General features: G+C 41.0%; 8 protein-coding genes across 11 annotated transcripts; 3 read left to right on the plus strand and 5 right to left on the minus strand.

Annotated features, from left to right (window-relative positions):
- Window positions 1–19,060: 19,060 nt before the first annotated feature.
- Window positions 19,061–30,776, minus strand: qtrt2 (queuine tRNA-ribosyltransferase accessory subunit 2). Of its 2 annotated transcripts, none has more exons than XM_053342423.1 (8): window positions 30,298–30,776; window positions 30,154–30,209; window positions 28,599–28,675; window positions 27,937–28,146; window positions 26,666–26,865; window positions 23,629–23,780; window positions 20,166–20,280; window positions 19,061–20,031 (listed from the first exon to the last, which is right to left on the minus strand). In XM_053342423.1, exons 1-8 carry the CDS (start codon window positions 30,513–30,515, stop codon window positions 19,779–19,781), a joined length of 1,281 nt encoding a protein of 426 aa, XP_053198398.1. In that variant the 5' UTR covers window positions 30,516–30,776; the 3' UTR covers window positions 19,061–19,778. The 2 variants fall into 2 exon arrangements, with proteins under 2 accessions (XP_053198398.1, XP_053198397.1); XM_053342422.1 differs by having other exon boundaries at window positions 23,611–23,780.
- Window positions 30,777–31,408: 632 nt separating this feature from the next.
- Window positions 31,409–44,451, plus strand: ccdc191 (coiled-coil domain containing 191). The gene is made up of 17 exons (XM_053342318.1): window positions 31,409–31,486; window positions 32,107–32,133; window positions 32,362–32,497; window positions 32,594–32,746; window positions 33,769–33,947; window positions 34,109–34,332; window positions 35,194–35,350; window positions 36,146–36,336; window positions 36,537–36,786; window positions 37,593–38,014; window positions 38,768–38,859; window positions 39,199–39,281; window positions 39,445–39,546; window positions 39,725–39,868; window positions 40,986–41,138; window positions 41,560–41,714; window positions 44,310–44,451. The coding sequence occupies exons 1-17, from the start codon at window positions 31,409–31,411 to the stop codon at window positions 44,449–44,451; spliced, it is 2,688 nt and encodes an 895-aa protein (XP_053198293.1).
- Window positions 44,452–44,624: 173 nt separating this feature from the next.
- Window positions 44,625–53,303, minus strand: zdhhc23b (zinc finger DHHC-type palmitoyltransferase 23b). The gene is made up of 6 exons (XM_053342319.1): window positions 53,257–53,303; window positions 49,649–49,806; window positions 48,101–48,790; window positions 47,447–47,614; window positions 45,558–45,827; window positions 44,625–45,140 (listed from the first exon to the last, which is right to left on the minus strand). The coding sequence occupies exons 2-6, from the start codon at window positions 49,789–49,791 to the stop codon at window positions 45,104–45,106; spliced, it is 1,308 nt and encodes a 435-aa protein (XP_053198294.1). The 5' UTR covers window positions 49,792–49,806; window positions 53,257–53,303; the 3' UTR covers window positions 44,625–45,103.
- A 3,164-nt stretch (window positions 53,304–56,467) lies between these two features.
- gramd1c (GRAM domain containing 1c) lies at window positions 56,468–62,153 on the minus strand. Its single transcript, XM_053342604.1, has 13 exons — window positions 61,889–62,153; window positions 60,863–60,981; window positions 60,624–60,780; window positions 60,352–60,511; window positions 60,118–60,261; window positions 59,889–60,007; window positions 59,631–59,773; window positions 59,433–59,536; window positions 58,846–59,016; window positions 58,194–58,260; window positions 57,909–58,028; window positions 57,404–57,509; window positions 56,468–56,580 (listed from the first exon to the last, which is right to left on the minus strand). The coding sequence occupies exons 2-13, from the start codon at window positions 60,952–60,954 to the stop codon at window positions 56,512–56,514; spliced, it is 1,452 nt and encodes a 483-aa protein (XP_053198579.1). The 5' UTR covers window positions 60,955–60,981; window positions 61,889–62,153; the 3' UTR covers window positions 56,468–56,511.
- A 4,902-nt stretch (window positions 62,154–67,055) lies between these two features.
- Window positions 67,056–76,062, minus strand: atp6v1ab (ATPase H+ transporting V1 subunit Ab). Its single transcript, XM_053342473.1, has 15 exons — window positions 75,976–76,062; window positions 72,963–73,067; window positions 72,491–72,619; window positions 72,017–72,231; window positions 71,785–71,922; window positions 71,555–71,706; window positions 71,275–71,437; window positions 70,795–70,903; window positions 70,422–70,544; window positions 69,424–69,538; window positions 69,245–69,308; window positions 68,959–69,162; window positions 68,626–68,720; window positions 68,320–68,491; window positions 67,056–67,765 (listed from the first exon to the last, which is right to left on the minus strand). Exons 2-15 carry the CDS (start codon window positions 73,042–73,044, stop codon window positions 67,673–67,675), a joined length of 1,854 nt encoding a protein of 617 aa, XP_053198448.1. The 5' UTR covers window positions 73,045–73,067; window positions 75,976–76,062; the 3' UTR covers window positions 67,056–67,672.
- Window positions 76,063–78,881: 2,819 nt separating this feature from the next.
- naa50 (N-alpha-acetyltransferase 50, NatE catalytic subunit) lies at window positions 78,882–83,203 on the plus strand. Of its 2 annotated transcripts, none has more exons than XM_053342543.1 (5): window positions 78,882–79,042; window positions 80,623–80,759; window positions 81,185–81,304; window positions 81,415–81,481; window positions 81,715–83,203. In XM_053342543.1, the coding sequence occupies exons 1-5, from the start codon at window positions 79,035–79,037 to the stop codon at window positions 81,890–81,892; spliced, it is 510 nt and encodes a 169-aa protein (XP_053198518.1). In that variant the 5' UTR covers window positions 78,882–79,034; the 3' UTR covers window positions 81,893–83,203. The 2 variants fall into 2 exon arrangements, with proteins under 2 accessions (XP_053198518.1, XP_053198519.1); XM_053342544.1 differs by having other exon boundaries at window positions 80,626–80,759.
- A 262-nt stretch (window positions 83,204–83,465) lies between these two features.
- On the plus strand, window positions 83,466–94,066 carry LOC128382566 (basic helix-loop-helix domain-containing protein USF3). 2 transcript variants are annotated; one of them, XM_053342559.1, is made up of 7 exons: window positions 83,466–83,548; window positions 84,035–84,164; window positions 85,324–85,355; window positions 85,445–85,527; window positions 85,728–85,824; window positions 86,002–90,929; window positions 91,710–94,066. In XM_053342559.1, exons 2-7 carry the CDS (start codon window positions 84,121–84,123, stop codon window positions 93,513–93,515), a joined length of 6,990 nt encoding a protein of 2,329 aa, XP_053198534.1. In that variant the 5' UTR covers window positions 83,466–83,548; window positions 84,035–84,120; the 3' UTR covers window positions 93,516–94,066. The 2 variants fall into 2 exon arrangements, with proteins under 2 accessions (XP_053198534.1, XP_053198535.1); XM_053342560.1 differs by lacking the exon at window positions 83,466–83,548 and having other exon boundaries at window positions 84,062–84,172; window positions 85,331–85,355.
- A 963-nt stretch (window positions 94,067–95,029) lies between these two features.
- boc (BOC cell adhesion associated, oncogene regulated) lies at window positions 95,030–120,899 on the minus strand. The gene is made up of 18 exons (XM_053342405.1): window positions 120,806–120,899; window positions 107,538–107,666; window positions 106,806–107,078; window positions 103,069–103,215; window positions 102,242–102,385; window positions 101,512–101,805; window positions 100,146–100,418; window positions 99,782–100,050; window positions 99,503–99,668; window positions 98,849–98,914; window positions 98,290–98,499; window positions 97,769–97,944; window positions 97,445–97,667; window positions 97,149–97,334; window positions 96,841–97,052; window positions 96,641–96,729; window positions 96,133–96,284; window positions 95,030–95,734 (listed from the first exon to the last, which is right to left on the minus strand). Exons 2-18 carry the CDS (start codon window positions 107,647–107,649, stop codon window positions 95,565–95,567), a joined length of 3,162 nt encoding a protein of 1,053 aa, XP_053198380.1. The 5' UTR covers window positions 107,650–107,666; window positions 120,806–120,899; the 3' UTR covers window positions 95,030–95,564.
- Window positions 120,900–129,096: the final 8,197 nt, after the last annotated feature.

The raw sequence follows: 129,096 nt of genomic DNA on the forward strand, positions 1-129,096 counted from the left end.
TATTTTCTGATTGTTTCACAGTGGTTACATTCTAAAGCACAAATAAACAACCATCACTGTGATAGAGACAGATGCCCTTAGTTTGTCTTTTGTTTTCCTTTTCTGCATCTGTCCTTTTCATTCATTCATTATATCCAACTAATGCAGCAGTAAATACAAAGACCTTGACAAATCTGTGTTGTTTTTCTTCCTCATGTATGAATGCTGTGTTTCAAGCACAGCAGCTAAGGGAGAGACACCACCAGACTTCTATTCCTCCTATGTCAAACATTCAATGAAATAAGCAACATTTACTTTAACAGGCTCAATTCTGTTGTTAAAGATTTCAAAGAGCTTAATTACCTCTCAAAATTAGAAAAAAAACTCTTAGGAGAAGGAGACAGGGTATATCTTTCTGAATGACATAGACACACGTTACATAAATACACGCATACACAAATACATGCATAGAATTGACTTAACCGATGTAGAAGCAGCTGTGGCTCAGGAGGTAGAGCGGGTTGTTCACTAATCAGAAAGTCTTCTTGAAGGGTCCTTGAGTAAGATACTGAACTCCAAATAGCTCCTTGCATTGCAGCCTTTGCCATCAGCATATCAATGAGTGTGAATGGGTGAATGTTGACATATGTAGTGTAAGATACTTTGAGTGGTCGGAAGACTAGAGAGGCGTTATATAAATGCAGTACATTTACCATAGATAATTAATATAAATATTAATACTGTTCTCTAAACTGTCATGCCAATAAACTCCTTTTTCTGAAACAAGTGGGTGAGTGAAATGAGATAAATCCTCAATCAGATTTTTCACATCACCTTTTGATATCAGCTTATCTCAAGAAAAGTCCAACATGGCACACTCATGCTCACATGGTATGCTCTAACAACAGAAAACAGTGAAAGCAGAGCTTTTAATCAATAATAGACAGACTCTTGGGCTACTTCACACAGGCAGTTAAAACCAGGGTATCTCATATAAGCATGAATCTTTTGAGCAAATATACTCGCTCAAATTATCCAAACTGAAGCCCCTAAGAGCCCAACGTCATTGATCCACTTTTTTTTAGGATGCACTTTTCTTTTCAAAAGCTCTCTATTATGTAGTATATTGTTAAATGCATCCCTCATTATACTTGAAAAGAGAAAATTGTCTCTTATGGTACTGAACGTCTGTGCATAATAGATGTTTATTTCATGTTGTCAGTGTCACATCAACGGTACTCATTTGTATGTGATGAAGCAGCAATACTGGACGCCAAGCAATCAGCCGGTTCCGGGTATGTTTTGTACTATTGTAAATCAATACGTTGTCCTTCTAAGTGTGAGCAGTGACAGGTTAATACCATTCAATTCTAATGAATGCATAATGTAGCCAGAAGGGAAGATAAAACCCTTTAAACATGTCAGACAATTATAGAAGATCAAAGAATGATGTTGTGTATCCCACACATTCACACACACACACACACACACACAAACACACACACACATATTTGCATACATAATATGACATACTGAAAGTAATAACAGTAAAGCTGATTTGTTTAAGCATTGGATGGTTTAATTCAGACACAAGTTTATTTTAGCATTTATTTATTTATTTGGGGAGGCTTTCTTCTTGGAAATAAGCCTGCGCATGTGATCTCTGTATCAAGATCGGACTTTATGTTGCATAATTTCCCACTTTGGTGCGTATAGGTGGAGGTGATGCCAAAAGATCATCAAAGGAGGAAAGAAAGATTTTACCAACATCATTTAAACTCTGGACAAAATGTTATACAAGAAGAAGAAACAACTATTCTATACATTCAGTCACATTTTAATCATTGAGTTTCAAAATTAAAAAAATACAGTGAAAATGTGACTACAAGTTAATTCATGTTTTTTTTCATGGTATTATCATTTACCATAAGTACTTACCTTTTTCTTTTCTTTTCTTGGCAGAAATGAGCCACCATACATAGAGATTTAACTTTCCCATACACATATATCAGTGAGGTTCAGTGTCTTGCACAAACAGTTCAACAGGTGGAGATGATTAACGGTCAACCCACTCTACAAACTAAATGTGTCATGTTTTGTTTATATAATCTGAAACTCTAGCTATTGCACACTGTGTCGGTGTCTTTAACCCTGCTTTGTTTCAGGGTCATGTTGCATATTGATTGGCCCGTTCAGTAGCTGCAGCTGGATTGTAAAAACCAAACGTGACTGGACTTTTTCTTGTTGTTTTTTTAAATCTCCAACAGCAGTCTGGGCTCTCTCTGATAGCATGTTAATCTGTACATGTTTCTGCACAGGTTATCACTCTTTTTTCCCACTCTCTCTCCCTCACATCTCCTTCTTGTATCCTTAGTGGTATTTATCTCAGTCCTGTGATAAGGAGTTAACAAGGGCATCTATGGAGGCCTCAAGAGGAAAATGTTCTTCACAGGTTCCGTGACTAACATTCATAAGTAGCACTGAGGACTTCAGGTAACTATTTAGTGTGATTAGATATAATTCGTTCCAAGTGGTCGGTGATGCAGAGTGTTGGTAACGAGGGGAAAAGCATATATTTCAAAGGACATTTCAAAGTGAATTATTTCATTACCTTTAAGAAACAAGATGCAGAATGTATTCTTTCTTTATCAGACATTGGCATGGAACAAGAACAGAGCAAACCTGAAGGAAATGCTTTGACATTTGAATGCAAAACCTCAAGATGCAGAAAGAATCTCCAACTGGACTTCATTGAATACGCTGTGTGAACAGTCAATTACAGACCAAGGGATTGACTGATAAGCATCTGAGAAACCTTCACACGCAGTTTTCCTGATTACATACACACCGTCTCACACCGATGCAAATGCAAACACGCACAAATGCATGCACACACTATCACACACATACAGACACTCAAAGTTTTGCACAGTAGCCAGTGTACTCCACCTCCTTAGGATGAGTGTTTCGTTCTCTAGATCCTCTCTTGTGGAAGAGATTAAAGGGCAAATGCTGCTGCCCCGAGAATTACCATCACAATGTGGCTGTGTGATTATTATCTGCAAGCCAGGTCTCGACCAGGGAGCTTTTGGAGTTAATAGGCAGAGGGAAATCAGACAGAGGCAGAAAAGCCCCACCAAAACCTGTCAGGATTAACCTCAGGAACCATCTACTCTCTCTGTGAACGGAAAGGAATCTCCCTCAATACACAAGTGCCTGTATTTCCCTTGAGAAATGGATTCTATCTGGAGAAATTTATGGCAATCATGAAATTATAATTTTACCCAAACTGAAGAATGTACTGTCCCTTTGAAATTGAAATTAGTAGCAGAAAAGATTTGCTTCTTAAATTCAATAATGTATCAGGAGTTGGCATGCATAAGTAATGCATTCTACACGGTCGCACCTTTCTCACTCTGGACCCTCAGCACCTGGGCTCCCCTTATTCTGTCAATCTGTCGAGCAATTAAAGCGAGACCTCCCCACCCACCACCTGGGCAAGGATGACAGAGAGCAACTCTGGTTCATGAGAAAAATGTGCATTCACATGTGACGGTACTCAGATTCACTTAAATTCACAGGCCAGACTCTCACTGATTTGCTCATGCAGGGGACAATCTTCCAGCTTTCGTTGGAACTGGACTTGAAACTGGATGAAAACAATTAGAGAGTTAAAAAAAAAACCCTGCATTGCAGAACCAATCCAAAGGCTTTTCATACTGGGGCGATGACATGCAGTTCACTAAGAAGGAAACAGAAGGAAGAGCATCATTTCTGTTAAGGGACATCCTTGACTAAATCTAAGGGGTGTATGTTTGTTAGCAACAAGTACCATGCATTTAGAAATCCTCAGACTTAGGTCAACGAAGATGTCCAATTGTCTGATATTATGAGACTAGGGTGCACTTGATTGTGAAGAAGGACAACAGGGCAGGAAAGATACAGAAAGAGATAGTCTCGTACATAAATGCTTGCTTTCTTACATTTTCCTCCTTCAAGTACATGAAGCATCAAATATTGTATAATTACATCACATTTAGACCCAAATTGCCACAAGGACTCACTAATTACACACTTTGCTCTCATGGCTGTCGTCCATTTTAATAAGGCTGCTGATGTTATGACAAAGAAAACTGCACCAGAGCTGGGAAGGGCAACAAAAAAAAATCACTCCTCACTTGGAAAGCTTCTCACACTTTCAGACCAGGATGCAACCAATTACCTTAATCACAGCATAGACACAGTCCATCTCTCTGCTTCCTGGTAGACTTCTTTCCATACCCTGTTTGCTCTCTGTTTAAGTGTTCCTCCCCTCTCTGCTTCCTCACTCTGTGGGGTAAGATACAGTAATCTGCACAAGTGACTTCAGTGACATGTTGCACAGTCTGAGAGTACTGAGTCTTGCCTTTTCTTTTAACAACATTTCCAAATTGTCCAAATCCATCCCCAGACCACTCTGCTTTGCAATCACATGTGTGTTTTGTCCATGAGTGGCAGGCTCTTGTGTATTGATTGTTAAGTGATGATGCACAGGTGGTACTGCGAGGCTCTATTGACCGCTCTGCAACTGCATTCACCTCCTGCTGACTACATGTGGTTGGAATTGAGACTGGATTTAAAGATCTGTTCAGGGAATGTTTTTAGATGAATATAAAGGAAAAGTCTCATTCTAAATTTAGAGAGAGTTATAGTAATAGATTAACAAACAGAACAGATCAACCAATAGGTAAAGAAAAACATTTTATTTCTCTGAAGGGCCTTTCCATAATGTTGTTGTCTGACACTAATATTAACAAACTGAGCCTGTCAGTGGTAAAAACAAGCCCTTTTAGTGGACTTTATTGCCCCTAAAGATTACATTACAGCATGTTCCTGGCAGCGCTCTCATTCAATACTGGACCAGTTTTAAAAATTATTTTCCCCATTAATCACTTAGACACAAAATTATGGAAAAACAGGGTCCAGGTTGAAATATCCTGAAGTCTTCCTTTGAAGTTATGCAACCTTTGTTGTCATGGCAACAATAAACACCATGACAGTTGTTATGGCATCTAACAAAAAACTGAAGTGTTAAGTATTGGTCTTCTAACTCTCAGCAAGATAGCAAATAAGCGTATTTCCAAAAATGTCTAAACATTCCTTTAGTAAAAATGTGTGTCTGATGTTACTCCTCCTTTCTCAAACTCTGCTGAGTGACATTCCTTCTTTCTCCAACTTTCATCTATCAACTTTGTTGTTGTTTCTTATCTGTTGCCCAAGGCCTCGTCTATTTCTCATACAAATTGTCTTTTTGTCTCTCACACCTTCCCTTTCTTTAATATTCTGATTTTCCTCACCTCCATAATTTACTTTCACTCTCCCAGCTGCAGGCCCCTGCTGCCTGTTAGTCCTGTGAAACTTGTTAATTAAATTTGCAGATTGAAAGACCTCGGGGAACAATGTTTAATCGATGAGCACAAATAGATGACTTTCATTCCACACAATTCTACCCATAACGCAGCACAATCCTGTATGTGTACTCAAAGTAGAATTACAAAGAGGCCATCTATATAGAGCACAATAGCAATCTCAATCAATCACCAACAATCTGTCTCTCTCTTAGTCACAGGAAATAAATGGTTTCTTTACGGCACAACAAGCCTTTTTTTTTATCACCTCTGTGCTTCAATTTTTCATGTTCTTACTTCTTCCTTTAACTCTTGGGTTTCTCTTTTTCCTGGATTTGTGTCCTCTGTTGCTGTTGATATGTCAGCTAAATCAGGGAAGACTGCTTCTGCTGGAGACTTAACTTACCTGATGTGCAGTGCTAACCGGTGGCTGTCATCTGACTCCCAAAGCCAGAGCAATGTCACTGGCGATTCACAGGGAACAGCAGAGAGGTTACATGCAAATGAAGTTAAAACTATGTCTAACCATGTACAAATGTAGACAAATATGCATGCATGAAGCGTGGCGTGAGCACATGTGCAAGTACACTTGGTAGTCAGACACAGAGGTGCCTGGCCTTTCTTCAGCTGCAGGCGGTACCCTATTTCGCCCAGCTGTTCGTTTGCCCCTGCAGCTAATGCTGTGTCTGACCTCCACATCTCCAGCAACAACAACCCAACCCAGCTGGCTGCAAGCAAGCTCAAACTTTAGCAGCATCCACAACAACACTGAAATGCAAAGTCACAGAGAAAATATGCGCTTGAATCATCACAGACACAACAATTGCTCTCAAAATAGCCGAAATAGTCCTAAAGCAACCACAGAGATGTCGCCAGTGACCCACCACATGTTTTTACACTTTTATAGGTGAACTTCAGCAGCTGTTTCATTTAAAAATGTTACACAGGTAACAGTTTTGTTCTCATTCTAAGTTAGACAGCTGCACAATAATAAAGACTGGCTTATTTTAGACATATAACATTAGCACCCAATCCCAGGGAGGCTAAGATTGGTGTTTCTATGGTAACAATCAATGGCACCTGATGACAAGTGACAATCAGTGTCACCTGCTTACAAAAAGAAGGAAATTATGGCTCAATTTGTAGTTTTTGAACAAGGTCTTGTGGTGGGAAATGAAAAGGGGGGAAACTGTGTTAGTTCACAGCAAACACTTGAAAAAATATTGATTATTGATTTAAAGAATTACTATATGATAAGGACAAAGCTGAACACAATGAAGCTGTAGTGCAGTTGAGCATGTTTTTAATTGAGGTCTCATTTACCCAGACTTCAAAGAAAATCTTATTTACACTAGTTGAGAAAAGGAACTTCACACACTAAAGTTTCACTCTATGGTTATCTAACAGTTGCTGCAACCCCTGAATTTGCTCCCAGGGATCAATAAAATGTATCTCATCAGTATAGATGTAAACATAAACAACATATTCTCCAAAAACAGTCTCACCTTGGGATATGAGTGGGAAATGTGACCTCCTTTTTATGGTTTATCTTTTAGTTTTGATGTTTTTTGGTGTTTTTTTAATGTGCCAGCATTTTTATTTAAATATATTTTAGTCTTGACCAGCTGATTGACCATCAGACCAACACTGACATCCATAATAGTATACATGAATATATGTATATATATAACAGTGCTTTAGTAATGACAATACAAATACATCCAAAATCCTTGGAAACTGCAAACCACCTTTATTCAAGCTCCCAGTAGTGTATTATCCCAAAGCCATAACACCTGCTTTGATTAAACTTTAAGATTATGTCTCAGCTATCACTACATTATCATCTTAGCATGTCCTACTTGATATTTTTGATTGAAAATACAGTAACGTAGCTACTCCTTTGGATAAAAAATAAATAAAAATGCATATTCTGGCTCCCTTGTGTACTTGTGGTGAGGAGATAAGATGTTGTGACAGCAACACACGCTAAGGCCAGCAGTATCCAAGAGGCATGTGGCCTTAGAGATTAACAGGCTGAAATAATATTCTGCTCCTGTTTCAGCTCCTGTACCTTTGTAAAAACGAATGAAACATTTCCTATTTATTTCTTTGCAATTAAAGCTGTATTTTGTGCATTTTATGCATCTGTTATATTTGTCTGATTAAATGAAGCCAATTTTTTTCTTCCTACTGAGACCAATCTGTACAAACTGAAGTGTGTATGAATTGCTTTTACTGATGAATATATATGAAACTAAATCACTATACTTATTCATACATCTACTGTGTATCTTGTCCCTGTACACATCATTATCAGCATAACTACTATACAAATTTAGGTCATAAACTTCTACCTCTTATAACCCTGAATGTAAACAATTTAACAAATAGTGGAAGTGATTCTTAAAAGGCCACACACATGCTTGTATAGTAAATTATATGTTGTCACAAAGATCACCTCTGTGGCACAATGATACTTGAAACAGGTGGAACACTGCTGATTGGACATGGGTATACTGTGGCCCCATGTTATGCATTTCAAATGAATACAGTTATACAGATGGATGCACTTGAAAATCACATGTAAATATCCCAGTTTACATTTGTAGATTCTCATCTTCCCTGCTGGTCACACTCCTGGTGTCATTTCTCTGCTTAATATCCCATGTGGGGATGTGGAGAGGTGGACAGCAGCAGAGATACGTGTGGCTGCTTGACACACTTTTCATCAGCAACATCAAAATGCTGGACTAACGCCAGATTTGCAATGGGTGTTTTGGCTCCATCACTCACAGAAACACATACTCCATACAGCTTGGAGTAATGATGCAAAGGATTGTCAAGTCAATTTTATTACTATAGTCCAATATCACAAATCACAAATTTGCATTAAGGAGCTTTACAGCCTGTACAGCAATACGACATCCGCTAATAAAAAACTTTTAAAGGGAAAAAATGGCGAAACCTCAGTGAGAGCAATAGAGGAGGCATCCCTCTTCCAGACTAGACAGGCATGCAATAAATGTTGTGTGTATAAAATACAACACAAATTACAGAATGAAGCATTGAACAGGATGACAAAATATATGATGGATTTATAATGTATAAAAGAATGTGATGAAGACTGCACCGAGCAGCTTCCAGCATCAAAAAAGGTGTTAGATCACACAGGAGAGAGAGAAAGATAAAGATATCTTTCAGACACAGAGACATGCGGTGTGGCTGAGCTTTTGCAGGAGGGGGAACCAGATCCAAAACTCCAGGAAATGGCACAGACAGGCAGGGAATTAGAGTGGTTCCAGGATGGGTGGTGGTCCAGCAAGAGATGCCTGAGAGACAGAAGGAGAGAATAGGGAGAGAAAAGGGGAGATGAGAGAGCGGCACACAGCTCAGACACTCATGTGTTTGTGGAAAGAAGAAACTGAATGTTAGAGAGATGCAATGGTTGTTAGAGTAGTTGCAATAATCAATAATCTCATTGACAGGACAGCGCTTAGTAGATTCATTAAGACAGGGCACAACCTGATGTGCTAGGGTCAGGCAGTACTTAATTAAAGGCAACTAATTGTCGGTTAAGGGAAAAAGATTAGTTTGTAATTTAGATTTAAAGGCCTCAGCAGACTCTGATTGTCTAATGTCATTAGGGATTTTATTCTATGAGAACAGGGCCCAATAGGAAAAAGCCCTGCCACCTGCTGACTTCTTTTCAACTTGCTTTTTAGTCAATTTAGCTGCAGTGTCGAAGAGAAATCTAGAATTATATTTATTAATACTTATTAAGCAAAAGAAATACACTGCTTTCTCAGCAGATAAAGCACGCACGTATTTCAATAAATGACTATTTAATTTTGACTTTTGCTATTTACAGGCGCGCTTATGAGGTTCATTAAACAAGGGTGTAGACCTCTCTAGTCGCCAAGTTATGGTTGTAAGAGCTGCAACTGAATCCAAGGTTTCAGGCAATTCCTAGCCACTGCAGCTTTAGTAGATGGATCAATGTAACAAGTCAATTTAATAACCCTGATCACACAGCTGGCGTCATTTCTCTGCTTAATATCCCAAGTGGAGATGACTAACTGTTGCGTGGTGTGGGGAGGTGGACAACAGCAGAGGTTTGTGTCTACGTGTGGCTGCTTGACACATTTTTCATCAGCAACATCAAAATGCTGGACTAATGCCAGAGTTTCAATGTCCACTGAAGATTCAGTGTATTTGCTCCATCATTCACAGAAACACACACTCCCTTCAGCCCAGAGCATTGATGCAAAGGATTCTGCTAACACATTATGTCAGTTTATCTATCACAGTGGCAGCACCTATCACACTGCTGGTCTCCATGCCAGAACACAGAACATCTTGAGAAATGTCTTAAAGACACCACTAAAAAAGTGTTTTTGTTGTTGCCATTTCTCCTGCACATTTAACTTTATATGGTTTTCTGCAGAATTGGCCCGCTCTGCTGAATAAGGACATTTTCTCAACAGCTTCCTGAAATGTGCATTGTACAAACATCATTTGTGACGTCTCAAATACTGGAAGTCAATCATGGTCCAAGTGAAGTTGGAGGTTAATCTTTTAATCTTTTGATGTTAAAAGACATTTTCTGTATTTTTCTCATTATTGAAAAAAATCTGGTACTTATAACTTACAAGTATTGTGTGTATTCCAAATCCTGATAGCATGTATTCCTCTGTGCTGTAGACCTATATTGTTATCCAAAAACGATGAAAAAATGTCAATGAAGCGCATTGTTGTACTGCATGATATGTAACTTTTCCCTGAAGATTGCATAATAAGAGTTTATTTGGTTATTGTTTATACGCAGGAAGCTTCCTTTCCCTATTTACCCAAGGAATATCATCCTGAGGCAGAAAAGCTTGGCTTTTATTTGCTTGCAAGTTGATTCTGAAGCCTGATGCTAGCCGGCAAACTATTTACTTTGGAGTTACAACTGCAAGTGGAGCTTAGTGTGTAAGTATTTATTGTCTCAAAAGAAATCTTTCTACATGCAACTTATTTCCTAGGTGACTCTGATATTGTTAACTCGCCGCTAGCAGCTGTTGTTTGCTAGCAGATTCAATTTGACAATGTGTGTTAACACTGTTCAGTGGTATGAACAACGTAGCCAGATGGCAGCCCCATGTGATTAAGGTGGGAATAACTGTGGCCCCAATATCTTCCCGCCGTCAGCCACAATTTAAAAGGTTATCATGGCAGTCAGATAGTTTGCTCTGCTCTGAGTGGAGAGAACAAAACTTGTTAGAATCTGCACAGCTTATATTTTCAGCTGATGAGATATGTAAGTGAGAGCTCCTGCTGGATCATTTAAGAGTTTATACAACAGCTGCAGTGTTCCTCTCTCTGCAATCCAGTCATTTCTGGGTGTACATGCACAAATGAGAATCAGCTAGACTTCTTTTAAATGATGTGGCTTGTGTGTCTGTGTTCACTAGTAATCATGTGCAGAACAGTATAAGCGGTATGCAGTGGTCGTGGGTGGATCACCAGGCCCAAAGCGGTTTCATGTTTGCATATTCATAGACACTGGAATTCTAAATGAGGGAGGAGTAAATGTGCGTCGAAGGATTTTTCAGCCTTTATTGAACTTTTTTATGAAGCATCCATTTTAACAAAATATCATTATATACGGTGTGACTTTGTATGTCCTATATCGCATCTAAAGGGGATCTTTTAAGAAAAAAATCAGCTTAAAAACATCACAGTTTCCAGTTAGTCCCCTCCATGCGGATGTGACTTTAAGCTCGACAAGCGAATCTGCTTTTGATGTTCCCTCCAATCCAAATGAAATCCTAAATCTCTGCTAAAGGCTATCTGAAGGAAAGAAGAAAGGGATCCTCATGTTTAAAAGCAAGAACCATTGGATTTCTCTCCAGTGCCATGCCATTGGTCTGACGGGCTATTATTCCGAAACCCCAATAGTTCCCATTGGACTGACATTCTTCATCTATCCCACTTAAATATTCACTTTCTATGCTGGCTGCTTGCTCCCTCAAAGGCTGCTGTCAACTGTCACTTCTCTGTCACCCCTTCATTCCCACATGCCCTTATTTCTTTTCACACCCCTTTGGCTTCCTTATAAAATGAAGAAAACACAATGTTCCATGGCTTTCTGTGGAGGGGGGGGGGGGAATCTATGCACTGTGGCTTAAAGTTTCCACCATTAAGAACTAATGGGACACGCCACACAGTTGCTCTCACAACACTAGGCAATCCTCAGTGTTCGTGCCTGGGAGGCAAAGAAGTCAAGCCTCGTCTGATACCTCATCAGTACAAGGAACAACCAAACCCTTCTGTAAATGTGATCAGTATTTAATCAAGGCTCTGCATGTAGGCCCATCAACACGTTGAGTCACACGCTCGACAACAAAACCCTCTAGGCCGTCATTATAATCAAATTCTATTGATTTCTGTCTGATTGTTAATGATGTCACTCTTAATGTTTAGCCTCCTTTATGTGAGTGTTCAAAGACCCCCAAAAAAGGCAAAAGGCCAATTCTGTAGGCATGTGTTTACACTTTGTACTAACATAAGGCACACAATGACATAGTCTATTTTCTGATTTACACCTCTAATAAAGGCTGTGAATGAGACACCTCAGATTGCTTAATTCTTGTACCCTAAATACCAATTTCTCTTCATCTAGGCACTTTAAAATGTGACACAGAGGATTTGTAATATACAAGTGAGACCATATTGCTTTTTAGGCAACAATAAATCCACAAAATGTATGTGTGACATGTATATGAATAGATCATTTACAAAGGAAATATGTGCGAGTGGTTTGATTGATGGCGGGGTGATCACATATATTTCACTATCATTAAGGTTTCCTTTGTAGCACATTCTTTCTGTCTTTCAAGCTAGAGTCACATAGGGTATAAATAACAGTGGCAATCAAATATAACTAGTTTGAGAGTGTATTACAAATTACCCCTCAGGGTCTTTAAGGGAATCTCATAGAGAGCTCCCTCGAGATTATATTTTACATGTAATACACCATTAGGAGAAGATGAATCCCTCAATCATCAGTCATTGTGTATGAGGATTTTCAAACTACTGCCTATACAAAAATAGAAAGGCATCCTTGGAGATACCTATTGATGTAAACACTTCACTTATAGCAAATTACATCAGACCAATTCCCTGTACTATTAAAAAGGAAGATGTTCTTTAACAGCTACAAAGAAATTACCTCTTCCTCTCACCTTCCACTTCTGCAAACAGCTCAGACCTGAAATTATGCTGAATGAGGAGCTCCTTCCCTGTTTTCCCGCACTAACCGATGACGCTCATCCGTAAAGGTCAATTCTTCCATGCCCTTTTCATCCGTCCACTGTCCTACTAAACTAAACACAACTGACCTTTCGTTCAACTCCCTGTGACCTCTAGGGTAGAAGAGCAATAAAAATGAAAAGCTTGCTTTAGTGAAACACAGAAACTACAACGCGCCAGCTCATCTAGCCTTCTGTAACATTCAATGTCCTCAGGATGAACACTTTATTAACTGAACATTTGGAGTTACATTTTCAATTTAAGGTAATGCAGATAAAGAGTAATGCACAAAGGTTTTCCAGTGTGAGAAATTATAGCCTCTTAATTTTCAGGATTTTAGCTCTGTTAGACCACTCTGTCATCTTCAACAACTCCTGCAAGTTTTCCCAGTTTAAGTCCCTTGACGCACATTTCCTCCTGTTCTGTATCCTACATAACACAAGCATATGGAAAGTATAATAAGTAAAGAGAGTATAATAAAGAGTAGGCTTTATTAGATTAACGTTGTCATCAACTATATAAATGTGATATGACAACACTTGCGGTGTCTTAATTTTTCAGAAAATTGGAAACAAATCCTTTCACTTGTAGGTCGCCATTGTCACAATGCATTCTGGGTAATGATGTCAAATGGTCACAGCGGTCTTTGGTCCCAGTCTGTTTCCCTCACAGCGAGACAAACATGTCTTCTGTTCAGCCTTTCCAATTTGCGCAATTTCAGTGAGTAGAACAACAGCTCATAACAGCCTCCAAAATGACCATACAGTTGTTTTAATGCCTCTCTGTTTTAACAAAAATATTATAACCTTCATGAAGTGAGAATTTACTTCAGGACTGTTGTATTTGACTACAATACTTTTAGCAAGGTGGGTATGATGCACTGGCAACTATCGGCAACAACCAATTTATGGCAGTTAGTGTTTGTATTGTTTATCCAAGTAATTCAACTGACGTTTACAGGAAGCTATCTGACAGACACCACCTCACACAAACATAGGGGACAGAGGAGCTCTGTTGTTAGTAATGTGCCGGACAAATGAGGCAACTCATTCCAGAGGCAACATGGTGACCCCATTCTGTTGGGGGGGGGGGGGGGGGGGGGGGGGTGGTTCACAACATTGAAGGTGTTAAAAGTATGTGGCAATGATTATGATGATGATGATAATGATAACAGGGTGCAAAAAACAGATGGTGGTTCAGGATAGTCATCAAAATCTACCAAAGCAATATACAAACTCAGCAATCAGAATTACATGTAATCAAATTACTTTTTAGAGAGTAATCAGATTACAAGTAATCATGTGACTCTTGGGAGAGTAATCAGATGCAGAAATTCACGTTTGCCACGGGTTGCACACAGGGGACAGGTGGCCAGGGATTACTTCAACTAACTGCCCATTAGTTGAGTATACTTAAAAATCCTCTGCAACATTGCCTTACTTTTTAATCAATTAAAGATGTACACAAGTTTTGTTGTGAAAGACTCAATAGTAAAAGATGTCTGCAAACAAATTATTATGATTAAAAAATGATTTATAAGAACAATTAATAAACATTTGCTTCAGTTCCTCAATAAAAAGGGCAATGCTTCCTGTTGTTGGACTTGAGTGGACCGCTCCGTCTTCTTCAACTAAGTTCAAGTCCCTTGACACATATTTCCTCCTGTTCTGTATCCTACATAACACGAGCATATGGGAAGTATAATAAGTAAAGAGAGTACAATAAGCATTCATTAAGGTTTTCAATTTTTTCCTCCCATTCTGTAACAATACAATTTCAAACAGGTCTAAATACTTCCTGAATGCACTGTACATCAGCCCTAAAAAATTTAAAAGACATTCATGGTGCCCAGAGAATGAATCCTTATAACTTTGGTGATACCCTGATTTCACCTCTAGCACCTCCATGAGGTCCACCTATGTGGTTTTGGATAAAATGTCTCAGCAACTGTTAAATGGAAAAAAATGGTAAAGATTTGTGTTCCCCTCAGGATGAATTATAATAACTTTTGGTGATCTCCTGACTTTTCATATCATGCCATCATTAGATCAAACTTAAAAATGTTCCAATACTTTGGATTACGATCATACGTCTACAAAAAAAAACAACATTCCCATCAGCCTCAGTTGTACTTTGAGTTCATATATAAGCTTATTTGCATACTAACATGATGAACATTGTGAACATTGTACCTACAACACATCAGCATGATAGCCTACTAATGTGACCATTTAGATGAAAGCATCACTCTAGCTGCTGGCATGGCTGTAGACCCTTAATTTTGTTGTTTGACCAATTGACCATGCAGTTTAATGTAGACATCAATAAACCCAATATTCAATAGGGACAAAACACTACCAGTTTCAGTGCAATATCTGTAATCCAATATTTACCCTCTCCTTTTTCCTTCACAGAAGCTGCCTGGCTCCTGGCCAAAATATGGGATGGGATTTGCACAAGATTGAGATACTGCCTCGCTCAAGAGTGTTCGAGTTAGTAGATTGAACCTTCACCTGCATGAAAATAAGGAGGATTTATACAGTGCAGAAAAGAGTAATGAAGCATGATAACCAGAAAAGGCTTGCACACAGCATACAAACAGAATGAGACTGCAGACATATTCTGCACACTTCTAGAAAAAGAGAACTGCTTTTACTGGTTTCATGTCACATCCCTATAATATATACATATGACACCAGGGCAGAGAATCATGAGATATGTTAACTAATAAGACTTTATGAGTAAGGACATTAATGAGTTATGACCTTCTCTCAGTATTTCAACAGAGAACTTCAACTTATGATGCACAGAGTCATAGCCCTGGTAAAATATTCACTTGGGGCATTCCACAGAGGGAGAAGGTCCCCACTGATTTAGAACACTGTCAGCTGATGATTTATGTATGTATAAATGAATCCTGAAATACATCAGGGAGGTAATAAGGCATTGACCTCCTGTTTAGCCAGCAATCATTTATAGTCAGCCTAGTGGCGAGAATCACGGCTGCTCGTCGCTGGCGGTCAAGGGTTACCATGGGGACAGAGCAGAGGGTCAGGAGCTACCGAGGCAGTCGTTGCTGTGTCAGTTTTTTAATGTCCTGATCACTTCTGATTGGTTTAAATGAAGGAGGAGAGTTTGTAAGGTGAGCTGTCAGTACGGGTTGGTTCAGGATGCGCTGTGGTTACTGTGACACCTTGTCGAATCAATGATTTAAGCTCCCAACGCATCACGGACACTTGCTTCTCAAAGTGACAAATGCTGGCACTTTCTCACTCCTGTAAAGGTTTTGGATGCTCTGCCCTGACATCACAATCACTCACTGATAAAACCTCACTCTGGCCATCATTTCCTCCATGATAACACCAGCTGCACCTCACATCACTGGTTTTATGAGATTTTGTTGTTTTGGGAGAGCAGTAGAGCTCATTCATTTTTCATTTTGTGCTGCCTGCCACAACAGCAGATAACAAATCCGGCTGCCATGTGAAGTGTAAGATAAATGCGACAGGCACTACTCACACTGCAAACTTGTCCAGAAGATTGGAGAGACAGAAAAGAAACTTGCCTGCCAGCCTGAATAGCAATCTGTATAATTGGTTGAAATGAGCTATGAGGGCCCACCTGCTGACAGTGCCATTCAGACCTCTTTTACATGGAAATTGTGTCCAATGTAACTCTGTTCAGCAAAGAAAGAGGCTCACAGAGGAGTGTGTACATCAGCTTCAGCCCGGGTCTCAAAAATGTAAAACTCTGGGATGGAAATTACCTCTTGTACATTATCAGCCAAAGACTAATCAACAGTAAACCTGCAATGCAGAATTTTTACATATAAATGAAGGTCCGTTATATTTAAATGAATTTGCACAATGCTGATCAGGCCTATCACTGCCAGATACATTTATCTTTATTGAAGGTTTTTAAGAATCTGCTGTCTGTGGCAAAATTCCTATGCTGGGCAGATGAAAGCATATGGTGCACCAGAGACTTCTGCCAGCCAAGCTGTTAACTTCCTGTTAGCCTTCTGCTAACTTGAATGGGGATAAAATAATCAAATTGACTCATCTAGACTTTCCAAATGTTATTGGACCAAATAGATCAAATTCTGATTGGTTGTGTGATACTCATGCCAATTTATCTACCAATTTACAGCCTAACAGCAGACAAGGAGACTACTGTGGAGCCTTTGATGTAAGCGCATCAACAGTATTTGTGTAATTACTCCCACTGCAAGAAGGCGGAGACAAAAATCCCACAATGAAGCTGTAAGTGGTATTTTAGACACATTTTCTTTATCATATAATCTCTAAATGTATCCAGCAAAGAAAGTACTTAATGGAACTTAATCCACACAATAACTGTGTACAACTTTGAGAAAATAGGTATTAGTGTGCATTCTTGCAAAACTTCTATAAAAGCATTGTTATTCAGTCTGTTTGTAGTTGGTGACTCTGCCAATTTAAATGTGCATTATTTAACATTTTCATATGAACAATCAGTCAAATTACTTCTTGTTCTGTGATAGAGATCGCTCAGTTATCACATCAAGTGTCCAGTTCTCTTCAGCTGTATGACACATTTTATCATCTTTCAGCTCATTGTTTTGGTTTTACAGCAGTTTAACGGCTCTCATTTGCACTCTTTTCAGTGAACACCCTCTAAAAACCCAGCCCAGCAGTCAAAGTTAGCAGCTGGTGAACATAATGTGGATCATTTAGCAGCTAAAGAGCCAGATATTTCCCCCAGGAGACCAAAACAGAGCTTAAAGATGACTGAATATTGGACTTCCTCACATAGCTTGAAACACACAGCCAAAATGAATGCTGATGTTACTCCATGTCTGTTGTGTGTTGTCACCAAAGACTGCATATGGTGTAATTAGGTCAATGTTGTTTTCACAGCTTGTTCTGCTGCCCACTACGAGTATTGTGGAAATTCTCTGTGCTGAAGCTGTAATACATCAAGTAATATTATGTACTACTATTGCTAATTTAATTGGTATCCTGTGTTGCACTGCCAGTTTAACTACAGCTGATCAAAGTCAACTCTAAATATTACAGACAGAAGCCACACCTGCCAGTGTAGTGTGGCACATTCATTTAAAAAGCTCCAACAGACCTCTGGCTTTGGGGATTTTCTTGACTCTGTATGATTGGCAAAATGTATGGGAATTAGCTGGAAGGAACACACTCACCTGTAGGGAAGAGAAAAGGGAAGCTGTATGTATAGTTTTAATATATTGTAAGAAAATAAGGCCTTGAGTGGATCTGTTCATGTGAATCTGAATCAAATTTGCTGTATCCTTTCCACTCTAATATCCTTCAAATATCTTTAATTGTCTCCCATCCTCATTTTTCATCTAACACATCCTGGCAACGAACTAATAAGCTGTGTGATGTTGTAACTGCCCCTCCTCCTCTGCTATATGCTTAGTTACATTCTATATCATTGGGCTGTATCTCAGCATTATTGCAATCATCTATGTACCTCTTCTTACTGTTGAAGGTCACAAGCTTTGTAAATATATGTCAGAATGAATAATTGGCTGGAGTCTGAAATTTGAGATTTGAGACTTAAGAGCAATTTCACATAACAGTCATATTAGCAACAACTTCAAAAGGGTCCAAATTATTGCAATAACCAGACTGAAATCTTGTCAAACCTCAGCATATTTATTCACAGTAGACCGACTAAGCTTTTTAATTAAACACTTTTTCAGATATATATTCACACAAGGAAGCTTTGTTTTTGTTTGATGCTGAGCACCTCCACTGAAATGGTGTCTGAATAAAATATCAATAGCAGTTATCTGAGGAAAGGAGGACAGTATGCATTTACCACCCAGTCTATTTTTACTACAGCTAATCTAGGGGATTGACTTTACAACCTTCTCCACACTCCACACTCCACACTCCATCCACTGCCGTCTCATTAAACCTTAAAATAAACAGTCTAGAGGTCACTTCTTCTTTTAGGTTTCACCCATTTTCCCCACAGGTATTAATAAAGTTCCATCTTTTCATCTTTCCCAACCAATTTCATGGCTATGTTTCTTAGGTGTTTACGCATAGTTGCCCACCCACCAACCTATTTCTTCATAATGCTCCATGTGGTTAAGCTAACCCACAAGAACAACAAAAATCCTCATTGCTGTTCCATAAATCTGTCACACTCTCCTTTCTCTAAATCTGTCCTGTCCCCCACACACAGCTGCACGGTCTGGCAGTCAATTATATCCCCTCACCTTCAAAAAGCCTCCCTCCATCGCTGTATGAGAGTCAGTAGAGACCTGTATCTGTATCTTGATTTTTATCCTTTCTCAGCAACGGGAACAGTGGAGCTGTCAGCTCAAACCTTCAGTTCACCTCTCCAAAGCCCACGAGACAAAAACCGCCACATCTGCATGTGGAGAGCAGCGTGGACATGTTTAATGGGAAGCTCCTTCTCCTCATGTGTGAACAGCTCATCCTATTAGAGGAATTCAACTGAAGCACTAAAAATATTTATAGAGAACATGAACAAATGGCAAAAACTTGATGATTAGATCAATAAAGTATGAGATGTCAAAGTTTAAGGAAATCTTGTTATACACATGAATTTTTAATGAATAACAGCAGAGTATTTTGTTGATTTCTTCCCTGTAATTGGTCACTCGAGTTGGTTCTCCCTCTGGTCTATGCTGCTATGTCAGTGAGTCCAGAAGACATTAGTCACAAAGGGATTCAGTTATTGTCAATAGTCCACCACCATCCATCGTCACATTTCTTTCTTTATGCAAATTGCTCTCGACCTCTAATCCAGCTCCTTTCCTTCTTCTGCCACCTAACTCTGATCCATCTCCTGACTCAACATCAAAGGATTGTCTTTATCTGCTCTGTTCTCTTTTCATCCTTTGCACTTAGCTGTGCTTGAGACGGATGACTTTGGTAACATATATAGAGACTCAAGAAAAGTCTCAAGGACTCTGCAGTTTAACAGTTGATACTGTGACTGGACTGGGAAGAGCAAGATAGCACTTCGATTGCCTCTGGTCAGGCTAGTCCAGCGATCCTTGAGAAGAGGAGGAGCCCTTCCCCCCTTCTCCCCCCAGAACAATCCTTGCCTATCACTGATTCATCCGGCTTATAACTTTGTTTTTATCTGCTCATCTCTCTCCCCGAGTACCCGTCTCTTGAGGAGGTCCAGTTTATCGTTGGCCAGAGCTTCTCTCAGGGCGCCGAAGAAACCGTGATAGTGGGCTATGTTGTGGATCATGAGCAGGACTCCAGCCAGCAGCTCATTGGTCACCAGCAGGTGGTGCAGGTACGCCCTCTGGTGGTTCTTACAGCAATAGCAGCCACACCCCTCCACCAGGGGCCTGAAGTCATCTTGGTATCTGGACAGAAGTTCAAAGAAAGTTAAAAACAGACGCACTAAATGTAAATTGAGTGTCCAACAAACAAAAGCAAAGACTCTGCAAGCACTGCTGCTTGTCAAACATTTTAGGGTTTTACTATAGCTGCAACAAACCTCTTGTCTTTGAGATTGATCTCAAAGGATGTCATCTGTGTTTGATCATCAATAACATGATCTCCATTCTGTTGCGTCTCCCCTGCTGTGTCCGTGTCTTTGTGCAGCTCCAGCACTGCCAAAAAAATACATGCATCACATTAATCTCAGAACACCCCGAACTACACTCACCATAATTTCATCCTCAAGCAGAAAATAAGTACCTATATATAGAATCACTGCACCCCATCAGCAAAAATAAAACACTAACATATATTGTAGTTTGACCCCTATTAAACACTGCTGTGTCCTATATTGCCTTTTCCCATTATAATATAATTACTTTCTAGTGATCTTCTGACTACCAGCGCCTGTTTTACACAGATGAATGTTCACTGCACAGTGACTTTACTTAATGAGAGTGGAGAAAAGTAACTAGAGCAGATGAAGAGCTGTCATACACTTTCATTAAGAAAATTGTTATTAATCACAGGAGGGCACAAAAACTATCCAACTGGTTACAGACAAGTGGGATGTAAGAGAAGGAGGAGGGGGAAAGATTAGTTGTACCAGTTATTTCATATGCATGGGAAGAGTGGGGATTCCTAAAATGTATATATTGGAAAAACTACATCTGAAATTCTGGAAAATGTCAATCTGTAATGACATAGCCTATGGGGAGGTGCTAAGATATCTAATATATGTTGCTTTAAAAAATAATTATTGGCTTTTGTTAGAGGCAGCTAGAGAGAAAAGCTCTTGCTTAGTTTGTATAGCTGTGGTGTATATGTGTCACCGTGGATTTTGCAGGTTAAGCAGATCCTAATTGACTGAGGTTTGTTTTATATCTGACTCACAGAAAAAAAGGTGACAACATCAGCTGGTTGAAAGTAACTGCTGAGGTTTAAAAATCAGTTCATATACAGACAGAAGTGGCAAAGCAAGCTCTAAAGTATGTCAGCACTGTTCTTTGTGTAGAATCAACCCAAAGTTAAAGACACAGTAGTTGTAATTTCAGGTTTTGCAACGCCAAAATCTCTGAGGTCACTGTAATAGGAGTGGCTGGGAATCATCGTTTCTGAGACCATGTGTGGACAACTGTCTGGTATCATATTTTGTTTCAATGTAAACATCTCTCTACATTTATCATAATATATATTTATTTATTAAAGTTGCATAAGCTAAAAGGGACATGTGCATTAGGTGCCCTCTTGAAGAATGTTCTATCTATCTCTCTGGAAGTAATTTATGTTGCACTTCCTTCCTTCAAGGTGCCATTATGGTGTTATTTTTATACTGTATATTCTGTTTGTACTCTGTATGATCATGTAACCATGGCGAAATCAGAAATCAGAAACCGGCAGGAAATGGTCCATGGCGCATGTATGTGCTTAAAAGGGAACAATACAGCAAAATGGGTTTAATGGAAACTGTGAAACAGATGAAGCAGCAGGGAGCAACAATAAACAAACCAGGAAACGAAAATTATTATGGAGCTTACGCATGAGGAATAAAGAGAATAAAATGAGACTTGGGAAAGGATAATAATATGCACAAAAAAAATGGAGAAATAAGCTGTGCTGATGAGTAGTTCGCAGACAAAGTAAAGTAGGGGGAGAAAAGAAAGATTGGATGATGAAAAGAGGAAGTTCTGAAGATGAAGAAAGGGAGATGGAAAAGGAGGAAAAGTTTGCAAGGGTGAGATGGAAGGAAGGAAGAGGTTGAATAAGCATATGGCCTGCTGTGTCAAAAAGGCCCCTAACTGAGAAGCTGGGGTGTTGACATCCCCCCATCTTCCCCCATATGGGGTCTTGTAATTGGCTGAGAGGGGAACTCGAATTTCTCTTCAGATTTGACACTATCTCACCATCTCACCATCTCACCATCACACCTCTGCTGAACTCCATTAAGCTCCATGTGCCGAATCAATTAGTACTGTCTGACACCAGATGCTGCTGGACACCAAACTTCACTCTGTCAGACGAGTTTCACCAAACTTTTTAATGAAGCATAAAGTCTGCCATGGGCCAACTTGTTTCCCCTACAGCTCTTGTCATAACACTCCTTCAGCTTTTCACTTGGGACAACAATCAGAACCACTGGCCAGGACTTAATTGTTACCCTACTGTAGCGGCAATGACATACGACATTGATTTCTTTTCACCAGCCGAATTTCTTTCTACCCAATTATTTTAACTGACCTAAGGCTACAAAAAGCACACTGTTAGATCTATCTCCGATTTTAATTCCCATCTGCTGGGCAACATGACCACAACAGACCCACACTTTCTGCCCATTTATTATGTGATAATAGGCTCAAACAACAGGCTGAGCCTCAACAAACTGAAAATAGATCAGGGGCAGCTCATTCACTACAGACACTCTGCAAAGTCACGCTGATCTGATTTAACTCTGGTTAAAGATGGTGTAATTAGAGAAAATTCCCTGAGTAGCCTCCCAACTGTGAGATGCCCATTTACATTTGTACAAGAATCGAGAACATTACCATAACTCATTTTCTAACTCATCTCCTATAGAAATTAACATAAGCCTATCGGGCTCATTATTAAGCATATTTTATCATCAGCTCAACTAGTTATCAACTAATAACATCAAAGTGGTGCCCCATTTTTAATATTCTCTGTACATGGCATGTCAGTGTATTTACAGTAAGGAACATAACAATCAGAGTATTTTTAGGTTTCATTATAATCTTCCACCAGATGCTTCCAGACTTCCAGCCCAAAATCCCAAATTAGACAGTGACATGTCAGTTTGCTCTAGGCACGCAAGCATTTTAAGACAATTGAAGGTGTTTTCTACCGTTTTGGGGGGTTAATTGAATTCATCACACTTTTTTTTTTTTTTTTTTAAGAAAAACTAATTCAATGGCTTTGGGCAAGGTTGCATTACCTGGGGAGGTCAGCCGGTTTGACAAAAGCAGAACTGTGAAAAGACGAGATGCAAGTTCTGCCAAATTCCAACATGTCTCTAAAATCCCCTTTGACCCCCTTTTTTTAAATTCTGAAACAAACCACTGTGTGCTTTGATTTAAATGCTACATGTGGTAGTTACACTGCCTGAGAAGAAAAGAAAGTGCATGACATGAAAGTGAATGGGGGTCGATGCAATGGGAATTTTCGCGCAGCTGAAAGTTAACAAGCTTGATCTGCATCTATAATATATACTTTACATGTTACAACATCCAGATGAGGCTGGAGAGTAAAAGAAAGAGATTGAGAAGAAAATCATTAAAAAATAAAGTATGCTGTTTTATTAATGGAATTTGGTGCTGAGGGACCACATATCTAAATTAGTAGGTCAATACCTGCCAACTGCCAATTAAGTTAAAGAAACCCCTTTTTATTCACATTTTTTCTGCAATATTAATTTGACTTCTAAATGATGTAACTTGAGATAAAAAACAAAAAACAAAACCACTGTTCAGAAAAGTTATTCACCACACCTGCAGGGGGTGCTCTACCTGCGCGCTCTGGATCCGGGGAGATGTCAAAGCTGAAAGAAAGGGCGCAGCCTCGCTCCGTCACCTGGAAGGGGAAGAAACTCTCGAACAGGTCAACACCGGCCTCCACGCACCCCAGCACCTCATCAGGCTGCCCCACACCCTGCAGCAGTCTGAGAGTCACGCACAAACACAACAGATAGCCAAGCAAGAATTAAATTAGAAACTAAGTAAATCTAAATCCAATAAACAGTAATGCACCATGTGGAACATATTATAGCAAGAGAAGAGGCAGTCACAAACACCAGCAGCATTTAGAACAACATGAACACCCTTGTGTGTTTGTGTTTTCACTCTTACTGGACTTTCAGTAAGAGTGGTTCCCTCTAAGCCTCCGCCTGCAGGCACCAAGGTCAAGTCAAATTTAGCATTCGATGACTCGACTCCACTTACCAATAAGAAACTGCATCTCCTAACAGCCAGAACAACCAACAGAGACGGTGCCCTACTGTATTTGAGATTAGTTCACGTGTTAACTTGGTGAGGTTCGCGGGTAGCTCCTGGATACAGACTACCACTGCTCACAGTGGGGGTATGCCATATTGTATTGTTCAGAGTAATGTCAATAATAGCGAGAACAAACCAGAATCAAAAGAAGCGGCAAAGATGGAAGAAGAAGTGTATTTAATAGTGGCAGCGTGGATTGTGAAATAGATGCGGTTGTGCCAGGGGGATGGAGCGGGTCAAATTATTTTATAAATGCGGGACCCGCGGGTTGGAAAAAACCCTGACCTGCGCATCACTAGTCAGTAACATTTTTAACATGAAGAAGAAAAATTAATATCATGATAATGGCAATATTCCAACTTGTTGACGTTATGACCCCATACCGTTAGGTACAGCAACAACAAGCATGGCTGAAAACAAAAGGTAACATTTCTATCGGCTGCACAGTGGAGGACTTAGCTCTGAAAAGAGCGGCTCCAGTAGTGTGGAAATAGTTTGGTTACAGAAGATCAAATGTGCAACAAACCTAAGTGATATGTAACAACTGGAAGAAAACTTGTATCAACAAAAGGTGAACAACAAACTTATTTCACCACCTCCAGCAGCTGTTGTGTAAGAGGGGAGCCAAATTCCAGAAAAAAAAAAATCAATATTTAAGGGTCATATCAGCCACCACAAATTCACAGATCCACCGCCTGAGATCCTCCATTACCTTCAGGAGGAAAATAAAAAGGCTCTGAATCTCCACAGGCTGATTCAGATGAAGGAAATGTCAACTCTTCGGGGAAATTTGCCCTTGTAGTCAGACGATGAGGCTCTTTTTAGTGTCTGTATTGAATATTTAGAATAAACTCCACAGGATTCAAATATGGTAAAACTAGATTATCTTGTTATCAATGTTTCTGTTTTAACATTAGTTTTAAACTTCATTTTCTCTCCTATAGTTAAGTTCACTTTGTCAAGACAAAGGGGGAAAAAAATTCCCTTCCCTTTTCCCATTTTTGAAGAGTAGTACTGGTACAGTTTGTGTTAGTGATTTAAAAACGACCAAAGAGCTTCATCATGAGGTCATTTAGACTGACAGGGCAATTCTGGTGACCGTCATCCTGCATCATTTACATGTACATGGACATGTACATGGACCCCAGCGGGAAATTGGCACTTTACTTCACACTGAAAGTGTTCATTTAACTTGGACTAAAGATCTCATGAGGATAACAGATTCTAAGCATCAGTCAAGGCTGCAATGGGAGGGGTAAAGATGAAAAACAGGCTTTTTGATTCATATTTTAGCAATCAAAATCTGACTGACCAGGACAAATGATATGATCCTATTATCTGTTCCTATGATCAGCAGATGGATGTGTAGCTTCTGATTTCATGCAAAATCTACTATCAGAGAATCCTGCAGTTGGTCTGCTTTGCTTTCACACAACAAACAAACTGTAGTTGTTTAGTTTGCACGTCAGAGTTTGACTGAAAACTTTCACACCCACCCAAATTAACCAAACCAAATGGGCAAATACACCAGTTTGTTTAAATTGAACTAAACAAGTTAGGTGTGAAAGCACATTTTATGTCTGATAAATCATGCTCTTCTTGCTGACAATCATCTGACACACAAACAGTTGAAGCCATTCTTTAAACAAACATTTGGTTTACATCACTCTTCTCTCAAATCTGAATTGCTATTTTTAAATATATATGCTTGACATTGTGAATTATATAAAAATGACCACTGTGATTGAATTTACAGATGCCTGTTATAGTCAGCAATTATTGCAAAAACACAAACAGTAATGAATGGACAAAGATTAACTGACACTGGTAATATCCTTTAAGGTCCAGCTGAGATAATGACTACTGGCAGACTGTGGAGGGGTTGGTCGAGCTGCTAGATTTTCACTTGTAAGCAATCAAGCAGGGTAATTAATTAACTGAGCAGGATTGCACTACTGGACCTGGTCAGTCAATGAATCACACGGTTTTGCACACAGATGGCCACAACTGCACTGCTGCAGTTTATTACAAGAATAAATTACATAAAAAGTTTTTAAAAAAAGAAAAAGAAAAAGGCAGGCATCAATTGATTAATCTGTCATTAGTAAAAACTATTGAGAATCAGATTGTCAGTTTGCTTCATTAATATGCTGAGTTTCTTTGTTTTTCATTTCACACTATTTTATTCCGTCTTTCCATTTCTTTTTTTCATGAATAGTTAATGAAGTAGTGAAGTGAAAATAATCATTAGCTATGGCCCTGCGGGTCAACTTTCAGAGCATCTACAGGCTGCTCTTGCACTGGTGGATGAATCCAAGGCATGCTTTTGTGTTTCATCTCTCTCACTGATGTCAGGATAACGAATAGCAGAGTAATACAGACGCTGTTGTTGGTCCCCCACCCACGATTATTTCTATTGTTTGGTTGTAGTTGATGGAGTTTCTTTAGATAATACTTCTCAATTTAACGCTTGAAAAAAATGTATGAAGAATGGGGGTAAAAAAATGGAATCAATCATGTAACACACAACATTGAGCAGAGCAGAGCAGACCTGGGTTTGTCATCAGGCAGCTCTTTGGTCACAGCAGTGATGAGCTGGGTCCTCAGGGCCTGGTCCATAGAGCCTGTCTGGAGGCCATCCAGGCAGAATCCTGCCACAGGCCTCTTGGCAGTCTCCTTGGCTGAGCGTACCCTCTCTTCCAGGATGTCTCCTCCCTCCACCACCCCGAAGATCTCCACTCTCTCCAACTCCTGGCAGTGACAGACAGTTTGAGGAATAAACAACTGACAAAAAGAAACCACTGACAGCCAGAAAGAAGCAAGAAAAGTAAGAAGATGCTGAAACCAACAGAACATAGATGGTAAACAGATAAAAACAGGAAACTAAATATATCATATAATAAATAAATAATCAGTGTTGTGCACAGATCTGCCACTGATTTCTCCTTTCACTGAAACTATTAAAACCCTTATCATCACAAAGGCAAGCAATTAATAACTTCTGCAAAAAGCTTGATTTTCATTCCCACACACAGTGCATGACAAACTTTGCGGAGACAACATGCATCTTTCCTCGAGCAAAAAAACTAAAGGTTTTTTTTTTTTTGCCAGAGCCCATCTGTGTTTTGATGACTCGACATCAAGTTGACTGCGCATCACTGGAAGGAAAGACACGGTGGGGAGTGGAGCTCAAGCTCAGCAGAGCAATCAAGCAGCACAGTACAATGTCAAGAATTACCTGCAGCACACCGTCAGTTCTGTTTGGCTCTTTGCACATTGCTCTATACTTTACAGCCATAGTCCCGAGGGAAATTGGAATTGCAGCCAGGCAATAATATAAATAAAAGAGCACATAAATGCAGCATTTCGCAAAGACGTACAGATGGCAAAACACACATTTGAGGATATAAAAAACTGTTAAAAAGAGACAACTTGTAGATTGGTGAAAAGAGGAAGTAACAAAAAGCTCCCTGATGACAACTTCAAATATCCTCTTCATATCAATTCTTTTCTATCTCTTCTCTCTATCATGAAATGATATAGCTTTTCACTGCTTTTAAAAGAAAAGGGAAACAGGTGATTTAATTAGTCATGCCTCCTGATAATGTCTGCACCCACTGATAATGTATTCCTCCTAATCTCGTTGTGTTTTCAGCCGTACCACAGCTGCACAGTGGCCCTGTGACAACAAAACCACCAAACATCAATCACTGTCCTGCGTGCTTGTGTCGTGCATGACTGACTCACAGAAATAGACCCTATATAGTCTTCTATGTAGGATAGCAGTGGTGTGTGCATACTGACTGCAGGTTGTGTGTCTACCTGTGATTTTTGGTGGAGCAGCAAACACTCGTCTAAGTGGGCGAGAGTTCGATCCACCGACTTTCGAACCCTTTTACGCGAAGTGTTGGTCTGCCAGGTCTCTCCGTCTGCCATGCTCTGGTACCAGTCCGGCTGTATGGTCTTCTGGAGATCCATGAACTTTTCCACGGTTAGTTCTATTCTCCCGCCGCTACCCCACACTGACACCGTCTACCAACACCCCAGAGAGTACATTTTCATTTTAAAAGACATTTGTGATTTCATATTCATGGGCTCATCCTTTAATTCCTTCAAACTGATTGCTGAGGAGATACTTAAAATATTTCCTCTTTTGTTCCATTATACCTGGAAAAAATCCTGGATAAATCCTGGCTCCCTTACTTTTGGCTGAAAGTAAGATATATAAAAATACTGGAAAACTGGACCAAATATGTGTTGTTATAAGCTGTAATCCATTACAAATGTCTCTGAGAGACCCTGCTTCTGTTTAAGTTCTGCTCTTTTTGCTTGAAAACATCAATTTAAAAGGTTTAAGAAATTAGAAATAATAGAAATAATAGCGTTTCCCATGCTACAATATTAATTGGCTGATTCTCTCTTTGAATATAAAGATTGATTGATTGATGATCGATTGATTGATTGAAATAGAAGCCTGATCTCACCTTGTAAGTAGTATGACCTGTCGGGAATGAGGCCGCAGGGTCGTGAAGTGAGCAGTACAACACTGTATCATGAAGACCTGCACAAGGCAAAACAGAAATCAAAGTGTGTATCACTCACAAACAACACCACCAGACAGAGGGATTACAGCCAGCAAAGGCCGAGCACGACTGAGGGAGACACTTCAGTAATACATGCTAATGTGGAAACTCTGATTCTGGAGACAGGGATGAGGTGTGGTCTTATCAGCACACCCAGCTGCAGCAGAAATTCAGAAGGTGACAAAACAAAAGGCCTAATAACAGCGAACACAGGTATCATTTCTAATTATCCAATCACGTCTTTCACCTTTTGGGATTTTAGAGACAATACTGTAGTAATCCCATACCAGTATACAACAAGTGACACTACAGTGATTGCATTTCTCATTTCTAATTTGGGTGCCTAAGGCAAGGTAAAGCTTGGTACTGCAGCTACTGTTTTAGAGCAAAGCCAAATGAGGTCACCCTTCTGTTCTCCATTTATATAAATATTACCAAGTAGAGAACTATGGTACTTTTTAGTCAGGCTCATGGAGCTAATTAGCTTTTCAATAATGAACTCGACATCCTGTATATTCAGAAGCATGCAAATTTGCACCAGTCTTTCCAATTTAGCTGGTGGAAATAATGTTAATGAACTCCAAGCTCTGCAGGGTAAATGTGTGCATTGTGCATGGGTGACATTTACATCAATCAACCCTTTACACCAGATAGGTTATTTGTGAAATGACTGAAGCAGAGGGTTAAATGAAAAGCACAGTGGAGCAGATGATAAGATTAATTTAAAAGAGATAAACCTCCTTCTGATTCTCACAGTTCTGTGTAAATAAATACAAATGCAGCCTGATATGAGTCCCCTATTCTCTCCAGACACATTTCCTATCACCTACTATTTACTGTCAATTCATACAAAATGCATCACAATGCAATTACTACAGATGCAACTTTTGTCAGAGGAGTCTTAACATAGCTCATGCTTGTCCCTTAAATGGAAGACAAGTGGCTACTTTTACATATTTACATATGTACTACATATTTACACACTGAACCTTTTTTCTGTAAATGTTGAGAAAAGTGGTTTTCAGTCAGAAAGAGGGGAGAAGTGCAGCTACATGCATTTACATTTCACAGTAGAGTTCAAAGGTTATAGATTTTTTAAATATGATATCCAGTCCATTGCTCCAATTATTGGGAATCAGTACTTACAACACTTTGAATTGCACATGTTTAATCGATTCCAACAATGTCACAGAAACAGGATCAAAAGTTTGGTGTCTGTGTTAGGCACCTGTATTGAAAGCTCCACTGCGTGAGTATGAATGCAGCCCGTAATTATTTCAGTTAGTTAAAAGCTGATGATGGATTACCTTTTAATCAATACTGAATACATTTGAATACATTGGAATAAGTGTAATCGTTATTTATATGTGCCCTCTCTCCTCTTCCCCTAATTACTCTGTAGAAGATAAAGGAGTCTTGAAGGAGGAGAGAGATAGTGTGATGCAGCTCACGGTACCTGAAAACTTCTTGAATCCATCCTTAAATTCCTCCAATACCTCCTGGTGCTCTGCTCTGGAGGGGAAGTTATGAAGATGTATGTTAGGTTTGAGACAGTGTGTGTGTGTGTGTGTGTGAGTGAGTGAGAGAGAGTATAGCTTACATATTGGACAAGGTGATCTGAGTGACAGAGGGGAGGGTGCTCAGGGTGTGCAGTGTGTCCTGGGTGAGGTGAGGGACTGTGCCACAGTGCGTGTACAGCAGGCACCCCGGGACCTCCAGGGAGTGCTGCCCCGTCCTGCCGAGCCCCGTCAGGACACCCAGCCGACCTGTGCCCTGAACCACCCGGAACAGCTCCAGTTTCATTCTGCCAGTCGCCATACAAGCAGACACAAAGCTCCCTTTCTTGAATGACTGTACGACAATTATCTCCACAGTAAACTCGGCTGGCTGTAACGTCAGCAGTAAAACAGCATGTGAATTAGCCACGCAGCTAACTCTCCACTCACGTGTTATGGCTTAATGCGACCTCTCGTCGATTTAAGGTGTTCACTGCTCTTAAATTACAGACTTTAAGAAAACAAACGCATCCACAGCAGTGCTTGTTTGAGTTATAAATGTTGTGTTTTTAATTTAAGAGCGTTTTTCTTTCGCTAACCAACGAAAAGCCACTGAATTGCAGGAACTACAGGTCGAGGAAATATGTCGTCAACAGCGGCGACCGCGCTTGAAAAACTACAAATGTCACTGACATGATGGACATGACCATTGGTGACAACCATACGTGCCTCCTTTTTTGGACAAAACACCAAAAACCATTGTGTTATATTCCATACAAATCTCCAAATGTGCATTATATATATAGCCTATATATATATATTTATTTATTTATTTTTTATGTTTTAAACGCAGTTTTTGCTACTTCCTTGGCGAGGTGAACCAAGTTGCTATGGTTACCAGAGAGACGCCTGAACTACCGACAAAGTGTTGTGGGACACGTAGTCCTGGAATGGTTCTTTGGCACGATGATTACCTAAAAAACGGGTTTATAGACTACATTACCCAGACTGCTCTGCAATCATATCGATGGCAGTTGTGTGTATAGCGCTTGGGTTTTGCGAGGGACTCCTTGTTGTGACTTTTTGATAATATAAAGATAAAATAAGTCGACTATTCTGGTTTGTGAACCTTGTTGGTAGAAGATCAGAAGAGGATGCTGAAATGAGAGCCGGGGTTACACTGTAATAGTGTAAATTAAACTCTGTAACAAACAGATGATGACATTCTCAGGGCATAATCCTCACCTTTTTAGGTGGAGGAGGCTCAGCAGGAGTAAAGCATCTGCAGACAAGGTGAGTCTAGTCCCTGGATTAACATTAAATGACTACAGTCTCTATGATGATTGGTTCAGGCTTCACTACTGGGAAAAAGGAATTAAACCTTGCTGTCTGTTTTAAACAAAGTATCTTATCTAAACATAAAATGTTTTTCCCAGGATTATTACAATCCCCTGGAGAGGTAAAAGATAATGGTGAGTGTACCCTATTGGATTCATGAATAAAGGAAAAGCCCATCAGTGTTAATACTATATATGGGCTCATAGATCGTGTCAGAGGAAGGTCTAGAAATAATACTGATGGCCTTTCTCAGACACTCACATGCCTGCAGCCTGAGACGGAGATAGCTGAATTGCTGCTAGTAACGTAAAGCACTGCCTTTTGGATGTCTGCTAAATTATTCTGCAGTAATCTGCCGATTTAAGGCAATGGCTAAGCTTTCCCCTGAAATGATCCACACACTTCAGGCATTGGCTCAGCCTTCAATTTGCACAGTGTGCCTACAGATCAACGTGTCTGTGAGCTTGTCTGGGCATTTCCTACCAGACAAAGGTGAACATGAGAGTAACATTTTATGGTGTGTGGAATCAACTCACACAAAATTATTTTTCTTTCTGTAGCAGATGCATGTGAAGAATGATGATATAGACCAGTGGCGGAAGGTGAGGAGAACTTACTCTATGTGCAAATGTGTGTATATATTAAGTAGTATCATAAGTAGCAAGAACATTTGTCTTCTTTTTTTTGTATCACTTTTATTTTAATACCTTTAAGGTTTTGGACTTTTTACACACACAATAAGTCATTTGAAGATGTCACCTCGGGCTAATGGGCACTTTTACTATTTTCTGACACATTTTCACTCTTTTCATGAAATTCCTTGTCCTCAGCAAGTGGAGAAGGCCTCAGAGTTTGCTGTGTCTGAAGTCTTCTCCCACAAGAAACCTCAGGCAGGAAGCAACAGCGTATCTGTACCTTTGCAAAGCTCTGACCAGTTAAGAGTTCATGATGACGCATACAGTGAAGGTAGCAGCACATAAAACGTATCTCCAGAGACGTGTTACCTTTATGATAGAGTCTGTGCAGTGACAGGCTTAAAAATTATTTCTGGATATCTTGCAGCTCAGGCTCTTTTATCGGATTGGCTGAGCAGTAAGTTGCGTCTGGAGCTGGAGACAGAGGAGGAAGAGGAGGATGATGACCTGATGGGCTCCGCTGAGAGGAGAAGCCCTGCTGCACTGGCTACTGCACAACCTGCTGCCTTGAACTTTGATGGTACTGAGCATTGATAAAACCTGTGTTTCCAACCTCAGGATAATTTTTAATTAAAAAAAACTTGTTTAAATTCAATACTTTGGGAATTGGCAGGATTACATTTTGTATGATGTACAGTATGTTAGGAATACTGAATTAAAGTTAGTGTGTGTAGTTAAATACTGTGCTAGAAATACTGTGTAGAGCATCTTTAAAGGAATTCCATGCCAAGACGAAACTCAGAACTATTGACACTTAGGGAGTTTAGACCCTGTCTATCAATCTCCCTTCTCTCAAATGACTTAATATAAACAGGGAAGGTTAAATTAAAATGCAATGTTTCTGAATAGTATGAGTTCAAGACCACACCAGTGGTTTTACATGTTTTAATTCAGAACTACAAATCGTGGCACCTCAACTTTACATTACTGCTGACCTTTTTTTAACAAAAATTACAAAGACTTTCTTTTTGTAAAATAAAAATGATCATAGTGTAGTAATTCAGTTGTGATGCACATCTGTTTTGAACACTTTTAGGCCAAAATTCAAGACCAAAGTGCAAGCTTTGCAAGAAGCCACCCAGTGAATCTTTACTTTTCCCATAATGTGCTGTGTTTTTGTCATCTGGGTTTCATATTCTGACAACAAAAATTATGAGCGTAAAGCCTTTAAGCAATTTACTCCCATAATATAGGATGTTGGTGCTTCTAGGAGATTTCTAAACCATCCATACCTGCAATACAAAACAGCTGAAAATATACATTATATGCAGAGGCAATACTGACTATAATCTATCTCAGCAAGTGTTACGTCTCTGCAGATTGATTTTCACACCATGGTGAATTGAATTGAAACCAGTTGCTACCTGGAGTGAAAGAAATCGATCTAAAAAAAGTATTCTTTGTAAAACAGTCTGCAGTAATTTCATAGACCAAATGATTCGCAGTTAATGGGATAAATAAAGAAAGCCAATGATACGGTCCTTTAAACACTCCTTCAGTTGTGATACAGTATTTTTCTTTCGCATTTTTTCATGCATGTAGATCTTTACAACCAACTGGCTGAAGAAGAAGAGCACTGTGCTGTTAACACCATCCTACAAGACTTGATGGAGCAGGAGGTGTTGGACTCTGGGATGATGGAGGAACTGGCGCTGGATGTTGGACAAACAAGGAAGAAGTTCAGAGACCCACTTATCACCATGGAAGCACGACACCAGCAGGTATGTCCTCAAAGTGTGTCTCAAATCCTCAGGTTTCATAAGAGATGTGAATACTGTGGGTTGGGAAGCTCACTGCGAACAGCACTGAATGAATCAACTGGAACAATGGGCACCCAAGTAGCATTCCCAATTACGCTAATTGTTGCTGATTGTCACTGAAGGTGCGAGAGAACAGGGCCCGGCAGGATGCTGAGAGGCAGAGGCAGCAGAGAAAGAGGGAGGCTCAGCGGGGTGCCAGAGAGGAGGCAAAGAGGAGGGAGAAAATGGAGGAGACAAGGAAGAAGCAGGAGGCACGCAGGCAGGAAGAGATGGTGCAGCAGGACATGGTGAGACTGCGACGCCAGATGGAGGAGCGCCGAAACCTGGAGCAGCTGGTTCGACAGAGGTATGGCTTCCACAGCACCCATGGACATCTGCTGAAGTGGTTCCCCTATATCTGAAATTCCTCCAGTCCCTGTTCTGATTGAATTGTATGTGACCCTGTGCTTCACCTTCCTAAAGTGTAATTCACTATAGAAAGGTGAAGCAGGCAAGGGTCAGGGAGCTGGCTCATCACAAGCGTACAAGTATGCCTGTGATGAGCCAGCTCCTGACCCCAAACTATTCTCAAAGTGTCCTTGTGGAGGGCACATAAGCCCTTGGCTAGCCCAGTGAGGATGCTGTTGTGTAACTGTCTCACTAAGTCCTTTGCTGCAACTGGAAATGTGAGCCAAGGTTATTTTTATCATCAACTTCATTTTGAAAAGAATATACATCATTCATTAGTAAACCTTTCCCAAATTTGATTTATGTATTAAGTGTCAAATGAAAACAGTGTGAGTCTTCGCTCTTTTGGAATTGTTGGAACGGTAGAAAAATATGGATTGAACTTGGTGTTTTTCAATTATTCAGTCATTAAGGTATCCTTATGGATGGATTCTTTTTTTAATTGTCTGGTCATGAAAAGTTTCTTGTTAAGTTCTGGAAATCCAATTAGGCTCCAAAAATACAAGACCAGAGGGTATTAATGTTAAATTAAATTAAATTAATGTTTAAACAGAGGTTTAAATTAAAAAAGTAAATAACAAAATAGGTTAATTCCAGAGGGTATGGTGTTCAGTAAAACAAGGCCAAAAGGGTATTAAATAAGTGTGTGGGAGTGTGGGTATGACTTTGTGTGTGTCAATTCATCAAATTTTATAGAACATTTTCTGAATAATTCTTATTGGAGGCCTGTTGGGCTACTGACTGCATGTTTGTCCCACAGAGATAGGGAGAGACTGGAAGGGCAGCGGGCAGCATGGAGCCTTCAGTCAGCTCCTCTACTTTCCATAAAGCAGCAGCAGCAGCAGCAGCAGCGGGACACAGAGCGACTATACAAAGAACAAAACATTCAAACCATGGTTCACATGTGCAACCTCAAGGTTGGTACCTATATTGTGTGTGTGTGGGTCTATGAGCAACTTGTACAGTATATGTATCCACATTCATTCTTATAATTGTGCATATGAGCACTAAGTGAATTTTTAAATTTTTAACGGGGGATGGTCCGACCCTTACCCTACCTGCAGGATTACCAGTTAAATTCTTGATATCGTAATTACAATTATAATCTTAATTTAATAGAACTAATTGGATTTAGGCTAAACACATATTTTGTGTAGACCTTTTCTTTTACAGGATATAGACATAAAACGTTCTTAATAATACTTAGTTTTGAAAACACACTGTAGTTTTGATGGTATAAACTTTACCTTGAATTATGTAACAATGGGGGCTGAGCACGGTACGGTCAGTACAGGTTAATTTCCTCAGTCATATTACCTGCTCCACTCCCACGCTACACCAAATGTCTATACCTACTTCAGCACCACGGACAGCACTATGGATTTATCAATAGACAGCACAGTAAGCCTATTGATATTTTAGAGCCATGTTTTACCTCACTAATCACAATGTTTACTGGATATGTTAGCCCTTATGCACATGATTAAGGATCAATGAGTCAGGCAGACTAGACTAACATATTCAACTTAACAACCCCTCTACCAATCTCTCTGCAACTAGAGGATGGAGAGGACAAAGGGAATGCATTTTGGTCTTTTTTGCTAACAAGGGGGATGGCATCCACCTTCATTCTCTCTCAAATCACGTACTGCTTATGAGTCACTATAACTCCCAGGCCTGTATATTTTCATGTGTTTGTGGTCATGTTTTAGTGTCTGCAGAGGCATTTCTCTGGATGGTTTTCAGTGGTGTTGAACCGAAGGTTACGTATGGGTAAGGCCATGGCTCTTTGTGACTGGAGGAGGAAACTGACAGCCTGGCGAGCGTGGCGAGCAGTAGTGTGGGCAGAACAAAATCAGCGAGAGTTGATGAGAACAGAGGAGGATCTACGAGCTGAAAACAGGCAAGAAAAAAAGAAAATGTATTATGAAGAGTCCTATTAACCTGCAAGGGTTAATATTTTCTCTTTACTACAACATGCAAACCACAAGAGCCTACCAATATTTATAGTACAACTACAAATGATTAAAATATGAATAGAGAGAACAAAACGTTTGTTACCTTAACCAAGCAATAATTGACGTTTGAAAATATGACCACCAGACATTGCAAGCTGGCTGTGGAAAGTGACCGAAGGCGGTTACTGCGACGATATCTAAATGAATGGCAGCTATGGTGTCGCATGGAGAAGGAACAACGAGAGCTTTTGGCCCAGCAGCAGGAAACCAGACGAAAAATGGCTGCCTTAATTAACGCGGCATCTACAGGCAAACTCAAGGCCACAGAAACTCCAGCTCATCAGCCAGTAATGGCCCCAACTGAGGCATCTAACCAACCAGAGAGTACAGACAAGGTGAGAGGTGCACTCTCAAATTCTCATATTGTCAGCAACAGTGCACAGAGATTCATGCAATGCTTTTTGTTAATGCACCCCTCTAAAAACAACTTTAGCTCATGGAGAGTGACTCAAATATTTCACACCGAGTGCAATCATTACTTAAACATCAGCCCTGTCCTTGGCAGGCGGTGCCAAAGGCCTAATTACTGAAGCAATGAATAAGTTTAGGGATTAAACTGAGTACAATTTTGTCTCCTGACTCCTCTCCTTGCAAGAGGTGACCTGAACCTTTCTCAAAGTTGATTATTTAAAAAAATTCTGCTGAGATATTCACAACTCAGTTTAGAACCTGCTCTATGTGTAAAGTGCCTTGAGATAACTCTGTTGTGATTTGGCGCTATACAAATAAAGATTGATTGATTGATTGATTGAATGAACTCTGGAGAGTGAGAGAGCGGGAAAGAAGGAGCAGTGTAACTGCAGAGGCAAAGAGCAGATGGAAAGATTGCTAGAGAGAAATAAGAAGTGTAGGTGGAACAGAGCTCAAAGGGACAGAATGAACAGAGCAGGAGATGCAGTTGGAGATGTGGGAGTTCATGATGGAGGGCTCGGTATGGAGGCCATACTGAATATAAGGCCTCTGCTGCTTTTGTATCAGGATTCCTGGGGCTGGATAAAGTTTCAAATCTAAACTGACCTGCAATACTGATAGGAGCTTGATACTATATCTATGTTATCCCCTTAAGCTTTCTATAAACCTGGACCTTGGGGCTGCTTTAACTTTGCCATGTCTTATTCTCTGTTGTTTTAAAACTGTGTAGGAAGGTCATCACAGGCCAGGAACTTTAACCCTTGACGCCTCTGCAGCACATCATGATAAAACCCCTGTGGGTGCTGTGGCCCAGCCCACTCAGCCATGGCAGGTGAGCCAGCGCCATGTAGCACCAACTGCTGCTGAGCTCCATGAAGCACGGCAGAGAGGCAAGGTCAGCGGCTTTACCCGCTCAAAAAATGAAGTGTCGCTGGGCAGCAGGTTTGAAAACAGACACACTGTCCAGCAGCAGATCATCACACAGCAGAGGAAACTGCTCAAGGAGCAGCAAGTGCAGATTGCACAGCTGAGGGAAGAGCAGACTATGATTGGTTTGGAGCTGGAAGCACAGAAAACTGCACCACTCCCCCAGATTTCTGTTCCAAGAGCTTCAAGGCCAAAGAGCCAAAACTTTAACCCTACAGAGCAGAGGTAGGCTCACCACACCTCACACAAAGAGTGTATCATAGAACTCATAGATTTTTGCATCAGTCACCTCACTGTGAAAAACATTTGTCAGAGTTTCACTTTCTCATAAGATCCCCTTTATAAAGTTGTAACTAATAGCTGTATTAGTTAATAAATCATTTACTTATACTTTGCATGTTGTTTGTAAGCCATTAATAGCAATTTTTTTGTTAAAGAATAATATCATTTAAAGCAAATGTATTGAAAATCTAAAAGGGTACAGACAATTATTGTTTTTTTAGGCTCACAGAGGTGAATTGGGGTAAAAGCCATTATCTGATAATAGCATTCCTTATTGAATAAAGACAGTAGTAGATACAAAAGTAACTGATCTGTCACAGGATTTTAAGTTTAAGGGGTTTGAGATTTAGTACATTCATGGTTCACATAATTATATATATTTATGTGATTACAGATGAAAACCCTTTCCAAGAAACTGTTGAATTTATACAAGATTTTAGAGTTGTCAAAAATAAGTCATGCAATCTTCAACATAGTTTCTAATATTTTTATCAGTAAAAGCAAATAGTTCAGCACATTGAAATTCATTTATAGATTTATGGACAGTTTGATACCAGCTTGAGCTCACCTTGAGTTGATGCCTGTCTGAATAAAATTTGCCAGACAGGCAAGGATCAAGATGATGTGACTGTGTAGACTGTGCAGTTTTGATGGGTCTTGTTTTTCTGCGTCTGGCTGTGATTGTTTCTCTTGCAGGGCACTAAGAGTAACTGCAGAACCTGACAGTCTGTGCACACCTGAGAGGAAAGCTGTCACACGCCAGACATACACCCATCCAATCATCACAGGTCAGTCCGTGAGTTCCTCTTACCCGGTAAGCTAAATATATCAGCAGGACATATGCAAACTCATATCTGGATAAACACACACAGCGGGTACATATCATCTTGTAAACATGTGCTGTGGCTCTTTTGTCAAGAAAATTGGATGAACCTGTGTCATGTCTAGATGTAGGCACATGGGTCCCCTGTGAAAGTCATGTTTACCATAACTTTCAATGATATGTTCAGGATATGAAGGGACGTACAGAACAAAAACATGCACATATCAGTTCCTGAAACTTTTGTTGTACCTCTGTAGCGAATCTCATGCTCAACTTTCCCCTCTCCATCTCTGTCTCTCTGAAGCCATGGAGGTCCGTGCACATCAGCGAGTGGAGCGAAAGAAGGAAATCCAAGAACACAAGAGAAAGAAGGAAGAAGAAAAACTGGTGAGAGGCTCCACAAGTTTCCATTGTGTATTACGAACACTACCACACTGCTGTTGTAGGATCATAGCCGGCTCTGATTGTGTGAAATGCCTTGTTCTTTATGACAAGTGAAACCATGTTAAAAAAAGACAAACTTCATTAAAAAAAAAGAAACCTTTCTCAGGCTGAGATGAAAGCCGCTGAGGAGCAGAGGCAGAGGGAGGAGGAGGAAGAGAAACGCAAAGCAGCAGCAAAGAGGAAGGAGGAGAAAAGAAAGGAAAGAGAGGTGAGATGTATTTCATATGTATGGGGATCAAAGAAACACTGAAAAACATGAGTCGGAATACAGAAAGCCGTCATCTCCCACAGGCAAGACCAAGTGACATGTACAGTAGCAGGACTGTACTCTAGTGACATACTGCAGAGAATGAAAAGAAAGCTGCTACCTCTTTGTGTTTGTGCAGAGGGAAGAGGAGAAACAGAGGCAACTGATAAGGCAGCATGAGCTCCTGAAACTGTCCCGTCAACACTACCACAGATCCTTGTTGCTACGCCGAGGCCTGGCACCATGGAAACGTCTCATTCAGCTCAGGCAAGCCAACACACAGGTACAACCACCTGTCCTAAAATTCATCCTGTCTTTTTTTTGTAACTCAACATATTCAGAACCTAGGTGGTGGTCTCGTTTCTGGCCTTTGAAGAATGTGCTAAAATCGTATTTGAGCTGAATATTGTGCACCTCAGGCATTCCAGTATCACACATGTACACATGAAGAGAATTTCAATTTTGACCTTCAAGGGTAAATGTAGCACACAAAAAAACACCCCATGGATTTGAATAATAAAAGCGTTGCCTAGTTAGACTTGCTTGAACATTAAAGAGAGCACATATAGGATGTGCATCTGCTATCTGGCTGGGAGGCAGTCAAACAAAGGCAATGTGTGCACATACTGCAGTCTACTAAAGGCTTTTTATGATTCGAATCTTGAAAAATGGCTCGATGATTTTTTATGACATGTGGAACATTGGTGGAAACAACGCTCCCCAATCACTAAAAAGCTTGTGCAGTTGTTTCTCTGCTGCATCTGAGGAAGATTATAAACACTAATCTGTTCAAAATTTTAAGCACTACTAAGAGGATTACACATGCTTTTTTCATCTCTTCATACCTCCTGCAATGCCTTAACCAGAGGTAGAGTAGCACAGACATGTTCACGCTCGAAAACCAATAAAAGGCATGATTTAAATCACTTTTTCCTAAATCTCCTAAAACCTTACCACTCCTTTTTATTCATTATCCCTGTTACTGATACAACTCTATTATAATGATACATAATAGATAATCTATTATCATCTTTGGCCATTGTTCCATTGAGTTAATATCCATTTAATGGGATTGTATTTGCTTATAAAGTGCTTTGGAACTTCAAAAGTGCTCTATAAAGTTGATTATTATTATTATTATTATTATTGTCATTATTATTAAGTGCCACTTACCACACACTGTGTATCCACAGGCAACCCACTCTAACACATTTAATAGACTGATAATTGTGAGCAATTAACACACTGTTCTGATAAAAAATACTCCATCAACAACCTAAGCCAAAGGCAAAGCTGCAAAACATGTACAGTATCCACCACCCAACACCATTGTTTCTACCTGGCAAGTATGATTAAGTTTGGATGCATTCATCAACGCTTTTCTTTTCAATCCCTGCCAGCTGGCTGAGAATCATCACAATCTCTCCCTCTTGAGGCGATGCACACTAGGCTGGCAACAGTCAGCAAGAGAGTCCCTGGGTGAGAAAGAAGCTTCTGCTGACCAACTGCACCAGCACTTTTTACTGCGGAGGGGCTTAAGCTGTTGGAAAAGAGTGTGTATACACCCACACACACACACACAAACACACAGTTGATCAATCAGGATTGCAGTATCCCCATCTTTTGACAGTGACTTAGAGCAACACCTTTTCCTAATCTCCTCTCCTACCTGCACTCAATTATGTTTCCAGGTGCCCAATCTTTAGACCATTTTCTACTTCTTCTCTGGTTATGGCAAGCACCATCCTCATCTCATAAAATACTGAGAAACTTTAAACTGTTGAATTGTTATGAAGTCATTAAACCCAGACAAAATGATGATGATACTTCTATTAGATGGCTTATTTTAGGTTTAATTAGAACTAACACCAATGATCCAGCTTGAAAAAATGAATATGTACATTTTCAAAGCAGGACAAATCTGTATTTTATTTCAAGTCAGTGATACGCTTTCAAATTCCTCGTCTGTGTCAGCTGAAGGACTGGCGTATGATTCAGGAGATACGAGCCGAGCGCTTCTATCGGACTCGCACTCTACGGAGGTTTCTGCTGGCACTGCTGGACCACGTGACCCAGGAAAGGCTGGTCGAGTGGGACCGTCAGGAGCTGGCTCAGGAGCACAATAACAGGTCTGCTACCTGTGGTTTTCCCATATGTTCATTGTCCCAACCCCCCACCATTAACATTATTAACTAACAGGGCATCAAATTAAAATGTAACAACTTGTCATACTTACATTGCCAGTTGAAAGGTGAGGTGTGACCATTTTTACAGCACAGAAAGAAACCACATAACCTTGAATTCCTTAAAAGTGTTGATTTTCATTGTGTTGACAGTTTAATTTGTGAATAAAATGGTTATGGTTAAATACTCCAGACTACTAGTAAGGTTAAACACTGGAACATTCACTTTAAGTATAAACAGCAGCTAAAAATACACTGTACCGCTATGAGATCTGAGCGTGATTCAGACAGTTTGGGCAATACATTGTGTGATATAAAAAGAAATTTAAATTAATCTGCTCTTAGCAATAAACTCATATTAAGATTAATAGGGTCATGAGGTTGAAACTTCAATGTAACAGAACTATATAGCATGGTGTAGTGTTTTTAAACGTATTGGGTTATAACCCTGAGGCAACAAAACACATTTATTAGCTGCAATAATACACTTTCTAGTTATCTCATAGTCAATTACTTTTGTGAGTACAGATTATCTATGGCTCTAACACGACTGAGAATCTACAACTATACTACAGACTGAATAATTCTTACATGCTTTTGTTTGGTTATGTTTACCATATTTTATCTTTCAAACATTTTTCTTACTGTAATCATTCCTCCTGTTCATACTGGCATTAGAGTAAAATATTCCTTCCTTATGTGCTTTCAATGTAAGTGACAGGGGACAAAATCTCCTTTTGTACAAACATATGTTTCAAAGATTTTCAAATGCTAATATGCAGCCTCAGCCATCCAAATTAGTCAAATCCAGTGGTTACAAGTCAAAGTTACAGCCTTTTTAGTACACTCTTCTTCCTCTGCTCAACAGAGAAACTTAAGAAGTTACCAACTTGATTTGACTATTTATGATGGCTGTATATTCAAAAGTTTATATGAAGCCTCGTAAGCTTCAATTTTTGAATATATTCTTTCACAAAAGGACTGTGGAACCCTGACCCCCATCACTTGCTTAGAAAACACTTTTTGAGGGGATCTTCTAATGGTCAGTAGTTGTTTCAAGACTGGTTTGTAAAAACAGTGAACCTTTTATATATATTTTATACCCTTTAATAAATGTGCTAATTTGCTGATTAGCACTCAACACAAGGTGCAGCTGAGGTTGATGGGAATGCCATTATGTTTGTATAGGTTTATGGTCATAAAATAAAGTACTGCACAAATTGCTGATGAAAAGTCATAAGAAACAACCAAATGTATTACAATTCATCCTGAGGGGGACATAAATGTGATATTTCACTCAAAACCACAAATATTGGTGCTGGATGAAAAGTCATAAGATCACCAAAGTCATTACAATTCATCCGGAGGGAGACGTTAAAGGAGAAATATGCAATGCTGACAGCGAATGCTTAAAATGGGTACTGCAGTCCAAATTCCAAATATCAGTGAGACTTGTCTCCCCCTCTCCAGACTCAAACCTGGCACAGGTTTTTAGGTCTGGTGGAACTTGTGTCAGTTGATCCAGTGTGTTTGTTTTCTTCCATGGCTGCAGTACGCTATGTTTGTGTGTCAGAGTTTCATATCTGGCAGCCTGATCTCACAGAAATAAATGAAATGACCACAACCTCTTCACACCGCATTATGTGGTGGTGGTGGTATGTAAAAATAATGTGCCAGCACCATGATCAGGTTGAATCACCACACAGACCAAAATTAAAACAGACGCTCCGCACCCTAATGGGAATTTCAGAGGAGAACATACTGGCTGTAGTATTATAGTCAGAGAAGCCAGTATTACAACTTAGCATGTTTACTTAATCTCTAACATATCATCGTCATTTTATTACTTAGCACAGTAAATATATTACATAATGGCCCTTTAATGTTTAAACAGTCTTATAGCTGTCAAGACAAAAACTGCAAATGCCAACATCACAGTAGCGTTGGAAGAAAAGTGAGGTAGAAGTGGTAGTAAGACTCATCCTCTGGGGGCCTTGAATGTCTGCACAACATTTCATAGCAATCCATCCAGTAGTATTTGAGATATTTCAGTCTGCACCAACTGATTGACAGACCAACAATGCCATCCCTCAAACAATGCCGCTGGTCCAATTACATGTTTGTTGACTCATTGTTGAATTTTCCCCATTTGCATTGAAATTGTTTTTCAGTGTTTGTTTTCTGCTAAATATTTATCAAATCCAATAGTTACATTTTGCCTTAATTATGCTAAATAACAATAATATTGTGTTTCCCACTGTGGATAAAATGTAATTGTCAACATTCTAACTTAATGATTTCACTGTCATTGCCACAAAATGTGCATGTTTATAACCTTCAGCTTCTCAGGTGAAGCAACTAAATGGCTGCAGCCTGCAGGTGAATTCCAACCAGCTGCCAAACTAATGTAGTCCATGAGCTCCCAGTAACGACATGTGAAAACTCATTAGGTGTTGATAACCCAGAGGTCTCAATAATTCCGTTTCTTATTGCTCTCATGCTCTGTTCCCGTCTGTCCCTCCATATGCCTCTACACTTCAGACGGGTGTTGTGGAGATGTTTCCTGACCTGGAGGCAGTTTCCATATCTGCAGCGCAAGGAAAGAGAGAAGGAGGAGCGGCGGGAGAAGCTGGGACGGAAAGTGTCTGAGGTTCTGCCTGATTTCTGCTCCCATCCACTGTAAAGCCTCTGGGACAAACAGTCACTGTAGGAAACAAAGTGCATACCAGCACAGAGGAAACACAAACATCTCAGTGGCTCACACAGCAGCTAATATACACATAATCTCTCACATTCATTTAATGAAAAGAAATTGACTTCATTTCATACAAACACTTACTGGACCTGTACAATTTTTAGCATACAAATAAAAGCTTTCAATCCTTTTAACATCCAATAAAATCAATGGAAGGCAGTGAAGAGCAGACTAAATTCTCTAGCTGACATTGAGGTGTATTTTTTTATTTGTCTCTTTTTTCATATTTCCACAGCTGGTTCATGCAGGAGTCAGTTTGAGCCAGATTAAAAGAGTAAAATGAACTACTCATACTTATCAAATCCATTTCATTATGTTTAGTGTAATGTAACTCTTGTGCTGCCATGTTTCTTTTATTTGTAACAAATATCTTGTTGTGATAGTTTCCTCCTCTGTGAACAATGCAGACTACTGTTTGTGGAGGAGGTGTAATGAGTCCTTGAAATGAAGTCCAGCCTGTGTGTTGGCCGGGACTGACCAGCTTCAGAGGTGTCTCCTTGTTGCAGCAGCTGTGCTCAGAGATAATGTCCCTACGAGGATCAACAGAGTGACCATATAGTTGTTCAGAGTTCACTCATTCTCACACTTTTCTTTTTTTTCCGTCTCCAAGCAAGGCACTAGAATGTAGAAGACACAAAAGACAATGTTCAACTCTTAGGAAGACAGCCAGTGTGAAAAAAAAAAAGTTATTTGTTTGGCGGGCAGACGGATGAGAAGTGGCATTAGTCAGCCAGTGAAAGGAGGCTGAAGGTCAGTGTGAGTGGATACAGCTGCATAGCCGAGATGCCATTTGTCAGTGACATGAAACGCAGTGAGTGTATCTTATTAGGGCATGTAGTTGTTATTGCTATGTGTCAAAATCAGATGGCCGCTTCATAGCTGCAGTAGCGCATGTTGACAGTCCTGGCAGCTCTCAGGTTTGCAGAAGTGAAGTGAAATCAGAGTGGAAGGAGCCATGCTGCCACCTAGTGGACATGAACAACACAACAGTCAAAAGCCCCAAACTTCATTTTTTCCCCCCAACAGTCTCTTACACCAAGTCTGTTGGGGCTTGAGAGGGAAGGTTCAATTTGTCCGTCATGTTCATGAACTCTGCCCAGTTGGCACGGAAACCTCGAGAGTAGACACCGGTGTCCACGATGAGTCCCCAGTAGGCGCTGCGAGCAGTTTTCTCTCGCAGGGCAATGCGTGCCTCACGCTCGGTCACATTGTAGCTGACGTTGATGATCTGCACCACCAGCAGGTGGAGCAGCCCACCAGTCACGATGCTGCTGTACCACGCACAAGTGAAGCATAAAGCATTGCTGAAACACAGACAAAAGATCACAGTAGTTTCACAGCTACAACACAGTACAGACGATATAAGTGTCTGCAAGGTTACCGTTCATATGTAACTAAAATTGTCTAATTTGGTTTAATTATATCTTATTTGGCATTGCACAATCTGACTAACTACATTGCTTACCACTTGTTTTTCAGTGTAGTATCCAAAGAAAAGGGACAATAAAATGCTTCCATCCAATTCATTAAATATATATTTCTATGAGATGAACAGATCTGATGGTAAGGCTGAATAAAAGAATAGAATCGTTTACATATTTAGGGCGTTTTAGGAAACAGTCTCTGTTGTCAGCGGTCAACACCAGCAGCCCAAGCAGGTTAGTCAAATTTGTGACAGAAATTGCCAGAATAGATTATATTATATTACTTCATATCCATTCTCATTGCACTAATAAAAAAGATTAAGTGTTTCTCCAACAGCTTGACAGGCAACTCTCCAAGGCACTGTGAAAATGATTCAACACAACAGTAAAACAAGCCTGCTGACCGATATGTAACCTCAATTAGTCTTCCCTTTATGGGTAATTCTTGGGGAAATGTCAAAATGCCCTGGTGTGCCTCAGTTATTTTCCTTGAGAAAAGCAATTTTTCTCTTGATTGCTGCTAAATCTTATTATATTATTCATTGTAGACATGTAATGAATTTATTCAGTTTCTGCTGTTAAGCAAATGCTTAGATGTGATAACAGATATTTGTATTTGACACATTTCTTCCAGACTTACTGTGCAGGTGACAAACCTTTAGATAATAGAAGGACTCTTTCTTATAGAGTCTGACCAATGAAGGATTTATTAGTCAGATACTGATGTTAATACTTTAAACCAAATTTGTTTTTTAAATTTGTCTTTATCAAAAAGTTTCTTTTTATGAGAATGTACTCTTTTCTCACAAAATTTGAACATTTCTGTTTTTTCACATTAAACATTTCTGTAGTTTCTTTGTTCTTCTTTTCTCTTTTCACTAGTGTGAAGTGGGTGGGACTCATTTTAATCAACGGTTTGTTGTTTGGTTGCTGTCAATCAAATTGGATCAAACCACAAACAAACTGTTCTAATGAAGGAGATTAACCAAAGTTTTGACTGTTAAACTCTTCAATATTATTTTTTTTACTTTGATTAGTCATGAATATTTAATTTTATAGAGAAATGCAACATAATTGTGACCTTGACATTTTACAGTGGAAAAATGAACATGTAAGTGCTCTCTGGTGGACAAACTCTGTAATGATGAGTTTTTTTAATTACTGCAAATGTACAGCGTAGTTTTGTTTGTTTGTTTTTATTTCTGTGCTGTTGTTACTTGTCAAAAAGTGCACTAATATTATTTTTGGCCAATAATATCTTCCCTGAATTACTGGTCAGTCTTTATTTACTTGCATTCAGAACTTTCATATCCTTATATTTGGAAAACCAATTCTGTCTGTACATGAAAGTCAGTTCTTTTTTGGGGGGGAACTTTCTGGACCCAACAAATCTGCCCTGGGGACAGTTGGAAAGGTGGGCTAAAAGCAACCCATCAGGATAATTTGAAACTGACAAACATTTCTCCGCACACTTGGCTAACTGTATGTATTCTCAGTACCTGTACTTGTTGTAGACCCCTGGACAGTAGAGCAGGGCCGTCAGGAGGTTCTGACTCGGACACACACTCTGCAGCACCAGGCTGATTCCATACAGGGACGTCAACAGGAAGAGGACAAGCGTAAGCAGGAAGCTGCGGTGATTGGCCTGCCCCACACAGCTGTTTATCCTGCCCCGTGCAACAACAGAGGGGACGCACAAACACACAGGTACACAAACAAGCAGACAAAACATCATACTCAGACCTCAGGGTTACGATACACACACACACACACACACATGCAGGAACATACATATAAGTGTAGGAGTGGATGGCAGCAGGGAAAGGTTCACTTCCAGCTGTAATTTATATGAGTGTGTGATGTAGACTTGAACATACAAATATGTATCAATCAAGGTATGATGTAGACTTGAATATCCAAATATGTATGAACAGGACAAACATCTCATTATGTATCCTGAAAAGAAAGACAATCACTTACGGGTAATGTTGAAAATTCAAAGAATGTTTGCAGTTTTATTCAACAGAGTTTGTGTAGAAAAAACAGGCAGATGACGAGTAGGATAAGTTCAGTTTAAGATGTGAGACGAGGTGAAAGCACAGGAGGAAACACTAATGACAGCCCAGAGTGAGAGGCGTTTTAATGGAACCCACCAGACACAGTGGTGGTCGAGACGTAGCACGCAGACACCACAGATCCGACAATGTCCGGCCCTCGGGGGCCGCACCACCCTGCACACTGGACACCAGTTCCTTCGGCTACTCTCCTTCTGCTCCACGACCGCCTGCTCCGATGCTCCCGCCCGGTTGGCCACTGTCATCGTAACGTCTTGCCTCCCCCCATTGATGGCAGGATCTCTGTCTGCCAGAGGGCTGTAATAAGTCACTGTGCTGTGGACGTCCTGTTGGTTTGGCCGCAGGATGCCAGGTTCTCTCTTGGTGTGGACGAGGGCCACCAGTGTAACGATGACCCCTACTGTTATCACCGCTACCTGCAGCATGCTGACATCCCCGCGGGAATGCACCTCTGTGATGAACAAGTAGTACATGTACGCCAGAGAGAAGAGGGCCAGGCTTAGGAAAAACAGTGTGCGTCCCTTCTTTCGGTGTGTGAAATAGTAGTACCACAGCACCAGGCCAGGCAGAGCTGTCAGAACCACCACACCAAGCAAGAAGTGGAGAGCAGCGATGTGCAGCAGGACGGGGAGAATAACAAGAGGAGGGATGACTGACAGTTCCACTTTCCGGGCTCCACCCCACAGCCAGGGCACACGGATCCGGTCTGTGACAACTTCAGCCACCTTTGACAGGGATTCAGGTTTCTGAGGCTCCCTCTTAAAAAACCTGACAGAGCAAAGACACAGTGAAATGACAAGTCCATAAATTTGCAGTGAAATAGGTTTATAATTCAGTTTTTATGATTTTCTTTCCATTTTAGGATAAAAAAAATAATGTTCTTTGTGATTTTTAACATTTGATGAAACTTGTACAAGTTAACTGCCAACTTCAGCTGCTCTAATTCATGGTTAAACATTTCAAATGGGCTTCTTTTAGCAGGATTTTTTAATGTGAGGAACACATTCGAAATGAGACATTTTTAATTAAATATATTTGACTGGATGCTGGAGATCTGTTGATTATGTTCTCAGTTAATCAGTTAACTGCTTCTTCTATAAAAATGTCACACATAATGACAAAAGCCTCTCACAAATCACAACAGGCACAAGTTTTATGAAGGTTTTGAGTATTTATCAATCAAAAGTGCCAACAATTGCTGATTCCTGCTACTCAAACATGAGGGTTTCTCCGTTTTATATTAATGCTAATTGAATGTTAAAGTTTTGCACTGTTTCTCAAACAATATTAGAAATTTTAATTAGAAACACATCTATCGCATATGAATGATCCACATTTCTTCATTAGTGTCTTTATAAAATTCTGTGTTATATTGACTCACAGTCACAGTGGCTGACTGTTTTGGTGCCACATCAATCCCTGGCCTCATGTCACCTTACATAAAAAGGATTTCAATGAGTTATATGCCGTGGTGTGTACAGATATTAAATTTTGGGGAAAAACAAGCGCACTGGTCTGGGTTGGTATTCAGCATCAGCAGAGAGAGTTGAGATGGGCATTTTTTCTGCTATATTCTGATATTTTATAGACTAGCAGATGCAGCCTTGTTGGTCTAATGCCCCTCACCTGTCACAGGCATCATCCAGGTCCTCACAGTCGCAGCAGCAAGCTCCTATATGGCTGCGCTCTCCATGCCAGTTGACATACTCGCAGCAGCACAAAATCTCCTCCTCCTCCTCCTCCCGCACTTTGATAGCTCGCTTCTTCATGACAGACAGTCTCGCCTATGAGAAGACAAGAATATCATTAGCTGCACTTGTGTAAGCATTTGGAAAAGAAAAGTGACAGATGGGAGACAAAAACTGAGAGACAATGACAGTGAATTTCTCACAGTGCGGAATGACCTTTGTTTCATCAGCTTACGGGGCTGTTCTCATGTGTTTTATATAGTGGAGCGGTTCCAAACAGATTTCCACCACGCAACAATGCAAAGCAGACCTTGCTCATTTGATCCTACCTACTCCACCTCCAACACTCACATCTGTCACACATCTGTCATATTTAATTATTTACAGGAAGTGGAAGCGTCCACCACTGGAGTCTGCTGGCTTGCCTAGACTACACAGATGAACCTGGGTTGAGGTGAGGAGGATTTATATCTACAAGTCTTCAGTATCTCCTCAATCACAGAAAGCAAGTTCCCCAGTGAACCGCTGAGTGAGATGAATCCTTAAGGTCAGATAAACCTCCCTCTGTGTGAGCCTCTGATTAGCGATAGATCAAAAGGATCATGAGTGTGTTATTATAGGTCAGTCGGCGATCCAACTAACAAGGCTCAGAAAGGTCACCAACATCGGACTGTAGAGTCTGTAAAGGCCAAAAGAGAAAAGACTGTTTGGGCTACATCTATTGATTAATGACTCTGTGTGTGTATGTATGTGTATGTGAATGTGTGTGTGTCTTTCATTGCACCAAATAGCACATATCTGCTCCCTGCAAAAAAAAAATTATACTGCAGCAGGGACTCATAGCAAGTCGTGTTATGTCCTGTTGTAATGCTGTTGCAACACTGAGGTTTCTGTGGTGTATGATACTTTTTAATTAGAAATAGCTGCAGGACATTCAAAAACACTGTATCCCTGTAAATATGCACCAGGATTACTGTGGTTCCTCTTCATGAATGATGTGTTTATGTTACTGTTGTTGGAAAGGGGGAGAAAAGGTGGTGACAATTGGGAGACCCCCAGGTGGGGAGGACTTCCTCTGAGTTTCTGCCCACATATCCACATTTAAATGGTCTGATGTGCTTAATCATGACTATTTCTGCCAGTCCCAAATAGGGATTTGTAGGTTGAACTCATCTTCACATGTGAGAGCCAGATAAATAAAAAGAAAACAAACAAATGGCAATGAGCAATTACAGAAATAGCTTTTAAAGGAATAGTTCAACATTTTGCCTTTTTGCCAAGAGTAAGAATTAGATGAGAAGATCAATACCATTCTCATATCTGTCCTCTAAATATGAAGCTACAGTCAGCAGTCAGTTAGCTAAACTTAGATAAAACATGTCATTTGTGTAATAACAGCAATTTCTGGTGTTACAAGGGATTATGTGCGGGACTACTTTCTGGGCAGGGCGAGTGACTTCCTGAAGCCTTGTCGTCATGGTGAGGATGCCAAGTAACCAGCGAAGTCCCCAGAAAGTCACTGCTCTTGGACAAGAAATAGTCCTCTTGTTTCCAGCATTTATGCAGATAGGATGACTTCATCTTTAATGGAGAGATGAGAGAGTGGTTTCAATCATCTCATCTAATTTAGCAAAATAAATTTCCAAAAATGACAAACTTTTAAAGTTGAAAACAGGAGACTAACCAAAATTAAATGATTACACAGCCCTGCTCTTTTAAATGTTAGTTCCTGACGTGTCAGTTATTTCGATCTGCAAAAAACTCAGTTACACTTAGGCTACTAAACATATGCAAGATACATAAAATGTATGTTGATAGCGGAGTTCAAACTTTTTCTTTAAAAAAGACGTTACTTCTGGCACTTCAACTAGGCACTGAGTAAATTAATTAAATTAAACTGGCTTACATATTATGTAAAAAGGAGATGTAGTTGGGGATAAACACTCAGTTCATGCTGCTTGTCATTTCATCTGCAGATTAGAGGGTGAATTGGAGTAATGTGGAGCAATTTTTGCAATTGGCACTTCAAGATAGCATGCACATCCAAACCAAAGAGCCCAACCAATGAGAAAATGTAGAAATACATTTACCAATGTAAATTATGTCTGTAAATGGCACTTCAGCAATAAATTTCAATATGAATGATATGCAGACATCACATTTGGAGAAGGAACGGCAAATATAAAAGTGTTCCTTGTGCAAAATCGTCCCGTGTTATGAGCCTTCACTAATCTAGGACAGTTCAGGCTGATATGTAGGACACTAATTCGGAGGCTGACAAGTCTACGCTGAAAGGTCTAAATCACTGTAATTCATACAATGAATGTGAAGTAATAGGAATTCTTACCCTACTAGTTATGCTAGTTACTAAAGCTTAAATCCACCTTGACACTGATTGTCTCTGAACTCTACTGGAGGGATGATGGTGATGGAGAGTGCTGTGTGTGTTCAGTTGGGTTGAGATCTGGTGACTGTGAAGGCCATAGCATTTATTCACTTAATTTTTACTCAGTGACCCCTCGTGCCCTATGGATGGAAGAGACCACTCCCATCAGGATAGAAACATGCCAGCAAAATGCCCCTGGAGCATAACAGAGCCACTGAATCCCCTCACTGTAGGGGTCAAGCATCCAGGCCTATACCAATCTCTTGATGTATGCCACACATGCACTCGTTTACTTGTCGAGAATAATGTGAAGGATGACTCATCGGACATCAATTTTTTCCACAGTTCTGTAGACCAGCGCTGATGGTTTTTGTGCCACTGGACTCACAAATGTGCTTCTTCATTGTAATGAGGGGTTTATGCACAGCAACCCTATTATAATATCCCTCATTGTCGTTGGACTGTTCTTACTGACAGTCTGATCACATCATGCGTTGACATTCTCAGTCACCTGAGGAAGAGTCTTCTTCTGTTTTTCCTCACATATCACACAAGCATCACAATCATCACAGTGACCACAATTGCCTACCCTCTTTACAGATGTCTTTCCCGTAGACTTTAGTCACTGTTCCTACTGAAACACCAGCTAGTTGAGCAGTTGTACCATGTAGTGCAGCTGTTTGGAAGCATCTGCATAATCTTGTTTCTCCACTCCTTTATTCAAGTTTTTCCCTTAATGTATCATCTGGCTTTTGTGACTGACATTTTAAGACTGCTCAGTCCCCACTGTAAATCATTATATGTGTGAAGAAAGTCACGTGATTTCAATTACACGATTCCCGGGTCTAATTTGACAGCATTCATTAGCACTTGTTGGACGAAGATAAACCTGCTTTTGAGTTCTGGTGTCCCACGTTACACTAATTCACCCAAATTAGTCACTGAAATAAAGTCTTGCCCTCGTAAATCGCATTTTTCTGCACTTGCTGTTCATTTTTGTTGAACACTGGAGGTAGTTTGGTTGCTTATGACGGTCAGTTAATCCCCAAACAGATTTTCACCTATCATACCTGTAAACAAGCCGCACTGCGTCAATCAAGATACACTTAGAGCCAAAGACAAACAAGTTATAATAATAATTAAACGCAACGCGAACATACCTGAATACTGAGACGCTTACATGCCGACGCTTTCGAGTAAATATCGACAGAAAGGAGTGCACGGCGGAAGTCTGTCTCCGGAAGTCACCGCCAAAATAAAAACAGCAGCTGGAGACAAACCAGGACGGCTTCACGTGTCCCAGTCTGTGGAGAGGGAGTTTCACACACACCGGGGACTGGTTCAGGTTCAGGGTTGGTGTTTATCTATAGAGGAAGGCTCTGCCTTCAAACTGAGCAGACAGTTTCCCTCCTGACGTCAAATGAGGTAGACTTTCCCCGCCCAGGACTCATGATCCTCCCACACCCACACCGCCAGCAGAGCTCACTGACAGCTGTAACAGAGTAAAGCAGCCTCCTGAAAATACTGCCAGGTTTCTATAGAAACTAACATCATTATAAAAAAAATTAAGAAGAAGAATGATAATGTTAAAGTAATTCAGCCCATCATTGCACTTTGAATTAGCACACATTTAGGAAACAATCTTGAATAACTTTCATAAGAAATCCTTTTTTATTTAAAAAAAAAAAAAACCCAACTGCTTCAGAATCCCTTCAGCCTGCTGTACAATTACCTACTTAAAGAAGAATTTTCTATACTTCCATAGCTACTGCTACTGCTGAGTCTGACTGTCCGACTGTAAATCACCACAAAATTGGCTGCTGATATCTTATTTTTTTAGGAAATTTTGCCAGTATATTGGTGCATTCCTAATATATGACATCATTAGATTATTAATACCAGTGTCAGTGTGTAAGCAGTATGTTACTGGAGGGGAGCTATTTGAACTACTTTATATACAGTTAGCTAGTTTAGTCCAGTGGTTCCCAACCTACAGGAACCTAGGAGTCAGGTCAGGCCCCCAGGTCAGATGATTAATGGGAGAAGAAAGAACAAAAAACTAAGTTCTGAAACACAAATCTGTTTCCAGTGTTTGGACTTTTTCTCTAATCTTTGATTTTTGGTGAAATATTGGGTCATTTTAACATTTATTGAAATTAAACCATGTGAGAAGTTCAGAGGAGAAAAAACACTATATTAGATGGAGTAGTTAATAACTCAGACATCTGTAAGCACTTATACAGTATAAACATACATAAAAGATGTATTATATGGTTCTATATAATATTATGTGTTATACATACACAACCCTATATTTAGACGTTAGATTATTTGTGTGTCTACAATATATATCGATATATGTTCATGTATTATTTTTCCGTATGGGTAATCTTAAACTAATCTTATTGCTCATACACTATAATTCACACTATCATACATCAAAAACATTTCCTCCATGAATAAATAAGGACCTGTCGTCAATAATTAACACAGGTCTCAGTAGTTTTGTATTTCACCTATGACAAAGGAACAAATGCGCATTTGGCTTTATTCTCATTTAGTCTTCCACTTCTGCATCATCTACAACACAAAAATAAAATGGTGAATAGTGTAAACTCTGTTGGTTTTGGTCAAGTCAGACTATTGAGAAACAAGCTATATTCTTTCTATTTGTTGTTAGGCAGTTCAGTTTAACAACATTTTTTAATAGAAAGTGCAGTTGTGGGCTTGTTTTTTTCTATTTATGGGGTTATATCCATAGACTGTATGGTTACATCACATCTAAATATATTTGATTTTATAGCAAAATCAATGTTTATGTGATATTTGTGTCTCCAATCCAGTGAAACATTATATAAAAACCCACATTTTTCAGGGGCAAAAGAATGAACCATAGAAAATTAAAATGCCATTTTTTTTCCACTTTTCAAATGTCAAGTGAAGACTAACTGGGTTTACTAGGGGAGTGAAAAAGGCAGGAAAACACATGCATTCATTCTTAACGACTAAGGAAGAGGATTATACCCTAAAAATGTGCACAAATAAGAAGTCATCCAAGAAATAAAGTTTATTAAAAGTGCATTGCCATATAACTAAAATGTACAAAACGGCAATCATCAATAAGCAATAATCAAGTGGTGGTTTGTTGCTGTGATCTTGTTAAGAGAAAAAAAAGACAGCTGAACAAAATTATCCACACAGATATTGGTGAAGGCAACACTGTAAACATAAAACAAGGCTCAAGGTAATCATTATGGTGTGTCACCAATAACTGATTAAAAATTACAAGGAAAATGACTGTAGTGTCCATGTCAATTTGGAAATCACAGAACAAACTTGCATATATGAAGTGTTGACAGTGTATGTTCACAGTACTGCAATAACCTGAGATAGTCTCACTGACCCTACACCTTTAATCAAATAACATTAGATTAAATAAGTATTAAAAATAGTGTATCATACATTTTTAAACTTGGCTCAGTGCAGAAAAGGAAGAAAAAGAAAAATACAATCATGTTTGATGACAGCAGATACTGTAAATCAGGCAAGTGACCTGTTTGAGCAGTTTAATTTCACAGTACCCGTTTAATCAGCCCAGAACAGAACTAGAAGTTAATGAATCAAATGTGTCTTAAAAACATGGTTTGAAGAGAAAAAGGATGGATCATAAGCATTCTTTTCTGCATACAGTACTGTAAAAATCAAAGAATTCATCAGATTTTGCAATTTAATGTGCATCAATAACTAATTCCTGCAGTTACATACATAAATAAAAAGATTCGTCATGATTACAAATAACAAAAAAAGGGGACAAACTTAAGTTTGATTAACTGCTTCTACAATTTTTATTTCAAAAAAGTAAAAATCTCCAAAATATCTAAAATGCAGTCTAATCTATAAGGCACTTGTGCAAAAAAATTAAAATGTGCAAACATGTTGAGAAGATTGTTTTAAATAATATTGATTCACTTCCCCAGAATAAAACAAATGTATTTACAGTAGTCATCTGCAGATGCGTGAGGCTCATCAGGATATAGGAAGGCACGTGTGGAAAGAGTTTTCTGAAATCGGATACTACCGTTGAAGAAAAGAATGAAAAAGAAGCCAGCCGAGTGAGCGGACAATAGCACCCTACAGAATTCAAACCCCACTGCTCCGTGTGCAGCTGACTGTGATGTAACTTTGTCCTCCCAGCAGTCGGTCCCCAGCTTTATAAAAACATCCTGGCACCTGATGCTCCATTAAAGGCTTTGGGATGTGTAACTCCTAGCAACACATGGCATGTCAGGGGTCTGGGGACATTTACATGGCAATGTCGTTGGATACCAGAGGTTTCCTCAGAGGCTGTTCACTACTGCAGTTTTTTTCCCCCCCACAAGGGAAGAGGGACACTGTAGTCGCCATGTGTGTGAACGTCACTGCGGCGCTGCTGTTTGATTGGCCATAGCAAAGTTCTGCTGTAGGACCATCAGAGAACTGCGTAGCTATGGAGGAGAAAAAGAACTCACTTAGCAAATGCAACACCTCATTTGTCATTTGAAACAATCTCTTTTTAAAAAAGTGTTACAAGACAGCTACGCATTTACATGATGAACTCAAAGCAGCTGTATATCTCTGCTTTCACTGAAGGAGAGTAAGTGCAAGTTCTGTACTCTTTCAGCCTTTTTTAAAACTAGTTCAAAATACATTACATTCATATCTCTTCCAGCTAATAATGTTTATGGACAAACCTCACTCATTTCTAAGTCAGTGTGCAGTTGACTTTACATTAATTTTTAAAATTAATTTCCTGTTCTCAAAAAATCCTAGTCTAGTTGCTCATTTCTAGTTCCTTCTCAGGGTTTAAATGCTCTATTCAGAAATCCTTTCCACCTGCATTGAAGCAAAAAGTGTGCAAAATGCCCCCTCTCTAGAGTCAGTGTTTGGTTTGTTTGTTCTGGGCTACTATAGAAACATGGTGGTGCAACATGGCAGCCTCAGTGGAAGGAGACCCGCTCCCTATGTAGATATTAAGGGCTCGTTTTAAGGTAATGAAAGCACAACAATTCGTATTCTTATTACACACTGCACCTTTAAAAACCTAAAAAAAAAAGACTCATTGTACATTTATCAGCTAACCTTTGAAAATGTCATTGGCGCACCAATTAAATTCAACTGTATCCTTTAACTTTAACAAGTTTGCCCAAATTGCAGTCAAATTTTAGATGTAACTAACAATTACAACTACTCAGATGTGTAACTGTGAAACCAACATACTAAAAGATAATCTCTACTCAGACTTGAGGTCTGTCGTGCATTGTGTCTCACCTGTTCTAAAAGACTGATGGAGTCCTGCAGTACATTTTTTAGCAGGTGCATCTCCTCTCTGGTCCTACAGCCTGGCCCCGGTCTGGTACCATAATCAGGCATCACACTGTCAAATAGAAGGAAATTATTCTCATGTGGAAAATATGATTTTGATGTTTGCTGCAAAAAAAGAGAAAAAGGCAGACAAAGTTATGGAAATATAATAAGAGTGGAGTGGCGCTGATTACACTTGCATAACCACATTTACTCAGGCAGTTTCAACGCTGTGAGTCATAAATACAAGAGCTCTCTTGTATGTGGGCTGCTTAAACGTTACAGACCATGAGGTGGTAGAAGACTAGCCCTTCCCCCTATCCACCCAAACCAAGACTTCTGCTTCCTGAGTGATCATGGCAACTGCTAATATAGTTGTTGTCTGTGACAGAGGATTTAAAAAAAAAAAAAAAAAGGAAAATGTTAAGAAATATGCATGTTGAAGAGCAGCAGCTGCAGAGAGTTACTCAACCTGGCTTCACTCCTCTCTCTCAGTCGATGCTTTGTGCTCAAGTACATGCGGTGGGCGACGTCCTCCATGGCCCACAACTTGAAAAACAGGCCCATATTCATCAACGTCAGAATCAGCAAACTGAAAATAGACAAAGTATTGAGTTGAGTGAAATCCAGAAATCAGTAAACATAGCTTTATTTCCTACCAACACATTTCAAATACATGCAGGACCTGCAACTAATATGCACAGATACATAATACACACCACATTGTTTAACACATGTTTGCAGGCTGTTAACTTACATCAAACTCATCCCAGCCACGATTGTAGTGATGTTCCATCTATATGGGCCATTCATTTCTGTGGGGCCTGAAATACCAAACGGTCAATTTGAATAGAAGACTGAACAATGTAAAATACATGGTTTTCTAAGATAAGGCTGTTAAAAAGACTAGCATGCAGTCGAACATCTTATACTTATTTGCAACATTTACTGCTTTATGATATTACCAACAATGACGTGTAGCACTTTGCAACAGCAAAAGAGATATAAATGTGGCTATTTTCAACATGTCATGGGTGTAACCCAAAGAGTCTGTAACATATTCTTCCACCGGTGATCTCAACATTTTTCAACATTAACAGTAGCAGCACCACAAACCTTCACATTCAATTTTTTTTCTGTGCTTTGCATTTGTTACAGTTGCCACAATGGCAGCAAGAAACTCTCCAAGTAACTGGACGTTCACTGCACCAGCCTTCATTTAAAAACACACTGATACATTTTGGAAGCACTTACTGGCTCCTAGGTTCATACTTCACGAGAGGAGTTTTGTTTTAAAGTGTAAAATGTTTACTAAATACATAAAACTATCAGAATGATTTACATTTGAATGATTTATTAGGAATTGAAGTGTGCAGTCAAGCAAGCTTAAATCATTATTTATAATGTACCTATGCTGCTGGCTCTTTGCTGTTCAGGGTCTTGACTGTACTGCTTGTTGGGCTTCATGTGCTCCGACAGCGTACGGCTGTAAGCCCGCCTTCTCCTCCGCAGCCCGCTAATCTTCCCTGAGTCTCCCCCTCCTTGGTTCATCTCTGCTTCCTCCTCCAGCAGCTCTGCTTCTGTACCATAAAGTCACAAGTGCCCAAACATTCAAACACAAATATGGGACAGGGACAGGAAAATGCATTATATGTATTTAGACACCATCTTCTTAATGGTTCAATTCAAAAAAGAAAAAAGAAAAAAAAAAAAAAGGACCCCTCTGAAAATGTACATAATTGAACAGAGTTTTCCTGCATCAGCTCAGAGTACTGTGCACTTAAAATGTCTGATAGAGCCATACATCCCATTATATTCCCCTTCCCCTTCCTTTAAAAAGCTGTTCTAATATGATTCACCGCTGCAGAAGCTAATGTGTGTTGGAGGAAACTGTTCATATCAGATTAGAGATAAAATAAACCATGAGCTGAGGAAAGAAGACAGGGAAGTGCTCTTGTCTTCCCTCCACAGAGTGAGGATGAGGCTTTCTACTCACCCAGATGTCGGAAATTATCTTCAATGCCGCTCCAGGAGTTTTTAGTGATAAAAGATTTGACCAGGCCCCATGGCTGCTTCTTGTACTTCACATCAGTATAGACCCTAGCAGCACAATAGACATTTTAAATGGCAGTCACATAAAAACAAAAAAGGTAAGTTGATATAAAAAAATGCCAAAAGTAAAATATTGTGTCACCTTAGTCGACACTTCCGCTTCGAGATGCTTATGATGTAGTACCGATTTTGAATGTAAAAGTAATCGTGATAAGGAACATCGTGAGTGTACACCTCTGAATCCAGGAGGTAATACTGACCATCCCTCGATTCTTTGTACAATGTCTGAATGAGAAATAGAGTAATAAAAAGTGAGCAGCAAAGCCATAATTCACACTAAAACATTTGGATTCATCCATTCAAGCATTGCACACACCATTCAACAGTGATGGAAACACACCTGGTACTCTGTAGCGGCAGAGAATTTGCCAATCAAAGGGTTATTGATGGTTACTGTGTAGTTCAGACTCCTCTTCATGTTTCCAGAAGCGTCTTTTTGCCAAGCGGTAGAGCTGGCGTCTGATAACACAAAAGGACAACATTAAATATCGCACATGGACGCTTTTGTAAGCTGGAGGATAGATATATTTTGGGAACAGCTGAGAGTGAAGAACAACACAGGAGCTTACTTATTATCTTTCTGATGTTTTGGAACCTGCGGACGAAGCTGGAGTCAGTGAAGAGCAAATCAAACATTTTGTTGGCACTGACGTGGAAGACTCTGTTTAGATAAAGGCGTCCCTGCACCTGGGGCAGACCCACTCGCTCCTCCACTGATGATGAAAGCAAAAAATGTAATCACAAAATTAATAAAAAAACAAAACACACACTTATACTTGAACACCTGGGTTGTTTCCTCTTACCGTCCTCATTGCTCTCTGAACCGCTCTGCTCAGACAAGCCATTCTCGTTAGCGTTGAGGTCAAGCGAAAGAGAGGAGCGCTTGGACACCCTATCTAGGGCGAGGCGATCTAGCGAGGGGGAAGGACTGCAGCTTTGAGACAGGGTATTGCGTGAGTCATCCTGGTGGAAGACAACATTAAAAAAAAAAAAATGTGTTAAAAAGATATATAAAAGGCAATTTAACATTTCCCAGATCACATAGCATGAGAATAATTAATACTATTTCCAATACCGCGTTAGGTGAGTTCTGTGACCCCACAGGGCTGGGAAAATCCTCCCTTTGAGGTGTGCAGGCTTCTAGGGATCCCTGCTCCATGCCAGGAAGGCGTAGAGAAGGGGGTCGCTCCAGCCGGCCCAGGCCGTCATCACCACCAGGCCTCATGGTCAGGCTGCAGACAAACAGATGGTATAATATTAAATGTACATGATAATTGTGTGCAAGGTTGGGTGTGCATGTGGGAGTGCACGTACCTGGTCTGTGTGCTTGATTCTGTTGCTACCTGTAAGCTCTCCATCTCTTCATGGCTCAGGCCCAGTTCATTCCCATAATGCTGTTTAACCATCTGCCACAACTCCAAACTGGTCAGAGGCTGAAGATGGAAAAAAAAACAAAGGAGGAAAGGAAAAAGCAGTCATGGAAATGTGCACCTGTAGAGATCTCTTCCTCTTGCCCAATATGGACTCTGATATGGCTGATAGAAACCATAATGTGAAGACAAAACATAAAAGAAAATGGCAGCGGAGCCATAACAATTAATGATTAATTAATTTGTTGATCATCGGAAAACTAATCACCAACTATTCTGATAATCAGTAGTTTTGATTCATTTCTTAAGAAAAAAAATTCCAGCTCCTTTAACAAGAATATTTTATGATTTCTTTAGTCCTCTGAGACATTAAACTAAACATCTTTGGGTTTTGGACTAACCCTAACCCAGGACAAAATAAGACATTATAGGTTGCCTCTTGGCTTTGGGTAACAGTGATCAACATTTTTAACCAAAATAAAATAACCTGCCTTAGATAACAGGTTATTTTTAGCTGCTGCAGGTAACCTGGAAACATGAAGCCTTGACACAGCATAATTTACAGTCTCATCTTCACAGGTGATCAGCACAGACTGCAAACCTTATTGTCTCTCTGTAACGCTCAGATACTCATCTTACATTTTTGTGTTAACCCTTGACTGTCTTGAGATGTCAGAAGAAGACAAATTAGACCTCGAGACGAAAAATGATTTGTTCAGAGGAAATAATCAAAACAGTCTTTTTTTTTTACTGAAACTAAATTACAGACACTACATAGGCTATGCTGTTCCAAATCGAGAGAAGTGATCAATACAAACGGTCTTATTATTAAAGGCCTGTTCATTCCGACGGGAAATTAATGTTGTTTCACCATATGGCGTCGCTTCCCGTCCCGGTGTTACTACCTCGTTGAATGTAAAACGTAAAACCGACAGAAAGTTTAAAATCCGTTTACAAACGCTTTACTTACTCATCAGTGTACATTTCCCCGCAGCTGTGAGCCTCACCAGGCAGTCTGACACTGATCTGTAACCTGGGCGCACTCAGGAAGTCCTGGATTTGAGCGAGTGAGTTGAAGCACCGCCCAGATTCACACCGAGATAAAAGGTAAATAAAGGCTCCTTACACCTGTTGAAATGTCCGGATCAACTACTAACGACACACGGAGGGGCTGATCTGTTTTGGTTTCGGTCCTCTACACAGTTTCAGCCCAGAAAGACACAAGCACGGAGTTAAGTGCTTTCGTTCATAGGAAGATCGTCAATGTAAATCAGCCCTTGTGGCCACACCTGGAGAGGTCAATGAACTTTTTGACGGTGATGTTTTTAATATAAAGGTGTTTGTGCTTCAGATCCCAGAAGACCCGTACCCTCCCTATGGGCAGGTTACTATAGCGCCTACAGTAATAGTTACAGTGTGGCAGCTATAGAGATCAAATTAAGACTTTAAAACCTCCACTCATTAATCATTATGATCATTAATCACTCTGCTTAGTTTACAGAAAGATTTAGAGACATTTACTGAGTGGTTTATCCTCTTAATCAAAAGGTCACGTGTACATATAGTCTTGTCTATGCAAGCATTTTCCTTTATAATTACTATCCACTATTAATTAACATAATCTATTATTAATGTGCCCATAATGAGTGGTCTATTTGCTCTTACAGTCCAAACACTCCCCAAATAATTGGCTGCTTATTCTAGTGCTTTTCCCTCCAGGGGTGGAAGAAGTATTCAGATATTTTACTTATATAAAATGGAGATACTTAATTAATATAACATGACTATCATTGAAGTGAAGCTTGCCTTAATTATTTGGAATAGTAGTTTAAAGGTTTCTTGTTGGGTTATGCTGCCAAGAAATGCAGCATAACGTGAATGTAAATGTAACAGGAAACTCCACAGGCTACCTTTAATATGTAACAATGCATCATATTTAATGTGAGGTGTAACTAAAATTGTAATCTGCAGAGTAAGCAATAACTATATCTGTCAAATACATGTATTTCCCAGTGAAATGTAACGGAATACACGTATTACGTTGCATACATAGCCATGTGAAGTACAAGTACCTCAACTTTTGCTTCCAGTTCCTACTCTTCAGCTAATTTCAGCACCCACATAATTCACCTACAGACACTTCAAACCCATTAGGCTCTCCAACTTCAACTCGACTTATAACATCTCATACATACAGTCGACATAAAGACATTTTTACCTGTTTACAGTGGTTGCACATTTCAATTGTCAATAAAAGCAAATTGGGTGAACATAATTACAAGCTGCTGGGTTTATCTATAACTATATCCCTGTGTACAAATTATTCCTATATAATGAACACAGTACCTCAGTATGTGGAACTATAAACAACCCTGCTCTTGTGTGTAGATCTTTACCCTACATGCAATAGCAGCACAGCACTGATAACCTCAAAAGGAGACAGTCTGTGGCCGGGGCAGTGTGATTTGTACTCTGGACCGATTAGATAAGTGACGTGAAACAGGGTAAAGTCACAGACCTGCTCATGCTTGGGGAGGATTTTTGTCACAGCAGTCAAGTTATTGGACAACAGCAAAGTCTGCGTTTTCTTTGACTCATATCATAAGATTAGTGCTGCGAGGAATGTAATGTAAAAAGACAGTAAGGCTTGTGGGCAAGGTTAAACCAGAGGAGAACAAGGGCCTTTACCTTGTCCAGGAGTGTGTTTTGCCACATGCGGAAAACACCCTGATAGCTCTTCTCTCTTGCCGAGAAGGAGGTGAAGAAGAACTGTGGGCGAAGACATGAAGACAATTTAACGATCATTAAATTTTGTTTATCAGGGGCAAAACATGTTGTGAGAGGCTTTTCTCCTCTGATGGCGATCACACAATAAACTGCACCTTCTCTGCGCTCGTGCAGATCTGAATGGCGTTGGGAATCAGCCGAGCCGTTTTCTCTCTGGTCATACTTGTGATGTCTTTAAGAGTCAGTGTAATCTATAAAAACAGTAAAAGGTTACATTAGTTAATACATGAAAGATTACCAAGATAGATATGACACACACGGTTAGATACAACAAATCCATATTAATTACTTTTAGCAACTCCCAGAGAAGAGGTGTGAACTGAGGCTGGAGACATGACTGTGATCAACTGAGGCTGCTTCAAGTGTAGCAATTAGTGCAGTTGTTTTTCCAAGAGTATGTTGAGTGTCTTTCTATGTAATTGTTGCACATGATTGCAAATTGTTACATCAAGAGATTTTTGTGGTTTGCTTTTGAGGGACTGACACAAACAAGGTATATAATCTGCATTGAAAACATTGACGCATAATTATTTATCAGCATAATTATGATCAGATGTGTCCTCCCTTTTGTCTTATTACCTTCGTACCCCGAAACACATAACTGTAGAAACACAGCCAGTTCTCGGAGAGGTAGAGGCGTCCCTGAAGAATGATGTCTCGCTGGAGGGCACAAGGGTAGTCTGAGGAAAAATAAATGAGGCAAATCATCCATAGAAATGAATGTGCCTGAGGTTTTCTTTGACACCCTATATATAAAATAGGTCACTGTAGTAAGATATGGTGATCGCTATAGTGAGATTATCTTCAAAAAGATCCATCATTACAAACTGATGATGTTTAATTGTATAATGTTCATTTTAAACTCTAGTTGAGATATTTTAGTTTTCAAAAAGAGCTTGTGTCAAGCTGAGTTACAGAGCGGTCTGTATAAAATGAAGCACATTTGATGCAACAATTCAGCTTTAAAACACACAACAAACAGTCTTAGATTTCCTTTCATCATTTTTCCATGTACTTTAGTATGTTTGCTATACTTAAGCTTCAACCAACAAGACACAGAATATAAATGTGATCTTGTCATGCTCTGTTTCTGCTGACGTCATTGAAAATTCCTCCCTGACCACAAATGCATCAAACTGTTGAGTAAATGATTTTTCTTTCTCTTTGCACATTTTGTTATTTCCTTATAACTGGTGACTTTACTTAATGTTTTACAAAGTTTCTAACTAGGATTAAACAAGCAGGTGTAAAATGTGATGTGATTTCCACCCTGGCATGCACAAAATTCGGTATAAGACATGAAATATTTGTATGTTTATGCCTTAAAAGATGTGAAATTGAAATAATGAATATCAGCATTTTAAATAATAATAAAAAAATCTCTTGATTAGGAGGCAACACTATCATGTGACAGCTTTGTAACTCACCTAGTATCAGTCTCTCTGACTCAGGCAGCTCTTTGAACAACTTCTTAAACTCTTCACATTTCTGTTTGTAGGTAGTCACAGCATGCTGCGGTGAAGCAAGACACGGCCCCTGAGGATCAGAGCTCTGATGGACGAGATGACAACATTATTTATATTGAGACATTAGTGAAGCAATTGTCTGCTTACTTATTCTTCTGCCTTTGTGCAAGAAACAGGAGCGGTATGACAAGCAAATGTTTGAGCAGAGGTTAAAACAGGCAGACAGACTGTGGGAGACAGCTACTGCAGTAGTACTGAGCGGATGATAAACACCTTTATTAGCCTTTGGGGTTTTGCATCAGAGAGGCATCAGCAATCCCACTTACATCAGGTGAAACACAGTGTGAATCTGAACCACTAGAGGGCAGTCATTTTCAAAAGTTTATTAAAATTACACAATTAGAGTGAATTGTATGTCCAAATGTTTCATTTCTGTCAGCAGAATCCCTCTATTCTCTTTTGTGAGAGTCTTTAAGTTTACCTCATCATCATCATCATCATTATCATCAACAGCAGAGCTCAACCTGCCATCTGCCAAGGATGCGGTTTCATCTATAATATCATCATTGCCCACTCCTGACCGGTTGGATGCCTGGTCCATCTCTTCTGCGGCACTGCTTATTTTTTTTGAGAGAGAGAGACAGAGAGAGAGAGAGAGAGAGAGAGAGAGAGAGAGAGAGAGAGAGAGACTTTTTTTTTTAGCTTCCACAAAGATTTGACACGTTCACCTCAAAAGTATATAAAATATTGACAGTTGTGGCTCCTTTAAGAGTTAAAGCTTGAGGACTCTGAACCTCAGCGGTGAATGTCATCAAACAGGGATATCCAGCAGCGCCACAGGGCAAGTCATGATCATTGCAACAGAACTGGTTTGACTGGGAGTGCTGTGCTTAATTAAGTGTAGTCACGACAATGAACAGCACCTTTAATGCACATGACAATCTTTCTAGAACAGAAAAGGTTTCGTTAAAATAACTTTAACATCAATTAAATCATTGATAGAAATACAATTATTATGCGCAGAATTAAAGTGACCACACGCCGCCATACATATTTCTCTTTCTGTGCCCTGTTGGATTTTGATCGATAGGAACTATCCATCGACAAATATGTCAAGTCAAACAACACCCAAGATGATAAAGGTCCCTATCATATCAGAAGGCCAAAGATCTGTTGTCAAGCTTGAGCATAAAAATACTTTTACGCACGGTGCCAAAAGCGCATAGAGGTGCTGAATCTTTAGTAATCTCTACATGCGGGATATCTGTGATAAAAACCTTCGCTGTCAGTCACCTACCTGACACGGAGTAGACCCAGGATTCTTGCTTCTCTCTATGCCACCCAGATGAAAATCGTCAATAAAATGCTGTTTGTCCGCGCAGCTCTTAAGTATTCAAACAGCTCCGTTCATGAGTGGAATGTGTTCGCCTTGTTGTCATCAGGACGGGAGAAAATACCTTTAGGGATTTGTCATCTCATTGGTGACGCTCATTGGTCTTATAACTTATTAGATAAAGGCTCCAAAATGACTTCTACCTTGCAACTCGTCCTCTGGAGGAGTTGAGTCTACTAATAACCACGTGTTTGCATTCCAAGTATTAAGGTGTGCAGAAAGATGGAGCAGTGTGATGTTTGTCTTTTTTTTTCAAAAAAATTCAAATCTATTTAAAGACACTACACTTAATTACAACTTTTAGTAACTGCAAACACTAAAATGAGTTGTGCCCTTTTAAAATATATAAATAAATACAAATAGTAATTAAAGTAATCAAGGAAGTCAATAAACATATGCTCTATATGGGCAGCTTGCCTGAAGTATGAGTGATATGTAGAGAGACCAGTTCAGCCACACTGGCAGTATCATTCCAAACAATGAGGTCAAACAGGCGGACACACTTTATTATTTTTTTGCCCCCACATTTCAATTCTTTGGGAGTAACATGATGAAAGTATTTGACAGCTCAGAGCCGGACTCTTACACATTCACACAGCAAAGTACACAACACTGCACAGCATGAAACACAACCATAAAAACAAAAAGAAAGAGCAACAAAGCCTTCACGTCAAAATGCTGGCAATAAATAGACTGATCTTATTAAATTTATATTCAATACTCTTCTGTACAGATGGTCTTTGAATTACAATACAACAATCCTCTTCAGGAAGAGCAACACGACTACAGACAGAAATCATGTAAACAGAGAAAGGAAGAAACAAAGAGATCCCTCTTTCACACACACATTAACACACACACATTTACACACACACACACAATCAATGACCATGCAGAGGATCCAGAGTCTGCCTTTATGAGGCAACAAATTATAATGAATACAGTACATCTTTCTCTTTTCCCTCCACATGAAATTGCACTCACACAGTCACTCACAAAAGGAGTACAGGGGAGCAACACAGGTTTTGGGAATATGAGGAGGTGGAATGTGATTCTGCAGTGGAGGGGTCAGAGATGAAAACTGGAAAGGTGTGAGAAGTGATGGAGCCTATTCCTCCAATGTACGGAAGGCGTTCTGCATGTCCTCCACCAGCTGCGCGTATTCAGCCTTGATTTTAGCCTCGCCGTCCTTCACCGGGTCCTGTGCCAACACAGAAATAGTCTTACAACGCGAGTAGACTTACAAAAAAAACAAAACACCTGAACAGACTCTGCAGGGTTTGTAGTGAGTTAACATAGATGATGGATGGACTTCAGTGCATTAGGTATTGTTCAAGCACTGTGGGAATATTCTCATTTATTGAAAAGTGTACACAATTAACTTTACATTCCTCTATTGTGTCTCAATGTTAAATGCACTGCACTTATTATTTAGAGTTGCAATGATTGGGTTAGTTGATAGGCAAGCGTTCCAAATGTAGTTATTTGTTGGTTTCTTTAGTCTTTTCTCATAATAAAGTGGGTATCTTTTGGTTGTGTATTGCTGGTTAGGACTAAACAAGATATTTGGGCTCACATTATTAAGATGGAAAAATGCATCACTGCTTTTGGTCTTGTCAGGAGCTTTGTTCACATCAACAAAAATATAAAATAAACCTTTGTTATATAAAAATCTACCTGACAAACACTTTATTAAAACAAAGGGCAGGCAGAGGAGACACAGTACCTGCATGCACAAAGACCTCACACACATACCTTGAATTTCATGGAGCTGAGCCTGTAGAGGACATCTCCCATGTGCTCCTTGATCATGGCCCAGGTGATCTTGTTGTCGCTCTGAGCTGTGGTCTCCACCGCATGCCGTGCCATGTCGTAGAAAGCAATCGTGTTGGAGAGGATGCCCACTGTCTTATAGAATGGACAGAACCTGCAGAGAAAAGCCAAAAAAACATCATCAGATTTTCAGCCCATTAAGCCTTTCAGAAATAATCAAATTCACAATAACAGAAATGTTTTTTTCCATAATGTCCAACTTGAAGTGTGTATGTAGCTGAATGTTACCTGTCATAAGGAGTGTAGCCGTTCTGCTGCAGGAAGTCGTCTTTGATCAGTTTGGCCACTTCCAGAGTGATTTTATCTGTTTCTGCCAGCGATGCCTGTTAAAAGTGATAATTGGGTCAGAAGCTGTGTGAGAATATTATTTAATTATTAATGCAAAAGAAGAAGTGACAGAACATCAATCAAGTGTTTGAACAAACTGATAAAGAACATGTGATATTTTTTATTCAATGTGTTTCTAACTTTGAAACCACTTAAAAAGGAAAACAAGTGGAAAAATCAGATTAGACTTGATCTAAAGATCAAACGGGTGCTGCCAACTTTATACTAAGTTACCTTTCCGACCAGCTGCACAATCTCAGCCAGATCCTCCTCCTCCTGCAGGATCTCCTTGGCTTTGGTGCGCAGTGGCACAAACTCAGGGAAGTGCTTGTCATAATATTCATCAAGTGCACGAGTGTACTTGCTGTAGCTGATGAGCCAGTTCACTGAGGGGAAGTGTTTCCTCTGAGCCAGTTTCTTATCCAGACCCCAGAACACCTGAGAGAAGACGTAACAGACTTGAAAAAAAATGAAGAACCGAGCAGCCTTCATCAAACACTGATGATTGGATATGACTTACCTGAACAATACCAAGTGTGGCTGAAGTAACAGGGTCAGAGAAGTCACCACCAGGAGGTGATACACTGAAGAAACAAAACATATTTTAACATTTTACTTAAACCTGAAGAATTTTCCGTTGCAGTCATTAAAAGATGAAAAGTGCAAGGTCTCCCTCTAGTGATAAAAAGCTGTACTCACGCTCCTACAATGCTGACGCTGCCCTCCCTCTCAGGGTTACCCAGACACTTCACCCTTCCAGCTCGCTCATAGAAGGAGGCGAGACGGGCGCCCAGGTAGGCGGGATAACCGCTGTCTGTAAACACACACAGGAAATCCATTTTATGTGGTTGACTTGGTGAAGTGTTCAATGATCACTGCACTGCACCATCATATTGGCTTTTTCTTTCAAAACAAAGAAACTGGTTCCAGTTCGAGGGGAATTTAAGCATTAAAAAAAACATTTCAGTATCAGTGGACCTATTGGATAAAGATGCCATATTAACCTCAGATCCTTTTAACATAATGTTTATTTCATTGTAACTTCATCCTGGTTGGTAGAGCTGACTGTATAAATGTGTATGGCAAGCCCTTTTAATCAGTAGAGTTGACTAGTAGCAATTTAGTTTTCACTAGCAGAAATGAAATATTGACATGTATAAATGTCATTTTGACTAGTTCAAATGTTAGAAATTTTAGATATCTGTAAAACAATTTTGACATGTTACAAAAATGTTACGAAACTGATGTACAGATATCTTCAATTTAATCATATGTATCAGAAATGTATTTTTTTCACATTTCTGATATCAAAAAAATATTTCAGATATATTATTCCAATTAGCACATATTCATTTTGGATGCATACATCATTAAGATCCCTTACAAAATGTCACAAAGAATAAGAGTACATTTTTACCACTTTTTTGGTTTAGTAATTTAATAAAAATAGAGGTTTGTCATTTGATATTTGGTTTTGTTAAATTCACCCCTACTTTCTTTCCTAAAGCAGATATACTGATCAATAAAAAAAAATCTGTTTTATATAGAAAAATCTCATTTCTTGTTTGGAAGTTTGATAGAGTCTCATGGGAGGAAACAGTTTGTGCTTCATTACCCAAATGCTAGAAATACAGAATTACTGAAGCTTCAATCTTTATTTAGCTCTTCTTATAATCTCCAGGAGACTCCAGACTTACCAGCAGGCATCTCAGCCAGACGGCCAGAAATCTCCCTGAGAGCCTCAGCCCAACGGGAGGTGGAGTCGGCCATCATGCTCACATGGTATCCCATGTCTCTGAAGTACTCAGACAGCGTGATTCCTGCCAAAGCAAACTTAGTTAGTATGCACTACTCATGTGAAGTTAATCTGCAAACAAACAATCACAAAAAGAGAGTGGACAAGTAATCTATTAAGTAAAACTGGTGATTGGTTTTAACATAATATAAACTACACTGTTCTGTGATTGGATAAATTATGTGATTACACAGTTTGTTTTAACATGTGTGTACGTGTGTCTGTGTGTGTGTATGTGTGTGTGTGTGTGTAAGATCAAAGAGTATTTCAGATACCTGTGTAGATGGAGGCTTCTCTGGCAGCTACAGGCATGTTAGAGGTGTTGGCCACCAGTGCTGTTCTCTTCATGATGCTCTCCGTCTTTCCATCCACCTCCATGGTCAGCTGTTGGCAAGACAACACTGTCAGTCACCCTGAACGCCATTCAAATTCACTCTAGTTGGGACATCCTGGCCGTTTCAGATGAGCTGGTAAGATTTCTGTGCGACTTGATCCAGACTGTGGTGTCATGAGATCAATGTCCCCTCATAGAGGAGGATATTCTGATTACCAATTGATGTTTTAAATACATACGGTTTTTATACAAAATAATCGTACAATTATGAGGGAATAAATGCTGTCATGCTTGTCACAATAAGTACTGTACAAAGAACATCAGCTTAACACTAATATTGGTGACAGATTAGTTCAATAGATTAAACCAATAATAACATTTCATCTCAAATGAGACTAATGTCACCACTATCACTACCCACCTCAGGGAAGTCTCGCAGTACTTCTGACATCTCATTACCACGCTCCCCACAGCCTACGTAGATGATGACGTCACTGTTGGAGTACTTGGACAGTGACTGGGAGATGACAGTCTTACCACAGCCAAAAGCTCCTGGGATGGCTGTGGTTCCTCCCTGCACACACCTACAGTGAAATAAACAAAGATTTAGGAGGAAGATCAATTAGCGCCTAATGGGGGGGGGGGGGGGGGCATTTTAAATGTGTCGAGGGAAAAGGTAAAAAGGAAGATTAGAGACTAACGGGAAAAGGGCGTCCAGCACTCTCTGTCCAGTCAGCAATGGGTGATTGGCGGGCAGCTTCTCTGTGACAGGCCGCACTTGTCTGACAGGCCACACTTGAACCATGGTGAACTTCTCCTTCACGCCCTCAAACTCCAGCTCCATCACTACATCCTGATATAGACACAGACACACAAACCATCAACACAAAGTAATATATAACAGTCGTAGCTGTAGGTGCTTCAAACTCACGTTGATGCTGTAGTTTCCGGGGGGAGCCACATAGGTGACAGTGCCTCTGTTTCTAGGAGGCAGCATGATCTTGTGTTTGATGAGAGAGTTCTCGAGCACCATGCCGTAGATGTCTCCTCCTGTGATGTGGCTGCCGACCTAACAGCAGCAGGAAAAAAGAAGAAGCTTACATATAATTCATGGAACACGCTAACAGTGGACTTGAAAGTCCGAATGCAAAATGCACACATACCCGCAGGCTCTTGCTGGGAGAAAATTCCCATGAGAGGTCTCGGTTAAGGGCGCCGATGTTTACACCTCTTGGGATGTAGATACTTTGTGTGATGTCGTTGATGTCCTTCAGGGGTCGCTGGATACCGTCAAAAATGGACCCCATGATTCCTGGGCCCAACTCCACAGAGAGAGGTTTCCCCGTTCGCAGCACAGGATCGCCGACAGACACACCGGCTGTGTTCAAGCTCAGGAAAACCCAACAAAAATGAACACATACTGCACTGTATGTAATGACTGATGTACAGTAGATGCAGGTAAACTTCTACTATTGTAAGGTAATGCACTAAAATGAGATTAGTGCAAGCATTATTTCTAGAATACAGTTCACTATTGTTGAAAACTGTTTTATTACTTTACACATAGTTGGCTTAAAAGGAAAGAACACCTGATAGCAGCCATAAAAAGGACAGACACAGCTGAACAATAAGGATACATGTCTCCTCGTAGACCTGGATGGTGGCCATGTCTCCCTCCAACCTGATAATTTCTCCCACCAGCTCACTGTGGCCGACACGAACCAGTTCATACATGGCTGCTCCCGCCATGGCCGTAGCCGTCACGACTAGAAAACAATTCAGGTAAACAATCAGTCAGAGGAGCAGCGGGGTAACAAGCCTGTTAGTACAGATTTATGTGTTTCTTCCCTAAAACCTACAAGTCCACTGCCACAAATATAGGAGTCAACAGAGAATCAGACATGCATGAACAGGCAGTGTAGCAGAAAACCTGTTTTTGTTTTGACTGCTATAAAATCTTCAAAAAATAATGTGCAACTTCATGAGCTTATCTTCCTCACTGGTTGGCTTGTTTTCATTTCTCACAAACATTCTCTTTCTCTTTTCTTATGAATGCAGTGTGCTTGAAAAGTGTAAAAAGATGACTTTATGCGAGTGTGTGGTGGCAACCTGGTCCGGAGACTCCATGAACGTATCCAAACTCGCTCTCTTTCTCCTGATCCCTGATCTTGGGCAGCTTGGATATGTCCATCTTCACAGGATTTATTCGTCAGACTGGAAGAAGAGGAGAGGGACAGAGTGAAGGAAACACTATCCTTCCTTTTCAACAGAAAACTCAAGGAAAGTTAACCAGAGGAGTACAGGAGAGACCTCCATTACCCCTTGCAGTATCCCAATTATTGAGGATTTTGTTAGCAGCTGCAGGTAAGAGTGTTTTAAATGCTGCTGTTACAGTGGATTTCATCCCAGACCACAAGGAGCTGATGTGGAAATAAGTAAGGTTTGTTTTTATATGTATATATTTTATGTCAAGGTCAAGTTGAGGTCTTCAAAAACCCAAATACACTAATTTATAATGATATGAATAAAAAAAAATCATAACACGTTAAATAGGAATAAGAAAATGTTTGATGGTTTCACTTGATAAATGACTTCAATTATTAATTTTCTGTCCCTGACTAATCAGCACTACATGAAACTAAGCCTGCATCCTAGTTTCAAACACATGTTTATGCAGGATAATCAGTGGGAAAATGGAGATGCACAATGCATCACTTCTTTCAGCTTTACACACTGACACCAGCTGTTCAATTTGCTTGATTTTTTCCCCCTTTGAGTAAAAAAAAAGAAAGAAACAAAATCAGATTTCATCACCTGCATCAGTCCTTTAATCTTTGGCACAGTATCAGACCACTTTCTGATTAATTTCCTCAGTGACAGACATTATTGTAAGAAGCACTGGTCCAAATATTTGCCCGTCATTGTGCTTGTACCCCAGACGTGGCACATCATATTGTAACCATGGAAACCTCCAGGAAAATACAGCAACATCACAGCTTACGACTCACGACAGAGCCGGAACAAGTCTGCCCCCCGCCATCCCACCCCCCTCCTCAGCTGCACTCACTTCAGGTCCAGCAGCACTGTATGACGCATCAGGCTAACATTAGTGGGGGGGGAATCCCACACAGCAGCATGCTCCTCCGTTTTCCCCTTCACACGTATGTATGTAAACACGGCATGAGAGTCACACTTATCTCTGATGGGTGTATGTTCTGATCAAATCTTTAATTTCTTCACCCTGAATTCTTATTATTCATATTTTTACATATCTGCTAAACACATAGCTAGACGCAGGAGCAACACAAACACAAGCTGTCATCAGTCGTGACGTAAGCCCATCCCCACAGAGAAATGCTGCAGATGCTGAGCACACATTTGAGAGCAGCTTCATCTGCAGTGTACTGTACCAGCCACAGATCACACACACTTACATACAGCACCCATCTGTGCTTATTCTCATGTCTCTAATATATAACATATCACACATGCACTACATCCATGCCCTTTTCTTGTCCTTCCCACTGATGTTGAGATCTTCCTGTTTACGCCAGGCTGCTTACATCCCATCTGTGCAGGAATAAAGGAGCTCCTCCAAGGGGCTGATGCAAGAACTGCAAGAACTACACCTCAAAAGGCTTCACTGTGTTCACCTCAGATATTATTCTTTTTTTTTTTTTTAAAGGTCAAAATCCAAATTACCTAACCATTGCGTTAAACTGGTAACCATGTTTGTGTTTTATCTCAAAGACAAACAGCAAATTTACATTCAGAGGTAGGCCTGAGCAGCTGAAGTATCAACATACCTGATGTTTTTAAAAGACCCTTAAAAGAGCAGTATACATAGAGAAGATAATGTCTATTGTTCTAATTATTCATGAATTCAAGATCACAGACAACTTTTCAGCCTCCTCTATTAATATTAACAACATATTCTACAAAACAAAAAAAAGCCCTTTCTGGCAGTAATATTACAAAACTTGTTAAAGGCTTCTTTAGAGTTTGTTTAAGGTAAATAATCCTGGCATGAACAATCTCTATTAAATATGTTTCAGATAAAATAGCTCCATACTAGGAAATAATAGACATGACATTAGATCATATGATCCTGGCACATGACTGGCCTAGGCTTTAAGGAAGTGGAAAAGTAGCATGGTGCAAAACTGGGAAGTACAATCTATGAGTGTATGTGTGGAAACACTGGAAACAACAATCCGCCACAGAAAATAGGCAAACTAAATATATTTCCCCCTCTGTACAATATCTAGCTAGTAGTGACCTTAGCTGTAATGTTAGCTAAATACTGTAATGCATAGTAAATCATAGTGGGGAAGATATTCTATTGTCAGCAAATTCAAAGTGAAAGAAGGAAAGCATATTTACAGAGCAAAGACAATACTGCACCTGAATGTTTGTAGTAATGTAGGGCTTTTTTTGTCTGTTAATATTTGAGCTAAGGGACGGCTATGGGGTTAACAACACTGAGAAAAAGCAAATACGTACTTAACCTCTTCAGAAAATCTGCTGCTCATTCAGATATGTAACATGTAAGTGAGATGACCATGCAAAACATCCAGACACACTCATGTTAATTACAAACTCCTTGAGAGCTAGTTGATAAGTTAGCTATGAACGTCGGCTTCTTTATGTTTTTTGTTTTTTTTATGGGGGGGGGGGGGGGGGTTACACAGAAACCAGCGTGAATAGGATAGATTTAGTACCTTGGTAGCTTATAAAACATGGTACATTTTCTTTAGGGCGCTCTGACAGCCATTAAATAAACAGATGTCAATGCAGTATATTTTGTTTCACAGCTTTCCTCGAAACCGCACCATAGCTAGCTAACATTAACTTAGCAAGGAGAGCCAGTAAACCATAAATAAACCTGTTTGTAATTCCCACTTTTATCCAGAAAGTAAAAGTAACGTTAGCTACAGCTCGGTTTGTTTTTCGGTATCATGAAAATGAGGGGAAAGACTGGTGTCTCGGCCTGGCAGAAAACTGCTGGCTCCAACGCTTTATTGCAAATCACTGAGCTATAAATTATGCCCACTGTTTGAAGCTCATGTCGGTTTATAATGTCGCTATTGCAAAGTAGAGTTAAAAACGCTATAATACGTACCGTCTGGTTGTGAAGTGGTGGTTTACTGTCTTGCCGAGAGAGAGAGAGAGAGACACGACGAGCGCTGCGATGCGTGACAGCAGACTGCAGATCAGCTGACTTCAGTCATTCGCTGCTGACTTGGTTTTACTGCTGGGCCGCTGCAACTGCCGCCATTTTGGATCCGCCCAGAGCCGGAACACCGCAAAGATGTTAAAGTGATGGTGCTCGATTACTGTAGATGGCAATTGGTCTGAAGCGACCAGGAGCTCTACAATATAGGGCTGCTTGTGGAGCTCTATGTAGTTCAAGAGGTTTAGATTTTAATGTCAAAGGCAGTGATGTAAAGTAACATATACTCAATAACTGTATTAAGTACAATTTTAGGTACTATAATAATAATAAGAAAAACCTTTCATACAAGACATCCAGCTCAAAGTGCTTTACAACAAAAAGAAAGTACATACACCAAGTGCTTCACATAAAAGCAGCATAGAGCAATGTTTTTTAAAAACAAGAACAGAAAAGAAAGAGGAAAGAAATGAAAACATTAAGGTAAAATAAGATATAAAAATTACAATGAAAATAGGACATAGTAAAAGTAGACAATACAAGATAAAATATTATTTTATTAATCCCACGATGGGGACATCTGCATTATTGCAGCAACAAAGTGGACAGTAAAAATAGCGGAGTGTCAATAAAAAAGAATAAAGAACTTTAAAATAAAGTAATTATAATAATGTACAAAAGCAATAAAAGCTTAATAATGGTAATAGTTATATTCCGTACAAGAGTAATTGCTGTTGAGTGATAATATACCTGAGTTTAATATTGTTATTGTTGTTTGATATGTTTATTTTGCAGTAAACATATTTTTTCTGATACAAAAGCTATTTGAGATATATTTTCATATTGTTTACATTCTGCATATGAAAGTGTACATGATCACACTAACAACATAATATACAGTATAATCATAAAATACATAAATATTGATTAAACTACCCAATAATATGTTAAAATCCTCAACCAGCTACAAAATGTAAAATGCTGCTTACATAATAATAATCCAGTTATTTTTAAGATTAGGATTAATGGTGTTGCAGGTCTCCCACACAGTATCATTGCTCAACGTGTAAATCACAGGTTATTCTTAGCTGGGGTGCTGATAACATCATTGTAAACCTACTACAGTCTTAAATTAAGACCAGGCAAGGTGAAAGACCTGTTAGATTAACTATTTTGGCTTGTGAGCCTAAACCTAGCAATAACTACTTTTGACCCCTTGTGTTCAAAGAGATGCCACCTTTAGTTTGTTTCACTTTAAACACTTGGGCTTCCTCAGCACTTACACTATGAGTTGACTATCTCTAGTGTGGTGAATATCTTTGCAGCAGCAACGTTTGAGCCAAAATGGAGTCACTAGCACATATTATTTTAATTATTAATTATTTACGCCATATTAGTTAAATGTGACCTAGAATGTTTTGTTTAAATTAAGAAATCTATTAATTATTATTCCCCTTTCAAAATGGTCTCTTAGTTATCTTTGTGAAGCTTGGTTTATGTTATGTGTTTTAATTTTGCTTTTATAACAGTGCATGAAAAAATATGCTCATGAAGTCATATACTTAAAATATTGTTTTGACAAATGGCAAAAACTGTTTCAAAAATCAAGTAGTTTTAAAATGCACGTATAACGATATGTATTTGTTTCCTGAGTTCAGACTCGCAGGCTAAGTTTCCTCTGTACAAATCTGTGATGGGTAAATTTTGATGCCAACATGGCATTAAATGGTAAGACTAATAAAGAGAATTAGGGCCACATGAGAAACAATTATTTGAGCTCTGAGCTATAATTCTGACTTTGTTCAAGCTGAAAACAGCATTAAGAGCATTCCCAGATAGCAAAGAGTCATTGAAACAATGTTAAATCAACATTGTTTCAATGACACTTTGCTATCTGGGTTATCATATGTTTCAAGAATGTTATAGATAACGCTCTTGAAATGTTCTTTAGATAATGTTCATAAAAGATTTGGTGATCTTTAAATGTTTGCTGCATGAAAAAGTCATAATTTCAACTTTAAACTGAGGAGACAAATAAATTTAATCCTCAATACAAATGACCTCCTTACCAGCAATTGAAGTAGTTTCAAGACTCTTTACTTAAGTAAAAGTACAAATAAAGCAATGTAAACATGCTGCATTACAATATAATGTATCAGTACACAACGTCAATCCCATTTTTGCTGACCTGTACTGGCTTCCTGTTTCTTTTAATTATCTACAAAGCTTTAAATGGTATAGCATCTTCTTACATTACTGAACTTTTAATTCCCTATCAGCCACAGAAAGCCCTGAGATCCTTTGCAGCTGATGGTTTGGCAATCCACAAAGTGGGGAAGCTGCTCTCATGATTTATATGCCAAAATTATGTAACACCCTGCTGATTTATATCAAACAGGTAATCTGTGTTTTATCTTATATTTTCGACTTTTATTTAGTTTCCTTCCATCTTTTAAATCCATTTTAACTTTTATCGCTTCTTATTTGTCTTAATGTTTTTTTTTAAAACCTATGCTGTTTATTTTCACTTGCTGTACTTGTTTGCTCTTGTTTGTCTATGATTATATAAGAAATACCAGGTAGAAATTTGCCCCTGTGAGCATTACATTAACTTAATATTCATACATTTTGCATTTGATGCACCTTCAGTTTATTTTCCACTTTCAAATTAATTTTGGTTTGATTCTGTGGGATTTTTTCAATTATTCTGACACAAATTTAATCTCACAGTAAAATGAACAGATTTCAGCCTGACAGACTAAACTCAGGTCTTAATAGTCCCGTGACACACAGCAGCGTTACTGCGCATGCGGGGGTCAGGGTTGACAGTCGTGGAGAAGGAGTGCGGCGGCGGCGGCTAAGCTAACAGCAATCATCGCAACTAGCTACATGTGGAGGGTAAAACGGGAGCCATCCCCGACCCTTACTCTGTCAAAATCCCTCCTTTTTTACCCTAAACAACTGTAAAGTTCAGCCTAATCGAAAATAAGGGATACTATCTGTTTACAATGAAAGGGTGAGTGTACGCTTTTGAGTCACGAATAAGTAGATTAGCACGAGTAAAGTTTTTTTTACAAGGGGAGGAGACGGCGAGGCTAAGCTAGCTGGCTAAGCTATTTTTATTCTGGTGGAGGTTATAAACAGCAAACAGCAGCGCCGCTACCGAAACCGTCTAGTCACTGGTAGTCCAGTCAACTTAAGCCGCCTGTCGGGTCGTTTAAAGCGCGTTGAAGCGGCGCTAACTAGCAAGCTACCGCCGGGAAGCTGAGTCAGTCAAGGCACTGTAGCTAAGCTAAACATGCAGACACTGGATCTCTGCAGCTCAAGTCAGCCCAAAGTAGCCCAGCAAGTCAACTTTTCTTACACACAAGCTTGTCTGTAAATGCTGGTCAGCTCTGTTGCCGACACAGTTACACTTTGTGGCAGCTTGCTCAGTGAAACTTGATCTGTCAGTAAAAACAGGAGCAGTGTCAGATGATATGAGGGGCGATTAACATTCATCTGTGTGCTCAGATCATTTGAATGTGTGTGATGCTGGTACTCAACATTACTGTACATCCCAAAAGCTGTTAAAAAAAAAATGTTCCTTTTTTCTTTTGGAGTGGGGTTAGTGGGGGTGGAGGGAGGTAGTCCTAAAAATACCACAGTGAACCCCTCAACCAGGTAAACTGGAGTGTTATATATGGGCCACTTATTACAGGTCCCCTTTAGATATGTTTAAAGACGTAAATAAAATACTCCACTTTGAATAATAATTAGTTTCTTTCATAGTTTTTCCACAAAAAAGTTAAATAAGTGTGTTACAATCCTGAAAATGATATCTACCCTTTCTCATTCATTTAAAATGCAGAATCTATGAACATGGAAGTAGTTAAATTTTCACTGTAAAGTTCACGTTGATTCCTTGTAAACTATTTGGGATGGTTCAAATCCTGATTGTGGGCCCACCGTTTAAAATCAAATGTTCAGTGAGCACAGAGAATATTTCCATTTTTAGCAGATACATGTGAAAATAGTCTTCCAATGTCAAACACTGTACATACTTCATTCTGCACAGTGAAGCTTAAGCTGGGTACTGGTGGACATTTCTGCTTGAAAAATCTGAAACGGCTAATTTTGATTATTAATATAACAATATATATATCATCATTCTGACAACACCATTTTTTTATTTTGATTGTTCTTATTGCTCGTTTACTTACTAGTTATTTATTGTTCTTTATTCATTCTATTGATGCTCTTTCTCTGCTATCTACTTTGATGCTGTAACAGTGTCAGTTTCCCCATCATGGGACTAATAAAGGGTCATCTTATTTTATCTCATCTTTAGTGTTTTTTAATTAAATTTTCTGACAATCTGATCAACCAATTGATCACCTAATTGTGTAGCTTTTATTGAAATAAAGAAACGGCATCAAATTGTATGGATGAAAAAATTACCAGTTCAGCAGTCTTGATATTGAAGTCTCACAATGTTGCAGCTTACTGTTCTTCTCGCTCCTGCACTGTGGATCTTTAATATATTTTGAGTCAATTTATCCTGAATGTAACAGTGTACCCGTTGTCAGCTATTTGACCGTTTTGCTCTTGTTCCAGTAGCCGAATCGAGCTGGGGGATGTTACGCCCCACAACATTAAGCAGTTGAAACGTCTGAACCAGGTCATCTTCCCTGTCAGCTACAACGACAAGTTTTATAAAGATGTGCTGGAAGTTGGAGAGCTTGCAAAGCTAGGTAAGATACATCATTCATATAACTTTGACACAGATAACTCTAACTAAATCCTATTTGAAAAATGATGTTGGGAGGTCTTTATAATGATGATGCGGAGATGATGAGATGAGAGCAGAGACACATCAATGACAGGATTCAGGCTGGTAGATGAAAAGCAGGAAACCCTATAACCACAATAATAAAAAATATCCTTTTAACTGCTTGATTTCCACATTAGTTTGTCAAAGGATACGTGGAGGCCAATTTGTGTGTTTGGAAATATTTTATTTTTTGAACAAATGTTCCAATACTGAGGCCAGTTACTGCACTGTCAACAAAAACCCTGCCCTCTGCTCTCTTGGCAGTCATTGCGTCTGAGCTTATAATGAAGGAGGGGAGCCCTGTCTGTTGTTGTTTCAGCATTACTTGTTTTTTTTGTCTTGCAGCGTACTTCAATGACATTGCAGTGGGAGCTGTGTGCTGCAGAGTGGACCACTCTCAGAACCAGAAGAGACTGTACATCATGACACTCGGCTGTCTAGCGCCTTACCGTAGACTTGGAATTGGTAAGAAGTTCTGCATCTCTAGGGGACAAAGAAACATCCCACTGTAGTGTAGTGCACTGAAGTGATGTTTTTATTTTTCACCAACTTCCATGTTGTCTTTGTCTGTCAAGGTACAAAGATGCTGAATCATGTGCTAAACATCTGTGAGAAGGATGGCACTTTTGACAACATTTACCTGTAAGTATCTAATTGTAGAAGGAGTATGTGTAAATGAGTACACTAAGGTTGCAGCTACTAGTTATTTTCAATTTATCAGATCTCCTTACTTATTTTTTTAAACTGATATTTACAAAATTGATTTTTCAGCAATAGAATAAATATAAATCCAAGTTAATCCTAGTATTAAATATGAAATTTAAAATCACCACTTTCAACTAAGCTGCAAATTACCTCAAGTTCTCTTTTCACAGTCATGTGCAGATCAGCAATGAGTCAGCCATCGACTTTTACCAGAAGTTTGGCTTTGAAATCATCGAAACAAAAAAGAATTACTACAAGAGGATAGAGCCTGCAGATGCCCATGTGTTGCAGAAGAGCCTGCGCAGCCCATGTGCACCCCCCACCGGAGAGCTTCAGAAGGCAGAGTAGGGGCACAGCTTTTGGAAAGAGCACAAATGTGCCCGCCTCCACAGAAACAGAACTGTGACAAATGCCCCAGGGTCGACACATTCAACACTTTCTTCAAAGGACGCTAAAAAGAGAAAACAAATTTAAAATACAAAAATTGCATTTATTTTGCAAAGGGGTCCCCTTTGATTTTTTGCATATTTTATTGCTCCCCTTTCCTCGTGCAGATAATTGAAAACGACAAAAAGTCCAGTATCCAAAAAGTGCTCCTATTGACACAGTTGCCAACTTCAAACAGTTTTAGACTCGGTGGAGGGGGAGGGTGTGGTGTTTGCAAATCATACTGTTTGTGTTTGAGTTGTTTGTATGCGGTTATAAAGCTAACGGGGGCAATATCTATACTTTTGAACAAATGAAAACAGTTGGTTTGAAGCGGTAAAAGTGTTTGAAAGACCATCACTGACACACACACACACATATACACACACACAGAGAGACAGCCCCAGCTGGTCAGCTTGGAGTGACGCTTTGGGTTGTTTCGTGGAGCAGTCACAACTCTATTCCCTTACCACCTGAACCCTGGGATTTATGGGAAATGAGTCTGACCAGTTTGTTGATAAGCCACGTCCAGAGAGGGAATCGCAGAAATGTATCCCACTCGGTACGGGCGACAGGAAGGCTGAACGGTTTTGAGGTGGTGGGAAGATGTGGTCACCACTCATAATTACTGAATAACTTTATTTTCCAGGCTGTTAATTTAATTCCCCTTCAACTGTTTCTGTTATTTTTATTTTTTACATTGAGATGGCAAATGGTTCAGAGATTCTCCTGGGTTTACTGCTTAAGAGTGAAGACATTAAAAATCATTAAGGAACGAGAGAAGTTTCTCAGAAGGGGCTCTCCACAGTGTCATGTGAGGGAAGTCCCAATAACATGTTTGGGATTGGATCTGGGCATTATTTTCCAGTAGTAAAATTGAAGTGTGTGAGGATGTGTGTCTTTAAACACATGAATGCGTTTAGAGACATCTTACCTTGTACACCTTTTGGCACCTTATGTAGCCACTTTGCAGAAATGGTCTTCTCTAACTTCCTGCCTCAGTCAGCTTCCTTTGAAGCTCAGCTGATTAGTTTGGGAGTTTTTGTTTATGGTCTCTCAAACAGTGTATCACCCAGAGGAAGCTCTGACCCCTCTGCATGCAAGGAGAGTTGTGTCCTCTCCACTGTAGTATAAGCATGTTTTTCCTTTCTTTTGAAGAATTTTATCTTTTCTGGAGCTCTATATTGTAAGACTTTTTAACGTCTAAATAAAGGAATTACTATTTGCAGTAAATGTGTTATTAATTGTCTTTGTTCTGTTCCACGGTGATTTATGAGAAAATTATCACAAGATTATTGATGAAGATTTAAAAACATGTCCTGCGAGAAAGATGTTAAACATGAATGTATAGGTGCATTCAGTGGGGACCCATCCTTGGATGCTGATTGGCTCAGACCTCCCGTACTAGGAATGCTATTGGCTGCCAGCTCCCACAGAGTCCTCCTCTTTCTGCACCAAGTTAGATCTACACAGATTGTTTTGAGAGATGAGTTGAGTTGAATACCTTGCTAGCTAACAGTTAGCCTCCAATCTCTTTAACTTATCGCAAGAACAGTCTCTAAAATGCCGAGGCTACAGGTAAGTGCAAATTACCCTCCTTTAGTCGCGTTTTAACAGCGGTGCCGCGAAATAAACCCGCTTCTGCTGTGTTTGATAATAATGTCTTGTAGCGGAGCTAAGCTAACTGTTAGCGTAAGAAAGCTAGGTTAGCTGTATAGGTAATAGCTCAGGTTGCTTGTTTCTGGCTGGTTAAGTTACGGTATACAACTATTTAAACATCGTTTTGTGTCGATACGTAAAGCAGAATTCTTAACTGTATGTATGAGTCTTCAATAATGCTTTTATAAAGCTGTAATATGCAGGAAAATTAGTTAATGTTAGCTGTAAAGCTAGTAAATGTACACTACATAGTTGTAGTACTTGATGCTCAGTTACCTTAACAGGGCTGCTGATTTTATTTCTACTGTGTCAACAGTACCGCAGACTTATTGTGCATTAAGGTCTAATGTTGTCTGGTGTCATCATGCTTATTAATAATGTATGTTTCATGTTGTTTGATTGCAGGACGGTCATGGAAAGGATGTGAGGTCCAGCTGGTGAATGTGTTGACTGGTCTAGTACCTCATCACACAGGCAACTGTTGTGACAGGATGCCAGAGATGACTGAAACTCAGACACCTGGTCGTAAGCCAAAGTAAGAATGTTTGAGTCATGCATTTATTTAATCATGCAGTCTCATTGAGTTCAAGATCTCTCCTTTAAAAAAAAAAAAAAAAAGAGAGACCTGATATCAAGGAACATCCACACAACAAGAGCACAAAAAACAACAGATACAGCTTTAAAATATCCAGGAAGAATAAAAAGATTACTTTGAGGGCAGTTTGCAGTTCATTGCATTAGAAAGGTGCATGAAACCACTTCTGCCAACCTTTGGCATACATGAGGGATATCTAAGGTTAAGTACTTGATTTAAGTGAGAGAAGAGATGTGAGGTAGTTTATAGATAAATCATTGAAATGGTTAATTCTTGTCTGTAAGGAAGTCCATCAAACCTTGTGATATAGAGGGCAATGATGAGTAGGACATTTGTCATTTGTGATAATGCGCTGTGATACACAGGGTTTACTGAAGTATAGATAGGGCAGCATGACTGTACAGAATATCTTCATGGTCAAAGACAGATGTGATGGTTGACTGCACAATAGTTTTATGGACTAAATAAGACAGACATCATTCGTAAATGTTGCTCATGGTCATGTATTCTGGAAATGCCTCAAAATACTAAATTCTGGGAAACAGTATGCACAACAATGAGAAAAAATGAAGATACAATATTACTATGGGTATCTTACTGCTTTACCCTTCAAATGGACCTATACAGTGAAATTATGAATACCTGCTTTAAATATTAGTAGTGGCTTGTAAAAAGGCTATAACACAGAATTGAGTAAAGCTTACCTGTCAACTTTGGACCAGTGGACACAGATAGTTTAGGAAATCTATTTGGTGGGGAAAAAGTGATGCAAACTGTGAAACTGCAATAACCCCAAATGGAGAGAGTATGAGAAATTGCTATTATCTCAAAGGACGGAAGCAGCACTGTAGATTAAATAGAAATTGACAAAGATAATAGCCTGTCACACATAAATATTTCTGATTTTATCTAGGAGTGTTTTCCCTGAACCTAAGAGTTTCTTATTATTTTGCTTTAAAAAAAAAAAAAGGACAGCCTTTGATTCTGTAAAAAAGCCTAGTTTATTTAAAAAAAAGAGCCAAAAATTGAATATAAATCTTGAATGATAGTACATAGTTGTAATAACAAGACATGTTAACAATTGTTTTACTTTTTGCAGAAAGAAGAAAAACAAAGAATCCCACAATGCAGGTGAAGTAATATCTCCTTTAATGCTTCTATTCAAACCTCCCTGCTTAGTGAACTCTGATTTATTAAGGTTTTATTCTGTCTTTATTTAGTTGAGAGACACAGAAAAGAGAAGATAAATGCTGGGATTAACCGCATCGGTAATCTTCTGCCCTGTTCCCAGGCACTTAAACAGGTAAAACACAAGTTGCAATTACTGTTATACCTCATTAATAATTTCCATTAAGGGCAAATTATTTATTATTGTCTGTATAAGGTGTTTATAGCCTGATAATCAGACTTAACTGAATTTTTGTTTCACGTCTTTACAATTAATATCTCTGTGAATTTGCATTTATGTGGCATCTTTTAATATCAAACATTTATCCTGATTAGAGTAAGAACATGATCTTGGACCAGGCTTTTCGCTACATCACTGAACTGAAGAAACAAAATGACACAATGCTTTTGGAAGGAGGGGATAAAGTCCAAGGTGAGGTTAAACAGTTGCACATTTGCAGCCAGGCACAGCAGGAATTTCCCACAATATACATTTATAAATTGTGTCATCATGTGTACATTTGAGCATTGACTGATGAAAGCATGATTATATACACTATGCACACTCAGTAGATCATTATGTTTGTATGTGTGCTTGGTCTTTGTGCAGCTGAGGAGATCCGTCGAATGCGGCGTCAGTTGGAGGAGCTGAGGAAGGAGAGTGCTCACTACATCGAGCTCCTGAAAGCCCACGACATTAACCTGCTAGAAGACCCCACGATACACTGGAAGGGCAAACAGCGCTGTGCCAAGGTGGCAAAAGTGACTCCCACTCATCAACTCCCAAAGGGAATCATAGTCTACTCCAATGGCAACGTGATGTGTCCTGCAGGAAAGGAGACAAGCCCGGGAAAACAGCCTTCTGAAACATTAATTCTTCAGCCACCTTCTGATGTCAGTGCCGGGTTAAGAGTTAATGGAGCCTTGCTGCAAGTCAATACCTCCACTTCTACTCCTGCTCTTCTTCCTGGATCAACTGTCACACCCACCCAGTCTACACCGGGCCTGAGAGTGGTAGAGCAGTGTGTGATTGAGAAACCAGCTGCAGCCCCCACTCTGCCGCCTTCTGTGTCTTACATCACCCTCCAGCTCCCTACAGTCCCCACCACCCTGCCCCAACAACCTCAGCCTGCTGTCCCAGCCCAGACCCTTAGCATAGCAGCTACTTCAGCCTCACAGCTCCCCACTGAAAGCCCTGCTCCACCTGTTTCCATTCACACCACGCTAACACAGACTGTAGCCACCTCTAGAGCAGCCGTCTCAGAGGTCTGCTCTTGGGTCACAGAGGACACTGCCATCAGGAATGTAAGTTACACTGCTATCCCGAACAACCAAACACTTCTTACAGCTGCAGCAACAGGCAACACACGGACTACTTGGACAACACTGCAGATGGCAGGGAACACAGTGCATCCAGTCTGCCAGAGTCTCGCCACCCCAGAGGTTAGCAACATCAGCCAGGCTGTCCAGCAGGTGACTGTGTGTCCCATGGGCAACAAACCATCTGTTCAGCCTATTCAAATACAGATGCAACCTCATGTTTCTGTACAACAAGCACCCATTACAGCTCACATTCAAGCGCAGCCCTTTCAGAGACAACCGCAGCTACGGCCAGCAATCCTGAACCAGGCACAGCCTATCCTAGCCCCCCAAACTCAGTGTGCTGTTCTTCCAAAGCCAGCTGTGGTGGCTCACCCCGCCATTGTGTCACAGCCGCAATCTGCTGTTCTCCAGCCCACGTCACTGGTTCCTCATCCTCCAACAGCCCTCATTCCTCAGCCTCAGACCCTCTCTCAGCCAGCCCTAGTGCCCCAGCCACAAGCCACTGTGCTGCCCCTTCTTCAGACCATGCAGGTGCTGCAGGTCAACCCAACTGGAGGAACAGCCTCAGGGGTAACAGCACCACAGAACACTAACAACAACAACCCAAGTGTGGTCATCCTGCAGCAAGCCAATGCCTGCCCTTCACAGTCAGTTATAAGAGAGGAAGTATCCAATCAGACACCCTGTCAGCATATTGTAATCATCCAGGCACCCAATCAGGCTGCACCTGCCCCTCAAAATCCTCAGGTTGGCATGGTGCCTGCTGCTGTGCCCGCTGCAGTACCTGCATTGCCCACTCAAATACCCACAACCAGCACTTCAACATCTCCCACTTCTTTACAGAGTGTTGGGGGAAAGCAGTTGGTGCATATTCTCCCACGCCCTGTTCAGCCTCAAATGAACCATCCTCTGCAGGTCACGCAGGCATCCACTTCCCCAACGGTTCCTCCAACCCCACAGACTATCACTGTGAATGGTCAGGTGTTTGCCCTGCAGCCCATGAAGACCTCTGAAAATGCCAGCTCCCAGGGTGGCCAGAGTACACTACAGCTGGTTCAGCCTACCACCACTGAGGAACCAACTACCAATGTGGCCCTCAACAGTTTAGGGGCTCTCAGCAGTCTCAACCAGAGTATCTCTCAGGGCCTTCCACTTACCGTTTCTAGCCAGAACAATTGTCAGCCTCCAGCCGCTCCATCATCACTTGTCCAGCAGAAGCAGCAACAACCTCCTGCTCCAGCACCCCTCCCTGTAACCACACTTGCTCTACCTGTGCGGCAATTGCAGGTCCCTTCATTGAGCCCAGTCAAATCAGGGCTGGTGGTTAATGCCTCTAAGCCTGCAGGAAAGAGGCTTCGCACAGCTGTCAATACAAAGAGGTTAACAGCTAAAAGGACCAAACCAGCCAAGAAGAAAGAGCTCAGTCAGGTGAAGCCTGCTGTTACTGTTTCAGCCAAGCCTGCGGCTGCTGCAGAAGAAGATCAGACAGTTATAGTGTCCCAGTGCTCAACTGTAAAAGTCACAGACATTCCCCCCACTTGTACCACAGCTGTCACAACGACAGATTGCAGTAAAGCTATTGGAAATGTCACTTCCACACAAACAACACTGAAAATGATTGTGTGTAGTCCATCTAGTGGGCCAACTGTATTTAGCCAATCCCACACACAGAGCAAAAGCTCTGTCAGTGCAACTCAGAGTGATGTTTTATTCAGTCACACAAACACTAGTGGTATGGCCGCTGCAGTTACGACTGTCAGTGCCACATCAGTCAAACCATCAGTAAGTACAACTGTGGCCATTGAGAGTAAATCTGCTGTAGTTTCTGAGGTGAAACAGCCAAGCACCAGTACACCAACTAGCACAACACAAAGTAAGTCAGCTGCGCCTTCTGCTGTTTCTAGACAGAGCAGATCTGTGGTCAGTTCTGCAGGTGCCACTGAGGTTCAGTACACTTCCACCACTGTTTCTTCTGCGTGTCTGACTCCAGTCAGCACCTCAGCCACTGCAGCAGTATCTTTAAACCAGGCTACCCAACCAACTTCTGTATGTCATTCCCAGGCATCTAGTACCCAAAATCCTCCTACCTGCAATAAACCTGAGTCTCAGCCCACCACTTCACCCTCTGTGTCCACTACAGTGACACACTCATCTATGGCCCCAACTTTTTCTGCAGCCCATAGCTCCATTACAGCACCTACAACAAGTTCAGAGTTCAGGAAAAGGGTCACAACCACTAGAGCGCCAACACAGCAGACTGTTGTTAACATGCCCATTCTCCCCCTGTGCCATCCTGCCGAAGTCAAACCGCCCCAGCACCCTGGAAGGAACAGTGAGGTTGAGGATGGAAGACACTCTGCTGCAGTAGCAGCAGAGAAAGAGGGCTTGGTGGCAACCACATCTGACACTGCTTCTAGGAAGGACTTTGTCCCTTCTCAACAGGTGTACACTAACCTAGATGATCAAACCATAGATCACCCTATGACATCTAGCAGACAGACAGACTCTCCCATGTCTACAGGGGCGGGGGGAGGCAGAGGGTTCTCTGTGGCTTCAATGCTTCCTCAGGGTCACAGTATTAGTGCGTCATCTAGCTCCTTTGGAACATTTACATTCACATCTGAGCAGGCAGAGATGCTGGCTTTGGTCATGCTGGAACAGGACAGTCCTGGGAGGAGGACAGGAGGATGCTCTGGGGAAAACACTGCTTCAACAAACCCCACCACTGCCACATGGGAGCCCCCAAAGACTTCAACAGTGTCAAGCAGTAAAGAAAGAGGCTCAATTGGACAACAGCAAGCTAAAGTGACTAAACCCATGGACACAGTAACTGTTAAACCTGCAGTCCAGGTATCTGTCAGAGGACAAGTTGGGGAGGGGTCTGTCAGTGGGCCCAGTGGAAGCAGACATCCACAAAACTCATCTCATCTCATCTCATACTCCCAGTCTCAGTCCCTCAGCTCCTCCCAGAGTGGCACTGTGGCTAGCCTCAGTGTAAACAACCTTATCAGGCCCAGCTCCAATCAGCAGCCCTATCCTGGCTCTCCCAGTCTTGCTGGCCAACAGGGCTCAGTTCCTTCACCTGTGGGGACCTCAGCCCACATATCCCAACCCTCAAATAATGCACTCTCACCCTGCCCAGGTGCAGCCCAGCTGAACGAGTATGCCCCTATAAAAACTGCATTAATGAGGGCTCAGGCTGGAGTCGGTGTGGGTGAACGACAAGTGAAGATCATCTCCAAGCGGCAGGCCCAGGAGGAGGTGATGCTAAACACTGGAAAACGACCCAAGCCTTGCCCTCCATCAGCAACCACTGTTAGCCATATGGACGTGAAAGCCCCAGACCATACCCAGATGATGGTGGGACAACTTCCCTCCGCCTCTTCAGCCATAATGACGAGAATTAATTCTGAGGGTGGTGGTCCTCTCTTCTCCACAAACTCTTTCATGAGTCCTGTAGTTCGGCCCACAGATGGCCACTGTCCTCCTCAAGGACCCCCTGAACAGAACCAGCCAGGGGTGCTTCATCTGCCCCAGGGTCATCCGCAGCATGCTGCAACCCAGCCTGGCCAGCACCTGGGTGGGAACCTTTACATGAAACAGCAGCAGCAAGAACAACAGAGACACCATCTGTATCATTTGCAACACCACCTGACACAGCCTGACTCTGCACAGCGGCACTCGCTACACCAGAGGGCGCTTCAGCAGCAGCAACAACAACAACAGCAGCAGCAGGAGCAGCAGCAACATGTGCAGAAGAAGCGAGGACTCGTCAGAAGCAGTCAGACCGGTTCACCTGCCGGCTTGCAGAAGCAGCATCACCTGGAAAAGTCTGGAGTTCAGCAGCAGCACTCACATCCACAACAGCAGACTCAACATCAACAGCTCACACAGCAGCAGCAATCACAGCAGCATCCACAACAGTCCCACCAACAATCACAACATCAGCAACCAACCCAACACCAACAGTCTCAGCACCAACAGCACCAACAACAGACACATCAACAGCAGCCCCAGACGCAGCATCAACAACACCAACAGCAGCAGTTACAGCAGCAGCAGCAGAGCTCCCACTCCAGACACCAGCAGCATCTTCAGCAGCAGATCCAGCAGCAACAACAGCACTTTAGGCACCAGGAGAAAAGCTGTGAAGCCCAGGCAGCAGGACCCAGAGCCCACCACAGCAGCCACCTGGCCCAGCAGGAGCACCTTAAGGTTGGTAGTGTCACATGGTGCAGAATAATACAGTATGATTTTATTTGTTTCTTCTATTTGACTGGCGTTTCTATTGCCAATATAATATGATATATATTTAATAAACTACTAGTTGTTGTACCTTTTTATTATACAATTAACATAAAATGCAGCCAGTATACATTTAATAATTGATCATCTGTTACCAGATAAACTAGAAGTTTTGGCTGTTCACCACTTAACAACTGCAATAAATTGCTTAATTTTTTGTGTGTGGTGTCACAAAATAAACAAAACACTAACTTTTGAGGGTCACATGTAATTACTTCTGATGTTTTGTTAGCTGAATTATTAAGTGATTTAAGATTGAAGTAATTATTACCTCAGCAGTGTCATTTCTGTTAGTTCAGTCTTCCTGGGTATAAAACTGGTAGGTGAATTTGTGGCCAGTAACAGTGTCTTACACAGATGTATCTGTCACAATTGACCACAGCTTACATTTACTCTGTTGTAGCATTAAAATCCCTAAAAAAATAAAGATATTAAAACAAATTTGTTAAACCCACTTAGATTTATTGTAATATCTGGTCAGCTGTCATTATGTTTAATTTTCTCTGTCTGGAAAGTCTGAGGGGGAATGTTGATATTTTAACAAAATGTTACAGTAGGTAAACCTCATCTGTGAAGCGCTCAGTCATGCTTTTGGGTGCATCAGATGACCAATGCAGCTGAAGTGCAGATAGATATTCACTGATCAGGCTTGTGTTTGGAAGTAACATCTTGATTATTTCTCCTCCTCAGTCTGGTCAGGACCATAATGCTATGCAGAGGATGATGAGCTCTCGGACTCTGGAGCAGCAGCTCATCTCTCCTTCCAGTAATCCTGTGTCCCGGTCGTCTGACCTGGCCTGTGCACCATCACGCCAGGAACGCCACCGTGTTTCCAACTACTCTGCGGAGGCGCTCATCGGTAAAAGCTCCACTAGTGGTGAGCAGCAGCGTATGGGTCTTCACCTTCAGCCCGGCCGCGGTGCCACACAGGAGCAACCAGACCTCCGGGGTTACCTGGACACATCACGTGGAAAGGCCAACATTGCACATAATCCACAGAACCGCCTGCCCTCAGACCATCCAGGGTCTGCCGATGTTCAACGGGTGTCTGAGTGCCCCCCCTTCAAGGCCATGGGTGGAGGAGCAGGAGCACATCAGCTCAGTGGATTTGAGGCACAAGTGTCTCGTGGAAGTGACATGACCCCTAAGTCGGTGCCTCCTTCCCAGAGGGGACCGCAGGGACAGCAGCAGGGCGGGTTCAGGATGGGTGTTGGCCCTCCAGCAGATGGCAGAAACCGTGGTGGTTACACTGGAGTTCATCTCGGCTCGCAGGGAGTACAGGTTGGCCCAGCGCTGCCCCGGGAGCAGGACGGTTGTCATCAGAGTTTCATGCAAAGCCTCCTTTCTCCACACTTACCTGAGCAGAGCAACCATCAGCGAGCAGTGCAGTGCTGTCCCCCAGTCAGCATGGAGTACAGCTGTGTGCCCGGAAGCTCTGCAGCAGACATACAAGCCAAGGCCTCCAGCCCCAGTGTTCCCCAGACCCAGAAGGCCCCAGCTATGAGGCTTGGAGAGGGCAACAAGGGCCACATTTCTCAGGTCAACAGTAACATGCATGGTGTGCGAGCAGGTCTCCCCCATCCTCCAACCCCACACAGCAGCTCTGAGCCAGGCCGCTCGTCTGCCCCTTCCAGACCGCCCACTGCTGTTAGTCAGCATTCTCGCCACATCACCCGTGATACTCAGGCTGCCAAACTGAGACCGGGTGACCGGCCTCGATCAGGTACTCTGAGATCAAGTAACCCCTTTGAGCCTGACGGTCACCTGCCTCTGCCCTCTGGAGGAGGGGTGCTGCTGGGCAGGCCGCAGTCTGGAGGGGAGGCAAGACGCAGCACTATCGTTCGCTTTATGGCAGATAGTGCTCAGGTTCCTAGCGACAACAACCTGGTTCCAGATCAACACCTAACACAGAACTTTGGTTTCCCCTTTATTCCTGAAGGAGGGATGAATCCTCCACCTCCCATCAATCCTAACTCCACATTCATCCCTCCAGTAAGCCAGCCCAACGCCTCTCGTACGCCGTCCCTTCTGCCTGTGGAGCCACAGAACACTTTACCTTCATTCTATCCTTCCTATTCTCCAGCTGCTCACCCCAGTCTCCCGAGCGATGTCACCCTCCAGTACTTTCCTAACCAAATGTTCCCCAGCCCAAGTGCAGACAAGGGCAACGCTCCTCCACTCAACAACCGCTTCGGCTCTATCCTTTCCCCGCCTCGCCCTGTGGGATTTGGACAGGCAGGCTTCCCCCTGCTGCCAGATATGCCCCCTATGCCTATCGCCAACTCGTCTGGAATCACCCCTCACATATCCAACTTCAGCCTCACCTCTCTGTTTCCTGAGATCGCCACAGGCATGCCCACTGATGGCTCGGCCATGCCTATGTCTCCCCTGCTGTCGCTCTCTAACACCTCGGCTGCCGACTCTGGCAAGCAGCCCAACCGTCCTGCCCACAACATCAGTCACATCCTGGGCCATGACGGTAGCTCGGCTGTGTGAGGAGAGCTCCCTCTGCATATTCAACGCCACGGTGGCCTCATGCTCTGGAGGGAACAGTTTAATTTTCAGTTTGAGATTTATTCGTTCTTTTTAATGTTTACGTTCAGAACATGGTGTTGAAGCACCCGATGAATGGTTTCTAGGTTAATATGACAAAGTCAGTCTGGTGGTGATTTATGTTGTTTACATGTTCATACAATTTCAATCTCAAATTTCTTTGGCATATGTGTGATGTCATTGTTATAATTTGTAATATTTCAAAAGTCCTCGGTCCTTTTAAGCTTTTTTTGTTTAAAATGTTGGTTAAACCAGCTGTTTGTTAGTACAACAAAATCTAATTTAGGTTTAGAACTTGAATTCAATGTATTCTCTGTGATTTAAGAAACCCTCTGCACAGTTACCTACCAATGTAATTTACTAACTTATATCAGGTTGTTCTGTACAGATTGTTTTTTCTTCGAGAGATATTTTGTAAATACCAATGTTTCATATCAGAATTGTTAGATTATGTATGTATTTGTAAATAGAAAATTGATTAATAAAGTTTATAAGGAGAACTTTGTATTTGCTGCCAACTTGAGATGTATGTGTGTGTGTATGGTCTGTCATAGGCTACTTTTGGGGACAACTCTTAGACTTGGTACCATTTAATTGAGGACTGCTTGTCCAACTGAGGGAAAATCCATGTCTCCAGTTGGGAAAAGTTTTTTTTAGGGGTCAGTGGTTAAGGTAGCTCTCCAGGAAATGAATGTAAGTATATTATGTCCCCAGAAGTGATCATGATCTGATGTGTGTGTGTTTCTTAATATATTCATGCCGCACTAGGTGGCCCTTTTTAATTCAATAACATTTGTTTTTTCCAGCTCTGAGTGTTGTTGCAATATCCGAAAACGGATGGAACAATAGTAATTAAAACAACCACGCTGTCGGAAACAAATTATACAGTGAATTGTCTGCTTTCTAAGTAAAACTAAACAAAGCACAGAAAATAACATTAAATGACAGTGTAACATGTTAAAAATTACTGCAGACTGTGGACACCACACATAACTGTCCCAAGACTGAAAAGATGCACAGAGGACCAGCATCAATTTCATAAGCTTTTATTTACATGCAATAGTGCTCCAGCATGTGCAGCCACAGAACAGCTACACTTAAAAAAAAAGGGGGAGTGTAGATTCAGGATCTCCTTCATTTCGATTGCAGATGTCTCTGGCAAAGACTAATACTAATGCACCAACCTGTGAGGGAGGAATAATACTGACACACCTGTCACAGCGCCCTCACCTGGCAGTCATTTGGTAACCAGCACATGAGTAAACACAGAAGTGGTTGCAGTCTAGTATATAAAAGATCAGCTTATCCATGACTGAGTTAAAAAGATATTTTCCAGAATCTCTCCCATTCAGTGATTTAAAAAAATAACAAATCAAAAAAATAAATAACTATACAATATATAATCTCTTGTTCACTAATGAAACAGAATGATTTATGTTGCATACACTTGTTAATAGTTTGTTAATGATGAACAATGCATATACATTTGTTATCGCTATACAAAATGACAGATGAACAGTTGTATTTTGAACACGTGATAAAGCAACAGAACTAAACAGCAAAGAAGCACCTCATAATAACAGCATCAGACTTTCTGTTGAATGGTCCCTTTGTCTCTGTTGTATGTAAAGCTAAGTACCTAAGGTCCAAACACTGAGGATGGAGGTCTGTGAGGAATGAAATGAGGAGTGAGGAGGGTATGAAGTGCTGAACTGAGAAGAAGCCCCTGACTGATCTTCATGCTAGGAATTACATCTCAAACTTATTTACCTCCCTAGGAAATGCAGAATAGAGTTCAGCATCACAACATGGTACTCCTTTTGTCCATGATGTAGTAAGGGAGTGGGTGTTCATGAATTAAGTCTTTTTTCAATATGAAAATAACCTTATATACAGTATAATCAAACACTTATGTACAAAAAGCATAAATATATAAATATCTGTGATACAAAAATAAATATTTTCTCTTGTTTTCTTCTGTTCAACAGTCTCTTATGCATCCGTTGTGTTGTCTGTCCCTTCGTCCTCAGGGGACGCTTCACTTGGGAGGATGTTCACTCCCTGTATTGATATATCTTGGGATTGTGGCGTTGTGGCTGCTGAAGATGATGTGGTGAAGATTCCTTCGTCTTCTAGGGATAGAAGAGGCAAGGACCCCGTCTCTGGATAAAGAAGGAAGGAAAGAGAACTGGTCAGGAAACATGAGGGTGGTTTTGTGTAATAAGAAGAGCTGAAAGGATGCAGATTCTGAGGTTTAAATCATGTCAAAAGTGTCAAGCATAGGACAACTTTTTCACCATCAGCAAATGGAAATTAATTCATAACCAACTAAAAAAATATCTTTAAACTGACAAACCAATTGTCATCATGTGACCACTGTTTCATACTTAGGTCACGTGATGACAAATGAGCTAGTTCAATTCACTGATGAAGACTTTGAAATGCTGTTGAAAGCTGAAGGAAAGCTAGTAAGTTGACACTGAGTTGTGATATATAACATCTTCAACATTCAAAGTATGATTTTATTTTTTTATTTTTTTAATGGAGGATCGGCCCTTACTTTGAGTGATGTCCTCCTCTGTTCTATCCTCATCACAGAAGCTGCCATCATCTCCCAGTTCCTGTGAACTAACGAGTTGATGGGAAGAGTCGAGGAGCTGAAGAGTGGAATCATCAGGAGGGAAGCAAGTATGTTCATGATGACCAGGACCACTAATGAAAGGAGGAGGGGGGTAAAAATATTTTTAGTTTAAATTGATGTGAAACAGACACAAGTGTTTGGCATTTTAGCTTAATAATTAACTTAGATGATCAACCTGTTATCAAACTAGTTCATGTTATTTTTCAGTTGACTAATTTAATAATTTAATAATCAGTGCATTAAAATTCTGTCTCTAAAATCGGATGAATACAGATCAACACAATCTAAAAATAATATTGGCTAAAACTTTGTAAGATTCTCTGTGTTGTCTAGCTTGAGCCCTAATGAGAATAACTCAATTATTTGAGAATGTCCCACAAATACAACACAGTCGATGTATATAGTAATAAGATAAATGTGTTTGTACCCATTAGAATAGTGGTAGACAGGCAGATGTCCATTTGAAACTGTCTGGGGCAACAATGTGTCACACTCCATATCACAGTCCACCTCCTCCTGCAAACACAAGAGCATATAGATTAGAACTTCAACAGAAACAAAAAAGCACTTTCATAATAATTATAGCTTTTAAACAAGCAAAGTAAGCCTGTATGAACTGTGTTTTACCTGCTGCAGCCCAGGCAGGCAGTGAGTGGGGTGGTGTGGTTTGCCATTCGGTATGTATTCCCCATTAAGGGGGTAGACGCCATGTGGAGCAGTCATGTGGGCATCCAGCGGGCAGTGACCAACCAGGGCAAGTCCTTGAAGGGGGACCATGGTGTACTGGCATGACGACACGGGGGTGGCCACAGTGGGAAAACACATGTCGGACGTTTGCTCTGGAATAAGCACAAACAGAGAAATGTGATTACACACATGTGGCGGCAAACACTTTTACTCCTGCAAGGATCTGAGTGACTGTGAGGAGCACTCACTCTGTTTAGCCCAAGCCCTCCAGAGACAGAAGGGAATGAAGGCCACAATGATGAAGACGAAGGCTCCCAGGACAATACCAACTATGAGATAGGGGAGGTCGCCCGGCCGAGGAACCAGCCCGCCCTTGTGTTCAGGCCCTGGCTCTGGGGCTTCTGATGGAGCAGGCCGGTGCTGATTAGAACGAGCTAAAATAGCAGAGACAGAACGGTGGAAAAATGGTTAAAAAGTCCACTCAGACTATTTTTGGTGCTTGTAAATACATCTGAAAGGTTAGTTTGAGTCAATATGACCTCACCTTTCGTCTCAAGGATCACCACATTGCCAAATTCACTCTCTCCCTTCTCGTTGAAGCTTTGCATCTTGATGTCGTAGGCTGTCTCCGGTTGCAGGTCAGTGATTGAATGCCAATATCTGTCTCCCTCCACCACATCCTTTTTGTAGTCACTGTCATTATCACTGTCTGTCGGCCGGTAAAGGATGTAGAAGCCGTAGATGGGCGTGTTGTTTACGGGAGTGTACTGTTGAGAAGAATAAAATGTTACAATTAATTCAAAATATCACAAACAAAAAAAAGATGCTGCTTAACTGATTTTTTGTTGTTTTTTTTCTAGTCACTCACCGTCCATTTGAGAATGATGGTGGTCTCATTAATGGCTTCGTTGTAGGTGATGTAGGGTCCATCGACAGGGCGTTCATGGGTTCTCCCACCCACCACTGTGTACGCCTTTGATGGGGCACTGGGAGGACTGGAACCGATCACATTCACCGCCACAACACGAAACTTATAGGAAGTACCTACATGAAGAAGGATAATCATTACTAATCTGTCTCCGGGGGCTACGAGCTGCTTAGAAGAAGCTCTGTATTGTGTGTAGACTAATGATGTTTGTTTTCAATTTATTTTTTGTTTTCCTTTTCAGAGCAAATGCGATGTTGATTGCGATCTGGTTATGGTTTTGATCGATGGCAGTAATTACTCTAACAACAGTCATTATGCTGATGAATTTACGGGCCGTGGGAATGTAATTATGCAGGACATCATCATTATAATTATATGGTACTACATCCAACTTCTCGCCCCAACTCTGCCAAAGTCAGAATAATAACAACACTGTTGAAGTGCGTGTGAAGATGGCTGACCTTTTTCCAGGCCGGTGATCTCCACTGAGAGTCGCGATGGGGGGATGTTTTCCACCGCCGTCACCCAGTCCTCTCCCGCCTTCTTCACCTTCTTGTACTCCACCCGAAAAGACTGGATGGGGAACCCGCGGTTGCCACGAGGAATCCAAGTTACGTACGCTGACGTTTCCGTTGCTGTGGAGACTGTGGGCTTGTCTGGGGCCTCGGGAGCTGCAGGAGGAGGAGCAGTGGTGTGAGATAGGGGACAAGAACAGATACAAACTCACCAGACAACTTCACTGTAATGTCTTAAAAAACAAATGACAGTGATAGTAACAAAACAAATTATAGTAATTATGACAGAGAAGGCAAAAAACATGATCACAATAATAAACTTACTGAGAGCTCATCCTTCAGTGACAGAAGTGAAAGAGAGATCGAGAGAAGTCCATGTTAGTCAAAAAGAGAACCGTTAGAAGTTGGAAGTTTTATTGTACAATAAGTTACAGTTATGGTTAGTATAGTTATTTGGAGGTGGAGACTGTAAAAGGGAACAGTGAGGTATTGAAGGGATACTCACGAGAGAGGCTTGGTGAAGGAACTGCAGGAGTTTTTGGTGGATCAATTTGTCCTAGACCTTTGCGTCCTGAAGAAGTAAAAACAAAAAGTCAGAGTTGAGATGAAGAACTGCATTTTGGGCCATGTTTAAAGGACGAGGCAGGCGATATGCTGTATTTTTGTTGGTAATAAATCTCAACAATCTTAGACCGTCTCCTAATACTTTCCAACTTCCCAGGCTCTCAGCCTCAAGCTAATTTATCCTACTGAAGACATAAACCTTTAAAAATATTTCATGAATACACTTTTATATTACAAAACAGCTGGGCATTGTAGTTTTTAGCAAATATTCCTCTTATACTAGACTGATATACATTTGGTGCCCTAGTAAGTATTAATGGCAGCAGGGCAGTGTTTGTAGGACTGACTCAGAATAGCTGCAGTACCCATGTTCATCATAATAAAGAAACATGACACTCATTGCAACAGTGAGCCTTTCTGTAGAATTTCTTTATAGTAGGAAAACTGAAATTTATCACCAGACTTGTCCTTCAAACATTTTTCATTAAATACACTGACAGCATAGAATAAAATATAAAACTGCAGGGATTCAAAATGACAAGCCCCAGCATGTGTGCATTTCATCACTCTATGACAGTTCTGAGAAGTGTCTTACTTTTACCAGTTCTGAAGGTCATCATAGCAGGTTGTCCCAAGCCTGCGCAGTTCTTGGCAGTCATCTCCACCTCATACAGGCTGTCTGGCTGCAGCTTGGCCAAGGTCAGCTTATGGAGAGAGCCTGAGATACTGCTGGAGGTCCACTCTGCTAGAGGGTCTCCCACCTAAGAGAGAGACAGAGAGATAAGTTACTGACTATTGGGTGTCTGAGTGTTTGAATGTGAAAGTGAATACACTAAAAGATAATATAGTCTGAAAAAAAAGCTCTTGGCAGTACCTTTCTGTATTTGACCATGTACTCCAGCACAGGGGCTCCACGCTCATGCCGCGGCCTCCAGGTCAGCTCATAGTAGTCAGCCTTTCCGGTGCGTGGTTGGCTGAGGATGATGGGTGCTTCTGCAGGCAGGATCTGTCCCGGCAGCTCAGAGCAGTCTAGAGGCAACATAGCGCCCGAGATTCCTGGCCTCACAGGTGGCTGCTCTCTCAGGACTTTATCTGGACTGAGCGGCCGATAGATTGAGGGCAGCTTCCCTCTGGATAAAATCCCTAGAGAGGAAAAGCATACATCATGAAATCTCAAAGCTGTGAGAGGGGGATAAAAGAATTAAAGCTGTGATAAATTACCAAAATATCCGACTTACCAGTTGATATTGTGATGAGGCGAGTGGAGGCCTGTGAGCTGCCCACTCCATTCTCAGCCATGCACTGGTACAGCCCATCATCCTGAGGGCCCACATTGGAGACTCGAAGCCCCTTTGGGGTCAGGCGGTGGCGAGGAGACAGGGAAAGAGGTTGGGCATTGTGGAGCCACATCACCGTGGGTGCAGGCCTACCTCGGACCTGGCAGGTGAAGCGCACCGTCTCTCCATACACAACCTCCTGCTGCTGCAGCTCCACCGTCACCTGTGGAGGCTCTGCAGGAGACAGAGGAGAAAGGGACTAAGTAAAGAGAGTGCCTAAAAACTTATTAGGAACTTCAATGTTATCATGCAGGTTTTTGAACAATCATTTAGTTTATAAGATGTCAGAAAAGAGAGAAAGATGGCCATCACAATTTCCGTAAGTAGAGGATGACATCTTTAAATGACTTGCTTGGTCTGACAAACCTCAAAATATGACATTTACATTCGTATAAAATGGACAAAAAGCTATAAATGTTCATATTTGATAAGCTGGAAGAAGTGACTGTTTGATGTTTTTGCTTGTTTAAAGAGCTTGAATTAATTACTGATTATTAAAATTGTTGCTCAACTTAACTTTACCTTTCTATCAACTAATCATTTCAGGTCTAATAATGTCATAATGTGAGTGAGCGAGTGAGTGAGTGAGTGAGTCTGTGTGTGTGTGTGTGTGTGTGTGTGTGTGTGTGTGTGTGTGTGTGTGTGTGTGTGTGTGTGTGTGTAGAGGCTGTATGACAGGAGATTGTGAAGAGCCAGGCAGGCGAGGCCCAGAGTTGATGGTTGGCTGCTTGTGAATCAGGGAAAAACAGAGCTCATTACAGCTACAGCAGCTCTCTAGCTTTAATTAGAGCCAGCTGCAGAGAGACAAGCCCACAACACACACAAAAACATGCACGCACACACACACACTCATAGAAAATCACTGTAAAAACAGTCATCCATAACCTAGACGCACTCAATCAAGTACTACTACAGAACAGAGAGCTCTGTCTCCACCAACTCTTTCTTGAACAACACCGCCCAGTCATACACACTTCACACACACACACACACACACACACAGACCCCTGTCTTCTCTGTCCGCCAAACAGGAGTCAGTCTAATTATTAAATCCATGACACAGACAAAACTCTTCTCATAAAAAAAAAAAAAAAAAAAACTTAATTCACTATGAAAAGCCTTTACAGGAATCTGCATGCAACAAATTAGTTCAGGGTCTGGTTTAAAAGCTATCAAAACAAATCATACAAAAAGCCCAAATAAGGAAAAGTAATCCAACACAATGTTCACACTACTTTCATTTACTTCTTTCTTCCACGTTACTTACCAAAAACTTGCACGTCGTAGAGCACCGTGGCAGACTTGGCCAAGCCGACGCCGTTGTCAGCCTGGCAAATGTAAGTCCCCGAGTCGCTTTCGCCCACTGCATCAATCAGCAGGTTGCTGAGTAGGAAGTGTGTGTTGTTATGGAAACGCAGATCCTGCCCATCCTTTTCCCACGTGACTTGTGGAGTAGGGATGCCACTGGCCACACACTCCAGCACCAGCCGCTGGCCTTTGGTTACCATGATGGAACGGGATGCCGGCGGGTAAATGATACGAGCCTCTTCTGACGTGGAGCCTAAAAAAGACCACATCATTATGATATGACGCATGTGCATGTCTACTAACCATTTATAAATCTGTGGTTGGATTTGATCCAGAATAGAAAAAAAAATATCACAATGTGATGTCTAAGCCTTTGAAGACATACTATCAAAGTGTTCATTTTGAGTTATGAGCGGCAACACCTGTGACTAAATGTATCCTGGCAAGATTAGATTAAAAAAAAGTTGCTCTTTACTGGCGAGTGTGAGCCACATGTGCACCACATGTGGCTCACAGTAACAGTTACAAACTCTAATAATGTCTTTCAGTTTTCCTCATCTAGTTTCTTGTTGGCTGAAGAGTTGACATTTCAGTATGGCAACATGTCTTCAAATCAAAATTAGAAATAAAAAAGTAGGTTTTTTTGGTGTTTCTGTGTTAACATCAGGGTGTTGGAGATGATGACTCACGGCGTATGCGCAGGCGGTCAGTGGAGCTGGAGGTTTTCACCTCCTGAGTGACAGGGTTATATGCAGCACACTTGTACGGCCCCTCATCATCCTGCGTGGCATTGGCTATCTGCAGGTTCCCTGATGGCATGATGAGGTAGTTCCCTGCAGGAGATTGTAAAAAAAGGAAAAAAAAGAAAAAAGACATCAGACAGAGGTCTGAGGGCCTGACAAACCCATAAATGAATGTGTGTATGCAGAAAAAAACACAGTTAATCCTTTGGAGTGGCAGAAAACAAGCAATACTAACAAAGCAGTAACATGAGATTAGGCTTTATATACAGGAAGATTGAAATGAAATATACAAAAATTTACAGGACAGAGATGAACTTCAGAAAAATCAAATCCACATTGTGAAGCACTTTGTGTAACTTGAGTACTATGTGCCATTCCAGTGCATGTGTGCCCTATCAGAGACCACAAGGTGGCGCCCTGGAGTCTGCCCAAGAGCAGGCAGGGAATGCTCTTCAATGTGGTATTCATTTCCTCACAGATAAGCTGCAGATATCAGTACCTACAGCTCCCAGGCATCATCAGCATACCAACCACAAACCACTGGAGCTTTTCTTCTCTTCCAGGCAACTTAGAAGTAAATAGTTTGAAAAATAAACAACTGCATTCCCATGTTTCAACATTCTCAAGATAATACCCTTATCAACGGTTTTATGGTGGGTCAGATAGCAGGATTATAGCATTCCGGTAAATTATGAAGATAGTATGGGAATAAAGAGGGCAAGAGGGAGAGATAGTGAATTAGCCACAATGTGATGGTAGCACGGACACTGTACCTTTAGACGTCTCCAGCCACTCCTGTTTGACGCTGTAGCGGACCTGAGCCTTGGGCTGGCTCTCCGGGAGGTGACATTCAATAACAGCTGTGTTGCCTTCATCGACCTCGATTTCCTGCTGGTCGTCTGGCTCGAAGTCCCGCAGCTCTGAGAAACACACAAGCAGGGAAAAGTCAGTGCTGCCACATTGCTGCAACACTATTCTTTCATCATCCTATGCACTGTGTAAATCACATCTAACAGTCACATATACAGTCAGTCCTCAGTTTCAGAAGTAGAAAACCACAATATTCTGTGCAATATAAACTCTATAATAATTGCGCTGTTTCCATATTGGGTGTCTCTTACATCAGCTTGTCCCTATTGTGTTGTAACCACATTCCCACAACTTCACTAATGTGTCCTCTCTTTGTAAGAAAATCCTCCTCCACTTCCATTTAGCGATTTCTTTCCCACTGCTTTTCTTAACAAGGAATTTTATAACTCTGGCTCAAAACATTTGCTGCATTTTACTTTGTCACTCATTTTAATGAGACTTTAGATAAGGTTAAAGCCTAAAAGTGGTGTGTGTAACATTTGAGTCGGTGTCATTAATCCTGTCAAACATTATACTGGGACTGGAGTCGGTTCAGATTCTGTGGGAAATGGGGAGTGGGATTACCGGGGCCATGTGCTGCGACTGTGTCCCGCAGACACACAGTCTGCACAGCACAGACACTCATCTGACCTTTGACCTCCTAAACCCCCCCCCCTGCCCCCACCCCCACCTGAGCGGCTTGAAGGCCTGGCCAGGGTCAAAGGTGAGAGGTGTCCATCCTATAGAGTTTCAGAGGGAGATATCCAGTTTGAATTTGGGAGGAAACAGCAAAATTCTGCTCTTAAGAAGCCAAAAAAAGGGAAAAGAAAAACCCACAAAAAGCTTAGCGGGGGGGATGCTGCCATTTTACAGATTTGAAGCAGAAGGAAACTAAAATGAGAGGAAAAGAGAGAAAGGAACAGCTCAAGAGGGGAAAAAGAAAGTAATTTATCATGCAGGAGTCCAACAGTGAAATGAAAGATAAATAAAACTTCTCCAAGAACGTAATTAAACGTCTACCAGTCTTTGTTGATTTATTCTTAACAAACACAGCCTCTCTTCATTCTTTCCAGAGGTGCTACAACTGGTGTGTTTTTCTTGGACCGGCAGCTCTCTTTGGCAAAAAGACCACGCTGCTGGTATACAGTCAGCTGATGAGACTTTGTATACAGCTCTAATTCAATAAGCAAAGTTTAGTTAAGGGCAGGGTATCTACTGATATGGACATCACAGTGATTTACTCAATGCACTGAGCAAACACCTTCACTGCAGGCAGCTTTGATTTATTCAACATGCATGTTGGATCAGTCCCTCCCTGTCTGTGTCTGGGGGAGTTTTAATGGGAGAAATGGGGGATATCAGGGGTCCACACACACACACACACACACCACACACACAACCATATCTTTATCTCCAACTCTGTTTCAGTTATTTTTCAGAAAGATGAGAATCCCAGCCAGGGCATGTCAAACTAAGTGGTGTATGTGTGTGTGTGTGTGTGTGTGTGTGTGTGTGTTTGAGAGAAAAAAAACTTAAAGAGAGACTGTGTGGCGCTCCATTTGCTAAATCAATCAGGTGCTGTTTTTACAGCCAAACCTCCCCATCCTCCCCCCATATCTGTACACCTTCCTCCTCCTGCTTACTTCCCCCAAATTCCTCCAGTTACACCTTTTAACGCCCCCCACCACCACACAGACACACACACACACACACACAACCACCCCGCATTCTTCACAGGAGCAACCCCGCATGGGTGCTTCTCAGGTGTGTGTGCATGTGTGTGTGTGTGTGTGTGTGTGTGTGTGTGTGTGTGTGTGTGTATGTGTAACCTGCAAGCTCCAGTTGAGAGGCAGAACAGAGGATTGATGGTATTCATAAAGTAAAGCAGACCTCCCGCACCAGGGCTGCTTGGCAAGGCCTTCTTAAATAATTCTAGAGAGACAGTGCATTTATCATCTTTATGTGAAGCAGCAGGAGGCCAGTGTGTGTGTGTGTGTGTGTGTGTGTGTGTGTGTGCGCATCTAAATTATAACATGTTTGTGCAATGTGTTGTGAGTTCACGTTGTGCAGATACATGTCTCTGTTTTCTGCAGCAAAAGGGAGGGTGATTGTCTGCACAAGAATTCAAGCAAGGAGCTTTTAACTTATGCCAAAAAAGCACAGATTCTTCTGAAGTCGGATAGCGAGGAGGGTCTGGAACCAACCTATCCTGATCACAAAAAACATGTGCGTACAGCTAAGAGGCCTCACATGGAAAGGCAGGCACGTACACACTCCCTGTGGAGCGATTCCTTAGGCGGTTTGAGAGTGGCTGAGGAGAAACCGTTATTAAATTATAGAAGTTTTTGGGGGAGGTGGGGCAAAACAGTCTGGCTTCACATGTGGTCATCTCAGCACGATTCATCCACTTTCGGAGCTATCAATAACCTTCATACAAGCGCCACAAAGTTTCTCGTAATCACAGCTTGACAAACTATCACATGAGAACACGAGAAGACAACAAAGGAGGAGGGAAAGTGAAATATAATGAAAGGTGGGAAGGGGAGGGAAAGTGACAGGGCGAGGAGTGAAAAATGTGTGAGGGAAGAGAAATGTGTGTGTAAGGTTATGGAGGGCTTCAAGGAGACAGAGAATGTGACATCACGTCTCATCTTGTGTGAGGATCTTGTCTCAACTGGCCTAAAGCACTTCAGACTCCAGCTCTGGCAGTCTCATACATCACATCCCTACATGTGAAACAATAAGTACAGTTAAAAGCTTCTTTTTTTTTTTAAACTTAATAGTGTGTTCAAGTCAGGCATACACCCATATCCTCTGTCCACTCTCTCACACACACACACACACACACACACACACACACACACACACACACACACACACACACACACACACACACACACACACACACACACACACACACACACACACACACACACACACACACACACACACACACACAACATCCTTATCTTCCCCCTGCTTTTCACAAAACAGCCCTCTACCCAATTACGGGGCCATAATTTCTGGTGAGCCCTGCTGTCGGGCCCTGTGGAGAGGAATGTGGTGTTGTGGGGAGCAGAGGGGCCAAAGAAAGGCAGGGGGCCCCCAGGCTGAATCCTGGTCCCCTCTCCCCACTCTGACCGGCCCCGGCCCCTGGGTCCCCTCCATTCCTCTGGTTCAGGTTACACAGCTTCAGGCCCCCTCTCAGTCCCATGATGCATATCAAATGTAACACCACACACTCAGACCGGCACTGCACTAAAAACGTCAGCATGGAGAATAATTCACTTTAACTCCATAAGATCAATATGACACTAAAAGCAGCTGTTTTTGTCGAAGTGCACAGAGTAATTACTGCCTGACTATACAAAGCTGTTATCACTAATCAGTGATGTGCAACAGTTTTGCAACATTAGCACCAAAATTGTAGTTGAAGGACCAGATTAGAAGAAGCCACAAGCAGTGGAAAAAAACAAGGTTTACAGTGTTGTATTGGTGAAAATTTTAAGCAAACAAATACCACCCCTTCACTGTGTCTGTTCAACTAGAGGAAAATTAAGTCAAAGGCGTTCTTTGGATGCTCTGAAAAACCAAAACAGGGCCAAAAGGGGCCTGTGTGTTTGTGTTTATGTGTCGAAGCTTTGTGTGGGTGTCTACTCACTGGCAGCAGTGACGTTAGCAGGCACACTGGCCAGAGCTCCTGCGCCGGTACTGGCCACACATTGATATCTGCCAAGAGTCAAGTTGGAGAGTGTGGGGATAAACAAGCTGTTGGGCCCAAGCACCACCCCAGGATCTCCATCCACCACCTGCCGACCGTTGAGGCGCCAGCTGATGTTGGCAGAGGCGGGCCTGGCACTGCAGTGCAGGTTGACGCTGCCTCCCAACTTCTGCACCACTGACGCGGGCTCTTCAGTGAACACTGGAACCTCGTCTGATGGAGAGAAGATTACACAGAGCAGTCAGCAGCAGCAACATAAACTTCATACAAGTCACCATATACAGGTGTTTCCTTGCAATAACTTCTTTGCTTGGAATTTTTGTTGACATACAATACTTCTTTTCTTTTCAGTTCAGTCCTGGTGGCTAGTACAGCTCATCCAAACTACCCACTTCTTCAAATGTATTTCAAACAAACTGCTGTTGCAGCTGCCAGACACGTAAAACACCTCCCTCCCTGTGAGCCAAAATATTTTGTCCTTGGCAAGACTTATCCTGCACCAGGTGTTTGGAAAACCTAATGTAAAGGGATTCATAAACTGAGCATATATGAAGTCCATAATAGGCTCTATGGAACAGTAACAGAGTGCACAAAAAAGGAAACTTTTTACATTTTAATCATGCAGGTTTCTACTTAGATTCAATTTTTCACCATCTCATTTTGTCTACTCACCAGAGAGAGAGGCGCCGCTCTGTAGGCAGCACAGCAGTACTGCTCCCAGAGCACACAACACTGGAGCCCTTCTCTTTTTCATCCACGGAGTCCAGTCTCGCTTTCCAGACATCTTCCATACACTACCTCCTGAAACACACAAATAAGGAGGTTAGAGGGTCATTTACAAAGTCGGTACACTCAAAACAAACAGCATAAGCTGTGACCTTCAGACTGAAACAAACACACAGACAGATCTGTACTGACAACAAAGCTACCAAAATTCAGCTTGGAAACATACATCATCCATCCAAACAGTCAATCTCACATTTACACGTGCACTTTTCTCTCTGCTTCTGACTGACTTGTATACACACATACACAAACAGGCAGCCATTAACGAAACACAACCTAGGGGAGGCGATGCACTCTGCAATACCCTTAGCAGCCAAACTCCAGACACAAATAAAGCCTTTCTTTTCTGTCAGCCCCCATCTCACTGCTGACCCCATCTCCTCCGCCTGTACCCGCACCCATCTAGCCTGTGTTCATCAAAGGGGCGCCCTCATTCTGCGGGCCGTAACCCAACCCCTCCACCTTCCAGCTCAGGTGAAACTGATACAGGTAGAGGGTCCAGGAGGAGGAAGGAAAACACACAGGCTGCATTCAGCAGTTGGGACAAAGAACAACTAATGAGAGGCAGGAGGGGAGGGTGACGGGGGAAATATATATCGCAGCACTGTGGGAGTGTGTGCATTTGTGCGAGATGGATGTTCTTTTATACTTCAGTGCAGAATGCATTGGGAGGAAAATGGAGGAGAGGATGGTAATGGTCAGTCTATTAACAGTTAATATAGAGAGGGGAGCTTTTCTCTCTCCCATGTTGCTTGCTGCCAAGTTTCCCGAATTCTTTCCTGTCAGGTTAAACTAACAACTTCCCGTCAGGATGAGGAGGGTGGTCCTGCAAAACTGAATCTCTCTCTCTCTCTCTCTTTCTCACTCTGTCTCTCTCTCTGTCGCTCTCTCTCTCTGTCTCTTTCTCTCATATACATACATGTCGCTTAACATGCGCACACTCGAGGGCCCAAACTGTCCTGCGTTGATACAGTAAAAATGGAAGCGCACAACTTTCTCATACATATTTGTCCTGATCTTATTATGGCAAGGAGATGATTGATGAAGCTCAGAGACTAGGGACTACACACAGACACACACACACACACACACACACACACACACACAGAGAGAGAAAGGGGCCAAAGCAGGACAGTAAGAGAATGGAAACTCTTACAGCGCACCTTCATCATCTAATGGCCCCAGTGAAAATGTTTAGCTGCTTGGCACATTTAGTGAAAATGAGCAAAGCAGGCTGATGGAAAAACAGCTGTTAACTAATCCAACTGCCACAAGAGACCACACATTACTGTGTTACATTTTAATTGCACATTATGAATGTGTGTAAACAATTTCAGATTATTAGTGCTCACGACATGTACAGGAACAAAGAACTACCTTCAACACTATCCCAAAAAAAACATGTGGAGCTCTAATGATTAGTAGATGAACTGCTTCAAATGTAGTGAATCAACAGTGGTTTTATTTATTGATTACACCTGCAATGACTGGCGACTGGCAGCAGACACATGCTGTGAATACAACATCAAAATATTATCATGTTGTAAGAAATTGTTAGCCAACAGTTGCTTATTTACACACACACACACACACACACACACACACACACACACACACACACACACACACACACACACACACACCAGACACATAACAACATCCACATTCATTTGTTTCTGGCCATCTTCACTTTCATTTTAGCTCTGTTTTTGGTCTCCACCATTACTAAATGCTCCACAATGTCCACTAAGCTTGTCATTGTCTTCGTCTACCTGCCATATAGTGCTGTTTACAATGACTTTATCAGAGATTTTTGCCTAAAAACAGCTGCTTGATGGGTCCGAAAATGATAAGAATAGCAAGAGTGAAGCAATACAGTAAAGCTGCTGGCTTTAAACCCTAAACAAAGACACTAAACACTGCAAAGTTGTGTAATAATTCTTTTTGGGTTTGTCACAATGATTAGTCATGTGAGCCATTGTTAATATAAAAACACTGATTACAGCTGCCTTAAGCAAGCAGCAAGCACATTTGTTGCTAGACTACCTCCCCAAATGTGGAGATTTACTGCTATTCTGTTTTGTTGAATATTTGGATTATTAGTCAGACAAAACAAGCGATCTGGAGATGTCAGTGTGGACTAGGAAATTGTGACGGCCATAAAAATAATCCTTAGTTGCTGCCCTACATACATGTACACTTTCATTTACTCACACGTCCTCTCAGAGTGGCTCATCAGTAGTGGGCTCACTTGGTAAACAAACAGCAAGCTACTGTGGAACGAGGAGTGAACATAGCTGAAGGCCTGTGGCTTCTGTGGCCGGTTGCTGTATGGACACAACCCGTGACAGCTGCCCATAAAAGACACATACATCTGTATAGAGCACCTGTCCCAACTGTGAGAGTCGCTAACCGTAAACCACACCAGTCAATCTGCCAACTGGACGCACAGCAGGACACTGACACCTCTTACCTGGCCGGTCTTTTTTTTGTTGCCAAATTCTGTCTCTTTCACACACAAATAAATCAGAAGCAGTGAGACAGGAGGAGAGACAGAAAGAGATAGAGCTTTATTATAACGGCGGTATGAAAAGGCCCCTCGTACATCATCACTCCCTAAAAACAGCCTCACTCCTTTGAGCCTGTCTGTCTGTCTGATTCATTAGTCAGCAGGGTCGTGTGTTTGCTTAGTGGATACCCTGACTCAAGATGAAAAGTTGGCCTGACAACTTTTTCCATCCATCCTTTCCAGAGAAGTCACAGACACAGAGAGAGGGAGAAGAGCCTCCTACGCATCAGTGAGGCTGATAAAAACCAGAGCACGCTCAGAGACAGCTCCCCTAAATTAAGAACTGAGAGAATGTGTTAGTGTGTATATGTGCCTGTGACTGTTTTACTATAGCCTCACCAGTAATGAACATAGCAAACACTTTGTGGGAGTAGCTTTGTGACATTAAAAAATACTTCAGTGACAGTTTAGTGTAGGGGACTGTGTGAAATGTTCAAAATCTGCCTGCTTGAGAAGTATTATTACAGAGGAGTGGAGTTATTTCTGTAATCATGTTGAGGAATTGAGACTTATGACTACTGTGAGACATCGCTGCCTTAAGACTTGTCTGCATGTAAGAATGTAAGCAAAAAAAAAAGCTAGATTATGAAAAACTCATAAGAGAGAGAGATGTACTGAAAGAACTTGAAGGAACACTAAGTAGAGGCAGATCCTAACCTTATTAAGCAGATTTGGTATTGGCCTCGATGTCACCAATCCACATAAATGACTGTTTCTTTACCTATGTCATTATAACACTCAGTCTCAGCAGGCCGCCAACTTCATTTCTAGTGCTTGGTCACAGCACCTGGTCTCATGGTACCTTACATAAAAAATGATGCCAATGAGTATTAAGCAGTAAGGTAAACAGATTTTACATTCGGGAAAAAGAGACCACTGTTATCGGATCAGTACTCCAGGACGGAGGAAAGAAAAATATTGTAATGCTGTGTCATTTTAATGGACCTGAAAACATCTTGACTTTGCTTATGAACACTTGTGTTTTGCCTTGGATTTGAATGGACAGGTGTGTGTGTGTGTGTGTATCCGTGTGCAACATCTGTACTGTGTGTATATCGTGGAGAGTGCTCAGAGAGACCGCAGCCAACAGCGAGTATGAGGTTGTGGCAGTGGTGTGCAGGCATGCATCGTGAGTGTAGGTATGCGAGTGCCTTATATGTCATTGTGGGAGAGTCACTTGACAGAAGTTCATTGTGAGCGTGCTAAGTAAAGACACCGGGGCCCCTGTTCTCCCGGGCCACTGCCGGTCCCATTGTCCCCCTGCCTCCGTGGATAAATTCATTTTGACAACCCTGCTAATTGGATAAAACCAGACTGGAGCCTCCTCCCTGAGCTCTCACATTCCATCTGCTTTCTGGCATGGAGAAGACACACAGGAGGGGCGGCTGTGGTGGAGGGGTAGAAGGGTAGTAACTCCTGAGTAGCTGAGCTGTTGAATATTTATCACCTCCCCAAACTCCCCTCTTGCCCTCCCTCCTCCCCCAGTTTTACGTCTTTTTACACCCTGTGCCCCCTTCCCCTCTCCTCCCCTCCCTCGAGGTTCTCCAAACACCACAAAGCCCCCCCTTTAGATAAACACATGCGGTGTCAAGTGTGAGGAGTGCCGGGGGTTCAACTGCCCCGCTCGGGCCCGCGGCCCACAATGCCATGCTGCATAGCTGCCATGCGGGAGGCCGGTTGCCCCTGGCGACGCTAACAGGCAGAACGCACCTTAATAGAGTGGAGAGTCATTGTAAAGCAGTGAGCCGGTGCACGGACAAAGACCCCGTGCACCCCTGGAGAAAGGGGAGACGCTACTCTGAAGGGCCCAGGGAAGAGCTGATGGGCCCTGCTCAATGACCAAAGAGAAGAAGGGGGGGCTCAATGACCAAGAGGTTTGAGAGCAGTGTGTGGAGGGTTTGGGGAGGCAGAAGGGGGGCTCAGTGCCTTTATGGATTGATGTGAGATGGGTGAAGGGGGTTTATGGGGTGGGGGGGGGGAGTGGAGAGGTTGACTGAGAAAGCATAACGGCAACTCAAATTAATAGAGAGGATGTCAACTGGCAGGCGAGCAGGAGGAGAGAGCAGGGCCTAGTCAATGAGAGGGTGTGTTTGAGAGAGCGTGTGTGAGAGCGTTGCTGAATGTCCCAACATATTTTCCCCTCACTCTGTCAATCTGTTTGCTGGCCTCTCGCTCTGGCCCTGGTTTCTGCTGAGTGGAGGAGGATGAGGAAGGTCTGGAGACTGCTTTACAAACCAACAACACACCCAGTTCACCATTGGACCATCATGCAGGGAGAGAGCAACAACACGGCACCAAGGAGAGGATTTTAATCAAAGACGGGGCTGCAACGAATTATCATTTGCATTATTGATTAATCAGTTGGGAAGAAATGTTCCAATATTCCAAGTTAGCGTCTTTCTTTGCCAAATGATATTCAATTTAGAGTTATGTAAACTTTAGAGTCCTCACATTTGGGCTGCTGAAACCATCAAACGTTTGGCAGCTGTCCTCAAATGTTCTGATCATCAACTTATTATTTAACTCTTTCAGCACAAATGGCTGAAAAGGAATTGTTCTCTCAATTGTGCCACCAAAAGTCAAACAACTGATTGGTAGTTAATTAGCGTAGTTCTCAATATGTCATTGTTTGTTATTCACTTGTACAATATAAATGGGTGATCTGGTACTACTTATCGCGTCCTTTTCAAGTATAATTCTGCCATTGAGTATCTGCCATGTATTATAATGCAGACTGATTTGGACAATCTACTTTTCTGTTGTACTTCACACAAAGAAAAACTTGGCAAAGAACAAATCCTAAATCTATTCCCATCTATCTAGCTGGAGACCGGCTTTCTTGGATAAGAAGAGAACGTTCTGGACTCTTATCTTGGCATGGAAACTCTTCCCAACAGGTGGAGAGGGGGTCAGTCCAAATCCTCCACTCGAGACATCACTTGTTCTCATGCCATAAAATTACACATCAAAAGCATCTAAGCATCTCTAATGAGGTTGAGAATTTACCCCCTCCTCTTTCATAATACACACACACACACACACACACTTCACTAAGTATTAACGAGCTATATGCTCGTCCAAACCCTCCTTCACCCCCGAACCGACACTAACGAGCTACAGAGCGTCTCGAGGATTAACGAGGGGGATCTGGACAGACCTGCAATGGAAAGAAGGGGGGCGTTCTAATCAATTAGGCACCGCCGCATTTGCATAATTTAGATAACGAAGCTGAATTAACCACGGAGAGCTAATTACCACACCATGGTGAACATACCCACCCACATTCCTCTGCCTGGCGTGAGATGCCAGCATGCCCACCAGGGCCATGGGAACAAGACTATCATGCCTTTTTAGGGAGTCTGAGCCAGATAGCCTGACCAAACAGAGATGTAGGTAACATTACACAATCACATCTGAGGAGGAGGGGAGAGGGGGATGGAAGGGAGGGAGAAAGAAAGGAAAGATGGATGGATGGATGGAAGCAAAGAGAGTAGGATGGATAAAAAGAAGGTAAAATGGATGTACTGGATGGAATGATTAATCAATTAGTCAATTAACAGAAAGTTAATCAGCAACTGTTTTGATAATCAAATAATCATTCTAGTTTTTTATTAAGCAGAAATTACAAATGTTTGCAGGTTGCAGCTTCTGAAAGGAAGATTCTCAGTGTCATACATGTCAAAACTGAATATCGTGGTGTTTTGGACTGTTGATCACATCTGAAGATGTCACTATGGGCCGTAAGAAATTTCTTACTATTTTCTGAGATTTTATAGACCTAAATCACTCATTTAAAAATGACCAGCCTTAAAACATCGGCCTACACAGATAGTTGAAAGGAAAGAAAAGAAAATGGTGGAACAACAGAAGAAAAGTGGGATGAAAAAGATGGATGGAATGATAAAAAGGAAGTAAGGAGAATTAGATGGAGGGGTGGAAAGAAAAATAGCTGGAAGGAAGGAGGGAAAGATAAAAGACAGGCAGAAAAAAGAACAGATTGATAGAAGCTATCCTTGTAGCTAGCTATTTATAATCATTCATCCATCAAAATAGCTAGATACTCTTTCAAACGTTTAACTCTAAAACTGTATTAAAGACACACTATACACTTCTTATCATCATGTATGCCAACATTTGATAATTGAATGATTGTTTGAGTCATTTAATGAGGAAAAATACCAAAAACGTCCAGCTTCTCAAATCTGAGGTATGAATATCTTTTGGACTGTTGGTTAAACAAAACAAGATAACTAAAGTACTGCTGCAACAATTCATTGATTAATCGATTGGTTGACAACTATTAAATTAATTTGCAACTATTTTTATAGCTGACTAATCATGGTTCATGGTCCTTCATTAAGTAGAAAAAAAGTCCAAATTCTCTGATTCAAGCTTCTTAAAGCTGAATATTCTACGATTTCTGATATGTTAGTAAACTGAATATCTTCAAGTTGTGGACTGCTGCTCAGAACAAAAGTGAACATTTCAGGACATCAACTTAGACTTTGGGGATCAATAGGGATCCACATTTTATAAACCAAACCACTAATCACATGATCACCAGTTAGTTGCATCCCTAATTTAATGACATCACTGTGCAAAATATAAAGAGTATGTGTCTGCCCTGAGAATCTTTTGTGGAAGGTGGATCATTTCTGACAAGTTTTAACCAGAGGAACAATAGTCTCTCTTTTCCAGCACTGTATCATTTTCATACAGTGCTGTGAAAACTAACTAATACCCAGGATTTCACAGTACTCATCACAAACACACACATGCAGTTACATATTTCACTTACCCACAACCATTCTTTCGCTGTGTGTTCTCTCACCCTGCACACGCACACACACTTGATGACACATAAGCAAGCAATCACACAAACTCCTATTACATGGTAAAAGTAAACTCACAGAGGCACATAAATATGCAGACCTCAGGAAGTTTTTCCAAAACCAAATGTCAACACGCAAAAAAACAGGCTACCACTTATCGTTGGCCGAAGAGATAAACTTCATGCACATCATGGCATTCACGCATGTTAATATAGACGTTCATAGCTGTACATATATGCAGCCTACTCCTTGTGTGTTCCTGCATCGTAGGGAGGGAAGGCAAGAGGGAGGAGGGATGTGAGGGGGTGAAAGGGGCCCCCCAACTCCTTTGGCAGCTCATGCATCAGAGTGAATGGAACCAATTATAAATCAAGAGCAATTTCTCCCCATTATTCAGCAGGAACCAGGAGGGAGAGAGGGAGAGAGGGAGAGAGGGAGACTGCCTGGCCCTGTAGGCTAACTCTCAGTGGGAGACGAAGGAAGGAAGAAAAAAGGCAGAGAGAGTGAAATATTATATGAAAAACAGATATGAGGAGGCATTAGGAAATCGAGATAAGAAGGGGGGAGGCGGAAAGAAAGAGGGGGATAGATGAGGGAATGGAGAAAGGCTGTAAAGTTATATGAAACAACTGAAGGGGAAAGACTTAAGAAAAACAGATATGAGCAGGAATTAGAAAAGCTAGAAAAGCTAGAAAAAAAAAGGAGAGACAGGAAATTGAACAGAGAGAGAGAGAGAGAAAGAGAGGGTGTGGAGCGTCAAATGGTTTTTTGAGATGGAGCAACCGGTCGAAGTCGGTTGTAAAGTGAAAGCTGCTGGGCCTGAAGGAGTTTGTTAAGAGGAGAAACAGCTGGAGGAGGCTTGTTTCAAAGAGAGCTCTCGGTTTCAGAAGCTGGATTAGTATGTGTGTGTGTGTGTGAGAGAGACATCGTAAGGCAGAGCTACCATTTGTCCTGTCACTCAGAGCCACGGATGTGCTCTGAAATATCATAAAATATAACCTCACGCACGCACATACGGTTGGACGGCAAACAGAGGCGTACTGTCAATGGAAAATTCCAGTTCTGATAACCTCGGGGGCCCACTAACTAACTAATCTGGTGCCCAGTGATTTATTCTGTTGAATCATGTCTTCTCCTGCCAGTTTGACATTCTTCAATGATGAGTTTTTTCTCTCTGGGGCAACACTTTAAATCTGATTATTGGTTAAAGCCCTGGAACACAACCCAGATTCCTCAATGTTTTTTCTGGTGTTTTTATTGTTTCGTTCACACATGCTCGAAGAAATACAGTTTCAGCATATCTTTAAAAAAAATGGTACTTCAGGTTATATAGTCTTGTCTTTGAACATAATGAAGCTGTAACAATATGTGCCTAATAGAGACAGAAATAGAGAAGAGAAGCTAGCTGAGGTTTCAATTGAACAGTCCCAGTCAGAGTGCAATCTTGTGCCTGTGTGTGAATGATCTATTAAGGCGTCTGGGTTGCTTTTGGCTCGTAATAACACCCCCTAATCTTTGTCCAAATATCTGCTTTGCACACACAGGGCTATTTGTCTATACACACAGCTTTCTAACCCAGGTCTGGAGTTGATCAATGAGTGAACAGCACTCACACCAGACTCACAACGTGTGTGTTTGCATGTGTGTGAGAGAGAAAGTCAGAGTACGGCTTGGATAACTTCATTATCCAATCAAGAGCTTCTTAACTCTTACTTTAAGTAGTGGAACAAATCAACTCATTTGGTTTAAAGGGCTTTGGATAATCCTTATTAGGGCTGTTAAGACAATGACTGAAAGCCATATATTCATGATACACATATTAACTGAAGACGGGCATCCATATATGGTTTCTGCATATAGATAGTTATAAAAATGACACTTTGCATTGGAGTAGTTGCACAATTATCTCTAAAAAGCACAATTCCTTTGCAAAAACGTTCCATCCGAGGCATTTTTTTTCTGTCTTTTCCTTGCATCCAATTTATCTTCATTCCTGCCTCAATAATCTAGCTTTTTGATCACAGCCTGTTTAATTAGCCTCTCCAACTCTCTGTCAGAACTTTCTCCTTTTCTACCCCCCCCCCCTTTTTTTTAACCTCACATTCCTCTCTCTCTCTCTCTCCCCCTCTCTCTCTCTCTCTCTCCCTCTCTCTCCCTCTCTCTGTGGTCCTGGCTGACAGGGAGGATCAGGAGGAGAGAGGTATGCAGCCCCAAGGGAGGGGCCTGGACCCCGGCCACCTGCCGGTCCAGGTGTCCCTCTCTGGTTATCCATGTCTGACTGGACACAGAAACCCTGAATCCTGAGCCTCCAATCTGTCAGCACTGAAAGCCTAATGCATCGTATGTCAACAGGCCAATAATGTTCAGCTCTGGGAAATCAGGCAGCCTTATTTGGCGATGACTGTGTTACTGGCTCCATTATGAAAAGTACATTAACCCGATGATGAAATTATAAAGTGTAAATCTCTCTCCCTCTCACACACACACACACACATTTCTGTGTCATAGTAAGGAGGAACCAAGCTTTGAACAGAATCGGGCTCTTTGAGGCCGGCTGAGGACCAAAGTGACAATAAACACATTCCAGTGTGAAGAGATGATCCTGAGTGGACAGGAACTATCACTCACACACCCAAAAAGATACACACACACACACACGTGCAGTGAAGGCCCTCAGATTTTGCCTGCAGGCTGTTATGACTGCATGAGTGTACCCGCTGTCATAGAGATGAAAGCATGCCCTCAGGAAGGATTTTTTTTCCTCCTTTGTCAATTAACGCCAATGTTACACCCTTTACAATAACAATACTGCTTTCCAGTTCTAGAGTCAAACCTCAGGAACTTTGGCGAACACTCACACACACACGAGATCCGAGCAGTAACAGCAGCCCTCATGGAAACGCTGGCTGTTTGTAATCTTGAAATGCATCTTGAAAATTCATCTCCATCTGAAGACTCTGATTTACATCCAAATGTAAGAACCGCGCTGTAAAAGGCCAAGAGTCAAACAAGTTAAACCTTATCCTTCCACTTATATCTTACATCAGACTTTAAAAAGGAGAGAATACATTTTCGAAACCAAACTAATATATGAGTGAGAAACTCTATTGCCATTGGCCGCATACCTAAATCCACACAGTAACTTTTCTTTACAAGCTATGAAAGCTCAGTTCCTATAGGCCAAATGAAAAAGAACCACCATACAGGCCAAAGAGTGGAAAATTGGCAGCTTTGTTGCTGCTACAAGTCCGTTTGGCCGGTAACCAAGATCAATCAGATGTAATTTCAAGCTCCTTTTATTGAAAATGTCTTTCTGGCAACACAAACCTGGACACGCACCAGACTCTGTAACGAAAAGACAATAAAATTAGTTTCCTGTTCTGACCTATAGGCACGCACATTTTCTGTTCCAGCTTGTAAGATTTTCAAGGATTATGCTGCGCCATTTGCTGTAAATTTTCTACACTACCAGTTGATAGCTGTTATATTTGCATTAGACGGCAGTCTGAAAGTCATCACAGTACACATCACAAAAACATGGTATTATAATACTCCTATAGGGACATGAGTTGTGCCTGTGGTAGTAAGTAATGAATAAGGTCTACTTTACTGTACTCTAGGGCTGATGATTATTTGATTAATATGTTAGTATGTAAAATGGTTTTTCTCAGAGCCAAGCTGTCATCTTTATATCACTTGTTTGGTTTGATTGTCAGTCATATACTATATGAAAAGAAAAGCAGAAAATCCTAACATTTGAGAGCCTTTAACTACGATGTGTTTTGCATTTTTAGTTGAAAAATAACTTGTGTTTGTGTTGACTGGCTAATCAATGTATCAATTAAGACTCTACTTTAGAGAACTAGTAGTAGTAGTAGTAGTAGTAGTAGTAGTAGGTTTTGTTTTGGCCTGGGACTGCAGCCTGAGAGCATCTCATTCATTATCATATCCTGAGTAAAAACATAACATCATGATGCTCCTATACCTATAGAGATATGAGGCATAACTATGACTTCCAATTATGAATCAAGTCTAAAAATCTTATCTATATTATTTCATCCCCTATTTTAGGAGGTATCATACTTTCAGCCTACAGTAGCTGCAAAATGTTGAAGTATGCTGTGATATTTCAGTGTCCTGTCAGATAGATTATAAACTCCTCTAATTTTGTTTTTCAGGCTCTACATAAGTAATCAAAGGGACCAAAGTAGTCTGAGAAACAGGCAGATAATCAGACTGGAATCAATTAGTTCAACTTTGATCCACCCGACTGCCAGAGCTGATCAACAGCAACAACAAACTCATGCTACTAAACAACAAGAGCAGCTCTCTTTTTTTTTTTTACTGAGACCAATTAATTCCCTTCTAAGCTGTGCGCCTAATTGGAGGAGGCCGGGCCATTCGTTTCGACTTTTAATCCAAGTGACATTGATTCAGCGGGAACAATCAGACCCTCTTGTCTGATGCCATGTATGTCACTGAATCGCAGAGGTTCCTCCGTGCGCGACAGTGGAGGCGAAATGTAATCCAAACAACAAAGCGACACCTGGGGTTGGAAACTTGAGCCCCTGCGGCTGTTCCTGCAAGGCCCCTGTCTGTCCACCCACGGCCCCCACGGTGACTGACACCTCCGGCCCAAAACTCATTAGCAGCCCGGGGATTAAGACAAACATTTTCTCATTACATCGGACCTGAATGAGAGGATGACATCAGGAGAGAGTCTCCTGACAGCGACGATGCTGCGTTGCTGTCTGCACTGGGCTGTCACTTTATTCCTTAAATAAGCCTTAATTAGGTTATTCTAACACTACAGGACTTTTGGTGAAGGGGACTGTAGAAATGCATTCAGGTGGCATTGTTATGGTTTGCTCATTTTGCGCATAAACCGGTGAGTAAAGAAAGTGTAAGTGATCATGTTTAGTATTTTCACTAGTTACACACATATTATCATGTATTATCTATAACATCCATAACGAGCATCATCATGGCACTGATGGGTCAGCATACTGTTTACCATAGCATCTCAATGCGTTTTGTGCTTTTGATTTTTACGCACACTTTTTCAAAACTTTACACCCACTACTACACGGTTGCACTCCCCTATGATAATATGGGGGTAAATCTGGCAGAGCTCACCATGTCTGTTTTCTGTTACCCTATGTGAGCGACTACATAGCTATAGGCTGCGGCCTGCAAAACGTAGACGCACTTTCCTAAAGAAAAACGCACGTATCCCTAAAAACACAGCTATGAATCTCTGCAACGTGTCACACAAAGCTGATTCCTCCTCACATACATGTATCTTATTGTAATAGTCGGCACATATGAACAGAAATAAGAGGAAAACGTTGGAAAATAAGGACGCACAGCTCATCCAATCAACAACAGGCTAGGTCTCATCGCAAAGTTACTTTTTCTTGTTAAAAGTGAATCCAAAAGCCAGAGCCAAAACGAAAACTTCCATCCAAACGAAGAAGATTGAAGGTACAGACACGTTGTGTGGCAAAGTTATAGTGTATCAATAAGAAACAAAACAAATGTTGCTACTTAAGTACTCACACGCATGAGCAAGTAGTCTTGACGCAAAAATCACAACTTTTTTTGTTTATAAAGTAGTAATCGTGTCGTTAAAGAGTTGCGTAAAGTTGCAAACACACATCACAACTGATACATTTACTTATAAGTTTGTAATACATGTTGATATGCAGCGTAACACCGCAAAAACATGGACCGCATGAAGGAGTAAAACTTACCAAAACCGCTGTATTTGGTGCTCACACCTCGTTTTTAGCCAGCCGATCTTCACTTCGTCTCTCTTCTGCGGTGAGTCTTAGTCCCAAAAAACAAAAGTTTTTACTTCTCTTTTCCCTCTAAAGCCTCGCTGCTTTAGTAATTTACTGCGATGCCACCGACATTTTCTTCGGCTCCCCAAGTTCTCACATTGAAAGGCCGTTTTTGGATGACTGAGCTCTCAAACAATTCTCCCTTTTGCGACGCCTTTTCGGGTCCTCCCACTTCCCAAGCAGGAGGAGGGATCTGAACAATAGGGACTGGCTCCCAAAATCCCAGAGCTGGGTACTGCACCGCCGTTTCGTCAGACTACAAATCCCTTCTCACAACCCCTGAGGACTTTCCAGTGGTTGTGCGTAAAAGTAGAACTTGTAACCATGTTTATTACAAACACACAGGTGAATATAATCAGAAAAACTCTTTAAAACCCCTATTTCTCAAGACTACGGTGTCCTGGAGGAGGAAAGTGCGCCCCCCTCCCCTACCCCCCTGCTCTGTTCCCCCTGATTTGGTATGCGTTGGTCCCCACAGAGTTTGTATTGACCCCGGTCCATTGAGGCCTGCAGGTCCTCTAGTGCAGCTGTGCAGTGCTGTGCTGTGTTGTGTTGTTGTGGATGGGACGGGCCCAGGCAGGACTGTGCAGGGCACACACACACACACACACTCACACACTCATACCACAGTGATCACAGCTCGAACCCCCCCTGTGCTCGCTCTGGAATTCTCTTCTCCACTTCAATCAGCACACTTTGAAACGAGGGGAGCCGTTCCTGTCCAGTTCATTAATAACTGACTATTCCAAGATCACAGGGTTTGATAGGGGGGGTCTGTTGGTGGGAAGCTGGCCACGTCTCGCCTCTGTGAATGCAGGAACTCCCACCATGTTGTACCTGTGGGGTTATTGCAATCCAGCGGGAGCACCAGTCACTTACAAGCTGTGGCATTTTATGACACCTGTTGCTCTTGTTCAGGTGAGAGTGTGTTTATGTGTGAGAGGAGGAGAGGGGCGGCGGGGGGCACCCAGTGATGTACTTTTCAGCTTTTTCACTGAATTCAAACTCCACATCCCTCACTCTGCAAAGTTATACGTTCACAAAATCCAGCAGGATGTTCCAGCTTCAAGATTTTTTCAAGGAGTCATTAATCGTGGGTGTTTTCCAGTGTTGTTGTGCTGTTTGCCAGCACTTTGCAAGCTCTGCCAATGTTTTGGTGTTGTTGCTACCGCACAGGACTCTGTTTGTATGTGGCTCCCTCACACCAGCGCCACCCTGTACTACACTGCAAAGAGAGAGAGGAGAAAATGTGGGGACTCCCAACCCCAAAAACCCTCCATGGCGCCCCTCCCCCCTCTCCATCTCTCCATGCTGGGCAGGATGAATTAGCCCCAGACAAAAGGCTTTGTGGGCTGGCCATGAAAGGCCTATTAACCATACTGCATCCCCCAGAGGCCCTGCCCGCAGGACACTGCCTCCCAGAATGCCACTCTCTCAGCAGGCCGCAATCCCAGCATGCACTGCTTCCCTTCAGAGCTAACCCCTGTCACCCCCAAGTCTCACTATAGAGCCCCACACAGATTGTCATGTAGATGATTATAAATGCTGTTATGAAAGTAATGGAGAGTGAGACGGAGAGAAAGGGGTGTCAGCGGTGTGTGTGCATGTGGTGTGATTTGTGCATTTCACCAACAAAGAGGCCGAGGTAGATGGAGTGAGTGTGCGAGGTGAGTTTCGGCTGTCGGCTGTCAGGTGTGAATCTGTCCAATGTGTCTCATGACTAAAGGACCCGGAGTGTATTGTCCATCAGTGTGTGTAAAGTATGAGGTGATTTCTCCTTAAGGGTGTCAACCTTGTGATGCCGTCTCCTCTCCGACCTCCTCACTCCATTGTTTAGCTGGGTGCCATGACAACGACCCACTCTCTCCCTCTCTCTCTGTATCCCACTGACCTTAGCAGCTGTGTCACTTCCTCAGTGTGACAAAACCCCAAATGAATCACATGCACACACTTGTGCTTTGAGCATAGGTGTATTAAATCAGCACACGTTCACTCTCACATTCATGCAAGCAAGAAGGATCCTTCATTTTCTGACCCACTATTTTGATTATTTCATGCATATGCTGTTGATCTGAAATAGCATTAGGACCACAAGTTATTATGGCAGAGAAGAAGTATTAAAGGAGAGGCTAAAAACTTTCAAGTTTGTCTTAATACAATATTGACATGTCCACATGTACAATATAGTGCATTTCCATTGTAAGATGGATAATGAAACCAACAGCCCTTGTTTTATGTTAAAATACATCATGAAATTCAGCCAACACTAATATGAGCACTCATTCAAGACAAATGGGTATCTTCATGAAGTTACAGTCTTTTTATTGTTGTTTGTTGTTTTGTTTGTTGTTTGTTGGTCAGCTGCCTCATATGAGCTGAACTTTCACTGAATGAAATGAAAGTTGATAATCATGAGAGAAAATTGTTGAAAATGGTGGACCTCAATCGTGCTTTGTGGCCGTGCTTTTGCTGGCTAATTAAAAACTTTGGTGATCAAGAACCCAATAAAGGTATCTGTATGATTGAACTGATGTAATTCATATGACATGTTGTCTCTCAGGACTGAAGGAGGCCATGTTTAAAGCTGTTCTGAATGGTCACACTCGAGTCTGCCAACATAGAGATGGAGAGACACAATGAATCAATCAAACAGGGGTAACTTTTGGACAATCTGTCCTCAAAAGCATTCATGAAGTTGTACTCAGTTGCTTAAGTGAAAAGTGACAGAGGTGATTGTGTAGGAACTTTAAGGTGGGTTCAGAGCGCAAAATTAATTTTCCCCACACCTCATTCGACCATTTGTGTTTATTCGCCCCAAACAGCCAGAATACCAGCTGTGGGAGTGTGTCTGTGTTTGTGTTCAGCATGGCCTCAAACTGAACTCAGAACTCACCAGAAACTCTAACTTTCTAATTTTTCAGTCAAATTGAGACCTTGAGAAGAATTGTTTCAAGAAAAGTGTGTGTGTCTGACTCAGATGCTGTTTTCGCCCATTCTGTTGAAGCATACCGACACCATGAATCAGCTGGATTGGTATATGCTGCTGCTGCTGCTACAGCCCACATCTATAAAGCAGCTAATCATGACTAGAGTGAAAACATTGACATAATAAGCACAATTCTTTTAATAAAGTGAAGAAAAAAAGACTGCAAGTGCCTCATAAAAAGTCTTATAGTACATCAATGCCTATGATGATGTGTCTCTACTCAGGTACAGGGACCTATAGGGAATGTTGTCCCGTTTCACTTCACAGTCAGTATAGACAGCAGCAACAGTTACAGTAACTCTATCAGTGTCCATATGGATGTGTGAGTAATGTATTCAAAATCCACACCTATCTAAAGTGACAAACTCCATTTTTCAGTGAAAACAACATAAAGCTCTGTGGTAGTTTCAAGGTTCATCCGCACTGACAGGAGTAATGTGCTGCTGGTCGCTACACAAACACCCTCAGTCATGGTTCACATCTTTACAATAACCAAGACATTCAAACAACAGCTGTCTCCATACCAGCCCAGTGTCATCCTATAAGGCCTTTCTATTCCTGACACATAATACCATTACAGTATCTGAATAAAGGATTAATGAAGCGTGATGGGAGGTAGAGTCAACAGTACAGCGGGAGGATATCTACTTCCTGACGTTTTCTTAGCATATACGCCTAAAAATAAACCCATGCGAGCTGAAAAACTGCAGCTCACAAGTCAAAGCTGTCTGAAGTAAGACTCAGAGCAAAGGTTGGAGTTGTCCGTTTTTTTCCACAGCTTCTCCTACTAACTTTCTAAATTTGAAAAAAAATACAGAAGAGCTCATGGGAACATGTCTTCATAGAGAGTTGAATTATTGTGCTTTATGACCTTTGAACTGCGGCTTCATGTGCACGATTAATGTAAAATCCAGTGCAGGAGAAAATGCAGAAACTTTTTCCTCAGTTATATTTTATATTTGAGATAAAAGAAAATCTTGAGCCGCTCAAAGCATAAAGACAAATTGCAGCAGTTTTTACAAACAGCTCATTTCTGCCCAGCATGGTCAACAATAGTGCATAGATAGAACTGTCAACACCAAATGTGTGAATTATTCTGAGTAACATGCATATTTATTTAGCAGTTTTTTTTAGTTCTTTCATCATCATTTATAAAATCTGATTTGACCTCCATTATAAGATAAGACTTTATTGATCCACACAGGGGAAATTCAGGTGTAACATCAGCTGAGCGACAGTGTGAATAAATAGAAATAGAAAAAGACTAACAAATATTATAAGATGTAGAATACAACAAAGAATATAATGCAAAATAAAACAGACAGTGTGTGTCTAAAAATAACATGCAGTAGGAGAGAGACTGTGTTGGTTTGACAGCTGAAGTCTTTAGTATATCTAACATCCTTCACTTAGTTAGGAATGCTATCTACTGCATGGTTAGGTTGTGCAAATGTCTTTTTGTGATTTGGATGAACCGCTCCTTTAGGTTGATATACTGCTAGTAGCTCTGTCCAAATTCTAGACTCCATATTTATGTCTACAGCAACCACACTTCTGAAGCAACATTATTAATTAAACTTTTAAAACGTTTACAGATTTAATTCTTAGATTATATATATACATTGCTGTCCCACCACCACATGCTGTTCATTTTGCAGGTGTGACCAGTTCTAGTTCCACTGTGCCTATTTAGTGTCTATATAATAAACATATACAATAGTTTCACTCAATAATCAGCTGCAAATAAATATTTCAGACACTAACTAATCGTCATTTTGAAAATTTGGAGTATTGCATTGTGGGATTGTTAGCAGGAAGTAATGTACATGCTATGGACACTACTCATTCCATTGTGGAGTATTTGAAGCACCATATAAAAGATATATTTACGCATCCAGCACTCAGACACTAAAGTAAAATTGGATGGAGGGTAAATGTAGTGCACAAAATAGAAAATAGAGACTGATTTCAGACACAGTCAAGGAGTAAAGCAAAAAAAAAAAAAAAAAAAATCTGTGAACCTGAAAAGTTGTCCAGGAGGAAATGTGCACAATGTATTGAATTGAGTGTTATATGAATTTAAAACTGCTTAGTGCCTCATTTCAGACCTGGTGTCTGAGAACTCTAACTTCTCCTAAAAAATGAGGCGTTTCTTAGAAAGCATGCTGACAGTTTTTCATATCCTTAATTTTGTCACTCTTCCAGTGTAAACACACATACTCACATCCTGCTTAGAGCTGATTTGCAATTGGTACACAGTTGTACAGTAGTTGACAGGGTTCATGTGGTTCTATCTGCGTTATATACATCATAAACTGGTGGTCACAAAGTTTTAATGTCTTCTTGCAAATTTACAAAAACAACAAAACTTATAACCTCCAGCGACCCACCAAATACAAACTTTTGGAACAAGACCTCAACAAAAAAATTAGCAAAGAAAAAAACAACTAAGAGAACAATTAAGAAAATTAAGAAATAATTAAAAAATTAAGTTTTTAGGGTGTCTGTGTCTGTGGGCGTTATTAGCATTAGGCATCAGCATCAAGGATAGTATGACTGTTTTTAGGAGCATATTGACTGCTTTACATAAAACCTGATTCTGCAAAGTGTGCTGGTACCTAATCACATTACTTTACATGTATATTGATCTACTTTTGTCCAAGGCAAATCATCCATATATACACACTTTGAGGTTTGGAGTTTGAGGTTTCAGGGTTGTATTCAAAGACACTTGGACATTTGGAGGAGTTTGAAAAATATTCCGTCAGAAATATAGTGAAGCATAAGGAAAAAGCCACAAATGGAAAGCTGTATTTCAATACTGCACTTTAATAAACATGCTCTGCTTTTTTCCGGCTCTGCTTCAGTCTCACAATGATACTGTTGAACTGTGCCTTGGGCTTCGCATCCAGACACGCAATCAAAAGTTCTCAGTACAACTCAAGGAGAAGAGATTTATGGCGTCTTTTCCTTTTCAGATGTCTGAAGTGCACACACGCACACACACACACACACACGCACACAGACAGCATCTTTGACTTTAACTGTGCATCGTTGCCTCAGGAGCTTTTCATATCCAGAGATTTTATTGTTCTTTTTCATTCTTACTAATGTAAAGCTGACTTTGTGTGTGTGTGTGTGTGTGTGTGTGTGTGTGTGTGTGTGTGTGTGTGTGTGTGTGTGGGACGGATATAGAGGGTAATAGGCTGTTATTGGTTCTCATTCCAGTGCGATTGTGCTGTTGAGACAGAGATCCAGGCTCAGGTGGGGTCGGACCTCAGGGTGAGTTAGTGTTTGTGTGTGTCATGATATGGAATGTGTGTGACGGCTCTGATTAGACATTGTTTTTCTGCAGAGAGGTGCCTCCTATCTGTTTTTTATTGTACAGGGGCTCCTGCACCAAGTCAGGGATGGCATTTGTTTTCTGAGATCTGGTTAATTGTATTTATTGTTTACTGGTTTGTTCCATGTAACTTGATGTTGAGCCAGTATTTCAAAGTGGGTCACCGTCACTGGTTTAAGATGAAATCTGTAATTTGCATTTGTGTTTGAATCCATTTTCCATTCTTGGAAATTACAGCTGTTTCTGTAATGCAAAGGCTTCTGAACTGATATTCAAGCTCATCTTTGAACAATTTCAATTTGGCTTCTTGCTGCCTCAGATTGAAGCTCTCTCCTTTTTTTTTAAAAAAAAAAGCCTGACATTTATTTGAACGGTCATTATATGGGGAAAAAAAGCTTTCACTATGACAAAAACCTAGAGGGGGCTATTCAGATACAAAAAGGGATCAAATTATTTCATAAAAGTGAAAAAAAATGAAGGGGATATGAGAGCATTATATAAAGCAATAAAAAGCTACCACATGCAGAGTTTTTTCTGCTGCAGCTGTAATTGGTCTGGCATGGTCACTAGCCTGTGGTGGCTAATGTTAGCTTGTATGAGCCATTACTGAGTCAGTTCACCAACCTCACAACTCTTCTCTTCTATGCTACTTTTACACTATGTTTTAGCATTAGCTATTATCGTGTTACTGTCACTTGTGGCCACTATTCACAGTTACATACACATTAAAAATCCCTGCGTCAAACTTTCCCCCAGATTGGGTAATATAGCATCAGTACAATACTATGTTAATGATACCCAGACAGCCACTCAAGACAGGGGTTGTTCAGACCCAGTTTTATTGTTAATTTTTTATTTTATTGTTATTTACTTAAACTAAAGGTTGTTTTAATCCACTCTTCTTACTCTTACATGTCATGGTTTGTGTTTGATTGTACATTACTTGTATATTGTTTGAATGTCACATACACAGTATTTTGTACAAGAGAAAATGCATTTGTGCCAGTTAGAAACTAGGTAAAATGTTAACTAAGTGACTTTTAGTGGGTAGGCTCACTTTAAGAGCAGCTGAATGTCATAAATATATATATTTAGCTTTTATTAGCTGTCTGGGAATTAAGTAATTGCATTTTTCCTTTTTTCCAACAGAAAACAAAACTAAAAAATCCTGTTTTTAAAATCTAGTTTTGTCTGCCACATTTTTTAAAAAACTGTTATTCTTATTAAAATCTTACTTTTGCATAAGCATTTTGTTTGTTCCACTGGTATCTACATAACACAGGATTCATGTTTCCTGGCAATAGACACTTGAAGGACCAACTCTGAGCATGGTTATCATAGATACCATTTTTTTCCCAGTAATTGTTTGCCCTCAGCAAACCCTCAAACATAACTAGTGTGTTGTAACACGGAAAAAATCCTCTTATTAACACAATCTGACGGGAGTACGCCAGCCTCACTTCATCTCAAATGGCTGTCTCCTCTTTCAGGTTTTATCAGTATGACTGTGTTATGACCGGTACTGAGCTGTAAATATTGCCCTGCTCTTTGTATAATAAAGCCTAACTGGCCTGCAGTCAAAAAGTTGTGATTTTATGTCCCTATTGGAGTGAAGTGTGAGTTTTGACTCTAACTCTAACTGTGTCCAGATGCGGCAGACAGTCGTAATTGGACCTGGAGCCAGTTAAATCCCAGACCCGCTCTGCACAGCTCAGCTCATACAGCTGCTTGGCCTGCCCTGGACTGGCCTTACAGCGCTTCATTTTTTTAAACAACAAACATTAATATTTGAATATCCAGTCTGGTGCTTTGCTACATGTACCTCTTCTTGTTTTTGCTCTTTCAGTTTGCTCACAGGGGAGTCGGATGAAG

Source organism: Scomber japonicus, chromosome 21 (assembly GCF_027409825.1).
Source record: "Scomber japonicus isolate fScoJap1 chromosome 21, fScoJap1.pri, whole genome shotgun sequence".
Classification (NCBI taxonomy): Eukaryota; Metazoa; Chordata; class Actinopteri; order Scombriformes; family Scombridae; genus Scomber; species Scomber japonicus.

Excerpts from the sequence above, each read along its gene's own strand:
- qtrt2 (XM_053342422.1), bottom strand. The coding sequence starts at position 30,515 with ATGGCGACTGGCAGAATGAAACTGGAGCTGTTCCGGGTGGTTCAGGGC. Across the intron at positions 30,210-30,297 it reads CAGATCACCTTGTCCAATAT|AGCAGAGCACCAGGAGGTAT; the intron begins GTAAGCTATACT and ends CTTCCCCTCCAG. Across the intron at positions 28,147-28,598 it reads CAGGTCATACTACTTACAAG|ACGGTGTCAGTGTGGGGTAG; the intron begins GTGAGATCAGGC and ends GGGTGTTGGTAG.
- ccdc191 (XM_053342318.1), top strand. The coding sequence starts at position 31,409 with ATGATGACATTCTCAGGGCATAATCCTCACCTTTTTAGGTGGAGGAGG. Across the intron at positions 33,948-34,108 it reads TGGAAGCACGACACCAGCAG|GTGCGAGAGAACAGGGCCCG; the intron begins GTATGTCCTCAA and ends TTGTCACTGAAG. Across the intron at positions 34,333-35,193 it reads GAGCAGCTGGTTCGACAGAG|AGATAGGGAGAGACTGGAAG; the intron begins GTATGGCTTCCA and ends TTTGTCCCACAG.
- zdhhc23b (XM_053342319.1), bottom strand. The coding sequence starts at position 49,791 with ATGAAGAAGCGAGCTATCAAAGTGCGGGAGGAGGAGGAGGAGGAGATT. Across the intron at positions 47,615-48,100 it reads CTCGACCACCACTGTGTCTG|GATAAACAGCTGTGTGGGGC; the intron begins GTGGGTTCCATT and ends TGCACGGGGCAG. Across the intron at positions 45,828-47,446 it reads GGGGTCTACAACAAGTACAG|CAATGCTTTATGCTTCACTT; the intron begins GTACTGAGAATA and ends TCTGTGTTTCAG.
- gramd1c (XM_053342604.1), bottom strand. The coding sequence starts at position 60,954 with ATGGTTAAACAGCATTATGGGAATGAACTGGGCCTGAGCCATGAAGAG. Across the intron at positions 59,774-59,888 it reads CTGCCGCTACAGAGTACCAG|ACATTGTACAAAGAATCGAG; the intron begins GTGTGTTTCCAT and ends TTTCTCATTCAG. Across the intron at positions 58,261-58,845 it reads GCAAAGAGCCAGCAGCATAG|GCCCCACAGAAATGAATGGC; the intron begins GTACATTATAAA and ends TTGGTATTTCAG.
- atp6v1ab (XM_053342473.1), bottom strand. The coding sequence starts at position 73,044 with ATGGACATATCCAAGCTGCCCAAGATCAGGGATCAGGAGAAAGAGAGC. Across the intron at positions 72,232-72,490 it reads CCAGGTCTACGAGGAGACAT|CCGGTGTGTCTGTCGGCGAT; the intron begins GTATCCTTATTG and ends GCTTGAACACAG. Across the intron at positions 71,923-72,016 it reads CTCCCAGCAAGAGCCTGCGG|GTCGGCAGCCACATCACAGG; the intron begins GTATGTGTGCAT and ends TGCTGCTGTTAG.
- naa50 (XM_053342543.1), top strand. Across the intron at positions 80,760-81,184 it reads TGGAGAGCTTGCAAAGCTAG|CGTACTTCAATGACATTGCA; the intron begins GTAAGATACATC and ends TTTGTCTTGCAG. Across the intron at positions 81,482-81,714 it reads ACTTTTGACAACATTTACCT|TCATGTGCAGATCAGCAATG; the intron begins GTAAGTATCTAA and ends CTCTTTTCACAG.
- LOC128382566 (XM_053342559.1), top strand. The coding sequence starts at position 84,121 with ATGCCAGAGATGACTGAAACTCAGACACCTGGTCGTAAGCCAAA. Across the intron at positions 85,356-85,444 it reads CAAAGAATCCCACAATGCAG|TTGAGAGACACAGAAAAGAG; the intron begins GTGAAGTAATAT and ends GTCTTTATTTAG. Across the intron at positions 85,528-85,727 it reads GTTCCCAGGCACTTAAACAG|AGTAAGAACATGATCTTGGA; the intron begins GTAAAACACAAG and ends TATCCTGATTAG.
- boc (XM_053342405.1), bottom strand. The coding sequence starts at position 107,649 with ATGTCTGGAAAGCGAGACTGGACTCCGTGGATGAAAAAGAGAAGGGCT. Across the intron at positions 100,419-101,511 it reads CTACGACGTGCAAGTTTTTG|AGCCTCCACAGGTGACGGTG; the intron begins GTAAGTAACGTG and ends TGTCTCCTGCAG. Across the intron at positions 97,945-98,289 it reads GATCACCGGCCTGGAAAAAG|GTACTTCCTATAAGTTTCGT; the intron begins GTCAGCCATCTT and ends TTCTTCATGTAG.